This window comes from Microcaecilia unicolor, chromosome 7, assembly GCF_901765095.1.
Source record: "Microcaecilia unicolor chromosome 7, aMicUni1.1, whole genome shotgun sequence".
NCBI classification, from domain to species: Eukaryota; Metazoa; Chordata; class Amphibia; order Gymnophiona; family Siphonopidae; genus Microcaecilia; species Microcaecilia unicolor.
The window spans coordinates 11,611,202-11,755,380 of record NC_044037.1 but is presented as its reverse complement, the minus strand read 5'-3'; the positions used below and the strand labels follow the sequence as shown (position 1 = coordinate 11,755,380).

The following is a 144,179-nucleotide window of genomic DNA, read 5'->3' as shown; positions in this document are numbered from 1 at the left end:
GTGCATCCACATTTCAGTACAGAGCATCAGGCAGCGGCAGTGATTTTCATATCCTGTCAGCTGCCGAGCCCGGAGCCTCCTTACTGCTGCGTCCTGCCCCCTTTTGATGTCACTTCCTGCTTCCGCAAGGGCGGGATGCAGCAGAGAGGAGGCTCCGGGCTCGGCAGCTGATGGGATATGAAAATTGCTGCCGCTCTCTACTGAAACATGGTGGATGCATATCAAGGTACATAAGTACATAAGTAATGCCACACTGGGAAAAGACCAAGGGTCCATCGAGCCCAGCATCCTGTCCATGACAGCGGCCAATCCAGGCCAAGGGCACCTGGAGAGCTTCCCAAAACGTACAAACATTCTATACATGTTATTCCTGGAATTGTGGATTTTTCCCAAGTCCATTTAGTAGTGTTTATAAACTTGCTCTTTAGGAAACCGTCAACCCCCTTTTTAAACTCTGCCAAGCTAACCGCCTTCACCACGTTCTCCGGCAACGAATTCCAGAGTTTAATTATGCATTGGGTGAAGAAAAATTTTCTCCGATTTGTTTTAAATTTACTACACTGTAGTTTAATCGCATGCCACCTAGTCCTAGTATTTTTGGAAAGCGTGAACAGACGCTTCACATCCACCTATTCCACTCCACTCATTATTTTATATACCTCTATCATGTCTCCCCTCAGCCGTCTCTTCTCCAAGCTGGAAAGCCCTAGCCTCCTTTGTATAGTGAGGTATGGGGTGAGGTGGCTTATGGTGGTGGGTGGGGGGCCCACTGAATTGGTCTGCACAGGGCCCCACAATTGCTAAACTGTGCAAATGGGAGGGGCACAAAAATGGCTTCTAACCTGCCATCCAAGTTGAAGATTTAGGGCCCTGTTTACTAATCAGTGCTAAGGATGCATTAGCGTTTTTAGTAAAGGTAATGATTAGCAAGTGCTAAATGCTAAGTCGCCCATAGGAATATATGGGTGACTCTAGCATTTAGCATGCACTAAAAATGCTAGCACGGCTTAGTAAACAGGGCCCTGAGGCAAGTGTCTCAAATGTGGGACAAGTGCAGGGCCATCGAGAGGGGGGGCAAAATTCCCCAGGCCTGGCCTCCAAGGGGGGCCCGGCGCCTGGGTTTCTCTTTCCTGCTCCTGGTGGTACCTGAGTGATCGCATCCCAACAGGAGCAGGAGAGAGAACTCCGGCACCGGGCCCCCTTCCAGCGCTGCTCTTCGCTTGCTTCTACCGCCGTGCCAAGCGGCTGCTTTTCCCCTCAGGCGCATGCTCGGTTTTGAAACCGACCATGTGCGACACGAGAAAAGAGCACCCGCAGGGGCAGGGCAGGCATGGAGTGAAGAGCAGCACTGGATTCTTCCGCTGGTGGGGCCTCGGGATCCCCGCCAGCCCCAAGGTATCTCAGTTGCAGCGGTGATGCTGGGGTTGAGGGGGCAGCAGCGGCGACGATCTGGGGGGTGGGCGATGATGATCTGGGGGGGTGGGCCGCGACAGCGGCCCTGCCCTGTGCCCATCCAAGTCTCTCGGCGGCCCTGGACAAGTGCTTTAATGGCAGTCGCAGTTAAGCAAAAACATGGAGTTGTACAGAGACGTCTATGGTCTAGACACATTGATGTACTTGAGTTATGTTGTGTTCCCACATATCAACATTTTTAACGTTGTAAAGAGTGTTTTAGTGTATGATTAAACTTCATGGCATGTAAAAAAAAAGCTGGGCTTGTTTTTGAACTGACATTGCTTGTTTTTATACCGCTACCTGGAAACAGTGCTTTGGAGAAGCAGAACAGTAGAAGGAAGCTACAAGTTCCTGTCACTGGAAGGGATGAGCTAGTCAGCTGGTTTTTCAGTGCTCTTAAACCAGAGCCCCACTGTCTTGCCCCCTAAGCCAGCCCTGTGCATCATTCTCCTGGTGTGCATTTGTGCCAGGGCGACTTATTTAACTGGGGCAGCAAAGAGTGGAAATCCACTTTGGGTAGGTGTGGAGACTTTGCCATCCTTTGCTGCTCCTCATGATACCACTGCTACAGGCAATTGCTTAGGGTGCTAGAATTCGGGGGTCAGCAAAATGGCCGTGCAAGTGACATACCAAGGTCAATTGAAGACAGATCTAACTTAGCTCGGTGGGTGGGTGGGGTGGTGGGAGCCTGTGCTACAGCTCCCCACTCCTCTTTTACCACCACAAGCACATCCAAAACGTGGGGATCACAGCCAGGGCCAGGACTTCCTGATACATCAGCCTTAGGAAGTTCTGGCCCTGTGACCGTGTACTTTGAATATGGTTAAGAAGAGCGGCAAGGAAGTCGGGGTCGCTGGGGTGAACGCAAGGCTTATTTGCTGAGGGCTCAAATGCCGTTGAACCAGCTCTGTATTCCTCTTGACTCTCTCTACTCATCAGTATCTCCTACGCGTAAACTAAAACGTCCTATTAATGTGATGCAAACAACAGTAACAGATTGTAAATTTCAAGCTACTGCTGGTTTTGTGTTTCTTTACAAATGTTGAAATGTGTCTTTTCTGCTCTGCTACAGAGAGTGGGCCATATGGTGAAAGCTGTTGCTGGTGATGGCAAACAGAGGACATACAAACTCGTTCCTTCGCAAGACATATGGGAAGCTGAAGTGAGTGCCAAGCTTGCTTCTTGGCTAATGAGGGTGTGTTACACTACGGGAACAGAAGCAACGCTGTTCTCCTGCAGAAAAGCACATGGCAAAGCCCAGCCAGCCACTGGAGGAGTAGCCTAGTGGTTAGTGTAGTGGATGTTGATCCTGGGGAACTGGGTTCAATTCCCATTACAGCTCCTTGTGACTCTGGGCAAATCACTTAACCCACCATTGCCCCAGGTACCTGTATATACTATGTAAACCCCATGTTGAATGTAGTTGCAAAAACCACAGAAAGGTGGTATATCAAGTCCCATTTCCCTTTCCCTATTTGAGATTCTAAATGGAATGTTGCTACTATTGAGATTCTGTTGCTACTATTTGAGATTCTACATGGTTATCAATAGAAATCAAACAAAATAAAACATGGAAAGGAAAATAAGATGATACCTTTTTTATTGGACATAACTTAATACATTTCTTGATTAGCTTTTGAAGGTTGCCCTTCTTCATGTGCTAGCTGACAGTGTATATAAGTGAAAACCTTGAAGGTTTTCACTTATATACACTGTCAGCTAGCACATTTGCTTAGTTCCGATCTGACGAAGAAGGGCAACCTTCGAAAGCTAATCAAGAAATGTATTAAGTTATGTCCAATAAAAAAGGTATCATCTTATTTTCTTTTCCATGTTTTATTTTGTTTGATTTCTATTGATAACCTTAAGAGTGGACTAACACGGCTACCACACTCCTCTACATGTAGAACCCCAAAGAATAGCAAGATTCCGGAATCCTAAAGAGTAGCAAGATTCCATGCAGAATCTCAGAGAGTAGCAACATTCCATGTAGAACCCTACATCTGAGGAAGAAGGGCAACCCTCGAAAGCTAATCAAGAAATGTATTAAGTTATGTCCAATAAAAAAGGTATCATCTTATTTTCTTTTCCATGTTTTATTTTGTTTGATTTCTATTGATAACCTTAAGAGTGGACTAACACGGCTACCACACTCCTCTACATGTAGAACCCCAAAGAATAGCAAGATTCCGGAATCCTAAAGAGTAGCAAGATTCCATGCAGAATCTCAGAGAGTAGCAACATTCCATGTAGAACCCTACATCTGAGGAAGAAGGGCAACCCTCGAAAGCTAATCAAGAAATGTATTAAGTTATGTCCAATAAAAAAGGTATCATCTTATTTTCTTTTCCATGTTTTATTTTGTTTGATTTCTATTGATAACCTTAAGAGTGGACTAACACGGCTACCACACTCCTCTACATGTAGAACCCCAAAGAATAGCAAGATTCCGGAATCCTAAAGAGTAGCAAGATTCCATGCAGAATCTCAGAGAGTAGCAACATTCCATGTAGAACCCTACATCTGAGGAAGAAGGGCAACCCTCGAAAGCTAATCAAGAAATGTATTAAGTTATGTCCAATAAAAAAGGTATCATCTTATTTTCTTTTCCATGTTTTATTTTGTTTGATTTCTATTGATAACCTTAAGAGTGGACTAACACGGCTACCACACTCCTCTACATGTAGAACCCCAAAGAATAGCAAGATTCCGGAATCCTAAAGAGTAGCAAGATTCCATGCAGAATCTCAGAGAGTAGCAACATTCCATGTAGAACCCTACATCTGAGGAAGAAGGGCAACCCTCGAAAGCTAATCAAGAAATGTATTAAGTTATGTCCAATAAAAAAGGTATCATCTTATTTTCTTTTCCATGTTTTATTTTGTTTGATTTCTATTGATAACCTTAAGAGTGGACTAACACGGCTACCACACTCCTCTACATGTAGAACCCCAAAGAATAGCAAGATTCCGGAATCCTAAAGAGTAGCAAGATTCCATGCAGAATCTCAGAGAGTAGCAACATTCCATGTAGAACCCTACATCTGAGGAAGAAGGGCAACCCTCGAAAGCTAATCAAGAAATGTATTAAGTTATGTCCAATAAAAAAGGTATCATCTTATTTTCTTTTCCATGTTTTATTTTGTTTGATTTCTATTGATAACCTTAAGAGTGGACTAACACGGCTACCACACTCCTCTACATGTAGAACCCCAAAGAATAGCAAGATTCCGGAATCCTAAAGAGTAGCAAGATTCCATGCAGAATCTCAGAGAGTAGCAACATTCCATGTAGAACCCTACATCTGAGGAAGAAGGGCAACCCTCGAAAGCTAATCAAGAAATGTATTAAGTTATGTCCAATAAAAAAGGTATCATCTTATTTTCTTTTCCATGTTTTATTTTGTTTGATTTCTACTGATAACCTTAAGAGTGGACTAACACGGCTACCACACTCCTCTACTTAAGATTCTACATGGAATGTTGCTATTCCACTAGCAACATTCCATGTAGAAGCCTGCAGGATGTCAGACTCACAGAAACAGAAGCCTGTGCGGCTGCATTGCTGATCTGCAATGGCAGGCTTCTACATGGAATATTGCTAATGGAGGAGTAGCCTAGTGGTTAGTGCAGCAGACTCTGATTCTGGGGAACTGGGTTCAATTCCCCCTGCAGCTCCTTGTGACTCTGGCAAGTCACTTAACCCTCCATTGCCCCTGGTATAAAATAAATATCTGAATATAGGTAAACCACTTTGAATGTAGTTGTAAAAACCTCAGAAAGGTGGTATATCAAGTCCCATTTCCCCTTCCCTGGTTGAGATTCTGCATGGAATGTTGCTAGTGGAGGAGTAGCCTAGTGGTTAGAGCAGCAGACTCTGATTCTGGGGAGCTGGGCTTAACTTGTAATTCCCCACTGCAGCTCCTTGAGACTCTGGGCAAGTCACTGAATCCTCTATTGTTTCAGGTACAAAATAAGAACCTGTATATAGTATGTAAACTGCTTTGATTATAACCACAGAAAGGCAGTATATAAAGTCTAATCTCATTCCCTTTGTTTGGTTCTGATATTTACATCTGTATATTCAAAATGTCACATCTAGCTTGATGGAAAAGACTGAAAACATAGATGCACAACGATGTACCAACTGAATATTAACACTCAACAGAAAGCAGTACTGTTTCCCTTTAGATAATTTGAATAAAAATAATATGCTCTGGCCTTATAAGGTGTCGCGAGCCTCTCTGTCATTTTCTATGGATAATAACATATTTACAACGAAATTTCATGAAAGGGTATCAACATGCATCAGCTAAGCAAATGTATGTGTGAGAGATGATTTCAGAGCATGAGACAGGAAATAAATGTTTGTACTGTGCAGTTGTAGACTTTGAAGATTCAATGTGATGGAGTTCACGTATCACAGATAAACTGGTGTGGTAGCCATGTTTGTCCACTTTTAAAAGTAATAAATAGAAATAAAACCTTTTTTATTGGACTAACTACTATTGGAGATTCTACATGGAATGTTGCTATTCCACTAGCAACATTCCATGTAGAAGGCTGCGCAGGCTTCTGTTTCTGTGAGTCTGACGTCCTGCACGTACGTGCAGGACGTCAGACTCACAGAAGCAGAAGCCTGTGCGGCCACATTGGTGATCTGCAAGGGCCGACTTCTACATGGAATGTTGCTAGTGGAATAGCAACATTCCATGTAGAATCTCAAATAGTAGCAACAGTGGAGGAGTGGCCTAGTGGTTAGGGTGGTGGACTTTGGTCCTGAGAAACTGAGTTTGATTCCCACTTCAGGCACAGGCAGCTCCTTGTGACTCTGGGCAAGTCACTTAACCCTCCGTTGCCCCATGTAAGCCGCATTGAGCCTGCCATGAGTGGGAAAGCGCGGGGTACAAATGTAACAAACAGCAACAACATTTGAACTAGCTTTTGAAGGCAATACCTTCATCTTCTTTTCTGAGCTAAAGAACAAGGTATTGCCTTCAAAAGCCAGTTCAAAAAACGTATTAGGTTATCCAATAAAAAATTTATCATTTTTTTCTTCTTTTGTTTTATTTCTGTTTATTAAATTCCGCAGGAAACTATCACCCCTGAACTCAATAATAAGGAAAGAAATACAGCAGAGGCGCTGGCATGTCCCATGAGGGTTAATATCACAAAGCTTCCTGACTGATTGATCAAGGCATTCGTCAGCTGGTGTTGGAATGCCACTGGCACTAGATCCAAATAAATAACAAAGTGCACTAAAAAGTAACTTCAATTTCACTGAGCTCACCTCATCAGAGTTTAATGGAGATTGTCGTTTCTCCTCTAAAGTTGCACAGATCCATAACCACCTAATTCAATAAAAGTGGCCAAAAATTGTGCACTCCCCATGGTGTCCAGTATCTCTCTACCGCCCCCCCTTAGGTGTCCAGCATTGCTCTCCTTTCCTACTTACCCCTGTGATGACCAGTATCTCTCTTCTTCCCTACTTTCCTCCTGTGGTGTCCAGCATCTCTCTCCTTTCCTATTTACCCCTCCCCCATGGTGTCCAGCATCTCTCCTTCCCTATTTATTCTTTCTTCCTGTAGTGTTCATCATCTCACCATCCTCCCCCTTGTTGTGCCTGGTCTTACCATTTCTGAAACTGGAAGTTTGGATGGGGTGGAACCCATTAGGCCCTTGAGCATGCACAGATGTTTAAGGTCTCATGCCAGGTGTGTGACAAGTGTTGTGTCATCAATCTGACTGACAAGGAGGTGCCACCACAGCGGTGGTAAGGAAGGGAAAGGAAACTACTGAACACCTGAGGAGGATGGGGAGATCCTGAACATAGACATGTTGGCTGTTGTAACTGTGCCACCCTAGTGGTCAGGCCAGCTCTGGTGCCTCCATATTTGCATTAAAAAGTAGGCACATGGGACGGGTGGGCCTATGTTAATTCAATCTGCACCTAGGCACACCCAGCAGGGCACAGTTTAGTTAGTGATAGGCAGAGTTGCGATGTAATGCATGTATTTTATACAATACAGAGGTAGGAGCCAATTGCTATCCCATATCTATTCCTCTCCATCTTCCTACGCCTACCTCCTAACACTCATTTCCTTCTGCACCCAATTCCTCCTATGTTCAATTTACTTATCCGTTAACCCCCTTAATATTACGTTTACCACAAATTGTATATTCTTCTTTTGACTTTGTAATTCTTTATATTGTTACTATGTAGGCTGCATTGAGCCTGCCATGTGTGGGAAAGCGCAGGGTACAAATGTAATAAATAAATAAATTCTATAATAAAGACACTAACTCCCTGTTTACAAAGCCACGCTAGCGGCTGCCATGCGGCACTGCTGACACAGCCCATTCAAAGTAAACGAACTGTGACGGCAGTGAGGCATCGGCAGCCACCTGTGTGGCTTTATAAACAAGGGCCTAACAGTTACACTGCATGTTATGGGCATAAATGTTTAGAACAGTAGCCTGTATGTGTGTGCTATTCTGTAAATATATGTGTATTTTGAATAGGCGCAACAACAACAAAACCCACAGAAAGTGGAAAGAACACAGATATCCCACGAAGAATCACAGGAAGAAAGCAAGCAGTGGGAACGGAGTCAGGCTCTTCAAACAGGCCAGAGACACTAGGCATGAATCAAAAAGCTTGAATGGAGGATGACTCAGCAGGGTACCATGTTTTGGAATATACGGTTCCTTCTTCAGGAGTCTTATTGTCTGTGTATGAAGATACAAATCCTTTTGTAATTAATTTTAAAGGTGAGTCGTGTTGCTTCTGAATGTCGCCTCTGTGGTGAAGGTGACGTTCAGAAGCAACACTACTCACCTTCACCAAAAAGGTATTTCTAAAGACTACTCACCTTTAAAATTCATTACAAAAGGATTTATATCTTCATACACAGACAATAAGACTCCTGAGGAAGGAACCGTATGTTCCAAAACATGGTACCCTACTGAGTCATCCTCCAGTCAAGCTTTTTGATTCACGCCTAGTGTCTCTGGCCTGTTTTAAAGAGCCTGACTCCGTTCCCACTCCTTGCTTTCTTCCTGTATTTTGAATAGCACTTTTTTGCAAGGGGGTGTTCACGTGGGCATAGCCAAAGAGGAACATGGGGGGGGGGGGCTCCCACTTGCCCGTATAACTTATAGAATACTATAGTTACGCGCATATCTCTGGCATTTAGGTGTGAGCTCTTAACAGTTCTACAGTTTCTGTAAGTGGTCACACCTAAATGATACCTACGTTCCTTTACAGAATAGGTTCCTACCAGGTGCTCAGTTCTAGAATTGCCCTGGTAGAGTGAGCAGGTGTAAATTTGTGTGTGGGCATTTGTGCATTATTGCAGTTGGATCTGGGAGCCTATTAAATGAAGGTACATAGGTGCCTACGTTGCCTTTTTTAAATAGGCTTAAAATAGGTGCTTAATTCGACTTCTCAGAAACGTGTCCTGTTGCAAACTCAAACACCCTCTGACCAAAACAACATTCATATTTTTGAAAATACTAAAGTATGCATGTCCTTCTAATCATTATATAAGAACATAAGCATTGCCATACTGGGACAGACCGAAGGTCCATCAAGCCCAGCATCCCATTTCCAACAGTGGCCAATTCAGGTCACAAATACCTGGCAGAAACTCAAATAGTAGCAACATTCCATATAGAACCCCAAAGAGTAGCAAGATTCCATTCAGAATCCCAAGTACATAAGTGTTGCCATACTGGGACAGACCAAAGGTCCATCAAGCCCAGCGTCCTGTTTCCACCAGTGGCCAATCCAGGTCACAAGTACCTGGCAAGATCCCAAAACAGTACAATACATTTTATGCTGCTTTTCCTAGAAATAAGCAGTGGATTTTCCCCAAGTCCATTTTAATAATAACTTATGGACTTTTCCTTTAGGAAGCCATTCAAACCTTTTTTAAGCCCCACTAAGCTAACTGCTTTCACTACACGATGGAACAATGCATGAAGGGAGGGGGCAATTTTAAAATAGCCCTCCCATACTTTTAAAACACTGATTTACCCTTGGAAACAGCTTTGAACATTGCCTCTGAAATGCCCTAAATATATGATACCTTGTCATCCCCCTTCCCTTCACATGTGAGTCCTGTATACATCGGCACCGGGTTGGGGGGGGAAGGAAGGGAGTTAAAAACCTGAGCATACGTTCAAACCTTCGGCTACCTCAATTAGTTTTCATTCAGTTCTTTTGCATTTTAGCCTATGATTTAAAACATCTCTTTCAGTTTCAGCCTCCTATGATCCAGGTATAATCAGTCTTTGAATTAATACTGATGAGAATAACTGCAAACGATTTTTCCATTTAATAGCTGTCAGCAGGTCTTAGTCCTCAAACCTCTAAGCCTCTGGAACACAAAAAGAACAAAAGCATTTAAATATTATTATCCTCGGAACCATTAATCCCACTAACGAACGTCGATGCCGTTAAGCATGATGAGATTCATAGCTTTCTGGGGCTTTGTCTCATAAATAGCTCTTGATATGTTATTTTCAAACAATGTGAAAAATGCTGTGCCTGGCAACAGATTTACAAGGGCTTTTGGTGATTTTCTACTGGTGGGCGACTTTGACTCCAACTCCAAGGAAATAGTTCAGGCCACAAGGGAAAAAGAGAAACCAAAACTAAGAAGGGAAATGGGACTTGATATACTGCCTTTCTGAGGTTTTTACAACTACACTCAAAGCGGTTTACATATATTCAGGTACTTATTTTGTACTAGGGGCAATGGAGAGTTAAGTGACTTGCCCAGAGTCACAAGGAGCTGCAGTGGGAATCAAACTCAGTTCCCCAGGATCAGAGTCCGCTGCACTAAGCACTAGGCTACTCCTCCACTAGCAGCATTCCATGTAGAAGCCTGCCCTTGCAGATCACCAATGCGGCCGTGCAGGCTTCTGTTTCTGTGAGTCTGACGTCCTGCACTTATGTGCAGGACTCAGACTCACAGAAAAAGAAGCCTGCACAGCTGCGTTGCTGATCTGCAAGGGCAGGCTTCTACATGGAATGTTGCTAGTGGAATAGCAACATTGCATGTAGAATCTCAAATAGTAGCAACAGAATCTCAATAGTAGCAACATTCTATGTAGAATCTCAAATAGGGAAAGGGAACTGGGACTTGACATACCGCCTTTCTGAGGTTTTTGCAACTACATTCAAAGCAGTTTACATATATTCAGGTACTTATTTTGTACCAGGGGCAATGGAGGGTTAAAGTGACTTACCCAGAGTCAGAAGGAGCTGCAGTGGGAATCAAACTCAGTTCCCCAGGATCAAAGTCCACTGCGCTAACCACTAGGCTACTCCTCGATGTCTTTTCTACAGAAAACACACTTGGATTCCTTGATTTAAGGGTCAATACACAAGAGTCAACATGCAATGCCCAGTTCTAGCTTCACCTAGTACTGAAGATCTTGCTTAGTTCTCGTCCTCTAAGGGTTTTATGTTATTGTCAAGGTCCCTTCTTCAGACACTACAACGCCAACTACCAAACACCAGTCTTCCATTGCCATCTCCTCTCAGCAATCCAAAGGCCTATAAACCTAATTTAGCTTTTAATCTTTTGCCCTATCAAAAGTTCTCACCTCTGTTAGACCCACCACATGCTCACTAGATCCCATTCCCTTCAACTGGATCAATACACTCCAAGTTGAGTGGAGGAGTAACCTAATAGTGGACCAGTGGGCTGAGAACCAGGGAAGCCAGGGTTCAAATCCCACTGTGCCTCCTTGTGACCTGGGGTAAGTCACTTAACCCTCCATTGCCTCACGTACAAACTTACCCCCTACTTACTAAGCTGTACTAGTGGCTGCCGTGTGCTAATGCTAACACAGCCCACTTACTTTGAATGGACTGTGTCGGCAGCCAGTAGTGTGGTTTAGTAATGGGGGGAGGGGTTAGATTGTAAGCCTTCTGGGGACAGAAAAGTACCTATTGTACCTGAATATAACTCATGTTGAGCTACAGCTAGCAAGGGCATTACTGAGCCTTGAGCTACAACTGGAAAAGGTGCGAGCTAAATCCAAAAATCCCTTTCCAAAATTTCTACCCATCGTCTGCTTCCTTTGGCTGTTATGATTATGATCCATAGTTTATCTAATCTCTTGATAGCAAGCTATTGCTCATCCTATTTGGAACCCCCCCCCCCCCCCCCACACACACACACACACACACACACACATTCAGCCCATCCTTCTCTTCCAATTATAGGCGGTATCCAAGCTCATTGAGAAAGTGATTTTCTCAGAGCTGTCAGATCAGGTGGAACATATGTCTAGTTTACACCCCTGGAGTGGCGCTTGCTCAATAAAGATTTGTTTGACCTCAAGTCGCTCACTGGAAGTCTTTGGGTTATCCCCTACTCCTTCTTTGGTTCCTTGGATATGTTGTAGGGTTTCTTCTCCTGCCATTTTTGTGTGTGTTCTACACCCCTGCCAGCCACTGGAACCAACTTTCTAATTGAAGTCTGCAGTATGCTCAACAGGGGCTCAGTGGCTTTGGTGGTTCTATCCACTGGCCACCGATTGCCGATTTCCAGATTGGTTGAGAGTGGAGTATCAAGTCAAGTCTCTCCTTCACAATGTCCATGGCTTCCTTTATATAATCAGTCCATCAGTTATACTATGGTGTACCACAAGACTTGGTCCTTGTTCCATTGCTATTCAACTTATTTTTCAGCCTTCTCAGGACTTTTAAATTTGGCCCTGTATTGTACTCGTCGTAGCCAGTGCAGTTTTTGTAAAAATGGTGTGATGTGATCACTAGGATTCAAACAGCAACATTCATAGATAAATAGCAAGAACTGCGCCCTAGAACACCAATACGCTTACTACTGGTCAAACAGAACAAGTAGGACAGCTACAGATCTGTACACAAGGAAATACATTTTTTTTTTAACAGAAAAGGTGATGGATACATGGAATGGCCTCTCTGTGGAGGTGGTAGAGACAAAGACTGTATCTGAATTGACTGTATCTTCAATCCGTCCAGAACGCTGCCGCACGTCTTATATTCCGCCAGAACCGATATACTCACATCACCCCTCTCCTCAAGTCACTTCACTGGCTTCCGATCAGATACCGCATTCAAGTCAAGATTCTCCTCCTTACCTACAAATGCACCCGGTCTACGGCTCCTCACTACCTCTCTACCCTCATCTCCCCCTATGTTCCCGCCCGTAACCTCCACTCCCAGGACAAATCCCTCCTTTCAGTTCCCTTCTCCACCACTGCCAACTCCAGGCTCCGCTCATTCTGCCTTGCCTCACCCTATGCCTGGAACAATCTTCCTCAACCCCTACGCCAAGCCCCCTCCCTACCCATCTTCAAATCTCTGCTTAAAGCTCACCTCTTCAATGCTGCTTTCGGCACCTAACCTTCCGTGAAATATAGTATGCCCTATTAGTCGGACTCTACACTTGTCTTTGACTGGACACTTGTCTCTAGATTGTACACCTGTCTTTTAGATTGTAAGCTCCTTGAGCAGGGACTGTCCTTCTATGTTTGAATTGTACAGTGCTGCGTAACCCTGGTAGCGCTTTAGAAATGTTAAATAGTAGTAATGTAATGTAATATGATTTTTGTATCCCACTAACTCCAACTGATCGTGGTTCAAAGCAGGTAAGAGAAAGTAGCCTCACAAAGAGGGATATGACATTCAGTTAGCCAGGCATTTTTTTTTTTAAAGAGATAGGTCTTCAAATTGTTCCGAAAAGTAGATTAAGAAATAGATTTACGGAGGGCTATGGGAAGGGAGAGCCAAAAATGAGGAGCCTGATAGCAAAAGGAATTCTCCAACAATTTTTTTATACCTAATATTTAAGAAAGATGGCAGAATTAAAGAAAATGCATCTCTAGCTCTTGAAATACCTCGAATGGAAGGAAAGGATAGCAGACTAAAGATAATCTGGAGATAAGCCAGCAAACATTTAAAAAACTATACAAGCCAGTTTAAATTAAAAAATCGGCCTGAACTGGGAGCCCATCAGTTGAAGTTGTGCGTCGTCCTCTACTCCTTGGAATTTGTTCTGATCTACGTGGAGGTTGTCTCCTGTTTCTTTTTCTGGCACGGCTCTCCTTTTCTTCATGCCAGTCAGCCATAAAATTTAGAGCAGCTCTAAAAACTCACTTTGTTACACCAACTTTCAATAGTTGAAAACACTGTGGGACCAGGTGATAACAGACAGAACCCACCTAAGTCACTATGGCCCTGTTTCCTATGCTGCGCTTGTGTTTTTAGCATGCGCTAAATGCTAGAGACGCCCATATGTTGCTCTGGGCGACTTATCATTTAGCCTGCGCTAAAGACACTAACCTGCTTATTTTCGAAAGAGATTGCCGGCCATCTTCCGACACAAATCGGGAGATGGCCGGCCATCTCCTGAACCCGGCCAAATTGGTATAATGGAAAGCCGATTTTGGCCGGCTCCAACTGCTTTCCGTCGCAGAGCCGGCCAAAGTTAAAGGGGGCATTTCGGAAGGGTATGGAAGGCAGGACAGGGGCGTGGTTATGAGATGGCCGGCTTCGGCCGATAATGGAAAAAAGATGGCCGGCTCTGACGAGCATTTGGCCGGCTTCACTTGGTCCATTTATTTTTAGGACCAAGCCTCAAAAAAGTGGCCCAATTGACCAGATGACCACCGGAGGGAATCGGAGATCACCTCCCCTTACTCCCCCAGTGGTCATCAATCCCCTCCCACCCAAAAAAAAATTAAAAAACATTTTTTTTGCCAGTCTCAAATGTCATACCCAGCTCCCTGAAAGCAGTATGCAGGTCCCTGGAGCAGTTTTTTGTGGGTGTAGTGCACTTCAGGCAGGTGGACCCAGGCCCCCCCCCCCCCACCTGTTACACTTGTGGTGGTAAATGGGAGCCCTCCAACCCCCCCAAAACCCACTGTACCCATATGTAGATGCCCCCCTTCACCCCTTAGGGCTATGGTAGTGGTGTAGAGTTGTGGAGAGTGGGTTTTGGGGGGATTTGGGGGGCTCAGCACCCAAGGTAAGGGAGCTGTGCACCTGGGAGCAATTTGTGAAGTCCACTGCAGTGCCCCCTAGGGTGCCCGGTTGGTGTCCTGGCATGTGAGGGGGACCAGTGCACTACAAATGCTGGCTCCTCCCACGACCAAATACCTTGGATTTGGCCGGTTTTGAGATGGCCGGCATTAGTTTCCATTATCGCCGGAAACCAATGCCGTCCATCTCTAAAGCCTGCCCAAATGCTGAGATTTGGCGGGCTCCAACCGTATTACCGAAACGAAAAATAGCCGGCTATCTTTTTTCAATAATACGGTCGGGGTGCCATTCGATTATGTCCCTCTAATGCACCCTTCGCTTCTTAGTAAACAGGGCCAAATAAATGGTGCCGGGGTGATCCGCAGTACGCTAGTATTCCATAAAAGTGTGTGAAGTGAAACAGGTAGACGTGAAACCCTTGTTTGCTCTTTCCAAAAATACTAGGACTAGAGGCCACGCAATGAAGCTACAGAGTAGTACATTTTAAAACGAATCAGAGGAAATGTTTCTTCACTCAACGTGTAATTAACAGTGGCGTAGCCAAGGGTGGGCTCAGGTGGGCCCAGGCCCACCCATTTTGGGCTCAGGCCCACCCAGTAGCAGCACATCTATGATGTGGCTAACAGGGATTCCCTAAGCCCCACCAGCCGAAAACTCCCAACTGTCCCTCCTGCATACCTTGTAAATACCAAATCTTCGCCTGCAGTGAGCTGCGACTGATACACACTGCTCGCACCAGTCCCACTGCCTTCCCTCTGATGTATTCCCACCTATGCGGAAACAGGAAGTTACATCAGAGGGAAGGCTGTGGGGCCAACATGAGCAATGTGTATAAGTTTCTGCTCACAGTCAGTGAAAATCTGCTATTTAAAAGGTATGCAGTGGAGGGGGTGATGTTTGAGAGACCATATGGCATGCAGGTGAGAGAGGGAGACCTTCTGCCCACCCATCTTGGGCCCAGGCCCACCCAAAATTGGGTGTCTGGCTACGCCCCTGGTAATTAAACTCTGCAATTCGTTGCCAGAGAATGTAGTAAAAGCAGTTAGCTTAGAGGGGTTAAAAAAAAAGGGTTGGATGGCTTCCTAAAGGAAAAGTCCATAGTCCGTTATTAAAATAGACTTGGGGAATATCCACTCCTTATTTCTAGGATAAGCAGCATAAAATGTATTGGACTGTTTTGGGATCTTGCCAAGTACTGGTAACCTGGATTGGCCATTGTTGGAAACAGGATGCTGGGCTTGATGGACCTTTGGTCTGTCCCAGTATGGCAACACTTATGTACTTATGTACTTGGGATTCTGAATGGAATCTTGCTACTCTTTGGGGTTCTACATGGAATGTTGTTACACTTTGAAATTCTGAATGGAATCTTGTTACTCTTTGGGGTTCTACATGGAATGTTGCTACTATTTCAGTTTCTGCCAGGTACTTGTGACCTGAATTGGCCACTGTTGGAAACAGGATGCTGGGCTTGATGGACCTTTGGTCTGTCCCATTATGGCAATTCTTATGTACTTATATAAGTGCAGACAACCCCGCACAATCCATGTAACTGCTGAGAAGGTCCTGACAAGTCAAACTGATTTGAATAGTGACTCCATTGCTTTTATTTATTTATTTATTTAACACATTTATACCCCACATATTCCCACTAGTTTTAGGCTCAATGTGGCTTACACAATACCACAGTGCAGGCTACAGATAGTAAAATACAATTTAACAATGTAATAATAAGATGGTAATCAAATATGCAACGTATAGGACAACAAAGATAATAAAAGATAATTAAGGATGATAAAGTCCATGAATTTTGCTGTAACAAAGAAGAAGTAATTTAGGTCGATTAGTAATTTACTAATTTTAAGTTGTTAAGGGCCACATCTACCAAGCTTTGTTTCAGTAGTTACAGAATTATAAAGTACATTAGGACTTAAGTGATGGGTCATGTGCCTCTTTGATCACAAGAGAAGCTCAGGTTATTTCACGGCATGGAGGAGCAGCCTAGTGATTAGTGTGGTAAACTGTGATCCTGGGGATCTGGGTTCAAATCCCACTACAGATTCTTATGCCCCAGGTACAAAAGCTCAGATTGCTATAGAAATGATTAATAGCAATTTTTGACTGAAGGTCAATGTTCCCTGGAAGGTGTACAGGAGTCCACCGCCTGGGGACAGTGTAACAATTTTGTACTTTCAATCATGTGAGGGTATGCAGAAATCCTGACTGGCTAGGTGTGTCCCGAGGACTGGATTGAGAACATGTTGCTAAAAGTGCAGAATAGAGGTGTAATTCATTGGTTTTCAGTTTGGCAGACCACGAACACATCACAGGGGGAGTACCAGACAGCCAGCACTCACCCGCACGCACGGTTTGCTTTTCCCTCCTCTTCTGGGAATAAGCAGGGTATCTGCCTATTTTCTCTGCCCCATGAGGAGTGAACAGGACTATGTGCCTCATTCATCGAAGCAGAGGCGAGTTAGGAGCAAGCCACAGGTAATATGGCTGAGATGCCAGACAGGAAAGTTATCTGACCCACCAACCATGAAGAATGGGAGATGATGTGTATAGAGCACAGGAGAAGGTTATACTGTATGTAAGAAAGATGTTGGAGGAGCTTATCTTTATAGACAAATACACATATGTTACAATTTTTTTGTTACATTTGTACCCTGTGCTTTCCCACTCATGGCAGGCTCAATGCGGCTTACATATTATATACAGGTACTTATTTGTACCTGGGGCAATGGAGGGTTAAGTGACTTGCCCAGAGTCACAAGGAGCTGCCTGTGCCTGAAGTGGGAATTGAACTCAGTTCCTCAGGACCAAAGTCCACCACCCTAACCACTAGGCCACTCCTCCACTGTTGCTACTATTTGAGATTCTACATGGAATGTTGCTATTCCAGTAGCAACATTCCATGTAGAAGTCGGCCCTTGCAGATCACCAATGTGGCCGCGCAGGCTTCTGCTTCTGTGAGTCTGACGTCCTGCACGTACGTGCAGGACGTCAGACTCACAGAAACAGAAGCCTGCGCAGCCTTCTACATGGAGTGTTGCTAGTGGAATAGCAACATTCCATGTAGAATCTCCAATAGTAGCAACATTCCATGTAGAATCTCCAATAGTATCTATTTTATTTTTGTTACATTTGTACCCTGCGCTTTCCCACTCATGGCAGGCTCAATGCGGCTTACATGGGACAATGGAGGGTTAAGTGACTTGCCCAGAGTCACAAGGAGCTGCCTGTGCCTGAAGTGGGAATTGAACTCAGTTCCTCAGTTCCCCAGGACCAAAGTCCACCACTCTAACCACTAGGCCACTCCTCCACTGTTGCTACTATTTGAGATTCTACATGGAATGTTGCTATTCCACTAGCAACATTCCATGTAGAATTCGGCCCTTGCAGATCACCAATGTGGCCACGCAGGCTTCTACATGGAAAGTTGCTGGTGGAATAGCAACATTCCATGTAGAATCTCCAATAGTAGCAACATTCCATGTAGAATCTCCAATAGTAGCAACATTCCAGGTAGAATCTCCAATAGTATCTATTTTATTTTTGTTACATTTGTACCCTGCGCTTTCCCACTCATGGCAGGCTCAATGCGGCTTACATGGGGCAATGGAGGGTTAAGTGAGTTGCCCAGAGTCACAAGGAGCTGCCTGTGCCTGAAGTGGGAATCAAACTCAGTTCCCCCCGGCCAGGACCAAAGTCCACCACCCCAACCACTAGGCCACTCCTCCACCGAGTCGGTGTTAATGTCTGCCCCTTATCAACAGTGAGCTCTCACAGTTCCAGGGATATTGTTTATGCAAAGCCTCAGAACACAATAACTTAAAAGGAACTGTGTAATTCCATGTCCTTTCAGTTTAAGCTGCATCTCTGAGGATTTTATTGGATGTCACGTTTTACTGGTTAGTCTTTTTTTTTTATTTGTTCCCGATTGCTTTTTAAATCATGTTGGACTCCGTTAAATAAAACTCACGTTGTGCCACCTGCAGGGCACTGACGGAAACATTCTACACAAGCAGTCTTTAATAGCAGTCAAAACACATTCCTTCCTGTCACTGGCAGCAGCATAAAGGAAATCTTTTAAAATACCATATCACATTTCTCAGCTGTGCAGACCACTGCGTTTGTCAGCAGGCAGCTGCAGTCATCGATTACCAAGATTGCAATCTTTTTTTGTTCTGATTGCTATACGAAAAACAACCTCCAGTGCCCCTTCATTCTACGCCTTGTATTAGTCCACGTCTCCTCCTGCTCTGCGAAGTGAGATACTATCACTTGCAACACACCAGTCTGGATGTCTTTAGGGACAGCTAGTGAAAAAAAGAATTATTTGCCAGTTGTGGTACTTTTCATTGAACTAATATAACAATTCTTAAAGAATGATGAGACGCCTGGTGAGCACAGAGGCTCCATCATCAGCTTCTAAGTAACATAGTAACATAGTAAATGACGGCAGAAAAAGACCTGCATGGTCCATCCAGTCTGCCCAACAAGATAAACTCACATGTGCTACTTTTTGTGTATACCTTACCTTGATTTGTACCTGTCCTTTTCAGGGCACAGACCGTGTAAGTCTGCCCAGCACTATCCCCGCCCCCCAACCACCAGCCCCGCCTCCCACCACCGGCTCTGGCACAGACCGTATAAGTCTGCCCAGCACTATCCCCGCCTCCCAACCACCAGCCCCGCCTCCCACCACCGGCTCTGGCACAGACCGTATAAGTCTGCCCAGCACTATCCCCGCCTCCTAACCACCAGCCCCACCTCCCACCACCGGTTCTGCCACCCAATCTCGGCTAAGCTCCTTAGGATCCATTCCTACTGCACAGGATTCCTTTATGCATATCCCACGCATGTTTGAATTCCGTTACCGTTTTCATTTCCACCACCTCCTGCGGGAGGGCATTCCAAGCATCCACCACTCTCTCCGTGAAAAAATACTTCCTGACATTTTTCTTGAGTCTGCCCCCCTTCAATCTCATTTCATGTCCTCTCGTTCTACCGCCTTCGTGTCTCCAGAAAAGGTTCGTTTGCGGATTAATGCTTTTCAAATATTTGAACGTCTGTATCATATCACCCCTTTTCCTCCTTTCTTCCACAGTATACATGTTCAGGTCATCAAGTCTCTCCTCATACGTCTTCTAACGCAAATCCCTTACCATTCTCGTAGCTTTTCTTTGCACCGCTTCAATTCTTTTTACATCCTTTGCAAGGTACGGCCTCCAAAACTGAACACAATACTCCAGGTGGGGCCTCACCAACGACTTATACAGGGGCATCAACACCCCCTTTCTTCTGCTGGTCACACCTCTCTCTATACAGCCTAACAACCTTCTAGCTACGGCCACCACCTTGTCACACTGTTTCGTCGCCTTCAGATCCTCAGATACTATCACCCCAAGATCCCTCTCCCCGTCCGTACCTATCAGATTCTCCCCGCCTAACACATACGTCTCCCGAGGATTTATATTCCCTAAGTGCATATAAAACAAATCGGAGAAAATATGTCTTTATTCGATGTATAATTAAACTCTAGAATTCATTGCCAGAGAATATGTGCCAATCAAAACTGCTTTTTTCAGTTTCGGCTGAAACCGAAACTGCTACTGAAATTATCTAAACGCTTTCAAACAAAACTGCAGCCGAAACTTATCTCCTGGTTTCATCCTAAGCCGAAACTGAAACCAAAAACTAAAGTTTGGTTGTGTGAATGTGAACAATGAGGCCCACTGGGGATTGTCAGAGCTTGCAGTCCGCATCCCTCTGCTAAACCCACAGGAGATTATTACCTTGCAGTCCCAGGAACTACAAGCACAGGCTGACAACTGGGAGAGACATTTAAACACAGACTGATTACCAGCTTTTTAAACTTACTCAAACTGTGCACAAGTAACATGAGAAAATAACATTGAGGAGTTACAAAACTGATTATGGACAAGCAGGGCCAGCCCAAGGCAAGATGCTGCCTGAGGCGGAGCTAGGATACTGCCGCCACCTGAGGATACCGCCACCCTCCGGACGAGATGCCGCCCTCCCGGGCCAAGATGCTGCCCCCCCTCCTATCTCTACAGGTACCTCTGGCATCTCCCCTTTGCGGTGTTACCCGGCACCAGCAGTGATTCCCATACACTGCCCTGCCGCCGGCACCCACCTCTTCCCTTTACTGCAGCTGCCCGAGCCTCTGACAAAACAGGAAGTGACATCATCAGAGAGGCAGCTGCAGTAAAGGGCAGTGTGTTTTTTCTTGCGAAAAAGGTGCCGGTACTCAAATGCCAGGCCACCCTTCAGGGGTGGGGTGATCACTGAGAGACCCACTCCACAATAACCAGGCCCCCTGCAACCAGTCACAGAATCTATGACAGGGTAGAATTGGTGTGTAGAGCCTGAGCTCTTTCATTAAAATATGAGTGAAACAGGTGGGAAATCAGAAGACGAAAGGCAAATTTTGGTTCCAAACAAGGCAACTTTATTGCTAGCAAGTGAACAGCACCGAGTAGTCTCGGGACACTGTGTGTCATAAACCATCTGACACTTACATTTATACTTCCCTACTGGGCCTGCGCATTTGGCCCCTTACACGTCACAACCGACATGCGCAGTAAACATTTGTAGTTCTTACAGTACAAAAGTGTAGTCCCAGTACGTACACACGTCATAACACTGAAATGATACTGGCAAGAAAAACGAAACTTAGCAGCTTATTCTTCACACACACAATGCTCCTTTCTAGCACAGGAGATAAGGTTCGTTCGGCTCAGGAATGCAGGGTGGGGTGTCAGCACCCACCAAGGTCGTCTATTCAGATGGCGTTGCTACATGCAAGCTGGTCTTGTATAGGCCTTGCAAACTACTGTCACAAGCTATATGTCTAATAGCCCTGCATTCTGTCTGTACATTAGTAAACAGCAAACTTCTTTTGTTAGTAAACAGTAGAACTGGATAAGGCACAAATGTCCAGTGCAGTAATAGGGTGTGGCTAAACAGCCAAAAGCAGAGGTAGAGTGCATAAGTATAAGTCCATCAGTAGGCACAAAACATGAGGTTGTCCTGTTGCTCAGTAGTATTCATAGTATTCGAACAGTATCCGGCGTTCCACTCCTTCATTCCCCCCCTTTTGATACTTGAACATCCATTCTGGTGGAGAGTATCACCTCCATGAACCCTGAAAAGGAAAGAAAGGACAAGGATAGTCAGCGAGGGAGGCAACAAGTGAGCCCTAAGCCCCTGCGCAGCCGTTGGTTGCTTCGCCGGGGTTGAGACGGAGGGTCCCTAGTGGAATCCCCCCCCCTTTGTATCCGGACTTATGCTGACACAAGGGTACTGGCCCATTAAGTGACTCAGGAGGTGAAAGGTGCACGTCAGCCACAAGGTGCTTCATCGTCAGCTTCATCAGACTGGGGAATGGGGGAGTACATCTGGAGAGCCATGAGCTGGGCAGCAGCCCGGCGGTCAGCAATGCTCTCCATGGTGGAGCGGAGACACCTGAAAACAAAGGGAAGAGATAAAGGAATTAGTAAACAGGACAACAAAAACAGGCCACCCATGACAAGGAGGCCTTGCAGGCTCCCGGAGGTTGGCAACCAGCTGGTTAGGGAGGAAGTCCAATCCCACGCACTGTTCCAGGTCTGGACGGGGACGTGGGCTAGTTTGACCATCCGGTCAGTTATTTCTCTGATGACATGGCTCTGGTCATCAATTTGTAAGCAGCAATTACTGAGGTTAAACTTGCCACACACCCCCCCCTCCTGGGCTAAGAGGTAGTCGAGAGCCAAGCGATTTTGGTAAACGGCGGTAATGAGCTTAGTGTTCTGTCGAGCTAGGATATTGAGGGCAAGGGCCGAATCGTTAGTAAGGATTTCGAGTACGGCCTGTAGGCGAATAATGCGATTCAGCATATAGATAGGGGTACGGTACCCGTATGTACCATCTTCAGCCCATGTGGCCGGTCCATAGTAATGAATGATGCGTTCAGGCGGCCACTCGTTGTCTTTCCAGTCTCCAATTTGGACTTTGGGCTTGGTATCTAGGAAGGACCGTTTACGTCTGGCCGGGTTATCTGGCCCCTTTTCCACGTATAGGGGGATACCCAAAGTTTCGCCAACTCGCAGGGGCAAAAGGAAAAAGCTAGGTCGAACAGTGCCCAAGAGACAGGTACCGTACCAGCGGGCCGGGAGCTGTTCGTAGGCCCTGCGCCCGCAGATATAGTAGTAGCCCTCCGGGGCTACCCACTTGAGGGAGGCGTTACCTCCGTATGTCCATGTCGTGTTCAAGGTGGGTTCTGTCCAGATAGGCTCCGGGGCGGGCAGGTTATCCGTTTGCCACCAGGTTGTCCGGCTTCCATTATACTGTAGGACCCCCGTGCAAGCAGAATCTCCCACTGGTACAGAGTACCGCTTCGATGGCGCTCGACTAGCGCAGAGGGTGCCTATAATATTAGTTCTTAGGGCCCATTCGTACGGCTTGGGGAAAGGTAATGTTAGTGGTGTTGAGTGCATCCCATGTATGTTGTCGGATCTCTCTCGCTTCCCAGGGCCATTGTTCACCCATGTCGGTGCCTCCACAGACGAAACAGTTGGCAATTCCGAGGGAGAGGGCGATGTTTTCAGCCAAGTTGAGGAACATATTCCGGGCTTCTGGGGAAATGGGGAATTTAGTCTCGGTCTGCTCAGCACGAGCAATTTCATCGAATACGTCTTGGTAGCCGACAACAGTAGTCTGGTAGTGCGTAGGAGGCTTCGTTTCGAGACTCTGATATATGGTAATATATGTCAACGGATCCATTCCTCCGCCGTCAATGCCGAGGCCCCACGTCCCTCTCCAGGGCATGTCGTGTCCTCGAATGGGCCAGTCTAGGGACACATAGTTACCAGAACCTCGACGAAACTCGCCCAGGCCGGTGCATCCGGCATATCCTCCTCCCGTATAAGCACATACTCGGTCCCAGCCCGAGGCTCGAGTGTCGCCGGCGCATGGGAGCCAAACCCACGGGGAGCAGCATCTCATGTCTGGACTGAAGGGGCAGACATACTTGTGGTCGTTAACGTATGCCTCACGCCAACTCTGGCTGCCACACTTGCGAGACCAAGGGTGTTTGTCCATGGCGGCACAGACGTCGAAGGTTAGGGTTGCTACAGTTTGGATGCCACCGACAAGGATGCGAGTGGAATAAATGTAATACAGAATGCCATCTCCCTCGACTCCCGGAGGTCCGGCCACATACGCAGGGAGTCCTACGCTGAGGGTGACATTGTAGTATCTTGGTTTGGTAGGGCTGTGGCAGATAGTGAGATTTCCTTGGAGGCATCTGTGGAATTGTTGGAGGCCGTTCGGAGTGATGAGGGCACAAGTCGGGAGAAGCTGGCAATCGCCTTCCGGGGGCTGCGTCTGGTGAATGAGGGTAGTGACTAGGTGATATCCTCCCTCTATACGGTGGCGCACGAGGTGCAAACATTCGGTGCAATTCAGGCTCAGGGCGGCAGGATAGCTCGGAACTGCACACAGGAGAAGGAAGATGGTCAGCATTATATATGTGGTGGAAGGTATCCAAGCTTTTGCAGCAAGAAGATAATGAGGCCCACGATGAAGGCAGCGATAAACAGAGAGCCAAAGACGCAGTGGGTCCAGAAGCTGGGTTCCTGTTGCTGGGCAGGCATGAATCTGGTGGTTCACGTATTTCTTAGAGTCAGCCGTAATGGAGCGTCAGGATGTAGGTGCGCACGCCAACGCTTCAGGGTGCTGCTAGTGGGAGCAGCAAGTTTCAGTCGGGTCCAATGTATCCACACTGGGCTTCCTGCAATTTTAACAGCGGTTGAGGTCGTTAGAAGAACAAGGGAGGGCCCCTTCCATTTGGGCTTTAGGCAGTCAGATTCATCCCACTCTTTTACCCAGACCTCGTCTCCCACCCTGAACCTGTGCGTAGGACTGGTGAGGACCAAGGGAGCTACTCTTTCAGTGTATTGCTGGATGTCTTGCACTACCTGGTGTAAGGCTCTCATCTGTTTCACTAAGGAACTCTCACCCTGTATCTGCAAAGAGTCGGGAAAGGAGGGTAGTGGTGGTGGCCTAGCATACATCATCTCGTAAGGAGTAAGGCCGGTAGCCTTGGGGGTACACCTGAGATGCAGCAAGGCCAGTGGAAGCAGGTCGGGCCATTTGGCTTTTGCTTCTTGGCATAGCTTGGCTAGCTGGTTCTTCAGGGATCGGTTAGCCCTCTCCACTACTCCACTGCTTTGGGGTCTCCAGGCACAATGCAACTTCCAATCGAGGCCCAGTCTGGTACTGAGCTGTTGTGTTACTTCGCTAGCGAAGGCGGGACCGTTGTCAGAGTTTATTTGCTTGGGGAGACCGTATCTGGGTAGGATTTGATGAAGCAGTAGGGAGGTGACTTCTTTAGCCATTTCCGTTCTAGTGGGCTGGGCTTCAATCCATCCGGTGTAGGTACACACGGCGACGAGGATAGCTTTGTAGCCTCGCGCCGGGGGCATGTGTGTGAAGTCAATCTGACACACGTGGAAAGGGCTGGTGCCTCGAAGAACATGTCCTGGCATAGGGCCGGGCCCCGTTCGAGGGTTGTTCCGGGCACAAGTCGCGCATCGGCTGGAAGCGTTTTTTGTCCACAGGGATAGTTTGTTGATGTAGTAGGTCTTCTCAAGTAAGCGCCCCAGGGCGTCCCTTCCCAGGTGGGTGCGGTCGTGAGCCTCCTTGGCCACCGTCCAGGCCAAGGCTTCGGGTATCCATATGCGCCCATCCTGCAGTATCCACCAGCCATTGCGTGACTGTAGACCCTCTTGTTGGGCCCACTCCGTTTCTTGGGGGGTGTAGATAGGGGTCTCCGTAGGGAGCTGGACGACGAGTACGGGGTCAGAAGGGTGAGAGGAGTGGGGGAGCTGACTTGCCCTTTTTGCAGCGTCGTCTGCCCGCTGATTTCCCCGGGCGATAGGGTCCGTTCTTCCAGTGTGGGCCCTGCAGTGCATCACAGCCACCTTCTTCGGCTTCCATACTGACTCGAGTAATTGGCAGATCTCAGCGGCATTTGCAAGTCCTTTCCCCTCAGCTGTCAGAAATCCCCTCTCCTTGTACAAAGCCCCATGCACCTGGAGGGTGAGAAAAGCGTATTTGGAATCTGTGTAGATGTTAACAACTTTTCCTTCAGCCCACCGGAGGGCTCTGGTGAGAGCTATCAGTTCCGCCTTCTGGGCTGACGTTCCGGGCGGCAGAGCCATAGCCTCGATCACGTGGTCCTCCGACACAACAGCATAGCCAGCTCTTCGAATTCCCTCTACCACCTGGCTGCTTCCATCGGTAAAAAGGGTAATGCCTCCTTGCCATGGTTGGTCCTTCAGGTCAGGTCTACTCGAGTGCACAGTGGCCATTACCTCCTCACAGTCGTGGAGTGGTGGTTCAGGGGCCGGAAGGAGAGTAGCGGGATTAAGGTTAGTTGTGTCCAGGATCCGTACCTCCGGATTTTCGCACAGGAGGGCCTGGTATTTAACCAATCGGGAGTTGGTCATCCATCTAGGTCCGTGGCTCTCGAGTAGGCCGCGGATGGCGTGGGGTGTGGTCACAAAAAGTGTTTGGCCGAAGGTAAGCTTATTGGCCTCGTGTATCAACAGACAGGCTGCCGCAATGCTTCGTAGGCAGCCCGGCCATCCTCGTGCCACATTGTCCATACTCTTGGAGAGGTATGCCACAGGGCGTTGCCAGGTGCCGACCAGTTGGGTGAGGACTCCAAGTGCCAATCCCTTCTTTAAAGCGGCCAGGTACGCCTGCTGGTATCGGCGGATAAAGGTTTGGCCTTCAGCGGTTCGGTAGTCCCACGTAGGGGCAGCGATGGGCGCCTCCGTTTCTATTAGGTTCTGTAAGTTGGCATGGGCCGGATTAGCATCCCGGATGGCTTGCTCCATATTTTGTTGTAAAAGGCGGCGTTCTTCAGTGGTCAGGATGTGGGCGCTCAACTGCCTAAGGTCTGCCCAAGTCGGATTATAACTGTATATAATGCCTTCCACCAGCTCTACCAACTGCTCGGGTTTCTGGTCGTAGGACGGCCCATGGAATTTCCAGTTATACAAATCGGCACTTGAGAAGGGAACGTGGCTATAAACTGTTGATTCAATGGGCTGGCCCCCCCCTTCCGCCGGGTTAGGGGTATAGGTGGTAGACTGTCGAACTGGGAATAAGTGGGAGGTTCCCCCTTTTCGGCCGGACGGGAGGGCCTGATGCGGACTCGATTGGGGGAACCGAGTAATGTTCTTCACAACCCGTTTACTCTTCCGTGTGGTTGCGGGGCCAGGTGACTCAGGTGAGGCTGGGTGGGACGTCTCCCCGGCATCCGACTCTGACCCGGAAGTCTCGGCGTCAGCGGGGCCTTCTGCTAGGCCCGTAAGGTCAGGGTATATAGGGGCATATGGCGGCGGCGCAATGTCGTCTTCGTATGCTTCCGCCGTAGCAAGTATCGGGGCCTTTGGAGTCTTCTTCTCGGGCGAACCCTGAACTTTCCCTGCGGTTTTCTTTGGGGGTTTCTTTCTAGAAGGTGTGTTGGTAGTACTGGGCGTGGTTCCTGCCTTGACTATGGTAGCAGGGGGCGTGGTCTCAGTGGCTTCAGTGCTAGGGGCGGTAGGCCGTATGGGGGCGGTCCCTGCGGCCTTCGGGACGGCAGCGGTTGCCGAGCTTTGGAGAGCGAAGGCATGGGTCGGCAGGGTTCTAAGTTTAGTTTTCCGGCCTTTTCTCTGCTTTACCAACATGAGGGCGGCCTTCTCTACCTTCCGTTGGGCCCAAGCTGGCGGATCCCGGACTACATCCAACCACGCTTCTATGTATGGAATGTCCTCGGGACAGCCTGGGTTTCCCTCAATTATAACAATATTCATGACCGCCGCCACTTTTGCATACTCGAATGACCCTTCTGGGGGCCATCCAGCAATTCCTAGCCCCGGCCACATAAATTGACATCTCTGTATCATCCCGGCCCTGCTACATTTATCTAGGTCGAACACTTCGCTAAAGTGTTCCGTCATTAAATCTAACGGTGAAGACCCACCCCCGCCCATCCTAACCTGAGTGCCAAAGGACAGGTGACGGACAAAGGGGGAAAGGGGCGGTGGAGGAGTAAGGGGTCTCGTTCCACCAGACACAGAAGGGTCAACACTCGGCCTGACCAGGACGCGGTCGCCCGGCCTGGAACTGCAAGCCCATTCACACACTTTCATACGCCACAAGAAACCCTCCCGTTCGCCGCTCGGTTTCGTCGTCGGAGCCTAGTGAGTTTCGGGACCTAGTCGGATACCAATAGTCCGTATTAGTCACTGGCTAAAAGAGGGTGATCACGCCTCTTCTTCGGTCCTTACTGGGCCGGTCACTACGTAGAGTATACTCGCCTGTCCGCTGGGGTCGCAGGCTGCGCCGTCGTACGCTTCTCTCTGAAATGGAAAAAGGTGCCTTGTCGGAACCACACAGCCCCCTCCACAGTCAGGCGGAGTTGATCGGCCCTCCTCCGGGAGATGGACGCTGAAATCAGCGGTGGCCACTCACCACCTTCGCGGGTGGGGGTCGATGACCCGGTCCGACCGCAGTGGGGGAGGGGAAGAATATAATCCGATTCCCCTTTCTACTTCCGTCCCATCTGGGTCGCCAAATGAAACAGGTGGGAAATCAGAAGACGAAAGGCAAATTTTGGTTCCAAACAAGGCAACTTTATTGCTAGCAAGTGAACAGCACCGAGTAGTCTCGGGACACTGTGTGTCATAAACCATCTGACACTTACATTTATACTTCCCTACTGGGCCTGCGCATTTGGCCCCTTACACGTCACAACCGACATGCGCAGTAAACATTTGTAGTTCTTACAGTACAAAAGTGTAGTCCCAGTACGTACACACGTCATAACACTGAAATGATACTGGCAAGAAAAACGAAACTTAGCAGCTTATTCTTCACACACACAATGCTCCTTTCTAGCACAGGAGATAAGGTTCGTTCGGCTCAGGAATGCAGGGCGGGGTGTCAGCACCCACCAAGGTCGTCTATTCAGATGGCGTTGCTACATGCAAGCTGGTCTTGTATAGGCCTTGCAAACTACTGTCACAAGCTATATGTCTAATAGCCCTGCATTCTGTCTGTACATTAGTGGCACAAATGTCCAGTGCAGTAATAGGGTGTGGCTAAACAGCCAAAAGCAGAGGTAGAGTGCATAAGTATAAGTCCATCAGTAGGCACAAAACATGAGGTTGTCCTGTTGCTCAGTAGTATTCATAGTATTCGAACAGTATCCGGCGTTCCACTCCTTCATGAGGACCATGGGTCAATTTTAGCAGACAATGGAATAGGTGCCGGTACTCTGTACCCCCAAGTACCCCCTCAAAAAAAGCCCTGGTAAAGGGTAGAGGCGGTTTCCGGCAGCAAGGCAGCGTATGGGAATCACTGCCGCCACCAGGTAACACTGAGGAGGAGATGCTGCCGCTGTTGGGTAATGCTGGGGAGATACCGTTCCTGAAGAGTGCTACCTGAGGCCCCTACCTCAGGTGGCCTAATGGTCAGGCTGCCCCTGAGGACAAGCATGATACAGTTTCTTACTAAAATAGCGTAAAGGAGTCCCAGGGTCGTGCCTAGGGTCTCCGGCGCCCCCCTGCAGTTGGCGCCCCCCCTCTCCGGCGCCCCCCCTGCAGTTGCCCCCCCTGAAAACGATCGCTACACTACCCGCCCTCTTCTCCCCAGATCCTTTTCCTTTTTTTTTTGTTTAAATTTACCTCTGTCCGGCGGCAGCATAACGTTAGTGAGAAGGAGGCGGCACTCCCCCGCCCCGACGTGTCAGACAGTCTTCCCTTCGCTCAGTGTCCCGCCTTCTTCTGACGTCATTTCTGATGTCAGAAGAAGGCGGAACTGAGCGAAGGGAAGACTGACACGTCGGGGCAGGGGAGCGCCGCCTCCTTCTCACTAACGCTACGCTGCTGCCGGACAGAGGTAAATTTAAACAAAAAAAAAGGAAACGGATCTGGGGAGAAGAGGGCGAGGTAAGCATGGTGCGGCGGGGTGCCCCCCAGAGGATGGCACCCTCCTGCCATGCTTACCTCGCTTACCGTGTTGGCACGGCCCTGAGAAGTCCAGACACTGGTTGACAATGCAGACATTATACCAGCCTGATGCAGAATCCAGAATATAAAAGCTCATTGATGTTACTGAATGGAGGACTATATGCTCTGAAAAATTACAATCAAGAACAATATATTTCTGAAATTATTTTCCAATATGTAATCTTCATTTCATTGTAATATCATTTCCCTACTAACACTATAAGCTGACCAGCACTTGAACCTGAAAACAATCACTGCAGGCTCCTTTCTCATAGAATCTAGCTTCTGCACGCCACGTATTTGATTAAAACACTGCATCTTCCTCATACTCAACAGAGCCTGGAATTTCTTTAGAATCACCCAAATAGTATCCAAGTCAGAATCTAATGAAAGACCGTTTTTTAACTCCAAGGGAAAATAGCCTCCACACCAGGGGCATATCTGAGGTTCGGCGTTAGGGGGGAGCAGGGGCTAGAGTGAGGGGGCACATTATAGCCCCCCCCCCCGGCTGCCGCCCCCCCCTACCACCGTCAACCCTCCCCCCCTACCGCCGTTAACCCTCCCTCGCCTACCGCCGTCAACCCTTTCCCCGCCTACCGCCGTCACCTACCCCTGAGGTCCGCTTCCTTCTGCCGGTTTTTAAAAATATTGCTTCAGCTGGCGGGGGACCCCCAACCCCCGCCAGCCCAGCCGAGGTCTTGTTTAAGTCCTTCATCCTCGTGCTGTGAAAGCTGCATCCTTCCAGTTGGACGGAGTCTGACGTCGCAGCACGTTGTACATGCAGGATGTCAATGTGCTGTGACATCAGACTCTGTCCAACTGGAAGGGATGCGGCTTTCACAGCACGAGGATGAAGGACTTAAACAAGGCCTCGGCTGGGCTGGCGGGGGTTGGGGGTCCCCCGCCAGCTGAAGCAATATTTTTAAAAACCGGCAGGAGGAAGCGGATCTCGGAGGTAGATGACAGCGGTAGGCGGGGAAAGGGTTGACAGCGGTAGGCGGGGGAGGGTTAACGGCGGTAGGGGGGTCCAGGGCAAAATCTGCGGGGGCCCAGGCCCCTGTGGCCCCACGCAGATACGCCCCTGCTCCACACACATGGATCTCAGCTAATGAAAACTGAAACTAAAAGACAGAATGGTTTTACAATGGCTGCCTTTGTGCCACATGTGGAGTGACAGCTCATGTAGGGTTACCATATTTTGTCCCCCCAAAAGGAGGACACATGCCCTGCCCCACCACACCCCCACCCGCCCCCTTCCACACCCTCGCTCCGCCCCTGTCACATTTTCCCCTCCCCCCTGTCACACACCCCGTCAGCCCCCCCCCCCCTCCCCTTACCTTACTACTGCCCTGGTGGTCTAGTGACCTCTTCGGGGCAGGAAAGAGCTCGCTCTTTCCTGCCCGGAGCGCTGCCCTGCATGCACCCTTCCTGTTGGTGGTCTCGGCGCCGATTCAAAATGGCCGCCGAGAGTTGAAGTCTCCCAAGGTCACTTCAACTCTCGGCGGCCATTTTGAATCGGCGCCGCGATCATGAACAGGAAGGATGCATGCAGGGTAGACTCCGGGCAGGAAAGAGGGGGCTCTTTCCTGGCCCGAAAGTGGAAGAGGTCACTAGACCACCAGGGCAGTAGTAAGTAAGGGGAGGGGAGGCTAGCAATCTGCCCGTTTGTCTGGATTTCTGGACAAACGGGCAGATTGGCAAAACCCGCCCGGAGTATGTTACTATGTATGTATGTTGCCTGGACATGACCTCAAAAAGAGGACATGTCCGGGTAAATCCGGACATATGGTAACCCTACACAGAGAGGCAAATTCCTAAGGAGCTTATCATTCCAAATTTACAGACTTAGGGGCCTTTTTACTGACAGAAATAGGTATCAGTGGCACATTATTTACTTAGTTCAAACCCCCATCTGTCAGACAGACAACAATCAGTTCTGTTTAGCAACAGCACGTCATTACCTTGGGCACTGGACTATGGGATGCCACAGGGATCCATACTGTCTCCCATTTTATTTAATATTTACCTCAAGCCTCTGGCAGAGCTGCTTCGGTCAATGGACACAAAATTCTACATCTATGCTGATGATGTGCAACTGCTCATACCCATTGAACCAGATCTACCTACAGCTCTGAGTAAGCTAACTGCCTGCCTAACTGCAACTCAGAAATGGGCAAACAACAACAAACTTTGCCTGAACCCACATAAAACAGAGATTCTTTGAGTACCAAACACAAGTGGAAGGGAACGAGTAGATGTGAATCGTTTGTTTACTCTTTCCAAAAATACTAGGACTAGAGGGCATGCGAAGAAGCTACAAAGTAGTACATTTAAAATGAATCGAAGAAATTTTTTTTCTTTGCTCAGAGTGTAATTAAACTCTGGAATTTGTTGCTAGAGAATGTGGTAAAAGTGGTTAGCTTAGCGGGTTTAAAAAAAGGTCTGGATGGCTTCCTAAAAGAAGAATCCATAGACCATTATGAAATAGACTTGGGGAAAATCCACTGCTTATTTCTGGGATAAGCAGCATAAAATGTATTGAACTTTTTTGGGATCTTGCCAGGCATTTGTGACCTGGATTGGCCACTGTTGGAAACAGGATGCTGGGCTTGATGGACCTTTGGTCTGTCCCAGTGTGGCAATACTTATGTGGACAAATACCCAACTTCAAAATACCTTTTGGGAAGTATGAACACTCCCTAAAATCACAGGTCAGGAATCTTGGGATACTCCTAGACTTATCATTCATTCTGATCCCACAAATTCAAACAACCTTCAAAAATTCGCTCCTATGGCAACTACGAAATCTCTCTTCATATATTGAAAAGACGAGTCTGACCACAGTGGTCCATGCCATGACAACATCACTACTAGACTACTGTAATGTCCTGTACACTGGCCAAACCAAAAAGAGTTTGTATCAGCTCCAACTAATTCAGAATGCTGAGCACGACTGATAGAAGGCTGCAAGTGGCTTGACCACATTACACCCTTCCTGCAAAAGCTACACTGGCTATCAGTACCTTACAGGGCTAAATTTAAAACTCTCTGTTTGATTTTCAAGGACCTCAGACAAAATGGGCCAGAGTACTTAAAGAATAAGTTAACCCTTTACACATCTTTAAGACCTGTAAGGTCCTCTCAAGGATCATCACTATCTGTACCCTCATCAAAAGAAATTGTACGATGTGATACCCACCAGCGAGTGTTCTCAGTAGTAGCCCCCATAACAATGCTGCCTACAGAGATCTGTAAAAGAAGAAATCAACTGGATGCTTACTACAGTGGTTAGTAAATTATATGTTTTAGTCTTGCACGAACAACATGTCAAAATGTTTAGGTGTTTTGCTTAGATTTCGAATCAGTGAATGACTATATACATGGCTTAAACAGATGTGCATACATGATCTCCCTGCAGAAAAGAAAATTAGACAGAATACTGCTTGTGCACATTAATTAGCAATACAAAACACTGCAGGTGAAATAAATTCTCACTGGTTCTTTTGTAGAAAGATCATTTCCACTGTATTGCTGAAAAATGCCCAATTTAATGATATTTCCAACTTGTGTAGTTTTCATGGTAAAAAAAAACTAGCTTATTAGTCAGTCTGAACTCAACAAGAGCAAATGAGTCAGAGTTCCTTTACTCCAACAGCAAAAATAAAAAGGTAATTGACTAATCCGTGGGAAACCAGACTGACTTTACGTAAACTGGCCAAGCACAGACTTTCAATCATAATGACTGTTCCCTTGTGCTCCTATAGAGCTGTGACCTTCACCCCACAGTAGTCCATAACATGGTCTCATGTTTGCTGCTGCATAGAGTTTGTTTTCTACAGGAAGGCTCTCAACAAAAATGACATTTCCTTAGCCTCAGCAGCAGATGAATCCAGGAACTGGTGGGTTGTATCCACCTACCAGCAGGTGGAGATAGAGACACTGAAGAGATAGCAGTGACCCTGGACGCCCAGCTCCCTATCACCTCAGTATATCTCTATCTCCAGCAGGCAGGGGCATAGCCAGACACCCAACTTTGGGTGGGCCTGGGCCCAAGATGGGTGGGCAGTAGAACTCCGCCTTGTCCCACAAGTGATTTGGTCTCTCCCTCTCTCAACTGCTTGCCATATGGTCTCTCAAATATCCCCCCTCCCCCGCATACCTTTTAAATAGCAGATTTTCACCGGCAGTGAGCAGCAACTAATACACACTGCTCATGCTGGCCCCACAGCCTTCCCTCTGATGCAACTTCCTGTTTCCACATAGGTGAGAATACATCAGAGGGAAGGCTGTGGAGCCGGTGCGAGCAGTATGTATCAGTCACTTTTTGGTGCAGGTGAAAATCTGCTATCTACAAGGTTTGCAGGAGGGGCAGTTGTCCGGAGTTTTCGGCTGGTGGAGCTTCGGGATCCCTGCCAGCCACATCATAAGTGTGCCAGTGGCATAGCTAGGTGGGGTACAGGGGGAGCGGTTGCTCCCCCAAACAGGTTTCTAGAAAAAATGGCGCCTATGTGCCTCTGTCTTGCCCAATAGTTTGTTCTGCCCCCTCCCGAGCGAGTCTCCAATCTTTTCCTCTGCTCACTCTCCCCGTCCGCGTGGTCAGTTACTTTTACTGCCCTGAAGCGGCATTCTCCCTCCGGCACCGGCGAATCACAGTCAGCCTTCTGCCAGCGTTGGGGCCTCTCCTCAGGCGTGTCCCGCCTACTCAAATGCAACTTCCTGTTTTCCGCAGAGGTGGGAGGCCTGAAGAGAGGCCCCGATGCTGGCAGAAGGCTGACTGTGAATGACCGATGCCGGAGGGAGAACAACGCTTCAGGGAAGTAAAGTGACCACGCAGACGAGGAAGAGAGGGAGAAAGATGCAAAACTTGGGGGTGGGTGGGATGGAGAATGGAGAAAATGCTGCCGACAGCCGAAGACCAGAGTGGAAGTGAGCCCATCTACTCCACTGTAAGCAAGGAAGCCAATTGTTTCCACTTTCCACCCCCCTCCTCCTCCCCCGCGCAGCCGTCATTTCAGTTCACTCAAAACAGAGCGAGCAATCTTATGAGATGCTGTACCCACCTTGTCATTCTTTATTGTTGCTCCATCTTATAAGGTGGAGGAGAAAAGAAATAACAATTGAATATCGCAAAAACAGCTTCAAAAATTATTGTAGCTGGTAGAAACTGCAATTATAAAGTCTATAGTTTGTACTCATTTTTCTTCACGTCTTATATATAAATGTCCAAATTTCAGTGAGGCTATCCTGTTTACTGATGGGTCATCTTAACTGTTGCTGTAATCTGCCTTGGGAAGCCTGGTGTTATAGAGATTGGAAATAAAATTAAACTCTCCTTTCACTGGGGCACATGGAACCACATCTTCACCTCATCGCTTTTGTAAATGGTTTATTCTGTTTTGAGCATGTTTCAGGGACAAGTGGTTTTCATGAGTCAAAATAATAAAAATAAATATTTTCTTTCATGCAGATCTCTCATTTGCTTAAACAAAACTAAATGGAATATAAGCCCCTAATGCAGTACATTGGTTTTCTTATATTTTGTCCTTGTGATGACTGATACTGTGCCAAACTGGAAATACAGTGAGATGGAGTAATAGAATTCAGTAACATCCAAAACTTATTAACATTATAATTGTGTTCACATTTGGATAATAACTGAGAAAATGCTGTTGAAAACTAACTTGAAGAAGAAATAAATATATATATCACAGAACTGGAAAATGTTGGCACATTTAGACTGACTGGACTTTTGCATGAAGGTAGCTCTGCCCTTATTATTTAATACTAGTATAACAGGCCCGTTTCTGACACAAATGAAACGGGCGCTAGCAAGATTTTCCTCGGAGTGTGTATGTTTGAGAGAGTGTGTGTGAGAATGAGTGTGTGTGTGTGTGAGAGAGAGAGAGTGAATGTGAGAATGTGTGTATGTGACAGAGAGTGAGACTGGGTGCGAGTGTGTCTGTGAGAGAGAGAGTGTGTGTGTGAGAATGAGAGTGTGTGCCAAGGGCCCCCTCCTCCCTCCCAGTCCCAGGGCATCCCCCCCCCCCTCCCTTCCAGTTCCAGGGTCGTCTCCCCCCTCCCTTCCTCCCAGGTCCAGGATCGTCTCCCCCCTGCCTCTAGTAAACAGGCCCGTTTCTGACACAAATGAAACAGGCGCTAGCAAGGTTTTCCTCGGAGTGTGTATGTTTGAGAGAGTGTGTGTGAGAGTGAGTGTGTGTGAGAGAGAGAGTGAATGTGCGAGTGTGTGTATGTGACAGAGAGTGAGACTGGGTGCGAGTGTGTCTGTGAGAGAGAGTGTGTGTGTGAAAATGAGAGTGTGTGCCAGGGGCCCCCCTCCCTCCCTCCCTCCCAGTCCCGGGGCGTCCCCTCCCCCCCTTCCTCCCTCCCAGTTCCAGGGTCGGCCCCCGCTCCCTCCCTCCCAGTTCCAGGGTCATCCTCCCTCCCTCCCTCCCAGTTCCAGGGCTGTCCCCTCCCTCCAAGTTCCAGGGTTGTCCCCGTCCCCTCCCTCCAAGTTCCAGGGTCGTCCCCCCTCCAAGTTCCAGGGTCCTCCCCCCCTCCCTCCCTCCAGGTTCCAGGGTCCTTCCCTCCTTCCGAGTTCCAGGGTCATCCCCTCCCTCCCTCCGAGTTCCAGAGTCATCCCCTCCCCTCCCCATCCCCTCCCTCCGAGTTTCAGTGTCTCCCTCCCTCTCTCCGAGTGTCAGGGTCTCCCTCTCTCCGAGTGTCAGGGAGAGTGCTAATAATTTGTGTGTACAATTTTCTTATTTTCCATACCTTCAAGGAATTAGGCTGTCGGTACTAAGATTGTATTTTGGAACCTCAGGAACTTTTGGGGTCACGAAGTTCCCAAGAGTTTCTGTCTCAATAGTGAAAAATCAAACCATCCTGCACGTACAAAACAAAAGTTTACTTGGCTAGAGCTTTCTCACACTGATAGATTTATAATTCTGCTTACTGACAGATGACCCTGCACCAACAACAGCACCTCAGAAAGCACCCAGCGCGCCCTCGCTTCCAAAATAATGCATGAACCTTCAAATATTTACTTTGCTGTTCGCTGGGGTTGCATAGGGTTGCATGGCAGTTTTAAAAACAGTTCTGATCACTTGTGGAAAGCTGTTCAGAGTGTAATAATAAATCCCTATTTTCCGGGAGCTGCTCTGGAAGGCAGAAGAACCCGATCCTGCCACCGGGGCTCAGGTTACCAGCGCAGACCCCAGGACGGATCAGGTGGTGGGGAAAAGGGGGGAGGACTGTAAAAGCACGGACATGGGCACGGAACTGTCTGCCTCTGCGCACACCAAACGCTACGGGAGTCATACTTCGTGATCTGCGTCCACGTCACGCGCCCCGCCCCTGCCAGGTCAGCCCCGCCCCCAGGGGTGTGGCCACAATGGCAACAGTGACGTCAGCCAGGGCTTCGGAGCCTAGCAGACCAACTCTGAAGAAAGTCACGGACACAGGCAGCCAGACACATAGGTGGATAATGTGGGGTACAAATGCAATAAATAATAATAATAGAACGTTGGAGGTGAGAATTATTATATAGGATGTTTCGCTGAAATAGTAGTAATAAACAATATTAAGTGCATTTTTATAATATACCTCTTCATTCCACAAAACAAAAGGAGCAAGTTCCCACGAACCATCTTTCTCTTTTGATCTAGGCACAGGGGAAAAAAAAAGATTTTAAATGTTCCCAGATTTCAACCTAATTCATGTTTATTTTTTTTCTAATGCATGTTTATTGTGGGATATCATATAACTGTATAAATAAATAAATAGATAAAAACCCTGAATATTGAGCACCTGATTCTCATAACATGATATAGTGGTCTTTTATCAGGAGAAAAAAAAAATCTCTCCATGAATATCACACATGCTAGGGAGTCCCTATAACCAGCATCTCCAAATGACACACTTAAGATAGTAACATAGTAACATAGTAGATGACGGCAGAAAAAGACCTGCACGGTCCATCCAGTCTGCCCAACAAGATAACTCATATTTGCTGCTTTTTGTGTATACCCTACTTTGATTTGTACCTGTGCTCTTCAGGGCACAGACCGTATAAGTCAGCCCTGCACCATCCCCGCCTCCCAACCACCAGCCCCACCTCCCAACCACCGGCTCTGGCACAGGCACAGACCGTATAAGTCTGCCCAGCACTATCCTCACCTCCCCACCACCAGCCCTGCCTCCCAACCACCGGCTCTGGCACACACCGTATAAGTCTGCCCAGCACTATCCTCACCTCCCACCACCGGCTCTGGCACAGACCGTATAAGTCTGCCCAGCACTATCCCCTCCTCCCAACCACCGGCTCTGCCACAGACCGTACAAGTCTGTGCAGCACTATCCCCGCCTCCCAACCACCAGCCCCACCTCCCAACCACCGGCTTTGGCACAGGCACAGACCGTATAAGTCTGCCCAGCACTATCCTCACCTCCCCACCACCAGCCCTGCCTCCCAACCACTGGCTCTGGCACAGACCGTATAAGTCTGCCCAGCACTATCCCCGCCTCCCAACCACCGGCTCTGCCACAGACCGTACAAGTCTGTCCAGCACTATCCCCGCCTCCCAACCACCAGTCCTGCTTCCCAATCACCGGCTCTGGCACAGGCACAGACCGTATAAGTCTGCCCAGCACTATCCTCACCTCCCACCACCGGCTCTGGCACAGACCGTATAAGTCTGCCCAGCACTATCCCCTCCTCCCAACCACCGGCTCTGCCACAGACCGTACAAGTCTGTCCAGCACTATCCCCGCCTCCCAACCACCAGTCCTGCTTCCCAATCACCGGCTCTGGCACAGGCACAGACCGTATAAGTCTGCCCAGCACTATCCTCACCTCCCACCACCGGCTCTGGCACAGACCGTATAAGTCTGCCCAGCACTATCCCCTCCTCCCAACCACCGGCTCTGCCACAGACCGTACAAGTCTGTCCAGCACTATCCCCGCCTCCCAACCACCAGCCCCACCTCCCAACCACCGGCTCTGGCACAGGCACAGACCGTATAAGTCTGCCCAGCACTATCCCCGCTTCCCACCACCGGCTCTGGCACAAACCATATAAGTCTGCCCAGCACTATCCCTGCCTCCCAACCACCAGCCCCGCCTCCCGACCTTGACTAAGCTCCTGAGGATCCATTCCTTCGGCACAGGCTTCCTTTATGCTTATCCCACGCATGTTTGAATTCCGTTACCGTTTTCCTTTCCACCACCTCCCGCGGGAAGTTCTGTTATTATACTCTCTGTGTACATCTGTATGCTGCAACAGCAGCTGGCATGTTTAAAAATATGTGAGATCAAGTAAAAATGCTACCAACAATGAAGAACGACAACCTGGATGCAGCAGCCTTATTTGCTTTGTTTTGAGTGCACGCAGAACGACGGCTGCGTGGGGAAGGGGAAACATAAACTAGTGGCTTCAACGTTTTGACGTCATGCCGCTCCTTAGTTTCAATCAGAGCTAGGAGTCTGTTGCTATGGTGAGAGAAGCCTGCGTAAGGTAGGACCTGTTAGGAGTTGGAGCCGCTGCGCTCTCATTGCTGATTATTTGCTTATTTCTTGGTTTTAATGTGCAGATAGCGTTCAGCTCACTTTAAGAGCCCTGAAGCTCCGCACGAGTGGGTTTTTTTTGGGTCCGACTATTAGTTTCCTGGGGTATCGGACTGTAAAAGGAACTCTTCTCGTCTGGCACATACTGATCAGCCTTACGCTTATTTTTGGCTAGGTTGCGTGTACGCGTGGACTCATATTAATGACCTCATCAGGTTGCGCCTTGGCGGCCATTTTGATAGTTTATTGTGTATCTGCGGTGGGATATGGAGAAAGTTTAATGAGTTGGACTGGGAAACTTTAAATTCAAACTCAGTGAATTCAGGAGTGTAAGTAATTCTGTTTATAATGATTCTGGTCTGGAACATATACTTTTAAGCAGCTAAACCTGTTTGATTCCCCCTCCCCTGCAGGACTTGCTTGAACTTAGATTTGTTGTAGTTAAAGACCTTTCAAAAGCAATAAGGGAAATTAGAAAGGACCTTGGAGCACTGGAAGATAAAGTTATTTAAGACAAATTTAACATCGGATATGGTGGTTCCATATTGAAGTTACTGTCAGAAGGAGGTGAGCGTAAGAAGCATTAGGGAGTTGGAAAAGTAATTGTCAGATGCATTGTTATATAATCCTATATAATAATTCTCATCTCCAACAGGATTTGCCTGGGACCGTGCCTGCCGGAAGTGGTCTGCTAGGCAGGCACGTACTGACCTCAGTGACATTAGTGACGGACAATTTGGCAAAGCAAAACAATCTGAGTGCTGGCCAAGCCCATTAGGACACAGGGTTGATAGGAGAGTTTTAAAAGACTGAAGGAACTGAAAGTGTTAAATGGGGGGAGGGGGGGAGTTCTGAACCACTGAAAGACATGAACATTTGGGAAAGGAAAACAATCTGAATGCTGGCCATTAGGACACAGGGTAGATAGGAGAGTTTTAAAAGACTGAAGGAACTGAAAGTGTTAAATGGGGGGAGGGGGGGAGTTCTGAACCACTGAAAGGCATGAACATTTGGGAAAGGAAAACAATCTGAATGCTGGCCATTAGGACAAAGGGTAGATAGGAGAGTTTTAAAAGACTGAAGGAAACGAAAGTGTTAAACTGGAGAAGGGGTTGTGAATGACTGAAAGACATGCAAATTTGGGACAGGAAAACAATCTCAATGCTGGCCATTAGCACACAGGGTACATAGGAGAGTTTTAAAAGACTGAAGGAACCAAAAGTGTTTTTTTTTGGGGGGGGGGGGGGGGGGGGCAAGTTCTGAATGAATGAAAGAAATGAAAATTTACGAGAGGAACACAATCTGAATGCCGGGCATTTGTACACAGGGTAGATAGGACACTTTAAAAAAAAAATGAAGGATGTGAAAGTATTACATCTTGGGGGTGGGGTATTCGGATACTGGGCGTTAGGGCCACGGGGGTACATAGACTTTTGAAAGCCTTAAGGAACCCAAAGTGTGGGAAGGAGGAGGAAAAGGAGGGGAGGGAATGGGGTGAGGGGCATTAGGAACAGGGGAGGGGGCCCTGTCACACACTCATTCTCACACACACACTGCCACACAGAAAGTCTCATTCTGTCACACACCCGCACATTCACTCTGGCTCTCTCTAACATACACACTCCCAGGAAAACCTTGCTAGCGCCCGTTTCATTCGTTCCAGAAACGGGCCTTTTTTTACTAGTAACTTAATATAATCAGGTTTGGGTAGTAATACATTTCTTTTTAAAAGTAATGCCTAACTGTAATGATTACCTTTGTGCAAATGTCATGAAATAACTGTAATATATTACTTTTTTTCAGTAATAACTAATATAATGTCTGGTTACTTAGGCCCCCGATGCTCAAAAGTAAATGTGGGTGCTAGAGGCTAGTAGCGCCATACTAGTACCCGCATTTACTTGCACAGAATGTTCAGAGGCCCGAAACTTGGGAACAAACAAGCGTGCAAATAACACAAGTAGCGTTCTATTGTAGTCGAGCTCATGTTAATGAGGTCATTTTGTATTCCTCCCCAATGCTTAGAAAAGAGCGCCCAAAACAAAACTGCTACAAAAAAATAACACCAGGTGAAAGCAAGCATTAAGCTGATGAAAGAGAGGATTTCTCATGCTTCTCATATGAATCTTTCTGCAAAATCTGCCCGTTTTGATTGCTTTTGGAAGCAAAAGGAAGCCCATGCAAGCCATTAAGCACTGGTTGTGAGAAACAGCAGATCCAAGCGAATGCACACATTGGCGTCTGTTTTATGCGTCTAAATTTAAAGCGGCCATGCTAAAAAAAAATTTTTTTAATGCACCCAAAGTGAAAACACACATTGGCGGCTGTTTCCCATGTCTAAATATAAGCGTTTAAGATTTTTAAAAAAATTTAAAACACTTATAGTCAGGCTGCAGAAAACAGGTGCCATTGTGTGCTTCACATTCAGGTTTTACTAGGTGCATGCGCACCGGTAGAGAATGACACGGGGACGGGGACCTGCGGTAACCGTGGGAATGGGGATGGGGCGGAGACAGATCCTGCGGGGACGGGGCGGGGATGGGGACAGAGCCCGTGAGGACAGGGACAGACTTTGACCCCGAGTCATTTTCTGCTTTGAAGCCTGTTAATCAACTGGACTGTTATTTATGTTTGAGTGATGCAGACGACAATATTTTTTTATATTTGTAATTTAAATACAACAGTTGCACAGCATTTTTTCCCTTTTTATACTTTAATAAAAAGATTTAAATATAAAATCATAAGTGTTCGAGGCTTCTGCAGATGGGAACAGAGCGGACGGGGCCAGAGCCTGTGGGGAACGGAGACAGAACCCACAGGGGCATGGATGGGGACAAATTGTATCCCTGTGTCATTCTCTACGCACAGGAGCCGAGCTTACTGTGGAAATCTTCTGCGCATGCGCCAAACACAATCCTCCAACCTAACTTTGCATCTCATTAGCGTTGAACATTAGGGTGGTGTTCTGCGCTGGTCCGATGGTATTTTACGGCATTATTCAGAACAGCGCTGGAGATTTGAGCATCAGGGCCTCAGTTTATATAGTTACTTTTTAGTTTACACTTCTCCAATTTTTCTTTGCATTACTAGGCCCATTCTGGTTTCTGACTTCCTTTCGAGTGGCATTGTTCAAGTGTGCAGCACGAGGTAGTAACAAGACAGCTGGGTCTTCAACATTTTAGCTCTCTGTTTATGTCCATTTTCTTGATTTAATAAGCAAAAAAGGTAACTTGCACTTTGTTTCCAGTAAGTGGAGTCAATGGTAGCAAAGAAATAAAATCATGTTCAATTAGCCGTTGATTTTAACTGTGACATCAAATTTGCAGACTCAAATTGATGACCTCATCGTGAACTTTGTTGTAGAAGATATGCAGCCATTCAACTAGCTATTTTCATGGCGTTTTTAATTTTTTTTGTCCTTATTTGATTTACTTATCTTTTTACTTGTGTTGGATCCCTTATGTGAGGACTTGAGCTTCTTCTGTTTAGATCAGGCTTGTCCAACTGTTGTCTTTCGGGTCACGTTTTACATTTCGTAACATTTGGAGGGCCAAAACACACAACTGTGTGCCGCCCGTGGCATCGCACAGGGCAGTGCAGCAAACTCGCAGGGGTGCTGCTGCATATTTTCTGCACCTCCCTCCTACTGCAATTATTGGCACTAATTAAACATAATTGGGCTTTGTGCACCTAAAAGTTACACATGATTTGAAAAAGGGGGCGTGGAAATGGGAGGATCATGGACGGAATGGGGGGGGCGTTTCTAAAATTAACGCGCATTGTTATAGAATAACGGGGATATATGCGCATAATGTAGTTATGTACGTTTGCACCAGTTGGTGCAAATGGCCACTCCTAAAGTTAGGCACGATCCCTGAGCGTAAGTGCTGTTCTATAAACCGCGTCTTAACTTGAAGCCCAACTTATATAATAGTGTTTTTTTTTGGCGCCATATATAGAATCTAGCCCTAAATGTTTTATTGTTAGAACAATAGAGAAATCTAGATGAACCTATGGCACCCAGCATGTCGCAGTGCTGATATTTGCTTCTGACCAAGGAATTTGCTTTCTACTGTGAAATCAGTGGCCTGGTGAGGCCTGCTCAGGCTGGATCTGACGGATGCTGCATCTCTCCTGTTCTCCCCAAGCTAACCTGCACCCTTCTCCTCTCCTCTCCAGCACAGGGCCAGACACCTAGTGAGTTGCTACTCACCTTCTCTACCTCTTCTAAATTGGCACATCAGCAGATTTTCCAAGTGGCCACTCTGCCGTGGACCACTCTCTGTATCAATGCAAAAATAGAAGACTCAAATGTTTGCAAAAAACGTAAACAAAACAGCGAAGATGACTACAAAAAAATGTAATAATAAAAAAAGGATGACGATTCGACTAAAAATCCTGTTAAAAAATCAAATTTTAATGTTCGGTAGACAAGATAAAAACAAAGATAAAAAGTACAATGGGATGGTCGATGAGCAACACTCGACACAGTTGTGTTTCGGCCTATCAGGCCTGCATCAGGAGTCTATTGAGAAACAACGTATAAAGTATCTTCTAAAGACAGTAAGTTGGCTTAAGATTCACATATAAAGGGAATCAGAATGTCTTAAAAATATCATATAAAAACAGTAAGTGAGCAATAAAACATAAATTCTTATGAACAATTGAATAGATTAAGTGCAAGATCAAACGTCATGTGCTTGTAAATGAGAATACGTTAATAAAAATTTCAATATAAATATAATAATAATATTAATAAAAATAGATTAATAAAAACATCAACAATGACGAACAGTACATAAAAATTTGATTATAGCATAATAATAACCATTATCATTAAAATAAAACATACATGAATAATCATAAATAATTTGAACCCAGATCGGAAAAGTAAACAGAGCTAGTGTTAGTCACTTTTATTTATGTTGGCGCCAAAATTAACTGTGCTCAATGACGTCATGGTTATTTAAAGAGATGTGTTTCAATATTCTAGATCACACAGCCAATGAGGATTATAAGAGAAAATATAATAATGATGGAAAATAAATAATTAAAAATACATAAGAGTTGCGATGAAAAATGTATAAATATATTTTTATTTTTAAAGGGACCAGAAGTGACTCTGTATCAGCAGTAGCAGGGCTCAGCTCCGAGCCAGTACACACATATTTAATCTTAAGATGACTCCTTTCTCTCTTACTCCAAACAGGACTAGGACATCAGAATTCAGGTCTAAAGGCAGCCAATTTAAGATCGGGTCATTGTGGCGAAGGCTACCAAGTCTAATGGCCATTTCCTGCATCAAATGGAATGCCTTTCTGATATAACACGCTTGATACTTTCTCTTAATTCTGTCAATCAATAAGTGTTTTCATATCAACATTGTTAAATTCTTGGTTGTCATTTCTTGAAAAACATACGTTCAAAAGAGTGTGATGTAAAGGCATTCTAATTGTAGCGAATAAGTTGTTTTTGCATAGAATTATTAGTCCTCAAAAGAACATTTTAACTTAATTAAAAATTAGTATTTTTCTCAAAGCAATGCTACTTGGTTAAATTCCTTTCATGGTTCAATAGGAAGTTGATCTACATATAAATAGAGGCAGAATCTTTATGTGGTTCAGGAATAGGAAATGTGGGACTGAGCTAATTTAAATGAACAAGCAAGAAATGCAAATTACCTCTAAAATGATTACTCGATAACAGCAAGTTTAATATTTTATTAAACAGCATAAATTAAAAAGCAGGCACAAGACTACGGCAAAATGTGCGTCGCATTGCAAGATGTTGTAGCTTCTGCTTGGGTCTAATCGCCTAACTTGGTTCTGGGTTACTTTTATACATACCTGAACTTCCTCAAAATTAAGCAGACCTCGGTTACTTAACTGTCCGTTCAAGGGTCTCTTCCCCCTCTATAGTTTTAGTCATGTACCCATGCAATTAACTTGAGCGCCTACAGGAATGAAAACTGTCCGACTTCTATTAATTATATTCAGAGTCTGATTTATGGGTTCAATTTCTTTATTGAATTTTAACATAACCAAACAAGAGAAATAAGGCCACATGGTCTAGAGCCAAAAGAAATAACAATCACAACAGCACAGGATGCGATCCTTAACATTCTGTTGTCACCTGGATCCATAGATTGCTGATCTCTGACTTCGTTAGGTGCTGCCTACTGATTTTTTTTTATATGGTAACAGTCGTTAATTTTGTGTGTACATCTTATTTGACTATACAGAATAGAAATAACATCAACAAATAATAGGCCTCAATGCAGTAATCTTGCGTTAGAGGTAACTTGCGTTAGAGCTGTGCACTAAAGCTCAGCACAAGCTTCCTAATGCAAGTGTAAGAAATGTTTTGGTCTGCAGTGCAGTAGAGGTTGACCAAGTTTCGCTTCAGTACTGAAACTGTTTTGGCTGAAACAAAAACTTCCCCATTCCTTCCCCAAACAAATGTGGGCTGCACGGCCCTCCCCAGGCCTGCCTTAGAAGGCCTGGTGGTCTAGTGGCCTTGTCAGGGCAGGAGCTATCGCCAGTAGCTCCTGCCCGTGCCAGCTCCAGTTTCAAAATGGCTGCCGTGACCTTCAAGAGCCAGCATGGGCAAGAATGACTAGCGATCCCACCTGCCCAAATGAGGCTACTAGACTACCAGGGCTTCTAAGATAGGCCCGGGGAGAGCCTACAGGTGTTGGGAGGGTGGAAGCTTTGGGTCGGAGGTGGGGGTGGGGGCAAGGGGTGACTTTCTGTTGCGGGGGATGTGCCGCCTGGTTTCAGCTGAAACTGTGCGGCGTATTTCGGCACAAATGGAAAATCTCGATTTCAGTTGTCCTCTACAGTGCAGAAACCAACTAGCATGCAAATATTTTGGGCACAAAAAGTTGGCACTGAACAAGGGAGAACATGCAGTAAACATATATATTCTCCCCCCTCCCTTTCCCAATTGCCAAAGTTTCCTCAGTTTACATTCTGGAATTGGAATGCTAGCCAATGCAGTCCAGCATTTTAATGTTTGTCCCAGCGTGCCCTCCCCCTCAACTGCTCAGACCCTGACTTTTAATTTTTCTTCAACAAAGCCGATGCATAAACCTGCACACAGTGTGGCGTTAATCACATGCCCAGCTTTCCGCATCGGGTGCTAGAAGCAGAATTACGCTAAAGATAATGCCCGTCTTCAAGTCTTTGCTTAAAGCCCACCTCTTCAATGCTGCGTTCGGCACCTAACGCTTACCGTTCAGTGAATCCAGACTGCCCCAATTTGACTGCCCCTATCTGACCGACCGTTCACTTGTCTATTAGATTGTAAGCTCTTTGAGCAGGGACTGTCTCTCTTTGTTAAATTGTACAGCGCTGCGTAACCCTAGTAGCGCTCTAGAAATGTTTAGTAGTAGTATTACATATAGCAGTGATTTAACCAGAGCTGAGATTGTGATGTCATAATGCCTCATTCCACCAATGCCTAAGAGCCAACCTCATCAGTGATGTCACAATGGCTCGACTGTCCTATACTTGGCCCACTTCCCCCCTTAGTGTGAAGAGTTTCAGTCTCTGGTATCCAGAGCTGAGATTGTGATGTCATAATGCCTCATTCCACCAATGCCTAAGAGCCAACCTCATCAGTGATGTCACAATGGCTTGATTGTCCTATATTTGTCTCACTCTTATCTATTAGATTGTAAGCTCCTTGAGCAGGGACTGTCTCTCTTTGTTAAATTGTACAGCGCTGCGTAACCCTAGTAGCGCTCTAGAAATGTTAAGTAGTAGTAGTAGTAGTACTTTTTATATTACACTAGTAAAAAAGGCCCGTTTCTGACCCAAATGAAACGGGCACTAGCAAGGTTTTCCTCATTGAGCAGTTGCCTGTGAGGTGCGATGCCCCCCCTCCCGGCACCATCCCACCCACGGCGATGCATCCGGCCGCAGCCATCCGACCCACCGTGCCCATCGCACCCACCTCCGCGTTGGTTTGGCGGCGGGGGACCACAAGTCCTGTGTGCTGAGTATGGCGTCATCGTCGGCGTTGGTAGCTGTGCAGGGTGGAGTTCTGTGCGTCTGACGTCTTGCACGTGCAGGACGTCAGACGCACAGAAGCCCTGCCTCCACAGGCTAGGAACGCCGAAGATGACGCCGTAGTGAGCAGACAGGGCTTGTGCTGGCGGGGTTTCGGGTCCCCCGCCGGCAAAGCAACGCAAAGGTGGGTGTCTCAGGAGGGGGTTGTTGCGGGGGGGGGGGGTGCTGGAGGTCCTTGTGTTGAGCTGCAGCTTTGGGGGGGGGGGGGTCAACCGTTTGTTTAGGTGTTTTTTTTTCCAGCCCTCGACGTCATGACGTTTGACGCGAGGGCGGGGCACGGGTCTGTGGGGTGGCTTCACCACCATGAATCCACGAACCGTTCTGGGAGACTGACTGACGTCAGTGACGTCAGTGTCCTCAGAACGTTGAGGTTGCTTTTTATTATAGTAGATATGTAAGATGTATGTATACAGCACAGGTGACTTGTCTGCCTCAGCTCCGGCTGCGGTCCAAGGGCTCACTATACATGAATCCATGACAACTCCCCCTTGTGATTTGGATGCGCTGCAGAGAAATACATCTCAAATCTAGGTGATGTGGGTGTTTTTTGGAGAAAAACATCCAAATAATACTTTGTGCCGTTTTTGAGACTTTTGCTCTTTTGAAAACGATCCTCTAAATGTCTTCTCCCATTTTGTAATTTTATAAGGAAGCACCTAGTTAAAACACCTTTTAAGTGGCCTATGCTAAGGCTATTTTATAAAGACAAGTAGATACCTGTGTTAAGGCTAATAATCAGAAATTAAAAAAAAAGTAAATAAGGTGATACCTTTTTTTATTGGACTAATGTAATATATTTATTAACAAACTTTCAAAGGCAGACTCTTCTTCAGATCAGAAATGAGCAAAAGATGACAATATCAAACTATATATGTGAAGTATGAAAACCTGCACTTATACCTGCACATATATACGTGCTTATAAATGAGCTCACAAGTGTGCTTTTTAAGTGCTATATGACAAATATTAGTATTAGCTATTGCAGTAAAGCAAGTGCATAGCAAAAGGTGCTAAAAAGCAAGGAAGCATAAGCACCGCCATACTGGCAAAAGACCAAGGGTCCATCAAGCCCAGGATCCTGTCTCCGCGCTTTCCCACTCATGGCAGGCTCAATGTGACTTACATGGGGCAATGGAGGGTTAAGTGACTTGCCCAGAGTCACATGGAACTGCCTGTGCCTGAGGTGGGAATCGAACTCAGTTCCTCAGTTCCCCAGGACCAAAGTCCACCACCCTAACCGCTAGGCCACTCCTCCACTGTTGCTACTATTTGAGATTCCACTAGCAACATTCCATGTAGAAGTCGGCCCTTGCAGATCACCAATGTGGCCGCGCAGGCTTCTGCTTCTGTGAGTCTGACGTCCTGCACGTACGTGCAGGACGTCAGACTCACCGAAACAGAAGCCTGCGCGGCCTTCTACATGGAATGTTGCTAGTGGAATAGCAACATTCCATGTAGAATCTCCAATAGTAGCAACATTCCATGTAGAATCTCCAATAGTATCTATTTTATTTTTGTTACATTTGTACCCTGCGCTTTCCCACTCATGGCAGGCTCAATGCGGCTTACATGGGGCAATGGAGGGTTAAGTGACTTGCCCAGAGTCACAAGGAGCTGCCTGTGCCTGAGGTGGGAATCGAACTCAGTTCCTCAGTTCCCCAGGACCAAAGTCCACCACCCTAACCACTAGGCCACTCCTCCACTGTTGCTACTATTTGAGATTCCACTAGCAACATTCCATGTAGAAGTCGGCCCTTGCAGATCACCAATGTGGCCGCGCAGGCTTCTGCTTCTGTGAGTCTGACGTCCTTGCCCAGAGTCACAAGGAGCTGCCTGTGCCTGAAGTGGGAATTGAACTCAGTTTCTCAGTTCCCCAGGACCAAAGTCCACCACCCTAACCGCTAGGCCACTCCTCCTCAAAACTACCTCTCTGAAGATTTTTTGACAACTACATAAACTATGGATGCCCTCTCCATGTCATAATGGAAAAAGACTATTGTAATTCCCACCTCAAATGTAAATTGTAAGCCACTTTGAACCAAAACTTGTTCAAGAATGCATAAATAAATAAGAGTGCTAATATTTTTATTGAAATTATTTTCTAATGACAGTAGTGGCCTCTTCCTTTTACCATATAAGATACCAGTGGGGCACTGTGCAAGAGTAGTGATTTTCAAATGCAATATTAACTTCAGCCTTCCAGCTATAGTAATTGAATTAATGCACTACTTTTCCAGTAACAAATCACAGCAGAGAGCAATAATTAAACATACAAATCAGTAATATGTATTTGCACATCAAGTGACTCAAACTACTTTGTTGTTAATTTTTAATAAAGGGAGTAGTTTTTCTTCTGTGCATGACTTTCTTTTATATTAATCTGTTCGTCAGTGTTGTCTGGAGGCCACTATTTTTCCATTCTGTGACTCTTGAGACCAGTGATTTATCCTATTTGGGTTATTGCTACTCGCCTTTGAACTAAAATGGCACGTTTTAGAGTTCTGAAATTCAATTTCACGTACTGTATGTCTGTTTGAATTGCCTTATGTGCATCACGTTCCAATATTTGCTGAAATTATTTTCTCTGTGTCTTCGCCCCACTTTTTTGCTTTGTGGAATGGGGATAACTGGGCAAACTGGGTGGACAAGCTGGCTCCTCTTTCTGAGGTGGTCCACTATGTTACTTTATTTTTATTTATTTTTGTTACATTTGTACCCCGCGCTTTCCCACTCATAGCAGGTTCAATGCGGCTTACATATTATATACAGGTACTTATTCTGGGGCAATGGAGGGTTAAGTGACTTGCCCAGAGTCACAAGGAGCTGCCTGTGCCTGAAGTGGGAATCGAACTCAGCTCCTCAGTTCCCCAGGACCAAAGTCCACCACCCTAACCACTAAGCCACTCCTCCACTCCACTAGAAGACACCGGCAAAACATCTGCAGTGGTCTCAGCATTTTCTCTCCCCACCCCCAACTGATCTGACCCAGACACCTTCTCTCTTCTTCCCTTTTAGGGCCCTCAAATCGGAACAAGAAGTGAGGTGATTGACCTCCCCCCCCCCCCCCCCCAATGATTACTAAGCCTCGGTAGCAGCTGCCACGCTGCACTGCCACGTCGGCATTAGCGCAGTTTAGTAAACAGGAGGGTAAATTTGCAGTTGATAAAAAACTATTCAAAGTTGTTAAAACACATTTGGACTGTGAAAAATTGAAGGAAAACCTTAGGAAATTGGGCATCCAAATGGCAGAGGAAATTTAATGTGGACAAATGCAAAGTGATGCACGTTAGGAAGAATAATCTGAATCATAGTTACCTGATGCAAAATCCACCTTAGGAGTCAGCACTCCAGAAAAAAGATCTAAGTGTCATTGTAGACAACATGCTGAAATCTTCTGCCCAGTGTGTGGTGGCAGGATACTAAGCATTATTAGGAAAGGAATGGTAAAGACAATAAACAATCTTCATTCCCTTCGACTTTCATGGTACCTGATACAAACCTAACTCACTCGACCACAATATAACCACGTATTTGTTATCAACCAACTGGCGAACGCCTTTACGGTACTATGTAAGCCACATTGAGCCTGCAAATAGGTGGGAAAATGTGGGGTACAAATGTAACAAATAAATGAGACCAAGAATATTATAATGCCTCTGTATTGCTTCATGGTACGACCTCACCTTGAGTATTGCATTCGATTATATTCATCATATCTCAAAAAAGATTTAGCGGAATTAGAAAAGGTTCAAAGAAGAGCGACCAAAATGATAAATAGGATGGAACTCCTCTCGTATGAGGAGAGGCTAAAAAGGTTAGGGCTCTTCATCTTAGAAAAGAGACGGCTGAGGGGAGATAGGATTGAAGTCCACAAAATCCTGAGCGGTGTAGAACAGGTAAGAGTGAATCAATATATATATAGATAGATATAGATAATTTTTTTTTTTTCTCTTTCAAAAAGTACAGTGGCTAGGGGGCACTCAATGAAGTTAGATGGAAATACTTTTAAAACAAATCGGGGGAAATATTTTTTTCACCTAACAAATAGTTAAGCTCTGGAACTCGTTGTCAGAAGATGTTGTAACAGTGATTAGCATATCTGGGTTTAAAAAAGGTTTGGACAAGTTCCTGGAGGAAAAGTCTATAGTCTGCTATTGAGATAGACATGGCGAAGCTACTGCTTACCCTGGGATTGGGACATGGAATCTTGCTACTATTTGGGTTTCTGCCAGATATTTGTGACCTGGATTGGCCCCTGTTAGAAACAGGATACTGGGCTAGATAGACCATCGGTCTGACCCAGTATGGCAATTCTTATGTTCATATGACATACACACAGACATTGTCTACTTTCCCTTTGCTCACTGCTCTGACACTCTCTGTCTCTCCTTCCACCACACACTTTCTCCCTTTGTTCTCTCTCTCTTTCTTTGTTTCTTCTGGTCAAGCACACTGGCTTTTATTTATTTATTTAATCTCTTTCCTCCCCCCTCCCCTGCTTGCTTTCTGTATTCTTTGTTTCCCTTTCCTTCTCCTACAAGAACACATTCCCACCCAGCAGGGACGGATAGCTTGCACCACCCAACCACAATTATACTTAGGGTTGTTTGGTACCATAAATACTTTGCAGAGTGGAGAAACTACTTACAAAATAAGAGGGGTCTTGCATTTTGATGTGCAATTTCACTGCACAGGGGAATTAATGTGAACATTTAGGAAAATGACTTCAGCCTTTTTCAGCAAGTCTATAGCTATCGTGACCTGCAATTTCTGCCTGTAAATTAGGCTAGAATAGTTCCCTTTTTTTCCCTGCAGAAGAAATGGAAGATTAACCTTGAGTTCTTTGACGATTAATTATTTTTAAGTGGCCTATATATTGCCTTGGTAATTACATAATTCTTGTGCAGATCCTCTAGAACACCTTCATTTTACTCCATTTCACATCCCTTTGTAATGGTTATTATTTGTGCTCCGCAAAATGCTGAGGCTAGAGCAACTATTTCATGTGCTTGAGATTTCTGACAGGTTTATTAAAGAGGCTGCACCCCATTCTTGCAATGCAAACGGCTGATTAGAAATTATACTCCTATTAAAGCATCGTGTAACAGTCTGTACAAGCAGTAAGGCTTTGTTGAAGAAATCATTTTTTTTTCTTTCCTATTTGCGAGGCGAGTTCCAGAGCTACTTCTGCCGTCCGTATTGTACAACTCTTTTCCAGTACACTTTTCCTCCAATAAAATAATAGAGACAAACTAAGATGGTCCACTCATCTTTAGAAGAATTTCCTGTCAGAACTAAGGGGTCCTTTCAGTGGCGTAGCCAGACAGCCAATTTTGGATGGGCCTGAGCCCAAAGTGGGTGGGCACAATATTTTCTCTGCCCTGTCCTACCGCAAAATATAAATACATTAGCTAATAAGGATCCTCAAACTCTATGAGCTGAAGACATTCTATCAAGGTGGCCAGAACTCCCTTTTACCAAACTTGGCAGGCAGCAGCAACATCAGTAAGCCACTGATGCCAGCACCCTATGCGTGCTTAGCTGTCGGTGACTCAAGCATGCTGTCACCGACTGCAGAGCTTGGTAGAAGGAAGTTCTGGCCATCTTTGGAGGAAGTCCTCAGCTGGGGGGGCTTGGGATCCCTACCAGCTATACAGCAAGGGTCAGAACTGGTGTTAGACATGCTAGGGCCCCCTCCCTGATCCCCTCTCCTCCCTGCCTTCCCTCCAATTTCCCAACCTGCCATTACTGTCACACCAACAGACCCTCACCAAATACAGAACATGGGATCGCGTATCAGAAATAAAAATATTTAGACAAAAATTGAACTCGAACCCCAAAAAAGTTAAACTTAGCATGTACTTCAACACTGGAGAAATAAAAACAGAAATGCATTTCCTTTCTCCTGAACACGATACAAACACATTTGCTATGTAGATTTCCCAAAGCCAACATATTCCATTTAAAACATTCAAAATACATTGCTTTTTTCTACCTTTGTGGTCTGGACATTGTATTTTTCCATCATGTTGGTTGCAGCTTCTTTTCTGCTTTCCTGTCTGTCGTCTTCTAATTCTCTTTCGAGCGGCTGCTGTCCATTTGTCTTCTTTTACCTTCACTACACCTGCTTCTGACATATTGACTTCTTATTTTTAGCTCTTTCCTCTCTTTTTTTGTTCTTTCTGCCTTGCTGTCAACTCAAATTTCACCCTCTCACTGTTCTCCTCCTTTTTAATTTACAGCTACCTATCAGATTTTCATCTTTTTCTCTCACCCACTAGCTTTTCCATTTCCCCACCTCACTCCTTCCTCAGCCCTCCATTCCCTTTCATTACCATATTTCTATCCTCTCCCTCCTGGCCTCTACCACATGGTTCCACCATCTTCCTTCCCTCCACCCTTCTAGCCCAGCATCTGCTCCCTCTTTCTCCCCACCCCACTCTTGTAGCCTTACATCTCTCTGCCCCTTCTCTCTTCCCTCCTGCCCTCTCCCCCATGTTCCAACATTTCTCCCTCTCTCTTCCTTCACTCACACTGTCCGGCATCTCTCCATCATCCTTCTGCTCTTGAATCCTCCTTTCTCCCCTCTCTCCCTCTCATTCACCCCCAGGTCCAATATATCTCCCTCTCTCCCACTTTCTAGCATTTCTCCCTCTCTTGTGCCATGGGTCCAACACTTCTCTTCCCCCCTCCCCCCATGCAGCATTTTCTCTCTTCCTCCCTTCCACTGTCATGCCCAACATTTCTGCCTCTCCCCCTCCCTTGTGCCCCATCCAACATCTCTCGCTTCCCCCTACAACATCTCTTCCTGCCCTCCACCATCATGTCCAATTTTTCACCATCTATCTTCTCCTTCTCACCACCCCCTATCCAAGTCCAACATTTACCATTTCTCCTTCCCCACTACCCCCCTTGTCCGAAATTTCTCCCTCTCTTGTCCCTCTCCCCTCCCAATGCAAGATTTTTTCCTTTCTTACCCCTCTCTATGTCCCACAATTCTCGCTCTCTCTCTCTTGCCCCTCTCCACCTCATGCCCCCCCCATGCAGCATCTATCTTAAGGAGACCTCCCCCCAACTCTCCATCTCTTCAATGGGGCACAGCACCACCCTTAGCAGGCTGAGGTCCGATCCTGCATCTGCCTCCCTCTCTCCCATGGCAGCGCTTCTCAGACGCTGCCTACCTACCGCCGCCACGATCCTACATCTACTTCCCGTCTCAGCAGCAGCGGACCAGCGGTTCATGCTGCCTCCTGCTTCATTCTAACCCGGAAGCGTCTCCTCTGCCACGCGCCTGCGTCCTGCTCCAGCAGAAACAGAAAGTTGTAATAATGGGGGCGGGACGCGGCAGAGGAGATGCTTCCGGGTTAGAACGAAGCAGGAGGCAGCATGAATTGCTACCGCTGGTCCGCTGCTGCAGTGCTGAGACGGGAGGTAGATGCAAGATCGTGGCGGCGGTAGGTAGGCAGCGTCTGAGAAGCGCTGTGGGAGAGAGAGAGGCGGAAGCAGGATCGGACCTCAGCCTGCTCCCTCCGCTGCCGTTGAAATTAAAGTTTTCCACTGCTGGGTGGGCCTGAACCCAACTGGGTGGGCCTAGGCCCACCCAGACCCACCTGTGGCTACGCCCCTGGGTCCTTTTACAAAGGCTTGCTGAAAAATGGCCTGTGGTAGTGTAGGGTTGGGTTTTGGATGCGCGCAGAATCGTCTTTCAGCGCACCTGTAAAAAAAAGGCCTTTTTTTGTTTAGGTTTCTATGGAACTTTGGAAGGCTAAGTGCTTTGAAAATATGCCTCTAAGTGTGTTGGTTTTCAGCTGAAAATTCTAAATTACTCCTACTACTTATCATTTGTTTAGCGTTATTAGTCGTCCACAGTGCTGTAAATAAACAATATAAGTACATAAGCACCACCATACTGGGAAAGACCAAGGGTCCATCAAGCCCAGCATCCTGTCTCCGACAGCGGCCAATCCAGGCTTCAAGAACACGGCAAACACCCCCCCCCCCCCCAAAAGAAAAAATGAATAATGTTCAATGGACATTTCCCTCAGGAATCTGTCCAAACCCCCTTTAAATTCCGTAAGGCCAGCTGCTGTCGCTACATTCTCCGGCAAGGAGTTCCAGAGTCCAACTACACGCTGACCAAACTTCTTGCCGGGATGAGGCAGAAGTGTGGCATTTATGAGGCTTTCAGTTTGGTGCTTCAGACAAGCTGTCTGACAGTGAGGCATCCTGCTGGGAGATGATAGATGCTCACTAGATATCAATGGGAGAATAAAGCTTATATCCTTCTTGTGGGCTCAGGTATTTAAGAGGGTTGAGTTAAATAAAGCGGTAGACTTTAATTTCCATTGCCTGACTCATTAATTGGGGGCAGGGTGAAGGTTCTAAAGACAGAGTCTGGGCTGCTTGCACACCTTCTTTCCCACTTACGGTATTAATTTATCTCAAGAGTCTAGAAACATTTGCTGTTGCCTTGAATCATTAGCAGAGCTCAAAATTTGCTTTGTAATTGTGCCATTAAAACACACAGCCGCATTGAATGCCCTGGCTGAAGTAGTTGAAACCTTCAGCCAAGAGAGACTCTCTTTCATAGTTAAATCGTTTCATCTTCTGATCTTTCGGAGCAGCATATTGCGTTTCCATTTCTGCAACTGTGCGCATCCTGTGCTCCAGCCAACTCAACATTTGTTGGCAGTCTAATTATATTTACAGATATAAATATAGTAAAAGGAGTGGTGGAACTTGGAAAAATATAATATACACGTTACAAATGATAAATGCACCTGCAGTAATAAAATCCCCTTCTGTAAGTAAATCATTTTTTTAGCCCATTAGGATAACATAAGCTATCTAATTTAAAAGAGCCTGGGGAGTAGGCAGTCGGCATATGGATACTGTTAAGCGTGTGTACAGTTCTGTGCGCTGAAAAAGAAGAACATGATTCCTCCACTAATTTCAAAATAGAGTGACGGAGTACCTTAGCTTGACCCCTCCCCCCCCCCCCCCCCCCCCCCCACACACACACACACACACCATTGCCCCAGGTACAGTAACAGATTGAGCCCTGTAGGGACAGAGAAAGTATCTACTTAGAATATGTGTTAGACTACTATAATGGAATCTATGCGGGATGCAAAGAACAAATCCTAAAGAAACTTCAGACAGCCCAAAACACAGCAGCCAGACTTATATTCGGAAAAATACAATTTGAAAGCGCAAAACCTCTCTGCGAAAAGCTACATTGGCTTCCTATCAAAGAATGTATTGCCTTCAAAATCTGTACCATGGTCCACAAAATCATCTACGGTGAAGTCCCGGGATATATGATAGACCTTGTTGACCTACCAACCAGAAACACATCTAAGTCAACACGAACATATCTAAATCTGCATTACCCAAGCTGCAAAGGTCTTAAATACAAATCCTCTTACGCATCCAGCTTTTCCTACATGAGCACACAACTGTGGAACTCACTACCAACAACCGTGAAAACAACGTACGACCACCTAAACTTCCGCAAATTACTAAAGACTAATCTGTTCGAGAAGGCTACCGATCCAACCTAAATGTCTGATCTCGGCAACACAACAAAGCAAAGCAAGTAACGGCCAGAACACATCCAGTCCGTTGACTGTCCCATATGAACTTCTTATTACCACAAATCACTCTGTATTTGTTCACACTGGAGACTGTAAACGCACCTCCGGTACTATGTAAGCCACATTGAGCCTGCAAATAGGTGGGAAAATGTGGGATACAAATGTGACAAATAAATAAATAAAGCACTTTGATTGTACCACAGAAAGGCAGTATATCAAGTCCATGACCCTTAGTGGTTAGAGGATCAGGCTGAGAGCCAGGGAAGCTTGGTTCAAATCCCTCTGCTGCTTCTTGAGCAAGTCGTTCAGCCTTCTATTGCCTCAGGTACAAACTAAGGGGCAGGGCCAGTGCTAGATATGATGGGGGCCCAGGGCAGACGCTAGGGAGAGGGCCCCAATTCTTACTTCCAGGCTGTCCCTGTTTCAACTTCAGGCAGGTTTGGGGCCTCTCAGTAACATGCAGGCCCAGGGCAGTTGCCCTGTTTGCCCACCCCTAATGCCAGCTCTGCTTAGGGGCCCTTTTACCGAACATTGATAAAAAGTGGACAGTGCCCCCTTACATGGGTCTTTCCCAAACAGTAAGGCCATTTTTACCACTGGAGTAAAATGGCCACATTTTCTATTTTTGTTTATTAATGGCCATGTGCTAATTTTGTCATTAGTGTGCGAGCCCCGACCTCCACCCATTATAGGTGGTAAAGGCTCATGTGCTAATTAGTTAGCACTTGGCAATGTAGCTGAGCTAACCAATTAGCACAGATCATGCCCACTCAGGGGCAGCCAGACCATTAGGCCACCTGAAGAGGAGGCCTGACGCGGCAGTGTTCCAGGAGCGGCATCTCCCCCTTTTTTCCTTCACCCCGTTCCCTGAGTTTACCTTCTTTCTTCATGTTCCAAAAGCCAGCGGCAGCAGGCGCGATTCCCATACACTGCCCTGCCGCTTCTCTTTACTGCGGCCACCTCTCTGATGTAACTTCCTGTTTCTTCAGAGGTGGCCGCAGTAGAAAATGTTGGAATGTAATTGTATTTTACATGCATTGCCTGTCACCTATTATTTCTCTGTGATTACTCTGTGACCTCTGATGTGAATTACTTAGAGAGGTCACACAGCTATGTAACTTCCTGTGGGGGGTAGATGCAGCACATGCAGCACATGGAGCACATGGAGCTCATGATCTCTCCTAACCTGAGAGGATCTATGGTGGTGTGAGCATCCATTACCATCTAAGCACATGGAAGGAGCTGATAATACAAATGTATAGTAATATGTATATATAAGCCTGTCTGATTATAATCTAACTACAAACTGTGAGTAAACAGATGTTTTGTTACTTCAACTTTAAAGTGACTCAGCAGTGAATTATTCAGGGGTGAATGAGAGAGAGATGAAGAAAGAAATTAACATTTCTAAAGCTGAAGCTGTGTGTACTAAAATCTGCTAATTATTTACTACAAATAATCCAACAAAAGGGTTATGGGCCCAGGGCTCAGGAATTGAAAAAGAAGAGAAATATTACCAGGCAGAAAAAAAGGCCACATTTTTCTCTTAAGTTTTAAAGGAAAGATTCAGTCTGTCTCTCTCTCCCCCCACACAGCAGACAGAAGGCTAAGAAAATGGCTGAGGGAAGAAATTCACCATTGTTCTATTCTCTCAAGGTGCCTAGATTAACTGAGTTTAATTATCAGCAGTGGGAACTAAGATTCATATGTCTCCTTCGAGCAAAAGGATTAAATATATGCTTAGACCAAGACAGAACAGCTGAAAATATGGCTGAATGGGACAATGCAAACTATTATGTGAAGTGCATGCTTTTGGAAGCTCTCTCAGAGAAACAAGCCATATTAGTGGAGGGAAAAGATACACCAAAGGACATTTTATATAAGCTGAGAACTATGTATGCAACTACATATGCAAAGCAGCAACCAATTTGGCTGGCAGAGTTGAATGAAACCAAATTAAGGGATAAAAGTAAATGTAATGATCACATTATGCATCTTATGTCTTCATTTCAAAAGTTAGAACTTTCTGGAATTCCCATGTGTGATGCATTGAAAAGAGCATTTCTTTTTACCTCACTATCAAAGAAGTTTGATGTTTTTAGGTCTGTAAATGAGGCCATTGAAGGGCAATCTTTTGAACAGGCAACATCAAAACTAAGGCAGGAATGCATAATAAATGATTCTGAGGAGATGTGTTCTCAAAGTCAGTCAGAGAGAAATGAAACAAATTTCTTGGCAAAGAACAGAGGAAGGCGGAGCTATGGGAAAACTCCACCCAAGGGCAAGCTGATTTGCTACTCATGTGGAAAGGAGGGACATGTATCTAAATGGTGTAAGGAAACACAAAACACTCCCTCTAGCTCACCTAAGCCAATGGAACTAAAGAATTTTCAAACCAGGAAATGTATGAAGGACAAAGATAAACACAAGGGCTTTCTAATGGCAGAAAAATCTTTGACTATGGTAAATAATAATTCAAATGAAAGTACTTGGATTTTGGATTCGGGGAGCACATGCCATTTAACCAATTGTAAGGATTTCTTTCAGGAAATGTGTCCAGAGGAAGGTATTCTTAAAACTGCAAACGCAGGGACTGCTAAGATCCAAGCAAAAGGTATTGGATTCTTAAAATGCAAAGTGTCTAATGAAGTTAAAGAAATTCCTGTAAGTGATGTTTTGTATATTCCCCAAGCAGTTTGCAATATGCTTAGTGTATCTACATTAGATAAGAAGGGATTTGTGATTCATTTTGAAAACAGTAAGTGCACAATCTCTAAAAATGATGAAGTGTATGCTGAAGCTTTTATGCAAAATGATGTTTATAAGCTGAACATTTCAGGTGAAGCCTCACATCTGGCGCAAGTAAGGAAGAATGATGGTAAATGTAGTCTGGAAATCTGGCACCGCCGCCTGGGACATCGTGATTTTAAGGTGATCCAGGATCTTTACAGTAAGCAACTGGCCACCGGCATTCAGATAAATGCAGATGCTGGTAAAATGGAGAAATGCATAGACTGTGTTACTCAAAAAGGTGTGAGACCCTCATTTCCTGCATACACAGGAAATAGGAGTAATAAAGTGCTGGACTTAATACACAGTGACTTATGTGGACCGTTTAATATCCCATCATTGGGAAATAACAGATTTGTGCTAATATTCTTGGATGATTTCTCTAGATATTGTGTGGCCTATTTGCTGAAAGAGAAAAGTCAAGTCACAGACATGCTGAAGAAATACGTAGCCATGGTGAGCAATAAATTTGAAAGAAAACCAAAGGTTCTTCAGACCGACAATGGTGGTGAGTTCACTTCACAAAGCATGCGCACATTTCTAGAACAAGAAGGCATTCAGCATATCACAACAGTAGCTTATACACCAGAGCAAAATTCTGTTGCAGAGAGAAAATTTAGGTCAATTGTGGAAATGACCAGATGTATGCTGTCAGATAGCAATCTCCCTAAAAGACTATGGGGGGAAGCCATTCTCACAGCAGTGTACCTACAAAACAGAATGCCAACTAAAGGCGCTGAGCGCACACCACATGAGACATGGCATGGTAGGAAGCCAAACCTGTCACACATAAGAACATTTGGAAGTACAGCATATGCTCATGTACCAAAGCAAAGAAGGCATAAGCTGGATTCCACAACAGAAAGGGGCATTTTAGTTGGCTATGCTCCAGGACACAAAGGATATAGAATTTTGAATCTGAAAACTGGCATTGTTGGCATAAGACATGTTACATATTTTGATGAAAACAAAAGGGTTGATAAAGGCTGGATTATCCCAGATGAGCCTTATCATCCAGAATATGAAACTAGAACCATAATAGACATGCCAGTGTATATAAATGCCATACCAAGGCAGATGTCTGAAAGCAACTCACCTGTATCTAACGAGGAACAGGCAGAGGAAGCAGACACAGAAAGGATCATTGAAGAAGACAGTACAGTTGGAGAAGGGGAATCAATTGGAGAAGAACTCTCAGATTTAGAGGATGCGGAAAGGTCAGACCAACCTGTTGTCAGACGCTCATCCAGGGAAAACAAAGGTGTTCCACCCCCAAGACTGTCTTACCTAACAAAGTCAGCAGAAGCTCAAGAGCCCTTAACATGGGATGAGATTGAGAAAATGCCAGCAGAAGAAGCTGCTGAATGGCATAAAGCTGCACAAGAAGAAATTGATGCATTGGATAAAAATAATACTTGGATTCTTACAAAATTACCTCCTGGCAAGAAAGCTATAGGATGCAAATGGGTATTCAAGTTAAAAAGGAATGCACAAGGAAAAGTGGAAAGGTATAAAGCCAGATTAGTGGCAAAGGGATATCTTCAAAAATATGGAGAAGATTTTGATGAAGTGTTTGCACCTGTAGTGAAACACACGACAATTAGAACACTTCTGAGCATTGCAGTCTCAAAAGGCATGCAAGTCAACCACATTGATGTGAAAACAGCGTTTCTTCACGGGGATATAACTGAAGACTTGTACATGGAACAGCCAACAGGTTTCATAAATACAAAACAAAGACAGCTAGTGTGTAAATTAAACAAAGGTCTTTATGGATTAAAGCAAAGTGCAAAATGTTGGAATGAAAAATTGCATGAAATATTGACAAATTTAGGATTTAAGCAAGGTGAAGCAGATAAATGCTTGTACACTAGGTGCACAAATGGACAATATGCATACATTTTAGCTTTTGTTGATGATCTGCTCATTGCAAGCAAAAGTGAGCAAGAGTACAAGGACATTGTAAAGTGTTTAAACCTCAATGTTGAGATAAAAGAACTTGGAAATGTGTCATACTATCTTGGTATAGAAATTGAGAAACAAAATGATGGTTCTTATCTTCTAAGCCAGAAGCAGAAAATAAATGAGCTTATTGAAAGTTTAGGTATGCAAGATGCCCAAGTTGTAAGCACTCCCATGATCACTGATTTTCTGAAGGATGAAACAGTAAGAGAACCTTTACCAGATAACATCCAATATAGATCAGCCATAGGTAAGCTTTTATATCTAACTACCACATACAGGGCTGATATAGCAAATGCAGTAGGAATTTTGAGCAGAAGGGTCAGCTCACCTACCAAATCAGATTGGACTGCAGTTAAAAGGATGGTAAGGTATTTAAAGGGTACCATTGATTGTAAATTAAAGATTTCAGCCAATAGTAATCCAAAACTAATATGTTACTGTGATTCAGATTGGGCAGGGGATCATTCTGATTATAAATCCACAAGTGGATATGTGTTTATGTATGGAAATGTACAAATTTCATGGGCCAGTCATAAACAAAGTATTGTGAGTCTGTCTTCTACAGAAGCTGAATACGTGGCCGTATCGGAAGCGTGCAGAGAACTGATGTGGATTGAAAAACTTTTGCTGGATTTTGGAATAGCTGAAAAGAGACCAATCCAGATAATGGAAGATAATCAGAGCTGCATCCGACTGTCACAGAATGACAAGGTTCAGTCACGCACCAAGCACATCGCAACGAAATACCACAACGTGCGAGAGTTGGCAAAAGAAGGGGTCATCAGTCTACACTATTGTCACACCAGTGAGATGACAGCTGACATCATGACCAAACCGTTACCCAGAGAACATTTTGTGAATCTGCGTATAAAGCTTGGACTTTGTATGAATAAATAATTGCATGACAGTTATGCATGAGAAGGGGTTTGTTGGAATGTAATTGTATTTTACATGCATTGCCTGTCACCTATTATTTCTCTGTGATTACTCTGTGACCTCTGATGTGAATTACTTAGAGAGGTCACACAGCTATGTAACTTCCTGTGGGGGGTAGATGCAGCACATGCAGCACATGGAGCACATGGAGCTCATGATCTCTCCTAACCTGAGAGGATCTATGGTGGTGTGAGCATCCATTACCATCTAAGCACATGGAAGGAGCTGATAATACAAATGTATAGTAATATGTATATATAAGCCTGTCTGATTATAATCTAACTACAAACTGTGAGTAAACAGATGTTTTGTTACTTCAACTTTAAAGTGACTCAGCAGTGAATTATTCAGGGGTGAATGAGAGAGAGATGAAGAAAGAAATTAACATTTCTAAAGCTGAAGCTGTGTGTACTAAAATCTGCTAATTATTTACTACAAATAATCCAACAGAAAAGAGGCCGAGGCCAGCGGCAGGGAAGCGTATGAGAATTGTGCCTGCTGCCACTTGCTTTTGGAACATGAAGAAATCGGCTAACGCTGTAACGGCAATATGTAAGCCACATTGAGCCTGCAAAAAGGTGGGAAAATGTGGGATACAAATGCAACAAATAAATAAAGGTAAACTCAGGGAACAGGATGGAGGAAGGTATAGCCGCTGAGAGGGGGGGGCAGGGGGGACAAAATTCCCCGGGCCCGGGCCTCCAAGGGGGGCCCGGCGCTGCAGTCCCACCCGCCCTCCGTCGTCAATCGTCTGCCCCCTGCATTGAAATCGCAGTCTCACTTCCATGAAAGCAGCGCTGCAGGCAGCAGAACGCCTCCCTTCGGCCCTCCTTCCCTCCCTGTGTGCCGCCCTCGTCTGACGTAACTTCCGCAAGGGTGGATGGAGGGGGGGAGCGGCGGCGACCTTGGGGGGGGTGGAGGGGGAGCAGTGGCTGCGGCGATCTTGGGGAGGGGAGCGGTGGTGACCTCAGGGGGGAGTGTAGGGGGGAGCAGCAGCAGCGACCTCGGGGGGGGGGGGGGGCGGCGAGGGTGGCAGGGGCGGGGCCCCAGGGGCGGCCTGGCCCAGTCTCTCGGCGGCCCTGGAGGAAGGAAGAGGGAAGAAGCCAGAACTTGGCCCGGGGGGCAGCGTCTCAGCCCTGCCTCAGGTGGCATCTTGCCTTGGGTTGCCCCTTTGCCCACTGTCTATGCCAGACACACCCCCTCTGCCAAAAAGAAAAAATATATATATTTTTTAGCACCTGGGTAGCGTGTGCAAATAAATCTGCCATTTTTTGTTGCACTAAGCATGTGTTTCTGTTTTCTGCATCTTTGTAAAAACCCTCCAGGACAGGGAAATAGCTAATACCTGAATCTAACCCACCTTCAGTCGCTACTGAGAAGGTGTGAACTAAATCCAAATTTTAAAAAAATGGATGGCATATTAGAGGAATCCAAAAAGCATCCTGTTTGGCTACATTAGTCATGATTACTAGCTTAGGAAATACGTATTGCTGTGAACAAACAGGAATTGTCATGGGAACTTGAGTCTTAAGAGGTTTTCTATGACACCAGAATCACTTCAAATGTGCTTCATTTATTTGTATATGGTTTTGCATTAGAAAAATTGCTTTCTAGATTGGAGTTAATGACTTTGAACAAGGATAGAACATTTTTTTCAATATGGAATTTGGAGAACTTACAATATTCTTTTCTGTTTCCAAATGAGAAGTTCTGAAACATTTTTGAATCTTAACAATCTGTTCTAATTCTCATTTGGTCAACCTAGTGGATATTCTCCGTTTCTAGGGTAGTCAGCCTGGTTTTCATTTCTGCCTCGGGAGTTTGTTAATATTAGTTTAATAAAACTCCTTGTCATTCAGACAGATCTACCTTTTAAGGCCCCAGGGTAAGCAAAATCTGAGGCTGAGAAGTGATGATATCGACTCTTGGAAAGGACAGTTAAAAGTTATTGCTAGGAATGTGTTACCAACACAGCTATTATGATATCGTGGCAGCTTCTTGCAGATTTTTGTAAAAGTGTGAGAACATTTTCAGAGATTTATTTAGGCTACATTCTTGTGGGTTTTTTGACCTAGATACATTGCTTATCATGGTTATGTTTTCTTTTTATCTCCCTCAAGTTCTTCAGTTAGAAAATCTCTGAAATATGGGTTAAATAAGGTCTTTCGATCTTAGAAAGGTAGGCATCAAACAGCAGAGGTCGATCCACTCTGTTGCTTCACCGTTGCTAATTTTGCATTTTCCCATTGCCCTGTTGTTATTATTATTATTATTATTTATTTACTGCCGTTTTGAAGGAATTCACTCAAGGCGGTGTATAGTAAGAATAGATCAAACATCTGTTGTTTGCTTAAATACACAAACTATGATGAGGGCAAAGATTAATAAAGGGACCCTTTTATTTATTTATTTATTTGTATCCCACATTTTCCCACCTATTTCTAGGCTCAGTGTGGCTTACATAGTACCGGAGAGGCGTTTGCAGACTCCGGTGTAAACAAATACAAAGTGATATTGTGGTAAGATAAAGTTCATGTGGCACAGCCACACTAGGGAATCGTACAACCAACGGAAGAGTTGGGTTATGTCCATTACGCACTTTAGTTTTGTTGTGTTGCAGAGATCAGGCATTTATATTGGATCGGCAGGGTATATATGAGAGAAGATCCGCCAGCAAGCGGAGAACTCAAGCGCCCCACGGTAAAAACAATAATGTGCAAAAAGTGGGAGTACGACCAAGGATACCAGAAACTGGAGGATGTTCTTAAATAAAAAAACTTTATTGAAGGTTTGAAGACTCGACACAACGTCGTGTTTCGGCCGTCAGGCCTGCATCAGGAGTCTGCTGTGCAGAGTGCTGCAGAGTAATGATGATGGAAATCCTCTGAAGATCTTACAGCAGTCTTTTGCACGGAGAATTGCTAAATAGCAATGAGGTTGGTTCTTCAAAAATGACGTCTTTTTTTGTTTATAGTGCAGTTCCTTTGGTATACAACTTTTTCATCTGCATTACCAATAGTGCGTGCAGCGCTTCTGACGGACTTTTTTTAAATAGTCTTTTTAAAGACTACTACGTCATTTTTGAAGAACCAACCTCATTGCTATTTAGCAATTCTCCGTGCAAGAGACTGCTGTAAGATCTTCAGAGGATTTCCATCATCATTGCTCTGCAGCACTCTGCACAGCAGACTCCTGATGCAGGCCTGACGGCCGAAACACGACGTTGTGTCGAGTCTTCAAACCTTCAATAAAGTTTTTTATTTAAGAACATCCTCCAGTTTCTGGTATCCTTGGTCGTACTCCCACTTTTTGCACAGGATCGGCAGGGTATGCCTTTTTAAACAGGTTAGTTTTTAGTGTTTTCCGGAAGTTTAGGTGGTCGTTCGTGGTTTTCAAGGCTTTTGGAAATGCGTTCCACAGTTGTGTGCTTATGTAGGAGAAACTGGATGCGTAAGTTGATTTGTATCTGAGTCCTTTGCAGCTTGGGTAGTGCAGATTTTGGTACGTTCGTGTTGATTCGGATGTGTTCCTAGTTGGTAGGTCGATCAAGTCTGTCATGTATCCCAGGGCTTCACCGTAGATAATTTTGTGAACCAGAGTACAGAATTTGAAAGCAATGCGTTCTTTGATTGGGAGCCAGTGTCGTTTTTCATGGAGGGATTTTGCGCTTTCAAATTGCGTTTTTCCGAAGTTAAGCCTAGCTGCCGTGTTTTGAGCGGTCTGAAGTTTCTTTAAGGTTTGTTCTTTACATCCCGCATAAATTCCATTGCAGTAGTCTAAATGGCTTAATACCATTGATTGTATCAGGTTGCGAAATGTTTCCCTCGGGAAGAATTGTTTCACGCGTTTAAGTTTCCACATTGATTGGAACATTTTCTTTGTTGTGTTACTAACGGACATTAGTGTATGCTAAGTTCCACATCATGGCCCGTAGGTATAGGAAGTACAGAATAACTAAAGGGGCCCCAAAGTGAATGAACTAGCAAATGGCAGAAAAAGCAAGAAAATCTGTGAAGCATCAAACAGAGAAGTGGTTGTCAAGTTAGTTCACTTGCATGTGTTAGAAATAAAGGCCACGGACCTGATGGGGTGTAATGCTCAAAAAGCTAGTTACATGTATGTTAAGGGACCCACTATTATTATTTATTTAGATTTTGCTCATGCCTTTTTTAGTAGTAGCTCAAGGTTTACATTCAGGTACTCTGGATATTTCTCTGTCCCTGGAGGGCTCACAATCTAAGTTTGTACCTGAGGCAATGGAGGCTTAAGTGACTTGCCCAAGATCACAAGGAGCAGCAGTGGGATTTGAACAGGCCACCTCTGGATTGCAAGACTGGTGCTCTAACCACTAGGCCACTCCTTGCAAGACTGGTGCTCTAACCACTAGGCCACTCCTCCACCCCAAAGAATCTTGTTACTCTTTGGGGTTCTACATGGAATGTTGCTAGACTTCGAAATTCTGCACGGAATCTTGTTATTCTTTAGAATTCTAGAATCTTTATTTATTTAGATTTTGCTCACACCTTTTCAGTAGTAGCTCAAGGTGAGTTACATTCAGGTACTCTGGATATTTCTCTGTCCCAGGAGGGCTCACAATCTAAGTTTGTACCTGAGGCAATGGAGGGTTAAGTGACTTGCCCAAGATCACGAGGAGCAGCAGCGGGATTTGAACCAACTGGTGCTCTAACCACTAGGCCACTCCTCCACCCCAAAGAATCTTGTTACTCTTTGGGGTTCTACATGGAATGTTGCTACACTTCGAAATTCTGCACGGAATCTTGTTATTCTTTAGAATTCTAGAATCTTTATTTATTTAGATTATGCTCACACCTTTTTCAGTAGTAGCGAGAGATTTGAACCATTGCAAGACCAGTGCTCCACCTTCACTGGCAACATTCCATGTAGAATCTCAAATATTTATTTATTTAGATTTTGTTCACACCTTTTTCAGTAGTAGCTCAAGGTGAGTTACATTCAGGTACTCTGGATATTTCTCTGTCCCAGGAGGGCTCACAATCTAAGTTTGTACCTGAGATAATAAAGGTAAAGTGACTTGCCCAAGATCACAAGGAGTAGCAGTGGGATTTGAACTGGCCACCTCTGGATTGCAAGACTGGTGCTCTAACCACTAGGCCACTCCTCCACCCCAAAGAATCTTGTTACTCTTTGGGGTTCTACATGGAATATTGCTACACTTCGAAATTCTGCACGGAATCTTGTTATTCTTTAGAATTCTAGAATTTTTATTTATTTAGATTTTGCTCACACCTTTTTCAGTAGTAGCGAGAGATTTGAACCATTGCAAGACCAGTGCTCCACCTCCACTGGCAACATTCCATGTAGAATCTCAAATATTTATTTATTTAGATTTTGTTCACACCTTTTTCAGTAGTAGCTCAAGGTGAGTTACATTCAGGTACTCTGGATATTTCTCTGTCCCAGGAGGGCTCACAATCTAAGTTTATACCCTGAGGCAATGGAGGGTTAAGTGACTTACCCAAGATCACAAGGAGCAGCAGTGGGATTTGAACCCCAAAACCAGTGCTCTAACGACTAGGCCACTCCTCCATTCCAATAAGATGATGTCATCAGTTTCTTTCTTGACCTTAATATCAATGCTAAAAAGATTGAAAATTGAGATATCTGGGAGTTCAGCCTACATTCCTAGTGGACTTAGTTATTAATTCTTCTTTACTCAACCCCATTTCTCAAATTCCTCTGTTGCACAGAAATACTGCTAATTATGGAAATGGTCGGTGTAACACAAAACCAGTAACCCCTTATCTCTCTATATAAAAAGCAACACCAACGTTCTATGAAGCCTCCAGCCGGAAGTGTGAAGGGGGCGAGATATCCGGTTTCCCTATGAGTGTCTGCCCCGCCCTCTCTGTAACACAGTCAGTGAAGGAAAACAGCAGAGCACGAAATCAAATCGCTGGCTCTGTAACAGTGAAGGACTCAGAGGGGGGAGGGGAGAGAGGCCAGAGGGCAGGGACACACACACTGCCACATGCACACAGAAGAAAACATTGCTAGCCCCCCCGTTTCATTTGCATCAGAAACGGGGCTTTTTTACTAGTGGTTTATAATATGTTATGGTCAAAATTGCAGGTCAGTTTCATTAAAACCCCTTTACCATTCTGTGTCTATGGGGAAGATCAAATAGAGAAAATCAGGCCTCTTATGATGTAAGTTAAACCAATTTAGATCTCTAGAAAAGATTTTATTCATAATTTATTTTTTTTTAGATGTACCAACCTGAATTGCACACAGTACTCAAAACAGGGTCACCCTGTGGAGTGATACAGATGAGATCTGATAGTATTTATTTTATTCTCTATTCCTTTCCAAATATTTTCCAACATTCTGATTTGCTTTTTTTTTGTGTGTTTCTGCTGCACACTAAGCATAAGATTGTCCAGTTCCTGGACAGTGACTTCTAATATGACCTCTAGCATTGTTTAGCTGAGTTATTTTTCCATAAGTGCATCACTTTTGTCAGCAATTTGGATGTCCAATCTGTAAACCTTGAAAGTTCTTCCTACCATTTCTCACAGTCCTTATGTGATTTAACCACCTTGAATAATTTTGGTGTCATTTGCAAATCTGATGACCTCACTTCTTTTTCAGTCTTATTTTCTGTTTTCTATCTTTTAACCAGTTCTCAAACCAGACTAAGGCACTGCTTCCTATCCTATGGCTTTTTAATTTCCTCAGGAGTCTCTCATGAAATGCTTTCTGCATATCTAATATGCTACATATAGCAGATTAGTGAGGGAAAACTTAGCTTGACTCTGCCCCGCTATACCATGAGGCATATTTTCAAAGCACTTTGGGAGGCTAAGTTCCATAGGTTTCTATGGAACTTTGGGAGGCTAAGTGCTTTGAAAATAAGCCTCCATGTCTATGTGGTGAATAATTTTGTTCTTTCTAATAATTTCTGCCCTCTGTCTCCTACCAGTCAACCAATTTTTTTACCCAATCAGTTACTCTAGGTCCCGCACAGAGGGAACTCAATTTATTTATCAGTCGCCTGTGCGGAAAAATTAAATTGAGTTCCCTCAATGCGGGACCTAGAGTAACTGATTGTGTAAAAAATTGGTTGAATGGTAGGAGACAGAGGGTGGCGGTAAATGGAGCTTGCTCTGAAGAAAAGGAGAACTGGATAGCAATGTTTCCTTTAAGCGGAGTGCATGAGCGATTGCTTATACATTTTAGGAGCATTGCTGACAAAAATGTTTTTTTTTTTGCTATATACAGAAATGCATTGCTAATACTGGTGCTCAAAAATTGTTGATTTTTAAAACTTGTTGCTCACACGAAAAGAAACTTATACACACCAGGCTATTCCTTAGAGGAGACATTGCTGGACATTCCCCATCTTGCTGCTGGACTGTTGTCTGCATCTTATTATTGGTGATGTCTTAAGTTGCAAATGGAGTGGGAATATGTAAACTAAAGTCCCCTAAGATTGCTAGGTTATTCTAATATTTAGTTTTTATTATTATTATAATGTTATTAGTGGGTTCCTCTCTATGGATCTAGGTAGACTGTATATCTAATTACTGGCTGATAGAGATGCTCTAATTAAATTTGTAGCCTCTAACTGGTTCAAGGGCCTATAAATCAGAGCTTAGGCCAGGGATGGGTGGGAGAGAGCTAAAGTTTAAACTGAGGCTTCCTGTGTCTATTAGCTAAGCTTTATATTGATATAATGGTAACTTTAAAATGCTCTTAAATTCTAGCCTATGGAACTGTAACAGAGACTTTCAGGCTTATTTTCGAAAGAGGAGGACGCCCATCTTTCGACACAAATCGCAAGATGGGCGTCCTTCCAGGGTCGCCCAAATCGGTATAATGGAAAGCCAATTTTGGGCGTCCACAACTGCTTTCCGTCGCGGGGATGACCAAAGTTCCTAGGGGCGTGTTGAGGCATAGCGAAGGCGGGACTTGGGCGTGCCTAACACATGGGCGTCCTCGACCCATAATGGAAAAAAAAAGGGTGTCCCTGACGAACACTTGGACGACTTTACCTGGTCCTTTTTTTCTTACGACCAATCCACAAAAAGGTGCCCGAATTGACCAGATGACCACTGGAGGGAATCAGGGATCACCTCCCCTTACTCCCCCAGTGGTCACTAACCCCCTCCCACCCTCAATAAAAAAAATTTTAAAAATATTTTTTGCCAGCCTCAAATATCATACCCAGCTCCATGACAGCAGCATGCAGGTCCCTGGAACAGTTTTAGTGAGTGCAGTGCACTTCAGGCAGGCAGACCCAGGCCCAACCCCCCCCCCCTACCTGTTACACTTGTGGTGGTAAATGTGAGCCCTTCAAAACCCACCAGAAACCCACTGTACCCACATCTAGGTGCCCCCCTTCACCCATTACGGCTATGGTAGTGTTGTACAGTTGTGGGGAGTGGGTTTTGGGAGGCTCAGCACCCAAGGTAAGGGAGCTATGTACCTGGGAGCTTTTTCTGAAGTCCACTGCAGTGCCCCCTAGGGTGCCTGGTTGGTGTCCTGGCATGTGAGGGGGACCAGTGCACTACGAATGCTGGCTCCTCCCACAACCAAAAGGCTTGCATTTGGTAGTTTCTGAGATGGGCGTCCTTAGTTTGCATTATCGCCGAAAATCAGAAACGACCAAGTCTAAGGACGACCATCTCTAGGGACGACCTAAATGTCAAGATTTGGGCATCCCTGACTGTATTATCGAAACGAAAGATGGATACCCATCTTGTTTCGATAATACGGGTTTCCCCGCCCCTTCGCTGGGACGTCCTGCGAGGACGTCCTCAGGAAAACTTGGGCGCCCCTTTCGATTATGCCCCTCCTTATATGCTAAGAAAAACTATTCCTTAAACTCCTTTGCTAAGTGAGCAGAATAACTTAAAATAAAGTCCCCCAGGTTTACCTATTTAACTCTGTCTACCTTTCCCCAATATTACATAGAGGGGCATTTTCGATATGAAGTCTAAGTCCGACTTTGGATGTTTTGCAAAATACATCCAAAATCTGAATAGGAAAGAAGATCATTTTCAAAAAAGAAAAACGTCTTATCTTTTGTTTTCGAAAATACTGTTTTGAACAAGGTTTTGTGATTGGAACGTTTTGTTTTTTGGTCCCTTTTCAAACAAAAAAAACGTCCAAGTGCAAAACGCACAAAATCGAGCCAGCGTTTTTAGTAGACTGGTCCCCCAGATGTCCTAGGAAAGCAATAGGGCACCCTAGGGGGCACTGCAGTGGACTTCATAAAATGCACCCAGGTACAGATCTCACCATTTCTCCCTTATCTTGTTTGCTGAGCCCCCCCCCCAAAACCCACTACCCCCAACTTTACACCACTACCATAGCCCTTACGGTTGAAGGGGGCACCTATATGTGGGTACAGTGGGTTTCTGATGAGTTTTGGAGGGCTCACAGTTTCATCCACAAGTGTAACAGGTAGGGGGAGGTATGGGCCTGAGTCCTCCTGTCTGCAGTGCACTGCACCCACCACTGGACTATTCCAGGGACCTGCAATCTGTTCTAATGGACCTGAGTATAACATCTGAGGTTGGCATAGAGGCTGGCAAGAAATGTTTTTAATCACATTTTGGGGGGGTAGGAGGGAGTTTGTGACCACTGGGGGAGTAAGGGGAAGTCACCCCTGATTCTCTCCAGTGGTCATCTGGTCATTTAGGGCACCTTTTTGTGCCTTATTCGTTATAAAAACAGGTCTAGCTCAAAACATCTTAGTCTTGGACGGTTTTGTTCTGTTCCATTATGGCTTAAAAACATCTAAGTGTTAGGAATGCCCAAGTCCAGTGGCGCTCCGTGGTTGCCTGACACCTAGGGCGGATTGCCACTGCTCCCCCCCCCCCCCCGGGTACAGGGCAACACGGCACAGCACCCCCCCACCCCACACAGTCCCCACTTGCCTTCCAAGTTCCAGCTCCGTCCACTCCAGCGTGGCGCCGCCTCCCCCCCCCCCCGACGCAGTCCCCACCTGCCAACCAGGTTGCAGCTCTGTCCACCCCAGCGTGGCGCCTCGCATCTGCAGCGCTGCTGTAAAAAGAAGAAAATCGCCTCGTCGTCGGCCCTTCCCTCACTGTGTCCCGCCTTCTGACATAACTTCCTATTTCCTTGAGGGTGGGACACAGTGAGGGAAGGGCCGCCGACGAGGCGATTTTCTTCTTTTTACAGCAGCGCTGCAGATGCAAGGCGCCACGCTGGGGTGGACGGAGCTGGAACCTGGCTGGCAGATGGGGACTGCGTCAGGGGTGTGTGTGGAGGCGGTTCCATGCCAAGGGGGGGGTTGTGGATGGACGGACCGGAGCACCCCCCCCCCCACCCGTTGACACCCAGGGTGGACCGCCCCCACCGCCCCGTGCTTGCTAAGCCACTGCCCAAGTCCCACCCTTAACACGCCCCTGAAACGCCCCCTTGTGATTCGAATGCACTTCTGAAGGACCTGATAGAAAAACATCTAAACATTGGTTTTGAAAATATCGATTTGGATGTCTTTGTGAGAAAAACATCCAAATGCAGACTTATGCCACAACATTTTTCTCTTTTGAAAATGAGCCCAATAGTAACATATTAGATGATGGCAGATAAAGATCTGTACAGACCATCCAGTCTGCCTAGCCAGATAAACTCAGAGCATAAGGTATGATGTGATACTTATTATGTATACCTGATCTGGATTTGACCTTGATATTTTCAGGGCATAGACCGTAGAAGTCTGCCCAGCACTGGCTTTGCTTCCCAATTACTGGTGTTGCCACTTAATCACTGCTAAGCTTCTTTGGATTTATTCCTTCTGCCATCATCTACTATGTTAGTGTGTAAGTATATGAAGTATGGTGATATCCTTTTGTGTTCAAACATTTTTATTACCTTTTACGTATTGGTGATGAGCTCTATAATTGTATAATTTATACAGGTTGTGCTCCACATAGACTGGAGAACACTGATTTTCGTCGGCTGTTGCTAACCTTTTTTGGGGGCACCGATGTCCGACACGTTAAACCTCAGCAGGAACAGTGAAGGGGAGTCAGTGGAAGCAGGTCAGAGCTCCAGCATTGACACGTCGGACTACTGCCAAGAAAGCTTCCATTCCTTCACTGAGGAGAATGGAGGCAGCTGGGAATATGAGAATGAATCATTTGAATCCTGCTCCTATGACAAAGACTCTGAGCTTTCTTCTATCTCTGAGGTATCAAACAGCAAGGAGAAGGGAACGCCATCTGCCACTACCCAAGGTAGCAAAACTTATTATTTTGGAAGCTTTTTGTGGTCCAAAATTTGTTTCTTGGGAATACTGTAGCTATGACAAGACTCCACAGTGGGTTATGTGATTCCATTGTACCTTTACGAAATTCAGAAGTGGGGGAGATGAATAATAGAGAAACTAGATGTAAAATTTGTCTGGCCAAGCAAAAATATCTGTTTTTCAGTTACTGCAGAACTGCTCAGGTTCACTATAAAAACAGTTGGATTTAAAGTACATTTAGATCAGAACAGAAAAAAAAAATGTCAACGGGGCGCCCAAATGGCGAAGGGGCGGGGAAACCCGTATTATCGAAACAAGATGGGCGGCCATCTTTTGTTTCGCTAACACGGTCGGGGACGCCCAAATATCAACATTTAGGTCGACCTTAGAGATGGTCGTCCCCGGTTTTCGGCGATAATGAAAACCGAGGACGCCCATCTCAGAAAAGACCAACTCCAAGCCCTTTGGTCGTGGGAGGAGCCAGCATTCGTCATGCACTGGTCCCCCTGACATGCCAGGACACCAACCGGGCACCCTAGGGGGCACTGCAGTGGACTTCAGAAATTGCTCCCAGGTGCATTGCTCCCTTACCTTGGGTGCTGAGCACCCCAAAACCCACTCCCCACAACTGTACAACACTACCATAGCCCTAAGGGGTGAAGGGGGCACCTAGATGTGGGTACAGTGGGTTTCTGGTGGGTTTTGAAGGGCTCACATTTACCACCACAAGTGTAACAGTTGGGGGGGGGGGGGAGGGGAGGGGCCTGCGTCTGCCTGCCTGAAGTGCACTGCACTCACTAAAACTGCTCCAGGGACCTGCATACTGCTGTCAGGGAGCTGGGTTATGACATTTGAGGCTGGCATAGAGGCTGGCAAAAAATATTTTTTAAGTTTTTTTTTTTGAGGGTGGGAGGGGGTTAGTGACCACTGGAGGAGTAAGGGGAGGTGATCCCCGATTCCCTCTGGTGGTCATCTGGTCAGTTTGGGCACCTTTTTGAGGCTTGGTCGCAAGAAAAAACAGACCAAGTAAAGTCGGCCAAGTGCTCGTCAGGGACGACGTTCTTTTTTCCATTATCGGCCAAGGACGCCCGTATGTTAAGCACACCCCAGTCCCGCCTTCGCTACGCTTCCGACACGCCCCTGGGAACTTTGGTTGTCCCCGTGACGAAAGCAGTTGAGGGCGCCCAAAATCGGCTTTTGATTATACCGATTTGGGTGACCCTGGGAGAAGGACGCCCATCTTGCGATTTGTGTCGAAAGATGGGCGCCCTTCTCTTTCGAAAATGAGCCCAATAGTATATGATGATATACAGAGGGTAACTATTTAGCAGGGCACCTGTTTTAAAAGGGTAAGAAGGCACCTACTTAGGCTTTCGTTTATAAAGACACATAGAGGGGTATTTTCAAAAGAATGTCCAAGTCAGAATTGGGAATCCTACTAATAACATCCCCCCCCAAAAAAACCCTTGTCCATCTCGCAGGCATTTTCCAACAGGAAAAACTTTGTGGTTTCCTGTTTGAAAATACATGAGAACATCCAGAATGAACAGCCATTTTCCAAAATAAAATGTCCAAATTATGAACACCAAAAAACCAGGGATAAGGATGTCTGTCTGGCAGCATTTGTACAAAAATGGCCACAGAGCAGCTTAGTGGTCAGTGCACTGGCTCCTATACCAGGGCACCCAGGTTCATATTCCATTACCTCTCCACTCTCATCTCTCCCTACATTCCTCCCCGTGAACTCCGCTCACTGGACAAATCTCTCTTGTCGTCCCCCTTTTCCTCCACTGCTAACTCCAGGCTTTGTTCCTTTTCTCTCGCGGCACCTTATGCCTGGAATAGACTTCCTGAGCCGGTACGTCTAGCTCCATCTCTACCTGTTTTCAAATCTATGCTGAAAACCCACCTCTTCACTGCTGCTTTTAGCTCCTAGCTACTACTCAATTGCCCTCCCCTTGTCCCTTCCTTCCTTCTCACCCATTACTCTTCATCACCTATTACTTCATTAGCCATTACTTTTCATCACCCGTATCTGTCTTGTCTGTCTGTATTTTTTAGATTGTAAGCTCTTTTGAGCAGGGACTGTCTCTTTGTGTCAGATGTTCAGCGCTGCGTGCGTCTGGTAGCACTATACAAATGCTAATAATAATAATAATAATAATTGCAAATGTGTTATTATATAAACAATGAGCCCTTCAGAGACAAGGAAATAACCTACTGTTCCTGAATGTGCTCCATCTCAATAGGCCTTAGGCTCTTTAGGTACAGTGGGTATATCTGTTTCTGGAGAGCTCACAGTTTAAAGGCAAAATAAAAGAGTTGAAGTGGGATTTGAACCCGAGTCCCTCTGGTTTACAGTCTACTGCACTGACCTGCTTGTTACTGTGTTTAGAATGCTTATAATACCTAATGTTGTCAGTGATCCTAGTTTCCCCTTCCGATGTCACTTTCGCGAGTGAGGAAGGGGGACAGTAACCACTGGGGAACTAAGGACGGGTCTTGCCTTAATCCCCCCTGTGGTCAGCTACTCAAATCGGGGCACCTTTATATATACCCTGGACATGATTAAGTCTTTTTTTGACTTAGATGTTTCTTCCCGTTTCCTGTTGGGCATCCCTAGTCCTACCCACAACACGCCCCTTTGCTATTAGGATGAAGTGCAGTGCAGGACGTCCAAATTCTGCCTTTCGACAATCACGATTTGGACATTTTTGGCAGGCCTTTTTGGGGGCATTTTGAGACCAGGGGTGTAGCCAGGATGGCGGGAGGGGGGTCCAGAGCCCGCGGTGAGGGGCACATTTTAGTCCCCCCCTCCTGGTGCCGCTGAACCCCCTCAGCCATTATCGACCCCCCCCCCCCCGCCGCCGCCAACTTTGACGACCCCTGCCAACAACCCTCTCGACCCCCCCCCTCCCGCCACCTACCCTCCCCTGCCGTCACCTACCTTTGCTGGCGGGGGAACCCAATCTCCACCAGCCAAGGTCCTCTTTTCCCCCGAAGGCTTCGTTGTGTTTCTCATGTCCTGCACGTACAACGTGCAGGATGTCAGAAACAGAACAAAGCCTTCACGGGAAGAAGAGGACCTCCTCGGCTGGCGGGGATTGGGGTCCTCCGCCAGCAAAGGTAGGCGACGGCAGGGGAGGGTTGGCGGCAGGAGGGGGGGTCGAGAGGGTCATCGGCAGGGGGTCCAGGGCCAAGTCTACGGGGGCTCAGGCCTCCCCTGGCCCCATGTAGCTACGCCACTGTTTGAGATGTTCCTGCTTTGAAAATGAGCTCCATAGTGGCCTAGGTGTCCTGAAAAAAATACAGAAATTATACCTCCCAGCATCTGTCCTCGAGCTACTGTAAATGTCTGTGTCTAGGTTATTCATGAATACCTGCAGATTGATGTATTTTATAATTTTTTAAATCACTTTATTCAGTGCAACTGTATCGTACATAAACAGAAAGTTATTCATATAGACACATATTTCTTCCTCATTTATGTGGCCGCAGTACATGAACATCAAAGCATACAGTCATAACCAAAGAACTCTTTAAAAACATGCTAACTTGTCTCACCCTATGCAGTTTTTAAGTTTTAACTCGCCACGTCAACTCCAAGTTATAATAGAATGCAGATTTAAACAGAGAGAGCTAATGCTCAGAATTTAGCGCCAAAAACATATGAGGCTCACAGCTAGCAACTGTCACATCCGCACTAGCAAGATGAGGCAAATGATATAAAGAAGGAAAGAACAGCAGGGCAAGTCTGCTGAGGTAAAAATAAATAACTTAATTGAGAAGCAAAGTAAGAAACGAGAGGATGAAATGCACAATATTAACTATTTAGCAGTAAACGGAGGTCTCTTTGTGGTAAAGTATTCCAATAAAGTTCCCAAATAGACTGGAGCTCATGCCATCTCTGCTCATTTCTGTCACCTACAGTTTTATGCTTTCCTGGTGAAAAGCAATGCTTTTTTTTTTTTTTTAATTTTTATGAAGTCTTTATTGAGTAGTAATACACAAAACCTGATACAGAACACATCTTCCACATCGCATTACAAGCTAATTGAACGTAATACAATTCTTTTAGTGATGTAGCGACCTACTGATACAGAGCTAAATGATGGTCCCAGAACCAATATAATGAACAGAGCTTATTGCACTAGAGCACTGAGTAAACAGGTCAGGTTCTCCAACACAGTACTTCAGTCTTTATGGATATTATAATTTTCCCCAACTCCTTCCCCCCCTCCTCCCCTATCCATCCCTCCCCCCCATTTGAGCACCATCCGAACCTCTGGCGTCAATCTGGTTATACACGATAAAGAAAAGAATCCCAAATCTGGTGCCATCTACCCAGTTGATTACATCTTTCTGCTAATAATCTTTCCGTCTCGCAAATGTGCTTCAGTTTTTGAGACCACCGTGTTATCGGTGGGACTGAGGGCTGTTTCCAATGGGCAGCGATTACAACTCTGGAGGCGCTTATCGCCTGCTTCAGGAATATTTGCTGGGCATGGGGACGACCCGCAGCGCCCGCAGGGAATAAGAAAAAGGTAGGGCTCCACGGTATCGAGGTGCCCGTCCATCTCTGCAACCTGCTACGTATCGACCTCCAATAAGCCCTAATCTTCCTACATGTCCACCATATGTGTCCTGCTGTTCCCTTTGAAAAGCAATGCTTTTGCCAAGAAAAATGTCCATTCAGCAATAAATACATGGGTCGTAGTCAGTGTCCTGAAACAGCAAGCCTGTCGGGTGTAACATAAGGGGACCACCCAAACGCCCATAAAGAAAATTCCGTACCCGAACTCAAAATCTTTGGGTCTGGTCGCAAGACCAAAACACAGGCACCAGTGTGGCCTTTTCTGCACCACATTTGGGACACATTCCATCAAAAGAAATGTGCTCTCCACAGGGAGACATAGACACTCGCAGTACAAATTTACATTCTTGTTCTCAATAGAAATCAAAACAAAATAAAACATGGAAAAGAAAATAAGATGATACCTTTTTTATTGGACATAACTTAATACATTTCTTGATTAGCTTTCGAAGGTTGCCCTTCTTCGTCAGATCGGAAATAAGCAAATGTGGTAGCAGATAGTATATATAAGAGAAACATCAAAGCATTACTTTGACAGTCTGACAGAGTGGGAGGGTGGGGGTATGCATGGGGACATCAAAGCATTTCATTGGGTGTGGGTAGGTGAGAGGAGGGTAATAAACAGCGAAATAAACAGAGAAATACAACTTTATGGTTTATAATGGGTTAGAAAACCCAGATCCTTATTAAGTCCTGTTTGTTGGGTGTCAAAATATTATGTCATTCTTGTTCTTTGTGAGAGAAGATCCGCCAGCAAGCGGAAAACTCAAGCACCCCACGGTAAAAACAATAATGTGTAAAAGTGGGAGTACGACCAAGGATACCAGAAACTGGAGGATGTTCTTAAATAAAAACTTTATTGAAGGTTTGAAGACTCGACACAACGTCGTGTTTCGGCCGTCAGGCCTGCATCAGGAGTCTGCTGTGCAGAGTGCTGCAGATCAATGATGATGGAAATCCTCTGAAGATCTTACAGCAGTCTCTTGCACGGAGAATTACTAAATAGCAATGAGGTTGGTTCTTCAAAAATGACGTGGTAGTCTTTAGAAAGACTATTTGAAAAAAAATAGTCTTTCTAAAGACTACCACGTCATTTTTGAAGAACCAACCTCATTGCTATTTAGTAATTCTCCGTGCAAGAGACTGCTGTAAGATCTTCAGAGGATTTCCATCATCATTGATCTGCAGCACTCTGCACAGCAGACTCCTGATGCAGGCCTGACGGCCGAAACACGACGTTGTGTCGAGTCTTCAAACCTTCAATAAAGTTTTTATTTAAGAACATCCTCCAGTTTCTGGTATCCTTGGTCGTACTCCAACTTTTTACACATTATTCTTGTTCTTTGTGCAGCATGGGTTCGGAGGTTTTTACAATATTGTCAAGAAAACCTTTAAGCCTGAAGAGATGCCACAATTCAAGTCTGTGCCCCACATCCCAGCTATAGTATTTAATTGAATGTCAAGTACCAAATTATGACTAAAGATTGCATAATGATGTAAGTTAGGAAAATTACAAGAGGACCTTACGAGACCGAGAGACTGGGTGTCTAAATGGCAGATGACGTGTAATATGAGCAAGTGCAAAGTGATGCATGTGGGAAAGAAGAACCTGAATTATAGCAATGTCATCAAAGGTTCCACGTTAGGAGTCACCGACCAAGAAAGGGATCTAGATGTCGTCATTGATGATACGTTGAAACCTTCTGCTCAGTGTGCTGCGGCGGCTAAGAAAGTAAATAGAATGTTAGGTATTATTAGGAAAGGAATGGAAAACAAAAATGAGGATGTTATAATGCATCCTCATTTTCCTACGCCAAGCCCCCTCCCAACCCATCTTCAAATCCTTGCTCAAAGCCCACCTCTTCAATGTTGCCTTCGGCACCTAACCTTTATACCTCTCAAGAAATCTAGACTGCCCCTACTTGACTGACTGTACATTTGTCCATTAGATTGTAAGCTCTTTGAGCAGGGACTGTCCTTCTATGTTAAATTGTACAGCGCTGCGTAACCCTAGTAGCGCTTTAGAAATGTTAAATAGTAGTAGTAGTAATGCCTTTGTATCGCGCCATGGTGTGACCAAACCTTGAATATTGTGTTCAATTCTGGTCACTGCATCTCAAAAAAGACAGTGGAATTAGAAAAGGTACAGAGAAGGGTGATGAAAATGGTAAAGGGGATGGGGCAACTTCCCTATGAGCAAAGGCAAAGTGGCTATTGCTCTTCAGCTTGTAGAAAAGACAGCTGAGGGGAGATATGATAGAGGTCTATAAAATAATGAGTGGAGTGGAACGGGTGGACGTGAATTGTCTGTTTACTCTTTCCAAAAATACTGGGACTAGGGGGCATGCAATGAAGCTACAAAGTAGTACATTTAAAACACATCGGAGAAAATATTTCTTCACTCAACGTGTAATTAATCTCTGGAATTCATTGCCAGAGAATGTAGTAAAAGCAGTTAGCTTAGCAGGGTTTAAAAAAGGTTTGGATGGCTTTCTAAAGGAAAAGTCCATAGACCATTATTAAAATGAACTTGGGGAAAATCCACTGCTTATTTCTAGAACATGAGACTTTACTCCACTTTACATATATAAAACCTGCATTCACATTTGTTTGAATATTTTGCTATTTCTAGAACAAGCAGCATAAAATGTATTGTATTGTTTTATGATCTTGCCAGGTACTTGTAACCTAGATTGGCCACTGTTGGAAACAGGATTTGGGCTTGATGGGACCTTCAGTCTGTCCCAGTATGGCAATACTTATGTAAGGGCCTAGAAGAAGCCATTTAAGTCCACTACTAGGCACTTTATCTTATGTCTTTGCTCTGCCAAGTCCATCAAATCTTTTTTCTTTTGACATAAAGAAAGATATGGCAATTCTGGTGAAGACACTGGCTCCCCAACAGCTCTTCCTCTGTTATGCTAGGAGACCTGGGGTGCACCCCAGTTTCTGCAGTCACTTATGCCAAGGGGTTTTATTCAGTGACTACCAATGCCAAAAGAAGAGCACAACCTGGTGGAGAAAAGGGAGGGTAAGGAGTCTAACATAAAAGTGACACCACTCAGATCCAGGGGCGTAGCCAGCCTTCCGTGGGAGAGGGGTCCGAGCCCGGGGGGAGGGGGCACATTTTAGCCCTCCCCCCGGCGCCGCCCCCCCCCCCCCCACCGCCGACATTGCCGCCCCCCCTCCCGCCGCGAACCCGCCGCCGCTGCAGCCTACCTTTACTTTTGCTGGCGGGGGATCCCACTCCCCGCCAGCCGACGTCTTCTTCTTAGGCGCTTCCCGCTCTTGCTCTTCAATTTGTTTGCTGACGTCCTGCACGTTGTACGTGCAGGACGTCAGACTCAGAGAACAGAACTGTTCTCTGAGTCTGACGTCCTGCACGTATAATTACGTGCAGGACGTCAGCAAACAAATTGAAGTGCAGGAAGGACTGAGAAGACGTCGGCTGGCGGGGAGTGGGATCCCCCGCCAGCAAAAGTAAAGGTAGGCGGCGGCGGGGGCTGGTTCGCCGGGAGGGGGGTCCTGGGGTGAATCTGCGGGGGCCCCGGCCCCCTCAGGCCCCACGTAGGTACGCCACTGCTCAGATCCACTTCACTGATACTGAGAGACAACTCAAAATTCAGACGTGAAGACTCAACAACACTCTTAGTTCAAGGGAGGAAAGGGATCTCATCATACTGTGGCAGGCAAAACACGAATTTCTTGGAAGCACACAGTGAAAAAGTAATCAGTGATCCCAAAAACCTCCCAGTGAGGATTTTCATATATATATTTTTTTGTTTCTCAAAAACATTTTTTTACTTTTTTTTTTTTTTACATCTATATCTTTTTACATGCAGATCAGTTTTATAATGTTTCATGATAAATCTTTTCTTTCTATATGCACAATCTAAAGGCCATCTGGCAAAGTCCCACAACAAAATGCAAAAAAAAAACCCAGGACTTATCTGGGTCATGCAGTGTTCATATAGCTGCCACAATGTTCCAGCACAACTCAGTGTGTTCCCGATGGATCCGTTTCGCAGTAGCTTCTTCAGGAAACCCACTGGTAAAGGCTGCTGAAAAGAGGGGCTTGTTTAGACAAGAATCAAAAAAATGACTAATACGATAAAAAATGGAAAAAGCTGCAAACAGCGTTGTTGCCAAAACTGATTTGCATGTAAAAAAAATAGATTAAAAAAAAAAAAAAAAAGGTAAAAACATGTTTTTTGAGAAACAAAAAAAAAAAAATATGAAAATCCTCATTGGGAGGTTTTTGGGATCAGTTGATTACTTTTTCACTGTGTGCTTCCAAGAAATTCATGTTTTGCCAGCCACAGTATGAGGAGGTAGATCCCTTTCCACCCTTGAACTAAGAGTGTTGTTGAGTCTTCACGTCTGAATTTTAACATAAAAGTGAACCAAGTAATACAGATTTACTCCACAGTAAAGGGCCTTTTTACCAAGGGCGTAGCCAGACTTCGGCGGGAGGGGGGTCCAGAGCCCGAGGTGAGGGGGCACATTTTAGCCCCCCCTGACGCTGCCGACCCCCCCCCACCATTGACAACCCCCCCACCTGCCATTGCCGACCGCCGCCACCACCACCAACTTTGACCCCCCCCTCCCTCGCCACCGCCTACCTTTGCTGGCAGGGGACCCAAAACCCCCGCCAGCTGAGGTCCTGTTCTTCCGGCGCAAGGCTTCGTTCTGTTTCTGTGAGTCTGACGTCCTGCATGTACAACGTGCAGGATGTCAGACTCACAGAAACAGAACAAAGCCTTGCGCCGAAAGAACAGGACCTCGCTGGCTGATCTGCAAGGCTTGGTTTTGTTTCTGTGAGTCTGACATCCTGCACATTGTACGTGCAGGACGTCAAACTCACAGAAACAGAACGAAGCATTGCGCCGGAAGAAGAGGACCTCGGCTGGCGGGGGATGGGGTCCCATGCCAGCAAAGGTAGGCGATGGTGGGGTTGGCGGCGGGAGGGGGGTTGAGAGGGTCGTCGGCATGGGGATCCAGGGCCAAATCTACGGGGGCCCAGGCCCCCATGGCCCCACGTAGCTACGCCACTGCTTTTTACTAAGCTGCAGTAAAAAGGGCCTTCACTAGCGGTAGGGGCCGTTTTTGCCACGTGCTGAGGCCCTCTTTACCGCAGCAGGTAAAAAGGTCAAAAAAGACATAGCCATGCGGTAAGATTGCTTTTACTACCTGGCCATGTGGGGGTGGGGGGGACTTACTGCCACCCATTGAGGTGTGGCGGTAACCGGGTAGCATTTGGCGCTGCCCGATTACTGCTGGGTAGCCCCCTATGGAAATATCTTTTGAATATTTCCACTAGTGCCAGAAATGCCGCGCGCTGGGGGAGGGGGTACTGCCGTCGCCCGCATTGGGCCGGCGGTAGCTCCTAAATACATAGTGACATTAGTGTAATGAGAAACGTCCACTCACTGTACACATATTTTACAACCCGTTACACGGTTCCGTATTTTTTAAATATAATTTTATTGAATTCAATTGCAAAATTGCAAAGAAAATAAGAAATATACATAGTCCACATTAATGGAAAGGGAAATGGGACTTGATATACCGCCTTTCTGAGGTTTTTGCAACTACATTCAAAGTGGTTTATATATGTTCAGGTACTTATTTTCTACCAGGGGCAATGGAGGGTTAAGTGACTTGCCCAGAGTCACAAGGAGCTGCAGTGGGAATTGAACTCATTCCCCAGGATCAAAGTCCACTGCACTAACCACTAGGCTACTCCTCCACTAGCAACATTCCATGTAGAGGCCTGCCCTTGCAGATCAACACCGTGGCCGCGCAGGCTTCTGTTTCTGTGAGTCTGATCTGCAAGGGCAGGCTTCTACATGGAATGTTGCTAGTGGAATAGCAACATTAACATTCCATGTAGAATCTCAAATAGTAGCAACATTCCATGTAGAATCTTCAATTGTAGCAACAGAATCTCCAATAGTAGCAACATTCCATGTAGAATCTCAAATAGGGAAAGGGAAATGGCACTTGATATACCGCCTTTCTGAGGTTTTTGCAACTACATTCAAAGCGGTTTACATATATTCAGGTACTTATTTTGTACCAGGGGCAATGGAGGGTTAAGTGACTTGACCAGAGTCACAAGAGCTGCAGTGGGAATTGAACCCAGTTCCCCAGAATCAGAGTCCATTGCACTAACCACTAGGCCACTCCTCCACTGTTGCTACTATTTGAGATTCTACATGGAATGTTGCTATTCCACTAGCAACATTCCATGTAGAAGTCGGCCCTTGCAGATCACCAATGTGGCCGCGAGAGGCTTCTACATGGAATGTTGCTAGTGGAATAGCAACATTCCATGTAGAATCTCAAATAGTAGCAACAGAATCTCAATAGTAGCAACATTCCATGTAGAATCTCCAATAGTAGCAACATTCCATGTAGAATCTCAAATAGTAGCAACAGAATCTCAATAGTAGCAACATTCCATGTAGAAGCCTGCCCTTGCAGATCAGCAACGCGGCCACGCAGGCTTCTGTTTCTGTGAATCTGATGCTGTGGTTTACAGTGATTGGCAAGATAACTATTAGTGCGTATGGAATAGTCATTGAAAATATGTTGAAAGAGAAGAATCTTCGATTATTAAATTTTCCTGGTCACCGCGTATTATCATCTGAAATGCTACTCCTCAAGGAAGTTTTGCTTATAGAAGAAATAATTGTTCTTTTGAATTGTTACTAGATTTACCATCAAAGAACAAGTAGTTGTGACGTTGGGAGAGTTGTAATCTCTTGATTTAACTACTTTTCTTGAAACGTCTCAGGAAAATATTTCTAAAAGAGCTACTCTCCACGTCACCTTCCATTTTTGTTTTTAACGTTAGTTTATATTTTTATAATCAGATGACCAGACAAAGGTCCCAGATCCTGAATTCATGCAGAAAGAGTTGTTTTGCAAGTGGATTGCCATCCTCCAAGATAAAGAATATGGTGTTCGAGGCGAGAGAAAAGCCAAAAAACCATCAACAGGCAAGTTGGAGTTTGCTTGTAGTACTCCTTGGGGTTGATATGTGTATCTTGCTATTCTATCCACAAATAGATTTCTTTCACCAGAACATATCAAATTTTATCTTAAAAGAATTTACAAGACATGTTTCTTTCAGATTTTATTTAAATATTTTTATTGTTCTAAAGTCACCTGAGTATAGTGCAACAATAATCAGTGGAGGAGTGGCCTAGTGGTTAGAGCACCAGTCTTGCAATCCAGAGGTAGCCAGTTCAAACCCTGCTGCTGCTCCTTGTGATCTTGGCCAAGTCACTTAACCGTCCATTGCCTCAGGTACAAACTTAGATTGTGAGCCCTCCTGGGACAGATAAACAGAAGCCTGCCCTTGCAGATCAGCAGTGTGGCCTCGCAGGCTTCTGTTTCTGTGAGTGCAGGACGTCAGACTCACAGAAGCAGAAGCCTGCGCAGCTGCGTTGCTGATCTGCAAGGGCAGGCTTCTACACGGAATGTTGCTAGTGGAGGAGTGGCCTAGTGGTTAGTGCAGTGGAACATGGAATGTTGCTATTATTGGTGATTCTACATGGAATGTTGCTGAGTGGAGGAGTGGCCTAGTAGTTAGAGCACCAGTCTTGCAATCCAGAGGTGGCCAGTTCAAATCCCACTGCTGCTCCTTGTGATCTTGGGCAAGTCACTTAACCCTCCATTGCCTCAGGTACAAACTTAGATTGTGAGCCCTCCTGGGACAGAGAAATATCCAGAGTACCTGAATGTAACTCACCTTCAGCTACTACTGAAAAAGGTGTGAGCAAAATCTAAATAAATAAATAGATTCTAGAATTCTAAAGAATAACAAGATTCCATGCAGAATTTCAAAGTGTAGCAACATTCCATGTAGAACCCCAAAGAGTAACAAGATTCTTTGGGGTGGAGGAGTGGCCTAGCGGTTAGAGCACTGGTTTTGCAATCCAGAGGTTGCCAGTTCAAATCCCACTGCTGCTCCTTGTGATCTTGGGCAAGTCACTTAACCCTCCATTGCCTCAGGTACAAACTTAGATTGTGAGCCCTCCTGGGACAGAGAAATATCCAGAGTACCTGAATGTAACTCACCTTGAGCTACTACTGAAAAAGGTGTGAGCAAAATATAAATAAATAATCTGGAAAGAGGAGATAGTGAGGTGATGGTGACTACATACCCAACAGGGTGTGATGGCAGATAAGGACTGTACGGCCCATCTAATCTGACCAAATTATTTCCTCTTACATAGACCCTAGCTGATCTCTGGATTTCACTTCTTGATGGCTAAGGATCCTCTGTGGAAGAAGAAAAGGCGGAGACGGCCAAGGGGAGATAAGGATGTCACAGGAGCTACACTATTGGAAGCAGTTTCTTGATTTGATCCGACACAGCCGTGTTTCAGCATGTTGCCTGCATTAGGGTTCTTTAATTCACTATGCCCAGAACTCTGTGATCGGTATAATTTATCGGCACTTTGATGATTGTTTAGAAAGATGCGCAAGTGCCAAGAATAGCTAAAACATCTATTCCACCTACCACGATGGAGTAAGAAACCTTCACATACAACAAAGAATCACCAGCGAGCAATAATCTCAGCCTTTCCGTAGAATTTCTTATACAGATCATAGAACATAGAGAATTAAGGACCCCCCCCCCCCCCATGCAGTCACATGCTGAAACATGGCCGTGTTGGGTCATGTCCATAAATTACTTCTAGTAATGCGGCTCTTGTGATATCTTTAGCTCCTTTTGGCTGGCTTTTCTTCCCTTACAGGGTACAGCAGAGTTCTGGTGTTGTGGTGGATTTTTTTTTTGTTGTTGTTGTTAAGAGTGGAGGAGTGGCCTAGTGGTTAGGGTGGTGGACTTTGGTCCTGGGGAACTGAGTTCGATTCCCAGCACAGGCAGCTCCTTGTGACTCTGGGCAAGTCACTTAACCCTCCATTGCCCGCCGCATTGAGCCTGCCATGAGTGGGAAAGCGCGGGGTACAAATGTAATAAAAAATAAAATAAAGAGGCCATTGCACGCATCTGCTTCTCTGTGATAAAATATTGTATGTTTCACGTTTATTTGGTATATTGCAAATCATTAATAAACAAATCTAAGTAGGATACGAAGTATAATGTGCAACGGGGAGCAAAAAATATATAAAACTAGTGAAAAAGGCCCGTTTCTGACACAAATGAAACGGGCGCTAGCAAGGTTTTCCTCGGAGTGTGTATGTTTGAGAGAGTGTGTGTGAGACTGACTGTGTGAGAGAGAGTGAATGTGCGAGTGTGTGTGTGTGACAGAGAGAGAGAGAGTGAAACTGGGTGCGAGTGTGTCTGTGAGAGAGTGTGTGTGTGAGAATGAGAGTTTGTGCCAGGGGCCCCCCTCCCTCCTTCCCTCCCAGTTCCAGGGTTGTCCCCCCCCCCCCCCTCCGAGTTTCAGGGCTGTCCCCCTCTCCCTCCCTCCCTCCGCGTTTCAGGGCCCCTCCCTCCCTCCGAGTGTTCTTCCTGCTGCGCTACGGGTGCCTGATGAGCCGGCGGCGGGTGCGGCTCCTGATCGCCATGGCCTGGCTGCTGCCCGGCTCGCTCTGCTCTTTCCCATCGCCATCCCTGGCGGCGCCGTGATCCGCGTCTACTTCTCATGGGCCTCGCTGCTCTGTAACCTGGACTACGCCAGCAACGTGCCCTACCCCCCCCCCCCCCACACCCGGCCAGTGCCATGGCTGCAGCGCTCTCCAGAACCAGGACTCCAGGGCGATCGGACCGGGCTGCAGCACCCGCAGGCTGTACAGAGCACCGAGCCGGCTGGACATGGGACACGTCACGCACCCCGCCCACTCCCAGGACAGCCCCGCCCCCAGGGGTGTGGCCACAATGGCTACAATTATGTCAGCCTGTGCTACGGAGCCTAGCAGACCAACAGCAAAGAAGTCACGAACACAGTCAGCAAGACCAATAGAATGTTGGAGGTGAGAATTATTATACAGGACAAGGGCAAAAGAAGCAGGCAGGAAGAATAAAAGATAAAAATAATTTAAACAAAAGGAGCTAAATTCACAATTTCATAAATCCTAAAACAAAAAGGCACATAAGGAATGAAAGGAATATTAAAAATAGAGACCAGGGTGAAATGAAGAGGTAGTAACAGCCTTACTTCTGGGGAAAGGCCTGACTCAGTGGTGTTCCTAGGGGGGCGGACACCTGGGGTGGTGCCCCTCCCTCCGATGCAGCGCAGACCCCCCCCCCCCCCCCCCGCGAAAGAGCCCCCCCCGGGTGCATGCCGCTGGGGGGGGGTGCCGTAGCGCGCACCTGCTGCGAGTTTACTAACTTTGCTCGTTCGCTGCAGCTCCCTCTGCCCCGGAACAGGAAGTAACCTGTTCCGGGGCAGAGGGAGCTGCAGCGAACGAGAGAAGTTAGCGAACTCTCGCAGCAGGTGCGCGCCACGGCACCCCCCAGCGGCGTGCACCCGGGGCGGACCTCCCCCACCGTTCCCCCCTTGGTACGCCACTGGCCTGACTGAAGGACTAGGCTATTAAAGTTGGATCTGAACTTCCTGATGCCGCTGCTGAGCTTATTCCCTTTGAACCTCTTTTTTTTTCAAATTTTTTTAGCATGTTCTCTCCTTGGCTTCTTGTGTGTTAACGTAATGTCACATCATAAAAGCAACTAAGGAAACTTGTTATAGTGAATTTAAAGATGCCATATGGCATGGAGGCAGTCCCTTGTAGAGGAGTCATCCAGAAGGCAGAATCGCATTGCATCAACCTGCACACTTTTAGCTTTCATTTGGAATGGCAGGCCCTCCGTTACCAACATCTGCAAGATGCCATCCTGTTAAATCTAGCATTTAATTCATTTCTACTTTGCTGCAATCAGTAGGAAGAGTGCCATTTAATGATAGAAACACAGAAACGTGACGGCAGATAAAGGCCATATGACCCATCCAGTCTGCCCATCCTCTGTACCCCCCCCCCAGTTCTACCTGTTCCTAATGATGAAAGGGACTTCTCCAAATAGAAGAGATCCTGAAAGAGCAAGGAGGCAGGACTGACCCAGTGATTTATTACAGATCACATCGGATGAATGACGTAGGTCTGCTAGCTCCAGTGGATGACTATCTGCCCAAGCTTCAGCATTCAAACTTATATAAATGTGTGTTGTTATACTTTGGGGCAGAGGCCTAGTGGTCCTGTTGATCTTGGGGAATACTTTCGTGTTTGTAGGTTCCAATATCTAAAACAAGCCAGTGCTTACCCCTGGATTAGTAGCATGGACTGTTCTTACTCTTTGTAGATTGTGAATGGAATCTTGCTACTATTAATCCGCAAACGAACCTTTTCCGGAGATGGGAAGATGGTAAAACGAGAGGGCATGAAATGAGATTGAAGGGGGGGCAGACTCAAGAAAAATGTCAGGAAGTATTTTTTCACGGAGAGAGTGGTAGATACTTGGAATGCCCTCCCGCGGGAGGTGGTGGAAATGAAAACGGTAACGGAATTCAAACATGCGTGGGATAAGCATAAAGGAATCCTGTGCCAAAGGAATGGATCCTCAGGAGCTTAGTCAAGATCGGGAGGCGGGGCTGGTGCTGGGCAGACTTATACGGTCTGTGCCAGAGCCGGTGGTGGGAAGCGGGACTGGTGGTTGGGAGGCAGGGATAGTGCTGGACAGACTTGTACAGTCTGTGCCAGAGCCGGTGGTTGGGAGGAGGGGCTGGTGGTTGGGAGGCGGGGATAGTGCTGGGCAGACTTATATGGTCTGTGCCAGAGCCGGTGGTGGGAGGCAGGGATAGTGCTGGGTAGACTTATACGGTCTGTGCCAGAGCCGGTGGTTGGGAGGAGGGGCTGGTTGTTGGGAGGCAGGGATAGTGCTGGGCAGACTTATATGGTCTGTGCCAGAGCCGGTGGTTGGGAGGCGGGGATAGTGCTGGGCAGACTTGTACGGTCTGTGCCCTGAAGAGCACAGGTACAAATCAAAGTAGGGTATACACAAAAAGCAGCACATATGAGTTTATCTTGTTGGGCAGACTGGATGGACCGTGCAGGTCTTTTTCTGCCGTCATCTACTATGTTACTCTTTAGGATTCTGGAATCTTGCTATTCTTTGGGATTCTACGTGGAATGTTAATACTCTTTGAGATCCTGCATATGCAATCTTGCTATTCTTTGAGGTTCTAAGTGGAATGTTAATACTCTTTGAAATTCTGCATGGAATCTTGTTATTCTTTAGAATCTAGAATCTTGCTATTCTTTGGGGTTCTGCATGGAATCTTGCTATTCTTTGGGGTTCTACATGGAATGTTGCTACTATTTGGGTTTGTGCCAGGTACTTGTGACCTGGATTGGCCACTGTTGGAAGCAGGATATTGGGCTAGATGGACAACTGGTCTGTCCCAGTATGGCAACACTTATGTACTTGGGATTCTGAATGGAATTTTGCTGTTCTTTGGAGTTCTACACGGAATCTTGTCACTCTTTAGAATTCCAGAATCTTGCTATTCTTTGGGGTTCTACATGGAATGTTGCTACTATTTGGGTTTGTGCCAGGTACTTGTGACCTGGATTGGCCACTGTTGGAAGCAGGATATTGGGCTAGATGGACAACTGGTCTGACCCAGTATGGCTATTCTTATGTTACTTTATTGGCCTGAGCATTAATTTTAACACACATTTTCTTTGTGGTAGGCATGGAGGAAAGACAAAAAGAATATATAAATAAGTTGATGTGTTTAACACAATCAAGTTAGAACCTGCAAGAAAGAAACCCAAAATACTAACGTAGAATGTTTATACATATCAAATTTCTTATTCACCCATAGCATTTTAGTTGTTAAAGTTAGTTGAAATAGAAAACTATATTGCATTATCTGAGGAGCAATGCTTCAGTGCATTTACCATTACATTCCTACGCTTACTGAAAGGATTCTAATTAGGTTGGTTCATTTTCAATTATGTATAAAACAATTAAGAGGTAATCAAGAATACCTCTAAGTGTATAAAACAATAAAAGGCTTTCTGGGCCCACAGGCTGAACTGAGAGAGGTGGATGTTTATTGCTTTTGGAGCTAAAAGACAAACTTTCTAATAACTGATTATGGTGATCACGTCACTGTCCAAGACACCGAAGGGCACTGATGGGTTCCACACAATCCAATATGACTCCATACTTTTTGCTGAGTTGAATAGGTATATGCTGTATTATGTATTATATTTTTTTGCAACCCACCTTTGGTTGCGTTTGTGTTTCAAAGAATTTTCCTGGATTATGTTTTTTATTTAAGTTTGTTGGATTATTACTCCTCTATTTGAATGTATTTGTTTTAATTCATTTATTTATTTATGTTTATTTGTCTTTATTAAGATACCCCTGACGAAGACTGTGTTTGTCGAAACACGGCCCGGGTTGGGTTGTTTCATTAGCATTTTTTTTGAAGAATAAACTTTGGTCATCCTGGACATTTTGGTTGGCTTTTTCCACTCTTTTGGTTTTGATTGCGTTACTGTCGTCACTTTTTGTGTTCAGTGCCATTGGACTGCAGCCACAAGGGCGTGGTTTGAATGTGGCTCATAGCAGAGGCGTAGCTACATGGGGGCATGGGCCCCCGTAGATTTGGCCCTGCCCTCCCCCCCCCCCGCCAACTCCTTCAATGTCAGACTCACAGAAACAGAAGCCTGCCCTTGCAGATCAGCAACGCGGCCGCGCCGGAGAAAAGGACTTCAGCTGGCGGGGGTTGGGGACCCCCGCCAGCAAAGGTACCCAACGGCAGCGGGGGGATCGAAAGGGTTGGCGATGGGGAGGGGGGGTCAAAAATGGCGATGGGGGGGGTGCTAAAATGTGCCCCCTCACCTCGGGCTCTGGACCCCCCTCCCGCCGAAGTCTGGCTATGCCCCTGGCTCATAGACTGAGGTGTGGAAAGAGAACTCTGTCAATGATTTAGGGGCCCTTTTACAAAGCTGCGGGAGGGCTAACACGTGGGTAGCACGCAACAAATCGGCAGTACCGCGGGGGTAGCGCGTGCACCCAGCGGTAATTCTGAGTTTGGCATACGCCAAATCCTGCGGTAGAAAATATTTTTCTATTTTCTACCGCAGGAGCATTCCCAGTGGTATTCCGCAGCATGGCCACGTTGGCATGTGCTGTGTGGTTACTGCGCAGGTAACATGTGAGCCCTTACTGCTAGGTCAATGGCTGTCGGTAAGGGCTCAGGCCATAAATAGGTGCTCGCTGGTTTTCATTTTTGTGCATGTCCATTTTCTGGCCCATTAAAAAAGTGGCCTTTTTCCCAGCCGCGTTAAAAAGTGGCCCAGCGCACACCAAAAAGATAGGCTACCGCAGTCCACTTTTTACCGTAGCTTTGTAAAAGGACCCCTCAGTGACTTGTTAGCAACATAAAGGATACACACGTTTGAGCCAAAGGTGACCTGAAGAAAAGCGGTATAGTTGGAGTAGAACCAACTCTGTTCCGCTTATCCTTGCTCAGAATCCAGATCCTCTGTTTGTGGCTTCATTGTCAATTGCATGATTAATTTATTACAATATTCCACTTCCAGAATTGGGATATTAAGACCAGTAGCTCAATGTTTTCCAACTAATGAGAAGGGAAAGGAAGATGCAAAAAAAATTTAATTTATGAATATTCATTATTGTCCTCTAGCATCGGTTTATATGGATGTCTTTGTGGAGATGGGCAAATAAAGACTGTCGCGTCTCTGATGACACGTTTGTGGAGGTGAGCTCTTGAGATTTCCCGAGCTCCGCAGACCAGGAAATAACCGAACACCCCGAATCTTCACCCGCGGCGACCGCCGTTCACCGAGGGTTGAGCCCTCAGCTGCGGGCGGCCAGCAGGACTGCTGGAACCACGGGGAACGGCTGGCCTGGTCGGATCTGGGTACAGCGTCCTAGGTACTGTGGACTAGCCGGGTGGCTAGCGGACAACAGGGACGTACGCTGACTAGACAATTGCTAGCACAACGGCTAGTTGGCTTGGAGCACCACACAGTCTTGGAAAGGACTAGCCGGACGGCTAGCTGGCATGGAGGAGGAACACAGTCTTGGAAACCGCTAGCAGGACAGCTAGCAGTCTTGAAGGACAAACTTAAACTTGGAGAAGACTAGCAGGACGGCTAGCAGTCTTGAAGAACAGACAACACTTGGAAAAGGCTAGCCGGACGGCTAGCAGTCTTGAAGGAGAAACAAACGTGGAAAAGGCTAGCAGGACGGCTAGCAGTCTGGAAGAACAAACAAACTTGGAAAAGGCTAGCAGGGCGGCTAGCAGTCTTGAAGAACAAACAAACTTGGAAAAGGCTAGCAGGGCGGCTAGCAGTCTTGAAGAACAAACAAACTTGGAAAAGGCTAGCAGGGCGGCTAGCAGTCGTGAAGAACAAACAAACTTGGAAAGGGCTAGCAGGGCGGCTAGCAGTCTTGAAGAACAAACAAACTTGGAAAGGGCTAGCAGGACGGCTAGCAGTCTTGAAGAACAAACAGGCTTGGAATCCTCTTGGCAGGACGGCTTCAGACAAGAAAACGGAAGCACTGGTTCCCCTCCGTGCTTCCGTTTAAATCCCCCGCTTGCCTTGACTGAAGAACAGCTGGCGCCAATCGTCTCCAGCCCCGCCGACCCCGGGAACCGGATTGGTCCCTTCGTTTGATGGGCGGAGTTCCCCAGAAGATGCGCCAATCCGGCGCGGGTGGGCGGAGCCTCCTCGCTGGTCCTGCTGCAGCGAGGAGGACGCCGACGTCGGCGCCGCCATCTTGGCGGGCGGGTTTCACTCTCCGAGGCCGGCGTTAGTTCTTTGGGATCGCCGGCCTCGAAGCACTCCATCGTCGCGACGATCCCCGCGGCAGCCCCCACCCGTCGGTCAGCGCTCCCCTGACGCCTTTGACGACCGCCACGGGCCGCGGGGCGCCCGGTAAGAGCCCGGAACGGGACAGTATCCTCCCCGGAAGACCCCTTCCTTCGGGGCCCGGGCTTGAATGGATATTGAGCATGGAAGGCTTTGACCAGTTCTGGAGCATGAACATTAGCCACGGGTTCCCAGGAATTATCTTCGGGGCCAAAAGATTTCCAGGATAATAAGTAATACAGTCTTCCCCGCCGCCACTTTGAGTCGAGAATCTCTCTTACCTCGTACTCCGGTTCTGGGGACACCTGGAGATCCTTCTCCTGGGCTGGAGTCGGGTGCCACCCGGATTCCCGGAACCTCTTCAATAGCGAGATATGAAAGGCGTTATGTACTCGCAGGGTGGCGGGTAGCCGCAAGCGATATGTTACTGATCCAATTCGTTCTTGGATGGCATACGGTCCCACGTATCGCTGTCCCAGCTTACGGGAAGACCCTCGGAGTCTCAAGTGTTTCGTGCTTAACCATACCCTCTGTCCTGGCTGAAGCACGGGGGCGGGCCGCCGATGACGGTCAGCAAAGAGCTTGTTCCTGGTCGCGGTCTTCTGTAATTGTTCCCTAGCCATTCTCCAGACCTTCTGTAGGTCGGCGACCACTTGGTCCCCAGCTGGCGTCATGGCGGTAGCCGGGAACGGCCCTGGAACTCGCGGATGTCGTCCATATACCAGGAAGAACGGGGACTGTCCTGAGGAGGAATGGGTACTTTGGTTATATGCGACCTCGGCCCAAGGAAGTAGAGACGCCCAGTTATCTTGTCGCAGGTTAACAAAGGCTCTTAAGAATCCTTTCAGGGTTTGATTTATCCTCTCTACCATGCCATTGGTTTGTGGATGGTAAGCGGATGAGAAATGGTTCTCCACTTCCAAGGCCTTGCATAACATTCTCCAGAACCGGGAGGTAAACTGGGGCCCTCGGTCACTGATGATCCTGGTGGGTAGTCCATGTAGTCGAAAGATGTGCTGAATAAATGCTTGAGCTAGAGCGGCGGCCGTCGGAATGTTCGCAAAGGGAACAAAGTGAGCCATCTTAGAGAATCGATCGATCACCACCCAGATCACCGTATAACCCTGGGACCGTGGTAATTCTGTGATAAAGTCCATGGATATCTCCGTCCAAGGGCTGGTCGGTACGGGCAAGGGCTGTAGGTCTCCTACGGGCGGTCCTCCTATTGGCTTGGTGCGGGCACATATCGGGCATGAGGTCACAAACTGGAAGACATCTCGTCTCATCTGTGGCCATCGATATTGTCGCGAGATGAATCGGAGCGTCTTGTGATACCCGAAGTGCCCGGCCCATCTTGACGAGTGTCCCCATTGCAGCACCTTCTTCCGATCCGCGGCCGCCACGAATTTCGGGATTTGGGCAAGCTCCCCCGTGGCCACACTAAGACAATCGGGGTCTAGCATGGGGTGAGTCTCCGTAGTCTCTTCTGGTGCCTCGAAGGCCCGAGAGAGTGCATCTGCCGGGGTATTCTGGGAGGCTGCCCGGAACACTAGTTGGAAATGGAACCTAGCAAAGAATAATGACCACCGGGCCTGTCGGGGATTCAGCCGCTGGGCCTCTTGAAGGTATAGGAGGTTCTTATGATCCGTGATGACCGTAAACCGGTGTTCCGCTCCTTCCAGTAAATGTCTCCACTCCTGTAGTGCTAGTTTCAGGGCCAATAGTTCCCTATCCCCCACCGTATAGTTCCGCTCGGCTGGAGAGAACTTTCGCGAGAAGAAGGAGCACGGTTGACGCCGGCCCTCGGGGTTGATTTGAGAAATGACAGCTCCGGCGCCCAGCGCGGATGCGTCCACCTCTACCGTGAAGGGCTTCGCAGGGTCAGGAGTCAACAGAATAGACGCGGACTCAAAAGCCTCCTTGACTAGACGAAAAGCCGCTTGCGCCTCAGGCGGCCAATCCTTGACCCTTGCGTTCTTACGGGTGAGCGCCGTCAGCGGTGTTGTCAAGCTGGAGTACTGGGGAATAAATTGGCGATAATAGTTGGCGAAGCCCAAGAATCGTTGCAAGGCCTTCAGACCCTTCGGTTGAGGCCACTCCCGAATGGCTTGGAGCTTATCTGGTTCCATCTGTAACCCTCCTGGAAGCAGAATATGCCCCAAAAATGGTAAGGAGTGCTGATGGAAGGCACATTTACTCAGCTTCGCAAAAAGATGGGCTTGACGTAGGCGGTGCAATACCGCCCGTACATGGCCCGAATGCTCCCTGGGGTCCTTGGAGTAAACTAGGATATCGTCCAGATATACAATCACCGAGGAATTGAGGAATTCTTCTAGAACACAATTAATCAGACGTTGAAATACCGCAGGGGCGTTACACAGACCGAATGGCATTACCCGATATTCGAAATGTCCCTCATGGGTATTGAAGGCCGTCTTCCATTCATCCCCTGACCGGATTCGTACTAGATTGTAGGCTCCCCGTAGATCTAGCTTCGTGAAGATCTGGGCCCCTTGAAGTTGGTCCAAGAGCTCCGGAATGAGGGGTAGAGGAAACCGATCTTTCACGGTGATGGCATTTAATCCTCGATAGTCAATACAAGGTCTCAGGGTTCCATCCTTCTTGGCGACAAAAAAAAAACCCCGCTCCGGCTGGGGAGGTCGACGGCTGGATGAATCCTTTCCGTAGATTTTCTTGGATATAGTCTCGCATAGCCTTGAATTCTCCGCGGGACAATTTGTACAATCGACCCCGAGGAGGCACTGTGTCTGTCTTCAGATTAATGGCACAGTCAAAAGGCCTATGTGGAGGTAGTACTTCCGCCTCCTTGGGGCTAAACACATCGGCAAAGTCTCTATACTCCGCAGGCAGGGCGCTCCCTTCACTTGGTTCTTCTCCGGGCACCGTATTTAACGCCGGACAACAACCAGCCCGACCCTTACAACAAGTTTCTTGACAGGAAGTGCCCCAAGCTTGAATCTTCCCTCTGGTCCAGTCAATAACAGGGTTGTGGTATCGTAACCATGGTAATCCCAGAACCACCGGGTGAATGGTCCGGGGTAATACTAAGAATTCGGCCTCCTCCCGATGGTCCTCCCCAACCTGCAATCCTAAGATCGGCGTAATCTCAGTGACCGGTTGTGGAAGGGTAGTTCCCTGGATGGAGGTTATTCGCAGCGTTGGTCTCTGGGGGAGCAGGGGCCAGCCCATTTGCTGGAGCAGTTCAAGTCCAATAAAATTACCCCCAGACCCCGAGTCCACCAGGGCCCGGGTCTGAAGCGTGGCCTCCTGCCACCGCAAGGTCACTGGTAGGACGAGCAAGGTCTCCTGTAGGGGAGCGGAGTGCCCCAAGAAACCTCCCCTCAGGGTGCCTTGGGGAGAGCGTTTCCCGGCCGGAGAGAACAAGTCCGCAGGAAATGCCCAGCCTGTCCACAATAGAAGCACAATCCCTTAGACTGTCGTTGTTGTCTTTCGGCGGCAGTCAACCGCTGCCGGCCCATTACCATGGGCTCCTCTCCGGGCTCCGTAGCGTCCCGGCTCGCCTGACGAGAGGCCAACCCTTTGCTCGTCTTGGGGGCGCCTCGTCCCCACTTCTGCCGCTCCATCCGGGCTCTGGCTCGCTCCTGGAATCGGGTGTCTACCCGGATACAGAGTGAGATGAGGGCATCCAATGATCCGGGAATCTCCCGTCCGGCTAATTCATCCTTGATTCGTTCTTGTAATCCCTCCATAAAAATGGCCATCAAGGATTCCGGATTCCAACGCAGTTCTGCGGCTACGGTACGAAACCGGATGGCATAGTCGGCCACTGTACCCTCTCCCTGCTGAATCCGAAGCAGCTCCGATGCCACGGAGGAGGTCTGCCCGGAATGTCAAACACCATCCGGAACCGGCGCTGAAATTCGCTATAGTCCTCCAAAATAGGATCCTGTTGTTCGTCCAGAGGAACCACCCAGTCCCGGGCCTTTCCTGTACACAGGCCCATAATGTAGCCTATCTTACTGTGATCCGAAGCAAAGGCCTCTGGTTGCATCCGGAAGGCCAGATTACACTGGTGGAGGAACCCTCGACAACCTGCTGGGTTCCCGTCGTATCGTGCCGGCTCAGGGAACCGAGGTCCCACGCGGAACCCTCCCATACGGGGAGCTGCTGCGGCCCCTTGGACCGCAGCGGCCTGGTTCTGTACCTGAAGCGTGGAAAGTTGAGAACATACATTCTGGAGCGCCCCAGACAGGGCATTCAGCTGTTCCTGTTGCTGCTGTAGAACCTTGGCCAGGTCCCGTAGATCCGGTTGTGTCGGCGAGCTCATGGCTTCCGTTTTCTGTCGCGTCTCTGATGACACGTTTGTGGAGGTGAGCTCTTGAGATTTCCCGAGCTCCGCAGACCAGGAAATAACCGAACACCCCGAATCTTCACCCGCGGCGACCGCCGTTCACCGAGGGTTGAGCCCTCAGCTGCGGGCGGCCAGCAGGACTGCTGGAACCACGGGGAACGGCTGGCCTGGTCGGATCTGGGTACAGCGTCCTAGGTACTGTGGACTAGCCGGGTGGCTAGCGGACAACAGGGACGTACGCTGACTAGACAATTGCTAGCACAACGGCTAGTTGGCTTGGAGCACCACACAGTCTTGGAAAGGACTAGCCGGACGGCTAGCTGGCATGGAGGAGGAACACAGTCTTGGAAACCGCTAGCAGGACAGCTAGCAGTCTTGAAGGACAAACTTAAACTTGGAGAAGACTAGCAGGACGGCTAGCAGTCTTGAAGAACAGACAACACTTGGAAAAGGCTAGCCGGACGGCTAGCAGTCTTGAAGGAGAAACAAACGTGGAAAAGGCTAGCAGGACGGCTAGCAGTCTGGAAGAACAAACAAACTTGGAAAAGGCTAGCAGGGCGGCTAGCAGTCTTGAAGAACAAACAAACTTGGAAAAGGCTAGCAGGGCGGCTAGCAGTCTTGAAGAACAAACAAACTTGGAAAAGGCTAGCAGGGCGGCTAGCAGTCGTGAAGAACAAACAAACTTGGAAAGGGCTAGCAGGGCGGCTAGCAGTCTTGAAGAACAAACAAACTTGGAAAGGGCTAGCAGGACGGCTAGCAGTCTTGAAGAACAAACAGGCTTGGAATCCTCTTGGCAGGACGGCTTCAGACAAGAAAACGGAAGCACTGGTTCCCCTCCGTGCTTCCGTTTAAATCCCCCGCTTGCCTTGACTGAAGAACAGCTGGCGCCAATCGTCTCCAGCCCCGCCGACCCCGGGAACCGGATTGGTCCCTTCGTTTGATGGGCGGAGTTCCCCAGAAGATGCGCCAATCCGGCGCGGGTGGGCGGAGCCTCCTCGCTGGTCCTGCTGCAGCGAGGAGGACGCCGACGTCGGCGCCGCCATCTTGGCGGGCGGGTTTCACTCTCCGAGGCCGGCGTTAGTTCTTTGGGATCGCCGGCCTCGAAGCACTCCATCGTCGCGACGATCCCCGCGGCAGCCCCCACCCGTCGGTCAGCGCTCCCCTGACGCCTTTGACGACCGCCACGGGCCGCGGGGCGCCCGGTAAGAGCCCGGAACGGGACAAAGACGACCCAAAATATTGGCCATGATATTTATCGATCTTTGTTCTAGCCAGTGGATAGCCCTGCAGTGTTACTTCACTTCCCTCAGCTTTCATAGTAGTTAAGTTAAAGATACATAGTAACATAGTAGATGACGGCAGAAAAAGACCTGCATGGTCCATCCAGTCTGCCCAACAAGACAAACTCATATGTGTATACCTTACCTTGATTTGTACCTGCCTTTTTCAGGGCGCAGACCGTACAAGTCTGCCCAGCAGTATTTCCCACCTCCCAACCACCAGTCCCGCCTCCCATCACTGGCTCTGGCACAGACCGTATAAGTCTGCCCTCGCCTCCCAACCACCAACCTCTCTTCCCCCACCTGCTCCGCCACCCAATTTCGGCTAAGCTTCTGAGGATCCATTCCTGCTGCACAGGATTCCTTTATGCATATCCCACGCATGTTTGAATTCCGTTACCGTTTTCATCTCTACCACCTCCCGCGGGAGGGCATTCCAAGCATCCACCACCCTCTCTGTGAAAAGATGTACTCAGTGGTACAACTTATTTTATACAGGTACTTACTTGGTACCTGGGGCAAAGGAGAGCTAAGTGACTTGGGCAGAGTCACAAGTTGCAGTGGAAATCAAACCCAATACACCAGGATCAAAGTCCGCTGCATTAACCACTAGGCCACCCCTCCACTCAGAGGTACAACACCAGAAATTAAAATCTGACAGCACGCACTGCAACTTTTCTAAGACTTTAAGCATAAGGTTTAAGGTTTCTGCAAAAATAAGTAGGGAAATAGTTCAAAAACCTTCTCCCTTCATTGGAAAGTAGGTCTGCCATAGATAGATATTTTCTTAGAAAACCTTATTAAAACTTGTAACTTACCAAAAACTATGATTCTTGTAGCACCTTCTTGGCAAATTCAAATTATTTCCACTTTTAAGGAGTTTTCCAACAGGAATCCAGTCAGGCTGGGGAGAGCAGCACTCTGATCACACAGAATCAAAGAACACTGTTTCATCCTAACATTGGATCTCTGGGTTTTCCAACTCAGTGCTGAAAGAGAAATAAACTGCAAACAATTGCATCAGGTTCTCTTATAAGAGGTTTCAGGTCCTTCTGGCGTCTAGAAAGGAATCAACCAGAAAATATAATTGGTTTACTGACTGGTGAGAGAAACATGTCATTAAAATCCCTAATAGGGCGATGGTGTTGCCCTTCTGGCAGGCAGATGGTTGAACGTTGATTCTTTGACCTCTGTCGTGCGGAATTCCTGAACTGTGTAAATAATAAACGCTGTTTTTGTATCATGGGGATTGATAGGGTCCTTACATTTAAATGGGGTAGCAATTAGAATGAATTAGTTCTCTAGTGAGAATAGGAGTGAATCTCTGTGAGTGGAATGAATTTGACACTGGATAAATAGAAATGGAGTGTTATAAGAATACTAGTAAAACAGGCCCATTTCTGACACAAATGAAACGGACGCTAGCAAGGTTTTTCTTGGAGTATGTATGTTTGAAAGAGTGTGTGTGACAGAGAGAGAGTGAATTTGCGAGTGTGTTTGTGTGACAGAGAGAGAGTGAGACCACTGGTTGCGAGTGTGTCTCCTCTGTCCCCTGCCCCCCCTCCAGCCACCCAGCGATTCTCTCTCCCCTGCTCCCCCTCCAGCCACCCAGCGATTCTCCTCTGTCGCCTGCCCCCCCCCCCCGTAGCCACCCAACGATTCTCTCTCCCCTGCCCCCCTTCTAGCCACCCAGCGAGTCTCCTCTGTCCCCTGCTCCCTCTCCAGCCACCCAGTGATTTTCCTCTCTCCCCTGCCCCCCCCTCCAGGCACCCTGCGATTCTTCTCTCTCCCCTGCCCCCCCCCTCCAGGCACCCAGCAATTGTCCTCTCTCCCCTGCTCCCCCTCAAGGCACCCAGAGATTCTCCTCACTCCCCTGCCCCCCCTCCAGCCACCCATCGATTCTCCTCGTTCCCCTGTTTACCTCCGTCGAAGCGGCCGCGTCTTTGAAAGCCCTTCCGGCTGTAGCCTTCCCTTCAACTTTGTTTCCTCTGAGTCCCGCCTGCTGATGTCATTTCCTCTTTCCGCAAGAGCAGGTCTCTGAGGGAACGAACTCGAAGGGAAGGCTATAGACATTGAGGTTGTGCCTCGTGCTGCTATCCTGTGGTTGGTCAGTGCTGTTTGTGACAAACCCAGAAGTGCGTGACGTCAATTCAGGAGATGGATACAGCGTTAGAGGTAGCACGAACCCTTCAAAGTTTCACTGCCACGGAGTCAGCTTCAGAACGTTGGAGGTGCTTTTTATTATATAGGATAAGAATAGCCATACTGGGTCAGATCAGTGGTCCATCTAGACCAATATCCTGTTTCCAACAGTGGCCAAGCCAGGTCACAAGTACCTGGCAGAAACCCAAATAGTAGCAACATTCTATGCTACCCATCCCAGGGCAAGCAGTGGCTTCCCCATGTCTGTCTCAGACTATGGACCTTTCCTCCAGGAACTTGTCCAAACCTTTTTTAAATCCAGATTCACTAACTGCTTTTACTACATCCTCCAGCTGCGAGTTCCAGAGCTTAACTATTTCCTGAGTGAAAAAAATATTTCCTCCTATTTGTTTTAAAAGTATTTCCATGTAACTTCCTTGAATGCCCCCTAGTCTTTGTACTTTTTGAAAGAGTGAAAAAGCGATTCACTTTACTCATTCTACACCACTCCAGGATTTTGTAGACCTCGATCATATCTCCCCTCAGGTTTGTGATGTCAACTGAACTAAAAAAAAAAAAAAATTGATCAAGATTTGACTGGATAATTTACTCTTATGTGATTTAGTAGTTTCAATATTTTGGTGGTAGTTTTCAAGTTCCCTGTCGTGTTTGCAATGCAAGTGAAATTTCCAAGGGATGACGTATTTGTGGGGGTTTTAAAATGTAATCCCTGTGCATATCTTACGATGCCCACTTTAGTCCTGGCCTTGCCCTTTTCCATTGCATCTAAAAGGCATCGAGCTGTTACATGGCGTGTTACTCACCTTCATTCACAAGGAGGACATTTTCAAACTGCGGTTTTAAAGACAGTTTCTCATGCAACAACTTACCCCCATTATGATATAGTGCATCAGCAGATTATGCCTTGCCAAGGTAAAAGTAGAGGAGTGTGGTAGCCATGTTAGTCCACTCTTAAGGTTATCAATAGAAATCAAACAAAATAAAACATGGAAAAGAAAATAAGATGATACCTTTTTTATTGGACATAACTTAATACATTTCTTGATTAGCTTTTGAAGGTTGCCCTTCTTCGTCAGATCGGAAATAAGCAAATGTGCTAGCTGACAGTGTATATAAGTGAAAACATTCAAGCATTACTATGACAGTAAAATAGATACCATTGGAGATTCTACATGGAATGTTGCTACTATTGGAGATTCTACATGGAATGTTGATAGTGGAATAGCAACATTCCATGTAGAAGCCTGCGCGGCCACATTGGTGATCCGCAAGGGCCGACTTCTACATGGAATGTTGTTAGTGGAATAGCAACATTCCATGCAGAATCTATAGAAATCAAACAAAATAAAACATGGAAAAGAAAATAAGATGATACCTTTTTTATTGGACATAACTTAATACATTTCTTGATTAGCTTTCAAAGGTTGCCCTTCTTCCTCAGATCGGAAATAAGCAAATGTGCTAGCTGACAGTGTATATAAGTGAAAACATTCAAGCATTACTATGACAGTAAAATAGATACCATTGGAGATTCTACATGGAATGTTGCTACTATTGGAGATTCTACATGGAATGTTGATAGTGGAATAGCAACATTCCATGTAGAAGCCTGCGCGGCCACATTGGTGATCCGCAAGGGCCGACTTCTACATGGAATGTTGTTAGTGGAATAGCAACATTCCATGCAGAATCTATAGAAATCAAACAAAATAAAACATGGAAAAGAAAATAAGATGATACCTTTTTTATTGGACATAACTTAATACATTTCTTGATTAGCTTTCGAAGGTTGCCCTTCTTCGTCAGATCGGAAATAAGCAAATGTGCTAGCTGACAGTGTATATAAGTGAAAACATTCAAGCATTACTATGACAGTAAAATAGATACCATTGGAGATTCTACATGGAATGTTGCTACTATTGGAGATTCTACATGGAATGTTGCTACTATTGGAGATTCTACATAGAATGTTGCTACTATTGGACATTCTACATGGAATGTTGTTAGTGGAATAGCAACATTCCATGCAGAATCTATAGAAATCAAACAAAATAAAACATGGAAAAGAAAATAAGATGATACCTTTTTTATTGGACATAACTTAATACATTTCTTGATTAGCTTTCGAAGGTTGCCCTTCTTCGTCAGATTGGAAATAAGCAAATGTGCTAGCTGACAGTGTATATAAGTGAAAAACATTCAAGCATTGCTATGACAGTCTGACAGGGTGGGAGGATGTTAGAATATCAATAAAATGCTTTGATGTCCCCATGCATACCTCCGACCCACCCCCATCCTCCCACCCTGTCAGACTGTCATAGTAATGCTTGAATGTTTTCACTTATATACACTGTCAGCTAGCACATTTGCTTATTTCCAATCTGACGAAGAAGGGCAACCTTCGAAAGCTAATCAAGAAATGTATTAAGTTATGTCCAATAAAAAAGGTATCATCTTATTTTCTTTTCCATGTTTTATTTTGTTTGATTTCTATAGATTCTACATGGAATGTTGCTATTCCACTAGCAACATTCCATGTAGAAGTCGGCCCTTGCAGATCACCAATGTGGCCGCGCAGGCTTCTGCTTCAGACTCACAGAAACAGAAGCCTGCGCAGCCTTCTACATGGAATGTTGCTAGTGGAATAGCAACATTCCATGTAGAATCTCCAATAGTAGCAACATTCCATGTAGAATCTCCAATAGTATCTATTTTACTGTCATAGTAATGCTTGAATGTTTTCACTTATATACACTGTCAGCTAGCACATTTGCTTATTTCCGATCTGAGGAAGAAGGGCAACCTTCGAAAGCTAATCAAGAAATGTATTAAGTTATGTCCAATAAAAACAGGTATCATCTTATTTTCTTTTCCATGTTTTATTTTGTTTGATTTCTATAGATTCTACATGGAATGTTGCTATTCCACTAGCAACATTCCATGTAGAAGTCGGCCCTTGCAGATCACCAATGTGGCCGCGCAGGCTTCTGCTTCTGTGAGCCTGACGTCCTGCACGTACGTGCAGGACGTCAGACTCACAGAAACAGAAGCCTGCGCAGCCTTCTACATGGAATGTTGCTAGTGGAATAGCAACATTCCATGTAGAATCTCCAATAGTAGCAACATTCCATGTAGAATCTCCAATAGTATCTATTTTACTGTCATAGTAATGCTTGAATGTTTTCACTTATAAACACTGTCAGCTAGCACATTTGCTTATTTCCGATCTGAGGAAGAAGGGCAACCTTCGAAAGCTAATCAAGAAATGTATTAAGTTATGTCCAATAAAAAAGGTATCATCTTATTTTCTTTTCCATGTTTTATTTTGTTTGATTTCTATTGATAACCAAGGTAAAAGTGAAATGCACTTTGTTTTAATAGTATTACCATGTAACTTCATGGTGTGTCCCCTGGTCTTTGTACTTTAAAAAAAAAAAAAAAAAAAGAGTAAACAATAGATTAATGTTAACCCATTCTGCGCCACTTGGGATTTTGTAAACCTCTATCATATCCCCCCCCCCCCCCAACTCCTCAGTTGCCTTTTGTCCAAGCTGAAGAGCACTAACCTCTTAAGCCTTTCTTCATATGAATTATTCCATCCTCTTAATCCTTTTGTTTGTCTATCTTTGTGCTTTTTAAATTTCTTCTGTGTCTTTCAGATGTGGTGACCAGAATAGCACACAATGCTTAAAGTGAGGTCATACCATGGAGTGATAGAAGCAGGTGGGGGGAAGAGGGGTTGGTGGTTGGGAGGCTAGGATAGGGGAGGGCAGACTTATACGGTCTGTACCAGAGCCGGTGATGGAAGGCGGGACAGGTGGTTGGGAGGCAGGAAAAACTGCTGGGCAGACTTATACGGTCTGTGGCCTGAGAAAGACAGGTACAAATCAAGGTAAGGTATACACATGAGTTTATCTTGGGCAGACTGGATGGACCGTGCAGGTCTTTTTCTGCCGTCATCTACTATATGTGTTGTATTTTCTATTCCTTTGCTAGTCATTCTTAACATTTTGTGTGCTTTTTTGGCTTGCTACACACTGGGCAGAAGATTTCAGCAAGTTATCCACGAAGACACCAAACGTGGAACCTACTGTCGTGTAGCTATGATTTGAAAATTTTTTTCCAGAGTTTATCACTTTGCACTTTTCCACAATAAATTCCATCTGCCATTTGGATGTCCAGTCTTCCCAGATAAAGTCCTCCTGCAATTTTTCACTATCCACATGTGATTTAACAGTTTGGAATAGTTTTGTGTCATCTTCAGATTTAATCACCTTGTTCATCGTTCCCATTTCTAGATCTTTAATAAATACTTTAATAACAAGCACTGGTCATAGTACAGATCCCTGGGGCAGCATTCAATCCTCCACCATGTCTGGCAGGCCACACGGGAGAGATGGGGTTTTCCCTCTTCTGTGGAAGTATCTAGTCAGAGGAGACCGAATGAGGGTGTCCAACCCATGGCTGGAGCCGTGCAAGAGAACAAATTAGGAGCAAATGCCAGAGTGCATGCCAGCGTTGGTTCTCCCATGGCGGTGACTTTGGAGAGCATTTGGCTGACTCAGGAAGTTGGATGTGATGGTTGCGAGTCTACGGAGGAAATCACTACATTAGTGAATATAGTTGACTTACTTTTGAAGAATCTAGATGGGGTAAAAATGGAACATTCCTATCAAATCCAACATATCCAGAGAGAGGTTCAACGTTGGTAAGATCTTACATCCTCCATTGTTAAGGATAAAGTAGTGTTATATCGCAGGATTGAACAGATTGAAAAGTATAATAGAAGACTTAATTTTCGTTTCTTGAACTTTCCTAGGTCTCTTGGCCTACCCCCTCTAGATATCTTTAAAAAATATCTAATGGAAATATTAAACTATTTCTCACATGCTGTTCCTGCTTTAAATAGGATTTATTATATTCCTCCTTCCTCAAGAAATAAGGTAGAGGGAATGTCATGGGCCTCAAATCAAGAAGCAAAGTTGAATGCGATGAATATATCAGCAATATCGGACTTTTCAATATCGGGTGATTCTAAAAGGGCCACTTTATTGATGTCTTTTGTTTTTGAACAGGACCTCAATGTTGTTTTGAGACTATATTTCAGGAATTTACAATCCTTGTTTTATGGTCAAAGGATATTGGTATACCCTGATGTGACCAAAGCTACTCAGGATTACAGAAAAGTATTTCTAGCATTGAGACAAGAGACTAAGGGACCCTTTTATGAAAAGCGCAACAAGCTTACTGCAGGCTTTCTGCACGACAATTCAACTCTACCGCCAGGCTCCCGGGCTAGAAAATATTTTTGTATTTTCTAGCGTTGGATGTGTGCCCAGTTACTGCTGGGCTACCGCGGGAGCCCTTACCAAGAAATGGCTATGTGGCAAGTGTTTAACTTACCACACGGCTATTTCCTTCCTTTACTACTACTACTATTTAGCATTTCTGTAGCGCTACAAGGCATACGCAGCGCTGCACAAACATAGAAGAAAGACAGTCCCTGCTCAAAGAGCTTACAATCTAATAGACAAAAAATAAAGTAAGCAAATCAAATCAATTAATGTGAACGGGAAGGAAGAGAGGAGGGTAGGTGGAGGCAAGTGGTTACGAGTCAAAAGCAATTTTAAAGAGGTGGGCTTTCAGTCTAGATTTAAAGGTGGCCAAGGATGGGGCAAGACGTAGGGGCTCAGGAAGTTTATTCCAGGCGTAGGGTGCAGCGAGACAAAAGGCGCTTTTACTGACTGCAGTAAACCCGTGTGCCGATGCTGACGCCACCTCAGGGCCCTATTTACCGCCGCTTCGTAAACGGAGCCCTAAATCTTTGGGAGAGACTTTCTTATTGAGTTATCCCTGTAAATGTCTGGTTATATATGCTGGGACAAAGTACGTCTTCTTTGCTCCGGAACAACTTAAGGCTTTCCTGGACGTAACTGGGAATAATTGAAATTGATGTAATAGGATTTTGGTTGGGGGTATTCATGTAATTGCTGCTGTTGATTTTCCTAAGGCGTTCACTGTTCGATCTTCTTATCTTATGTACCTCTTCTCCCCCCCTTTATTTGTGGTCTAAGAAGGAGGAGTTGTTTTTCTTATGAGAACTATTTCTCTCATTATGTTATTTCCATTTTGTAAGTTTCTGAAAAGTCACTTTGTTTCTTATCCTCAATCAGAATGGTCTTTGCTATGCCCGCTGTCTCGGTGCCAGTGCCAGGATGTTTTGCAGCTTGTCTCGGTGACATCCGTGCTGTTTTCTCTGTAGTCTGAGAGCCACAGGATTCTACTACTACCCTGTTTCCCCGAAAGTAAGACCTAGTAGAGGTTTTCCTGAATTGGTAGATATAAGGCCTCCCCCGAAAGTAAGACCTAGCAAATTTTTGTTTGAAAGCAGGGCCGCCGAGAGCCGGACAAGGCCGCCCCCGGGCCACCCCCCCACCCGAGGTCGCCGGGCCCCCCCTCCACCCACCCTCTGTCGCTCCCGGAACTAATCTTAAACGCCTCCTTTCACCTTCGCAGCGAGCAGCAGCAGGGCAGACCTCTCCTTCCTTCCGTGCCCCGCCCTCGCGGACATTACGTCAGGCGAGGACGGGACACGGAAGGAAGGAGTGGCCTGTCTGCTGCTGCTTGCTGCGAAGGTGAAAGGAGGCGTTTAAGGTTAGTTCCGGGAGTGACAGAGGGCGGGTGGGCCAACCCCGATCCAACCCCGATGTTTCCCCGAAAAATAAGACAGCCCCTGAAAATAAGACCTAGCACATTTTGGGGGGCAAAAATTAATATAAGACAGTGTCTTATTTTCGGGGAAACACGGTACTACTACTACGAAAGCACTGCAAATGCTAGTGGTCGCCACCAGCCATTACACCTTCCCCTTCTCACCCCCTCTACTGCTGCTCCACCTTCCTTTAGCTACTGCTTCTGCTTTTGAATTGTACTCATGAGCCAGCCTTTGTGACCTCCCTCCGGCCAGCTCTGGGCCTCCCGTGCTCCAGTGATGCTAAAAAGCAGAGTGTATACATTTGTTGAGGCCCCCCCTACCCCCCCCCCCCCAAGTAGAATATCACTTTTATGCAACTGAATATTTACAGGGAGAATTTTGGATATGTGGATACTAGAAAAATCCAAAAATTTGAAAAGGGCAGATTTAAGTACTTTATTGGCTCACCTATGATCTTGAGCTAGTCGTTGATGGTAGCTTATCCTTTGCAAACACTGAAGATAAGACAGATTTTTGCAACGTTAATGTTAGCTTTCCCTGCGCCTTCTTTAACTTCTCACCTATAAACTAAGAAAATAAAACCCATTCTGACTTTGTTCTACCACCTCCTGTTTGGCAAATTAACAGCAAAGAGCTGTGTAATTCCCGCCGAGTTGAGAGTCACAACATAGGGGTGGTTAAAAATTAAGTTCTGAAACAAACGAAGCGCTGCACTGAGCAGCAATTGCCTTTTACCCAGCGTCGGGAACAGTAACCTATGGAAAACACTGCAAAACTCTGTCTGTGGCTGCTACCAATTTATGGTACAAGTGAACATTTTCTCCTTCAAATCTTTGTTCATTTACTTCAGACAAGTCTTAGTATTTAAATGTGTCAGTGTTCAAAGCCAGTAATGCATTTGCTAGCAGCCAGTGAAGGCATAATTGGCTTATCCATAGAGTTTGAAAAGTTATATTATCAGGATATTCAGCAGGCCTAAACGGATGCTGCCAAGCGCGGTCACTGTCTAATATGCTTATTCGGCGCAGCTGTCTATACCAGACAGCAGTAATGGTTATACAAATTAAGTTAAACACTGGCACCATGTTTAATTTAAGCTGGTGACTGCACCAACTGAAAATTGACCCCACAATTTTCATTATGTTGTCTTGACCATAGGGACAGTGAGCCCTTGGGCCGGAGTTGCGGCAGTCCCCTGGACTGGCTCAAGGCAGGAGTCAGGACAAGAACCAAGGCAGAGCAAGACTAGACTGGGCTAGACTGAGTAAGCAACAAGGCATGACAGATGAGACAAGGACCAGACAAGGCAAGGAAAGCAAGACAGTGGGGCTAGAACTGGAACCAAGACAGGACAAGGCAAGACAAGGAACTAGGCTAAAACTGGGTCCAGACAGGCAAGACAAGGGCAAGGCAAGAATTGGATCCGGATGGGACTAACAAAGCAACAAGCAAGACAGACAAGGCTAGGACTAGACACTAAAGACAAAGCATGGCACGGAAAAAGGCAAGATCTAAGCAAGGCTGGCCAGGTCCAAGGCAAGGCAAAATCTGGAGACAAGGCAGAGCAGGAGCTAGTCAGGAGCTTGAAGACAGGGCTGGAGCTTGGCAGGAACTCTTTGATGAGGCAAGGCAAGTCTAGGTCTAAAGCAAGACTGGGTCCGAGGCAAGGCTTGGCAAAGCCAGAGCAGGAACATAAGACAAGGTTGAAGACCTTAAAGGCAAGACCCCCCCCCCCCCCAACAGGAGCCGTTGCGAAGGCCCCGAAGAAGAGCCTGGGCCTCCCTTAAATGTGCCCAGGCCCATGATGTCACTCCTGACGCGCCTCCCCATGACTCTTGCTGCAGGAGCTATAAAAGAAGGCTTCCGGTTCATGCACCCTAAGAGGACAGCCAGAGGTGAGAAGAGTGGGAATAGGACGTCACAGGATTGGAGAGGAGGAGCGCCGGAGAACAGCATGGGCCCCAGCTGTGGCGTTGATTTGATGAGTAGGCACGTCACAGCAGGGATGTGACAAATGTATTTTCACTTTTCAAGATAGAGTTAATTTTTGATTCATTCTTTCGTTTTTTGAAATCTGATGTCTTGAGTATCTGGATTTGAAAGCATCTCTTTTTAGTTACGATACACCTTAATTCATTCAGCAATCATTTCTTAACTAAAAGAATCAAACTCTTACACTCTTCCTCCCAAAACTCTAATAAATGCACCTGGAGTATCAGAATCTCAACCTGGACCTAAAACAGGTTTTGGGCCTCTTATGGGACATCCCATTCCAAGCCCTAACCTAAGGCCTCAATTTCCTCAATTAGATGTCCCATAAGAGGCCCAATAACCTGTTTTAGGTTCGTGTTGAGATTCTGATATACTCGTCAGGTGTATTTATTACAGTCTTGGGAGAAAGAGTGTGTGATTTTATCATCACTCATTAATAATTTGCATATTTGTTGGGAGCGGGTGAGGTTTATTACCCTGTTAGTTTTGGATTGCATTAACTAAAAGAATAGCAGAAAGCCTAACTGGCACATGGGACTGGAATCCGTGAATTGCTCAGAATGTTCCTGTCAACTACACAGAAAGTAATGAAAAATTCCCAAATGAGTACAATTTTGCTGGTAATAGCAGTAATCCCCGCTGGAAAGAGGATTTGCCATCAGCCAGAGAGGTCTGTCTGAGTTAAACTCCTTTAGACAGCGCCATAACTGTCAGTAAATTCTCTCTTCCATCGGGGATTACTGCTTAAAATTGCTTTCTAGGTGTACTGTTTTCTGCATTAGAATCACAACAGAACTATTTCTTTTTGATTGCATGACATTGAGGTGTTATTGAAAACTGGAAGGTGAATAGTTAGACATAACTTCTGGAGAAGGACCTACGTGACCTTGAGAACTCAAGCAATAGTATCTTTGATCATTTTTGTGAAGATTTGGTGAGAGCTGTCAGAACCTGCAGAGTCATCCATGCTTGTTCCATCTCTACCTTAGCTTCCCCAACTGTAATTATATGTGTGTATATATTTATGTATTTAAAATATTTTTGTATTGTTTAAAGAAATGCGTTATAAAGTTATACGCGACAAACACAGAAGAAAACTAACCTCCCAAACTACAAAGTCACAGCGAAGGAGACAAGCAGGCTTATTTTCGAAAGAGAAGGGCGCCCATCTTTCAACACAAATCAGGAGATGGACGTCCTTCTCTCAGGGTCACCCAAACAGATGGGCGTCCTCGAGCAATAATGGAAAAAAGAAGGGCGTCCCTGACGAGCACTTGGCCGACTTGGTCCATTTTTTTTCTTACGACCAAACCTCAAAAAGGTGCCCGAACTGACCAGATGACCAGCGGAGGGAATCGGGGATGACCTCCCCTGACTCCCCCAGTGGTGACTAACCCCCTCCCACCCTGAAAAAAACTTTAAAAACGTTTTTTTGCCAGCCTCAAATGTCATACTCAGGTCCATCGCAGTATGCAGGTCCCTAGGGGGGGTGGGGGGGGAGGTGTGTGTGTGTCAGTGGAGGCATAGCGAAGGCGTGGACGTCCTTCTTTCAAACATTTTGGACGTCCTGAACTGCCCCCCCTCCCCACAGGGATGGCCAAATTTCAAGGGAGTGGAGTGGAGGAGTGGCCTAGTGGTTAGAGCACTGGTCTTCAATCCAGAGGTGGCCGTTTCAAATCCCACTGCTGCTACTTGTGATCCAAAATTCAAATAAATAAATAAAGGGGGTGTCGGAGGCATAGCAAAGGCATGGATGTCCTTCTCACAGGAACATACACATTTTGGACGTCCTCAACTGCCCATCACAGGGACGGAGTCTTAGCGAAGGCTCACAACACTTGGACGTCCTTCACCCATACTCAAAAAAAAAAAAAAAAAAGACGTCCCTGACGAGCACTTGGACGTTTTCACCTGGACGTGTTTTTAAAGGTTGTAGATGGCTATTATACACGCAGCTTGTCTGCGTGTATGAAGCCGTCTTTGGCATGTGCAGAGCAACCACGCATAACTCTTGGCTGCTCTGCACGGGCTTCCCCTCCTTAGGAAGGAAATCCTGTGCAAATGAGCTAACAGCGAGCAGCTCATTTGCATGCGATTTCCTTCATACATGCCCGTTCCTTTCCGAATTGGTAAGGGAAGGGCTTTTTCCGTTCAGTTAGTGCATCAGTTAGTCCACTGCATTGCCTCCTAGGGTGCCTGGTTGGTGTCCTGGCATGTCAGGGGGACCAGTGCACTACGAATGCTGGCTCCTCCCACGACCAAATAAGTTGGATTTGGTCGTTTTGAGATGGGCGTCCTTGGTTTCCATTATGGCCGAAAACCGGGGACGACCATCTCTAAGGTCGACCATCTCTAAGGTCGACCATCTCAACATTTAGGTTGACCATCTCTTTGGGGTCCCCGCCAGCAAAGGTAGCAGGCAGCGGGTTGGCGGCGGGAGGGGGGGTTGAGAGGGTCGCCGGCAGGGGGGTCCAGGGCGAAATCTACGGGGCCCAGGCCCCCGTGGCCCCATAGCAGCTATGCCCCTGGTGTAGGTACCACCTTCTGTGTGGTTTCATAATATGATCTTTCAGGCTTTTTCTATTTTATGGGAATACTATGGGGCCCTTTTACTAAGCCGTGTAGATGCCTATGCGTGCCCAACGCGCGCCAAATTGGAGTTACCGCCCGGTTACTGCGTGGCCCTTGCTGTAATTTCAATTTTGACGCGTCCGAAAAATATTTTTATTTTTTGGCACACAGCAGCTATGTGCGTCAAGTGGCATTTAACGCACGTAGGCCATTATCGCCCAGTTACTACGTGAGACCTTACCGCTAGCTCAGTGGCTTCTGGTAAGGTCTCAGACCCAAAACGGCTACGTGGCAGTTTTCATTTTGCCGCAAGTCTATTTTGGCAAAAAGAAAAAACAAAAAAAAAGCATTTTTTGTAGGTGCCAATGGCGTACCAAGGGCGGCGGAGGCGGTCCTCCTCGGGTGTCAGCAGGTGGAGGGGGGGTGCTCCACTGGCGCTCATTATTTTATAGAGCTCTACCATATCTCCCCATAGCCATCTTTTCTCCTCCCTTGAGTTTACACTCTATGGGGGACACAAGATGAAGCTAGAATATGGTAGATTTGAAACAAACAGGAGAAAGTTTTCTTTACTCAGCATGTAGTTAGACTCTGGAACTCGTTGCCGGAGAATGTAGTGACAGCAGCTGTCCTTACGGAGTTTAAGGGGGGTTTGGACAGATTCCTGAGAGAAAAGTCCATTGAACATTATTAATTTTTTTTTCGAGGGGGGGGGGGGGGTGTTGCTGGGTTCTTGAAGCCTGGATTGGCCGCTGTCGGAGACAGGATGCTAGGCTTGATGGACCCTTGGTCTTTTCCCAGTATGGCGGTGCTTATGTTCTTATGTCTATAAATGGTGCAACGGCGCTGTTATTCTGTAAAGTGTGAGTGCCCTTATAGAATAGCACTTAGCATTGATTCCTGAGCCAGACTTATGCCTGCTGAAACCTAGTGTAAATACTGGCACCCAAGTTAGGCACGCTGAGGCAGTATACTGTAACCACGTACCCAGCATTTTGGACCACCCCGACACATCCATGTCCATTCTCCCTTTTGAGTTACGCGCTAGGTAGGTAATAGCGTGCAGCCAGACACGCATGCAGATTTTAAGTGGTGCCAATTAACTTCAATAAATGGTTGTTAAGGGCTTGTTACTCAATTTGGGCACGCATCTCAGGCGAGCAAGTCCGAGCACTCTATTTAGAATGTGGGGGTATATGGCTTGCACACTGACATTCTAGAATACATGTGCCCAGCACTTAAGTATAGGAATGTTACATTCCTGCAAGTCGGTGCTAAGTATATAAGTAATGCCACACTGGGAAAAGACCAAAGGTCCATCGAGCCCAGCATCCTGTCCACGACAGCGGCCAGTCCAGGTCAAGAGCACCTGGCAAGCTACCCAAACGTACAAACATTCTATACATGTTATTCGTGGAATTGTGGATTTTTCCCATTTAGTAGTGGTTTATGGACTTGTCCTTTAGGAAACCGTCTAACTCCTTTTTAAACTCTGCTAAGCTAACCGCCTTCACCACGTTCTCCGGCAACGAATTCCAGAGTTTAATTACGCGTTGGGTGAAGAAAACATTTCTCCGATTTGTTTTAAATTTACTACACTGTAGTTTCATCGCATGCCCCCTAGTCCTAGTATTTTTGGAAAGCGTGAACAGACACTTCACATCCACCTGTTCCACTCCACTCAATATTTTATATACCTCTATCATGTCTCCCCTCAGCCGTCTCTTCTCCAAGCTGAAAAGCCCTAGCCTCTTTAGTCTTTCTTCATAGGGAAGTCGTCCCATCCCCGCTATCATTTTAGTCGCCCTTCGCTGCACCTTTTCCAATTCTACTATAGTGATTCTACACACTAAGGTTATAGAATTAGGGGCTGATGCTCAAAGCTTACTTACTGTGCTAGCAACATCTGATTTACACTGCTTCTAGCCAACCAGAAAAGAGTTATTGGAGAAACAACCAGATGCACAGACATAGCAATATCAGAAGCCATTGCTACAGTGGCTATTGTTAAAATGACTCTGTGCACTCAATTTTGTATCATAAGTCGGCACAGACTGGTAAAAGATGTGAGCATGGTGCAAAATTTAAAAATAAAATGTGTTCCATGCGGTTTTCTAGGTTTCCCCTTGTTATGCAATATTAATATTCTCCCAGTCTTCATCTCGGTGTATAGCTATCCAGACTAGAGGTGAGAACATAATGTATTTCTAGATAGATATACTTGTGTATTCCAAAATCATTGTTATAGTGGACAATCCTGCTACCTTTGAACGCAAGCATGTCATGTTTGCGAACACTCTTCAAGGACTGTTGTTGAGTGTTTACCAATTTGATAGCGGGTTGCGGAGGTCTTACGAGCCTTCTTAAGAATAAGAATAGCCGTATTGGGTCAGACCAATGGTCCATCATCTGTGATGTAATAACTAAAAGTGTTAACCCGATGTGTTGTTGACAGGAGCCATGGAGGAAGCAGGAGAAGTACTGGATGCTTTACAGACTTTTTGCTCCATTAAGATAAACCAAATCAGTCAGCCACTGAATTCCCAGCAATGTAAAGGCATTAATCAGAAGATCCTGCGCATTGGAGTTCCTTCAGAGAAACCCATGGCAGGTGATCTGAGTGGAGCAGTACCTGCTCGGCTGATGAGTAGAGTTCAGCTGAAGAATCTTCAGGAGACCATGAAACAGGTATACTCGGAGCGTTTTACAGTGGCAGAAATGGCCCTTCTGTCCACAGCGCTTTAGTAGTATTACTTTCCATTGAAAGAGTGAAAGCTATTTTGCAACAATAGATCTCTTATGAAATTCTCGTGCGGAACCCTCTTTTAGGAAGGTCACGGAGAGGGGAATTCAGATGTCCAAGTTTCGACATAGTCAAAAGTAGGACTGCTTGTAATTTTCAAAAGCTGCACATAAGGAAAATACATGTGCAACACTCCCCCCCCCCCCCCCCCCCACATACACATAAGTGCATGGTTGGCATCTTTATGAAATTGCTGCTCCCATGCTTAATGTTGCCTTGATCCCCTTCCAGTATTCTCTCTCCCCACATTCCCTGTGATGCCCACTCCTTGTCTCGCATGATCACATCCTATCCCTACCACTACTACTACTACTTAACATTTCTAAAGCGCTACTAGAGTTACGCAGCGCTGTACAATTTAACATAGAGGGACAGTCCCTGCTCAAAGAGCTTACAATCTAGTAGACAAGTGAACGGTCGGTCCGATAGGGGCAGTCAAATTGGGGCAGTCTGGATTCACTGAACGGTAAGGGTTAGGTGCCGAACGCAGCATTGAAGAGGTGGGTTTTAAGCAAAGACTTGAAGACGGGCAGGGAGGGGGCTTGGCGTAAGGGCTCGGGAAGGTTGTTCCAAGCATAGGGTGAGGCGAGGCAGAATGAGCGGAGCCTGGAGTTGGCGGTGGTGGAGAAGGGTACTGAGAGGTACCATCCCCTCCTTCTCCCCCCCCCCCCCCCCCCCCGAACACATCCAATCCCTCCAGGCATCTCTCTGACCACCCAGCTGCCTCGCCTCCACTCCTCTCACCCCCCAAATCCCCAGTCCTCCACTCTTTGTGAATGCATATTTCCTGACTATACTAAATTTCATTCTGAATTCAAAAACAGAGTCATGGGGAAATATACCACAGATACTCAACTGTTACAGATTGTAAAATTTCTTAGAATGACGTTTTATACTGGCATCATCTTGTCTCCATCGTCTTGGTGTATGGTTTCCATAAAGGTACCTTTTCTCCTCTGTGGTAAAAGTTTCCGATTATAAATTTAATTTAACAAACTTCTAAACCTCCTTAACAGCAACTTGCCTAAGGTGGTGTTACAGTTAGAGCTGTGCCGGATAGCATATTTTACTATTTGACCAAATACGAATAATGGTCATTGAGCTTTAACGTAACAAATAATAAAAGAAGCAGCGTGAAATCGGAGATCAAGTGTTTATTTCAGTAGGATCTAGCACAGTAGAGCCGCTCTCAGGACAAATCACTCCTATCTGTACCCTTCTCCACCACCGCTAACTCCAGACTCCGTCCCTTCTGCCTCGCATCACCTTATGCCTGGAACAGACTCCCCGAGCCCATACGCCATGCGCCCTCCCTGCCCATCTTTAAGTCCTTACTCAAAACCCATCTCTTCTCCCTTGCTTTTGGTGCCTAACCACCTTCCCCATTCATGATACACTGACTACACTGACTACATAGTTTTTACCTTTAGATTGTAAGCTCTCTTGAGCAGGGACTGTCCTTCCCCATGTTTTAACTTGTACAGCGCTGCGTAACCCTAGTAGCGCTATAGAAATGCTAAGTAGTAGTAGTATTTGAATTTAAATCACTATTGGGCCCAATATGAATCAAATACAAATATTCGGTACAGCCCTAGTTACATATTTATAGTTACATAAATCCTAAAGTCCTCCAAAGCAATACATTAATGGACTATTTTGGACTCTTTTTTTCCTTTCCCTTTTCCCTCCTTTCAACTTGTTTCTCTACGCTCTCTGTTTACCACAATATATTGTAATCTCTATATATAAAAGGCACCACCAACGTTCTAATGAAGCCTTCAGCCGGAAGTGTGAAGCGCCAGAGATATCCGGTTTCCCTATGAGTGTCTGCCCCACCCTCGCTCTCTCTGTAACACAAACAGTGAAGGAAAACAGCACAGCACGAAATCGCTCTCTCTGTAACAGTGAAGGACTCAGAGGGGGGAGGGGAGAGAGACGCCCTCACTCTCTCTGTAACACAAACACAGCACAGCAGGAAACTTAACACTGAAGGACTCCACTCGGAGGGGGGAGGGGACAGACAGCACAGGGGAAGGGAGAGAGGGCAGGGACACACACACTCCCATATGCACACTCTGAAGAAAACCTTGCTAGCCCCCGTTTCATTTGCATCAGAAACGGGGCTTTTTTACTAGTTGATTAATAACCGGGTTGGCGATTGCCTTCTCGGTTTAATGTGAGCCACACTGAGCCTGCAAACGTGGGAAAATGTGGGGTCTAAATGTGATTAAATAAATTGTAAAAACATAATAACAGCAATGATTCCTAATTCATCACTGTATATTTTTTTTATTCGTTGACCTTTATCTCATTCAATTGCCTACCACACTATTTTATCAATTCCTAAGAAATGTTGGATATGTATGCACGAATTGATTACACACAAAAAGATTACGTGGCCAAAGGAGTTCGTTCAGAAGAATCTTTTTGTTTGATCTGATGCGAAGGAATAACACAGCGGCACAGTATATTTCTCTACCTAGTCTGCTAGACTTCGTGACCCCTGACGCAGGCGCTGTGCGCCGAAACACGGACCGTGTCGGGTCCATTTAAGGATTGTTTTATCTAAGCACATGATTAAATGTTTTTTGACCTTTTTTTTTGAGGGCCTCTGATACTTTTTGTTTTTGTTTCTTTAACCCCTCACAGGTGTCACAATAGACATATAACTGTAAAGAGTTTAGGTTTCACCAACTGAAATAGTTACTACTATTCACTTTCAAACCTAGCTACGGGCATACAGTGAAGCTTGTTATTTTGACCAGTTCTGTGCCACCTCTGCAGCCTTTTACCCTGGGTTTTACTTATTGGGGTTCTTCTGCCTCGCATCACCTTACGCATGGAATAAACTTCCTGAACCCCTACGCCAAGCCCCCTCCTTACCCGTCTTCAAATCATTGCTCAAAGCCCACCTCTTCAATATTGCTTTCGGCACCTAACCTTTATACCTTTCATGTAATCGTGCATGCCCCAAATTGACTACCCCTACTTGACTGACTCTACACTTGTCCATTAGATTGTAAGCTCTTTGAGCAGGGACTGTCCTTCTGTGTTAAAATTGTAGTAGTTCTAAGAGTCCAATTGCTTTTGTGTACTGATCGTAGCTACATTTAAAGGAAACTAATGAAAAGCAAGATCACAGGCTCTCTTCAACAAAACCGGTGAACAGATGGTCCATGCTGGTCCAAAAATTAAAATAACTTTATTTTAAAATTCAAAATGAAAGCTTTGGTTTCTGTTCATCACATTGAGTAAACCAGGTTGAAGCTTTTTCACTCTCCACAGCTTACATAAAGTAAAATATGCTCTAATTGTAATGCCATCTGCATTTCCCAGATACCAAGCAGCAGCGAGCGTATTCTGTGCCAGACCCAGTCTGCGCCTCCGAGCAAGGAATAAAGAATTCCTCACAAAATTCCTTTGTGGGAAAAGAAAATGAATGCCTTGTACCTTACCAAGCAGCTTTGATGGCCCTAAGCTGTGGCCATGCCAGAAAAGGGTTAACTAGGAGGGTTGTGCTCCAGGTGAGCGGTTACAATGTGAGGAGCCTTAGTCCCAAACATTTGGGACCGGGATCTGTTGCAGGACATTGCAATTCAGTTGTCTTTTCACTCAGAGCATGAGAGATACCTCCCCACCGACCCACACACACACATCTCGCAGGTTTGCTTAGAAAACTCACCAGAAATTTCTCAGCTAGGGGACTGTAGATTCTTCTAGTACTCTTACCAAACAGAGAGGGGTGCAGTTACCAGAGGGTTACACTTCACCTACAGAAAATGTGAGTCCTCTTTGGCCTTTGGTGAATCCTAAGAAGTGGAGGAGCAGCCTAATGGCTAGTAGAGTGGGCTTCATTTCCCACTGCAGCTCCTTGTGACTGTGGACAAATCACTTAACCCTCCATTGCCCCAGGTACCAAAACTTAGATTGTGAGCCCTCTAGGGACAGAGGAAGTTCTGCATATAATGTGTACAGCGCTGCATACGTCTAGTAGCACTATAGAAATGATTAGTAGTAGTAGTAGTATATAAGGAATAAAATGAAAAGTACCTCACAGAGAATAAGATTGGGATATAGTTATATTCAGGAAGAAAGGGAGGAGGAGTTGGCACTATACGTTGGATTATATGAACGTGTTGTTAGCGAGAATTTCTCAGTTGAACTTTCGAAAGTTGCAGGCCCTGCAAAATACCGCCCTGCGTTTATTGGGAAGAATTTGGAAATTTGATCATATTACCCCATTATGTATTGGTTATCATTGGCTGTCAGTGTCTTTTAGGGTTTTGTTTAAGCTTATGGTGGTTACCCATAAGGCATATTACTAAAAGGTTTCCCAGCTGCTTGTTAAGCTAGTACAGCCGTACAATCCAGTTCAATCTTTGCGATCACAGGATGGGTTGTTAGTGGTGACTCCTCCAGTGACTCGTACGCATCTTGTGATGACTAGAAAAGAGCAATTCCATATCATCAAGCTGATCAATCCATAGACTGGTGGGTTGTGTCCATCTACCAGCAGGTGGAGATAGAGAGCAAACTTTTGCCTCCCTATATGTGGTCATGTGCTGCCGGAAACTCCTCAGTATGTTCTCTATCTCAGCAGGTGGTGGTCACACACAGCAGCAGCTCTGGCTAGGCCTCCAAGCCTAATCCTTAGGTTTTGTTGAGGCCTGGGGTTGAGGGCTCTTTTGAGCAAGTGCAAACCTGGTGGTGCCAGGTCCCTCCTTTTCTCCCCCCTCCCGCTGGCTCCGTTTAAAAAAAAAAAAAAAATTTTAAACGTCTTTAAAGGCGTTTAATTCGACATTTCTTTAAACGTTCATTGCAGCTACTCACTGGGACACCAGTTCGTTACAGCTCGGAGCGGCAAGCAGGTAATTTTACCTTTTTATAGCGGGCAGGGGGTTCCCCGATTCTTCTCCTCGTGGCATATGGCGTCGGAGGGCGAGGGCGCAAAGGGTCGCTCCCCGGATCGCTGGAGCGCTTCTAGAGGGGATGCGGGGGTTTTACAACCTGATTCGCCCTTGATGGGTGACAGTTTAGTGACCGATGAATGTCCCGGTCGTTCCTCCGGCGTGGCGGTTTTTTCCCGCCATAAACGCCCATCCCCCGCTCCTCGCCTCCGCCATCTTGGCCGGCCACGCGGCTCGGACGGCTTCTTCGTGGGCCGCCCTTGAGGTTGGAGACATTAATGCCATGAACGCCCTTAATTTGGGCGACGGCACAAAGCGGCTAAAGTTAAGCGCCGTTCTTCCCGCGCGGCTCCTTTGCGGAGTTTCGCGCCGGACGCCATTTTGGATGCGCAGCATGTCTCTCCCCCGCTATTGCGAGCGCCGGTTGAGAGTGCGTCTAGGGCTGTTGCCCAGGCTGCGGAAGTGCACTGTCTGGGGGGTTTCTCCCCCGAGTTTGTTTTGCTGCTGCATCAGGCTTTCCTCATGCAAAACGCTGCCCCTGCTCCCTCTTCTGATAAAGAGGTTGAGGTTCCCAGAGGTAAACGCCCTCGGGTTGATTTCCAGGCCTTGGAGGACTTTGTCTCCTCCGATGTAGATGAGGGCAGCATGTCTGAGGTCTCCCAACGGTCCTTTGCGGATTCCTTGGAGGAGATAGATCCCCGCTCGGATGGAGCGGATGACCCCTCTGCAGCGCGGCTTTTTAGCCCAGAGGATTTGCCCAACCTGTTGTTACAGGCCATGGACACTTTGAAGATTTCCTCTCCGGAGGACGTCTCTCCCTCAGCCCCTGTTGGCTCTGCCATTATGCTGGGGACGTAGCGCCCGCCTAGATCCTTCCACGTGCATGATGCCATGCACACCTTAATTGCGGCTCAATGGGATGTCCCGGAAACGAGCCTTAAAGTGGCTAGGGCTATGTCCCGCCTCTATCCTTTGGCTGTGAGTGAACGTGAGGCCTATCTGTGGCCTACCGTGGATTCTTTAATCACTGCGGTGACTAAGAAAACGGCGTTGCCGGTGGAAGGTGGCACGGCCCTAAAGGACGCCCAAGACAGAAGATTGGAGGCGGCCTTAAGGTCGTCCTTTGAGGCAGCTGCGTTAAGTTTGCAGGCCTCAGTTTGCGGCTCCTATGTGGCCAGGGCGTGCCTGACTATGGTGCAGCGGGCTTCCCCCTCGGATCTTTCCTTGAGGGCTGATTGGCCGGCCCTGGAATCGGGCTTAGCCTATTTGGCAGACTTGCTGTATGATGTCTTGAGAGCCTCAGCTAAGGGCATGGCTCAGACAGTCTCTGCGCGGCGGTGGCTTTGGCTGAAACATTGGTCTGCTGACCACGCCTCTAAATCCCGCCTGGCTAGATTGCCTTTTAAAGGCAAGCTGCTCTTTGGGGTCGAGCTGGACAAAATCGTGACCGATCTCGGCACGTCTAAGGGCAAGAAATTACCAGAGGTCAGGGCTCGGGCTAGTACTCGTCCCGGTACCTCCAGAGGACGGTTGCTGGAAGCCCGTCGGTACCGCCCGGGCAAGTCGGGTTCCTCTGCCCCCTCTTCCTTCAAGAGGAATTTCTCCCCCAAGCAGCATTCCTTTCGCAGAGACCGCCGTCCCGGAGGTGCTCCCTCCGGTCCTCCCCCAGGGTCTCGTACCCAATGACGGGGCCTTGGTCCACGCCCCAGTGCAGATTGGAGGACGGCTGTCCTCGTTTCTGGGCGAGTGGACCACTATAACTTCAGACGCGTGGGTGCTGGAAGTCATCAGAGACGGCTACAAACTAGAGTTCTGCCAACCCTTAAGAGACGGGTTTGTACTCTCTCCCTGCAAGTCTCCGGTCAAGCTGTGGCAGTGCAGCAGACCTTGGACAACCTGATCCGCCTGGGTGCGGTCGTTCCGGTGCCAAAAAATCAGATTGGCAAGGGACGTTACTCCATTTACTTTGTGGTTCCAAAGAAAGGAGGTTCTGTCCGGCCTATCCTCGACCTCAAAGGGGTCAATCGGGCCTGGAAAGTGAGGCACTTTCGCATGGAGACTCTCCGCTCTGTTATAGCGGCAGTGAAGGCAGGAGAGTTCTTGGCTTCCTTGGACATCAAGGAAGCGTACCTGCATATTCCCATCTGGCCTCCTCTCCAACGCTTTCTGCGTTTTACAGTCCTGAGACGACACTTCCAGTTCAGAGCCCTCCCTTTCGGGTTGGCTACTGCTCCGCGGACCTTTTACAAAGTAATGGGGGTCATAGCGGCCTTCCTGCTAAAGGAAGGAGTACAAGTCCATCCTTATCTGGACGACTGGTTGATCCGAGCCCCCTCTTATGCAGAGTGCGGCAAAGCTATGGACCGGGTAGTTGCTCTGGTGAGCTCCCTGGGATGGATCATCAACTGGAAGAAGAGCCAGCTGCGCCCGACTCAGTCCCTGGAGTATCTGGGAGTTCGATTCGACACCCAAGTGGGCAGAGTGTTCCTGCCAGACAATCGGATTGTCAAGCTTCAGGCTCAGGTGGACTAGTTCCTAGTAGCCTCTCCTATTCGGGCTTGGGACTACGTGCAGCTGTTGGGCTCTATGACGGCCACGATGGAAGTAGTGCCCTGGGCCAGGGCTCATATGAGACCACTACAGCTATCTCTGCTGCTGCGCTGGACTCCGATGTCGGAGGATTATGCTGTGCGCCTTTCCGTGGACCCAGCAGTGCGCAAGGCGCTGAGCTGGTGGACGCAGACAGACAAGTTGTCTGCAGGATTGCCTCTGGTGACCCCGGAGTGGATTGTCGTCACGACAGACGCCTCTTTGATGGGCTGGGGAGCCCACTGCTTGGGAAGGACAGCGCAGGGGCTCTAGTCTCCTGCAGAGGCAAGTGGTCTATCAACCTCCTGGAACTCAGAGCCATTCGGTTGGTGTTATTGGAGTTCATCCCGGTACTGGTGTTGTAGCCTGTACGGGTCCTGTCGGACAATGCCACGGCTGTGGCCTATATCAACCGCCAGGGAGGTACCAAGAGCGCCCCTCTAGCCAAGGAGGCTATGAGTCTTTGCCAGTGGGCGGAAGCGAACCTGGAGCAGCTTTCAGCGGCCCACATTGCCGGAGTCATGAATGTCAAGGCGGACTTTCACAGTCGCCATACCTTGGAGCCCGGAGAGTGGCAACTATCTGCTCAGGCGTTCTTGGACATCACGAAGCGCTGGGGCCAGCCGAGCCTAGATCTGATGGCGTCATCGGCCAATTGCCAAGTGCCGCGCTTTTTCAGCAGAGGACGGGACCCTCGATCCCTGGGAGTAGATGCTCTTCTCCAACAGTGGCCGACACAAGAGCTCCTCTATGTGTTCCCGCCCTGGCCCATGTTGGGCAGGGTGCTAGACCGGGTGGCAAAGCATCCCGGCAGGGTAATCCTGGTGGGTCCGGATTGGCCCAGACGTCCCTGGTATGCGGACTTGATCAGGCTCTCAGTCGACGATCCTCTGCGGCTGTCAGTGGAGCAGGGCCTGTTACATCAGGGTCCCGTGGTGATGGAGGATCCCTCTCCCTTTGGTCTTACGGCCTGGCTATTGAGCGGCAGCGTCTGAGGAAGAAGGGCTTCTCAGACAAGGTCATCGCCACTATGCTGAGAGCGAGGAAGCGCTCTACTTCTACTGCTTACGCCAGGGTTTGGCGTATCTTTGCAGCATGGTGTGAAGCAGGCTCACTTTCTCCCTTCACTGCTCCAATTTCTTCAGTGTTGGCGTTCCTGCAAGAAGGTCTGGAGAAAGGCCTGTCGCTCAGTTCCCTTAAAGTCCAGGTAGCGGCTCTGGCTTGCTTCAGGGGCCGCCTGAAGGGTGCTTCCCTGGCTTCGCAGCCAGATGTGGTGCGCTTTCTCAAGGGAGTTAATCACCTGCGCCCTCCTCTGCACTCAGTGGTGCCTGCGTGGAATCTCAACCTGGTGATAAGAGCATTGCAGAAGCCGCCTGTTGAACCCTTGTCGAGGGCATCTCTGAAAGACCTGACGTTGAAAGCAGTCTTTTTGGTGGCTATCACTTCAGCCAGAAGAGTTTCCGAGCTCCAGGCGCTCTCATGTCGAGAGCCTTTTCTGCAGTTCACTGAGGCAGGAGTGACTATTCGCACAGTGCCTTCCTTCCTGCCCAAGATTGTTTCTCGCTTCCATGTGAATCAGCAGCTCTGTCTCCCTTCCTTTCGTAGGGAGGACTACCCAGAGGAGTACTCCGCTCTTGAATATCTGGATGTGAGACGAGTCATCATCAGATACTTGGAAGTGACCAATGATTTCCGGAAATCGGATCATCTGTTTGTCCTGTTTGCAGGTCCTCGTAAGGGTCTGCAGGCTGCTAAGCCTACAGTGGCAAGATGGGTCAAGGAAGCCATTGCAGCGGCTTATGTGGCCGCGGGGAAGGTGCCGCCTATCCAGCTGAAGGCTCACTCCACGAGAGCTCAGGCGGCCTCGATGGCAGAGGCCGGATCCGTCTCCTTGGAAGAGATATGCAAGGCGGCAACGGGGCTTCGGCTCATACATTCTCCAAGCATTACCGTTTGACAGTGGCTGCACGGGCGGAGGCCCGGTTTGGAGCTTCAGTGTTGAGGTCAGGGATTTCTATGTCCCGCCCTGGGTGAGTACTGCTTCGGTACATCCCACCAGTCTATGGATTGATCAGCTTGATGATATGGAAGGTAAAATTATGTATAATCATACCTGATAATTTTCTTTCCATTAATCATAGCTGATCAATCCATAGCCCCTCCCAGATATCTGTACTGTTTATATTCTGGTTGAATTTTAGGTTCAAGTTTAGCCTTCAGTTACTTCAGGAGGACTTCGTGTTCAAGTTCTTCTTTCACTTGGATTCTTCAAGAGTTGAGACGAGTTTGTGTTACAGTGAGCTGCTGCATTCCTCTCCCCTCCGTTTTACGGGGCTGGATTGAGACATAAATTCTGCCGGCACTCCCTCCCGCTTCGTGCGGCTGTAGGGCAGCTTTGTACCCCTCCCGCTTCGGCGGTGTTAGGGTCAGTCAGCTCCTCCCGCGGTTGCGGTTGCAGGATAAGCCAGATCCCCCCGCATCGGCGGGTGTGGTGTCCCTCCCCCGCTCCGCGGGGATGAGCTGGACGGATTCCCCTCCCCCACTTGTGTGGGGATGAGCTGGGTTAATTCCCCTCCCCCGTTTCGGCGGTGGTGAGCTGGGCAGAGTGTCCCTTCGTGGGTGTAATTCTCTAAGTGCTGAGTCCTGCGGATGGAGCTTTGATATCGACATACTGAGGAGTTTCCGGCAGCACATGACCACATATAGGGAGGCAAAAGTTTGCTCTCTATCTCCACCTGCTGGTAGATGGACACAACCCACCAGTCTATGGATTGATCAGCTATGATTAATGGAAAGAAAATTATCAGGTATGATTATACATAATTTTACCTTATTTCTATTTGGTGCCATCCTTATGGAAATGCGCTTCCTTTGAGGGTCCACAGGGAACAGTCATCGAGACGTTTTAAGCAATGGTTGAAAGGTCATTATTTAATCTTGATTGTGGTGTATCTCTTCCTGAGGGGTAATGAGGAGTATGCTTGGGTTATTGTGGTGGAGTGACTGTTTTATTTTGATCTCTGAGTGAGTGAATGGATTGTTTGTCCATGTTGTCGTTCTTTATATGTGGATTCATGTTTTGGGTTATTTTCAATATTGTACACCGCTGTTATCTTTTTGTTGTAAAAAGCCTAGCGGTATAGCAGATTTAATAAACTGTAACTGTATATGTTGAAGATTTATGTTAAAGGAACAGAATTGCAGACTTTCAAGGTAAGGAGGGTGGTACTGTGGGTTAATGTAGAAAGAGAGAATAGAGAATCTATTTACATTGGGTGATATGCAGGGCCTCCTTCACAGGCAGAAGACGTGGACAGAGATTCCACTGAAGGCTTTCACAATATTACTATGAAAGGGGAAGTTGATTGGGACACACCTTCTGTGGTGTCCTCTAGAAGTAGTGAGATGCTGGATTTTCTACAGGAAGAACTGTCCTAGCAGCTGGTAATGGACCCCCCCCCCCCCCCCCCAGTCCTTGCAAATGGGGAGAGTATTGCCGATGTTATAGCAGGTGATCATCTGGTAGATGCAAAGAATGGCCACCCAGTGGAGGTGGTGGAGATGAGGACTATGGAAGCTTAGAAGACTAAAACCTTTCTTCCCAAGGGGCATTTTTCGCAACCTGGTACTATCAATGGTGTCGAATCATCTAGATTATTGCAATGCACTGTATACTGGCTGTAAAGAGCATATCATCAAGAAACTTCAGACAGCCCAAAACACCGCAGCTAGACTCATTTTTGGAAAATCAAACTACGAAAGTGCTAGACCCCTAAGAGAGAAGCTCCATTGGCTCCCAGTTAAGGAACGATCTGTGTTCAAAGTTTGCACTCTGGTTCATAAAATCATTCATGGAAATGCTCCGGCATACATGTCCAACCTTATTGATTTACCACCCAGCACGCACATTCTTGGGACTTCACTTCCCTAGCTGAAAAGGTCTAAAGTGCAAACTAGTACATGCGTCCTGTGTTTCTTACATTGGCACGCAGCTGTGGAATGCATTACCACTGGATCTGAAAAATATTCACGACCTCATCAACTTTCGAAAATCTTTAAAGACTTTCCTTTTATAACAAGACTTACCATAATAATCAATAATAGGAATTCCAACACACCACCAATTACTTGATAATCTGTCTGCCTTCTGATTTATTGAATTGATTATATCCATTTTGTTACACTTGTTCTTTATGTAACCAATTGTTTATCTACTCTTGATTAGCGCTTGTTATGATGTATTATTGTAAGCCTGTCACATTTTCCAAAGCAGGAACTAGGTTAGTGAGCCCTTGGGCCACTGCCGAGGAGCGGCAGTGGCAGGCAAAACCACCCCACACCAGGAACAAGACAGAACTCAGATAGGAACAGCAAGACTTCACCTGCACTAGCCACCCTTCCCCAGGAGTTGAGCCCCTGGCTGCAGGCGGCCGACAGGACTTACAGGGCAGGAACTGGAAGCTACAAGCAGCCACTAAAACAGGGAACAAACACTGACAAACAAGAGACAGAACTGAAAACTGCCAGGCAGCCACTGAACAAGAAACAAAGACAAACAGAAACTAAACACAAAAGACAAACAAGGAACAAGACGAGGAAACAAACAAACCCCAAGCCAAACTACACACAGACTAACCAGAATCAGACAAGAACTAGAATAAAAGCCAAACTAGGCAGAAGTGCAACAAGCACCAACAAACCAGGGCCTTAGGCGATGCAAAGGCAAAGCAGAGAGTTTCCAAATGGCTAATAAGCCCAGGAGCAGCTGAGATTCAGATGCAGCAATCACCAGGCAGCTACGGGTGCTGTGCAGGCTCAAACAAGACAAGCAAGTCTGGCAGGCCGGAAGATCCGGACTGGACTAAGCTGAAGTCTGGAACGGGAAACAGCACACAGACAATCCAATGCAGCCACCAGGTCTGGCCACCAGGGGGCGAGATGACTGAGAGCCTGAAACCTGGGCACGACCGTGACAAAGCCACATTGAGTCTGCAAATAGGTGGGAAAATGTGGGATACAAATGCAACAAATAAATAAATATCTGAATTCAGTAAAACATGGGACAAGCACAGAGGACCTCTAAGGAAGAAGAAGGGATCATAGAGCTTAATAGTTGGTATAGATGGACAGGCTAGATAGGCTGTTTGGTCATTGTTTGCATCATTTCTGTGTTTGTAAAAATTCTGAAGCAGGCGGTAGGAAACAGCAGACCTCAAGTGCCACCTGCTATTCAGCTTTTAAAGATATCTGCATGTACTGCTTCCTTGTTATGCAAATGGATCTCCATTGTGGAAACCCTGAAAACCCAATTGGTTTGTGGCACTTGGAGTTGCCTATCCTGTGCTGTAGTAATGATTGAAGTACTGAATTTTTACTTGACATTACTTGCCAGCTCTCTCCTGAGAACACATTTGTCGAGTTTTCACAGTGCCCCTAATGAATATGCCTGAGATGCATTTATGTACTTTTGGAACCCAGTTCTCACAAATCTCTCTCATGCATATTCATTGTGACAATCCTGAAAACCCACCTGACAGTGTGGGGTAAATTCAGAAAGCCACGCAGTGGAGCCATGCGTGGTTGGTTGAGCATGCGGTTTCTAATGCAGACTCTTTAACCTTGCCATGCAGAAATCTAAATAGATGCAGATTTCATGCGCACAGAACTGTTGAGCTAATTGGGGGAGTCTTCCAGATACATGTGCACAAAATTTCGTTGGAAAGCACAGCTTTTTGTGCCCATGTCCGAAGAAAACAAAAGTGTTGATGCACATCTGTGGCTGTTCTGTGCATAAATATTGCCTCACAAATGGTTAGGCTGACCCTTGGGAGGAAGATCCCAGGTAGAATAAGACCTACGATAATATATTCATGCCCAAATTTAGGTATAAGCAACTTCCTAGGGTGCCAGGTATTAAAAGGGCCAAGATGACCTCTGCCATTTACTTTAGGTCTGTCCACTGTTCAAATATTTGAAAGGTATTAATCCGCAAACGAACCTTTTCCGTAGATGGGAAGGCGGCAGAACTAGAGAACATGAAATGAGATTGAAGGGGGGCAGACTCAAGAAAAATGTCAGGAAGTATTTTTTCACGGAGAGAGTGATGGATACTTGGAATGCCCTCCCGCGGGAGGTGGTGGAGATGAAAACGGTAACGGAATTCAAACGTGTGGGATAAATATAAAGGAATCCTGTTCAGAAGGAATGGATCCTCAGAAGCTTAGCCGAGATTGGGTGGCAGAGCCGGTGGGGGAAGGCAGGGCTGGTGGTTGGGAGGTGGGGCTAGTGCTGGGCAAGACTTCTACGGTCTGTGCCCTAAAAATGGCAGATACAAATCAAGGTAGGGTATACACAAAAAGTAGCACATATGAGTTTATCTTGTTGGGCAGACTGGATGGACCGTCCAGGTCTTTTTCTGCCGTCATCTACTATGTTACTATGGTGCCTCTTCAAAGAGACGTCACCATGGCACTCCAGCCCTAGAGCCTGACACCTGTTTTGCACTCACTTTGACTTTCCAAGGCCCAATAGAGGATCCTGCCCAGGCCCTCTGTTCCTGCCAATGACTGCCAAAATCTTAAATCTGGCTTGGCCCCGACATGTTAGACAGTCGAGGCAAATTGGGTAGGCCAGGTAGCCTTTATCTGCTGACATCTTTTAAATCATAGAAACAGAGAAAAATGCAGGCAGATAAATACCATATAGCTTACCTGGTCTGCCTATCCGTGCCATCTACTCTTCCTTTCACTCCTTTAAAGATTCTATGTACTTGTCCCCAAGCTCTCTTGAATTTAGATACGGTTTTCGTTTCCACCGGGAGACTGTTCTGCAAATTCATCACCCTTTCTGTGAAGAAGTATTTCCTCCGGTTACTTCTGAGTCTATCCGCTTTCACCTTCATCCTATGCCCCCTCGTTTCAGAGCTTTCCTCGCCTCCTGTGCATTTATACCACTCAGGTATTTAAATGTCTCTATCATATCTCCCCTCTCCCACCTTTAAGTATGTCCCCATACACTTTATGACGAAGACCACTGGCCATTTTAGTAGCCACCCTCTGAACTGACTCCATCCTGTCTATATCTTTTTGAAGGTACGGCCTCCAGAATTATACAGAATATTCGAAACTAGTGGAACCATGCCCGTTTCCTCAACAATGAAATGGGCCCTAGGAAGGCTGCCATGTAAGCTTTTTTTCTCTCTCCCTTGCCCTCCCCTCCATGTCCAGTGATTCTCCTCTTCCCTGCCCTCCCATCCGTGTCCCGCGATTCTCTCCTCTACTGTCCTCCCATCAAATCCATGTCCATCAATTCTCCTCTGCCCTGCCCTGTCCTCCCCTTCCTCCCTCCCCTTGATGTCCCGCAATTCTCTCCTCTACTGTCCTCCCATCCTATCCCATCCATTCTCCTCTGCCCTTCCCTCCCCTTCCCTTCCCTTCCTCCCTCCCTCCCCTTGCGATTCTCTCCTTCCCTCGATTTGTACCTGAACGTTCTCTGGCTGGCTGGTGCTGGCTTCCCTTCCCTCTCACGGGGCAATGAGTGGTTATGGATGTTACGAACCTAGGCATCCAGACGTAGAATGTTGGAGGTGCAAATTATTATATAGGATAAGGTCTCACCAGAGGTCACAGGATTCGCTGAACATTTGGTCAGATTCAACACAATTTATCGTATATTCTTAAGTTTCTTTTGGTTTTTAATGTTGTTTTTCTATTTGTTGCACTGAATATTTTTTTCTTATTCTCCCCCCCCCCCCACCCCCACCTGCATTCCAGCTGGCAGGTATTAAAATGCACCAGCCCTCCAAGTGTGCGGATTGTTGCAGAAAAAAGGGAGAGTTGGCGAAAATAGAGTTTGTGAGACGAAGGAAAACAGCGATGCAGACAGCTCTACTTCAGGAGAAGATAGAGGAAGCGATGTTTGTCAAAGTAAGGCCATTTACGAAAAGATATTTGGGGAGTGTTTTCATTTGCAGTAAAGAAGTCCAAGCCAGACTGCCTGGGCGATGCAGATAACCGCAGGGCTGGAGGGTCCAATGAACACCCTCGGCATTGCAGATTAACACGTTCAGGTCCTGGTGCTCAAAAATCTGGTGGTGTACAGAAAATAATGCCTGAACAGCGCCATAAAAAAACTTCCTAATGCTCAGCGCTCATAGTATGCAAATCATCTGTGCTCTGTTAGCGTTGAGTTAAGGAGAAGGGTTGTGCCTGGTGCATGCGCACAGAACCTCTCTCTTGCTGGTCACCGGAACCTAGCTGGCCTTGCTTGCCTGGGTTTTCCCTTTCAAGTGCGGCAGAGGTTCGTACAAAGGAAGAATGAGAAGCTCAGCATTATTTGTTGAAAAAACCTAGACCTATATAAAAAAATTTTGTTTGCATCCTTTTAATTGGGCAACCGAGGGGGGGGGAGGGGTGACCAGGTGGAAGTTGGAGAAGGAGGGAATTAAAAAAAAACAGGCTTTAAAAGTGCTTCTCCGCTTCTTCAGACACCCTAACGCCAGCTCCAAGCTGACATAAGATTTTCAGCGGTACGGGTGCCCTTGTTCAGTGCCCTGTTCTGTGAGCATCGGCTGGAATAGGAAATTACCTTGTTTACATTGTTAAATCTAGACTGAAAGCCCACCTCTTTAACATTGCTTTTGACTCATAACCACTTGTAACCACTCGCCTCCACCTACCCTCCTCTCCTCCTTCCTGTACACATTAATTGATTTGATTTGCTTACTTTATTTTTTGTCTATTAGATTGTAAGCTCTTTGAGCAGGGACTGTCTTTCTTCTATGTTTGTGCAGCGCTGTGTACGCCTTGTAGCGCTATAGAAATGCTAAATAGTAGTAGTAGTACATTAGCATACTAATTGTATTTACCATACATGTACCTCATTCTACTATAATATCACCTTGATATTGTTCACACCTTGTATTTGTTCACACCGGAATCGGTTAATGCCGTTTACGGTACTATGTAAGCCACATTGAGCCTGCAAAGAGGTGGGGAAATGTGGGATACAAATGCGACAAATAAAAATAAATAAATAATTTGCACAGATCATTGCTGAACTCATTTTCTGCGGTAAGGGCTTCTGAGCATTGTGCGCTGGTTAATGCGGGCGCTAGTCTGGCGTTAATGGTCTCTAGTGCCCATTTGCTTCTGAGCATCATCGGGGCCCAAGAGCATAAAGCTCCTCTGTTAGGGAATTTTATGGCCCTGAAAAAGGTTTTGAATCAGCGATAAGACAAAAAAGTGAGAGTTTGACCCCGGATGCCAAAAACTGGAAAGGCGTGCACTTAAGATCAAAAGTTTATTAAGTGAAAAGACTCGACACAAACATTGTATTTCAGCCGCTATAGCTAACTTCCACTTCCTATTTTCTTCCGGGTACTAAGACGAAATAGTTTCAAGCTCTGTGTTTGAAATTTGCAACTAAAAATTGTAGAAGTTTGGCTGTTTGCCTTTAGATTTTCCCATTCCTCGATCTATTAGCGTACAAGTCCGCTTGATTTTAGAGCTGTCAGCCTTCTGAAACCTGTGTGCAGGGTGCTGACTGCTTGCACAGTAATATGGCTCACTTTCGAAGCTTAAGGGCTCCTTTTGCTAAGCGGCGGGAAGCCCAATGCAGGCTCACCGCTCGCTATACAGGATGTACCACCGGGCTACCGTAGCAGCCCGGTGGTACTTCCTACCCCTAGCGCACCATCATTTCCAGTGTTACAAAAGTGTATATTACTACTACTACTACTATTTAGCATTTCTATAGTGCTACAAGGCGTATGCAGCGCTTACAAACATAGAAGAAAGACAGTCCCTGCTCAAAGAGCTATGTAATAAAAGTAAGCCAAGTATAGGACAATCAAGCCATTGTGACATCACTGATGAGGTTGGCTCTTATTGGTGGCTGAGGCATTATGACATCACAATATTAGCTCTGGTTACAAGAGACTACTACTACTACTACTATTTAGCATTTCTATAGCGCTACAAGGCGTATGCAGCGCTGCACAAACATAGAAGAAAGACAGTCCCTGCTCAAAGAGCTTACAATCTAATAGACAAAAAATAAAGTAATCAAATCAATTAATGTGTACAGGAAGGAGGAGAGGAGGGTAGGTGGAGGCTCAGTCCACCAATAAGAGCCAACCTCATCAGTGATGTCACAATGGCTTGATTGCCTGATACTTGGCTCACTTCTGATATTGTGATGTCATAAGGGAAAGAGGGAAAGGGAAATGGGACTTGATATACCGTCTTTCTGAGGTTTTTGCAACTACATTCAAAGCGGTTTACATATATTCAGGTATTATTTTGTACCAGGGGCAATGGAGGGTTTAGTGACTTACCCAGAGTCACAAGGAGCTGCACTGCACTAACCAATAGGCTACTCCTCTACTACTACTACTAGTACTATTTAGCATTTCTATAGCGCTACAAGGCATACGCAGCGCTGCACAAACATAGAAGAAAGACAGTCCCTGCTCAAAGAGCTTACAATCTAATAGACAAAAAATAAATAAAGTAAGCAAATCAAATCAATTAATGTGAACGGGAAGGAAGAGAGGAGGGTAGGTGGAGGCGAGTGGTTACAAGTGGTTACGAGTCAAAAGCAATGTTAAAGAGGTGGGCTTTCAGTCTAGATTTAAAGGTGGCCAAGGATGGGGCAAGACGTAGGGGCTCAGGAAGTTTATTCCAGGCGTAGGGTGCAGCGAGACAGAAGGCGCGAAGTCTGGAGTTGGCAGTAGTGGAGAAGGGAACAGATAAGAAGGATTTATCCATGGAGCGGAGTGCACAGGAAGGACGAGTGTGGAGAGATACTGGGGAGCAGCAGAGTGAGTACATTTATAGGTTAGTAGAAGAAGTTTGAACAGGATGCGAAAACGGATAGGGAGCCAGTGAAGGGTCTTGAGGAGAGGGGTAGTATGAGTAAAACGACCCTGGAGGAAGATGAAACGGGCAGCAGAGTTTTGAACCGACTGGAGAGGGGAGAGGTGACTAAGTGGGAGGCCAGCAAGAAGCAGATTGCAGTAGTCTAAACGAGAGGTGACAAGGGTGTGGATGAGGGTTTGGTACAGTGCTCGGAAAGAAAGGGGCGGATTTTACGGATGTTGTAAAGAAAGAAACGACAGGTCTTGGCAATCTGCTGGATATGAGCAGAGAAGGAGAGAGAAGAGTCAAAGATGACCCCAAGGTTTCGAGCTGAGGAGACAGGGAGAATGAGAGAGCCATGAACAGAAATAGAAAACTGGGGAAGCGGGGAGGTGGGTTTGGGGGGGAAAATGAGAAGCTCGGTTTTGGTCATATTTAATTTCAGGTGGCGTTGAGACATCCAGACAGCAATGTCAGACAAGCACGCTGAAACTTTGGTTTGGATGCAAGGTGAGATATCAGGGGTAGGGAGTCATCAGCATAGAGATGGTAGGAAAAGCCATGGGATGAGATCAATGAACCAAGGGAAGAAGTGTAGATAGAAAAGATACATTTTTGTAGCTCCGGAGTGTACCCGGCGGTAATTGGGCAGTGCTGTGGGCTGCCCGGTTACCGCTGGGTTAGTGCGGGAGCCCTTACCACCACTTCAGTGGGTGGCGATGAGGGCTTCCCTTCCCAGCAGAACGGCCATGCAGCAAGTGCTGTGCGTGCCACTTGGCTATCTCCTGTAGGAAAGCGAGACTTCCCTTTTACCAGCTGTGGTAAAAGGGGTGCCTCGGCGCATGTGAAAAACATTCGCCGACGCCAGTGTCTTTTGCTGCAGCTTGGTAAAAGTGGCCCCATACTCCTAAATGATTTCTTCAGGAGCGTAGCCAGACCTGCCATTTTGGGCGGGCCCCGAATTAACCTGGGTGGGCCGTTCCCACCCCTGTACAGTTATTTTAAAAAATTTCCTCTCCCCCCCCCCCCCCCCCCCGGGCATCTTCTTCTCTCTCCCTCCTTGGCCTACCTGGGCAGCGCTTTCTCCCTTCGCCATCCCCTCCCGAGTTTGCATTTCTCCCTCTCTTCTGCCCGCTCTCCCCGTCCGCGTGGTCTGATCATTTTTACTCCCTGAAGCACCGTTCTCCCTCCAGCACCAACGATTCCAGCTCGGGACACGCCTGAGGAGAGGCGCCCCTGATGACGCACGCTGACAGAAGGCCATGGGAATCGCCGGTGCTGGAGGGAGAACGGCGCTTCAGGGAGTAAAAATAATCAGACCACACGGACGGGGAGAGCGCCGGGCAAAAGAGGCAGGAAAAGATTGGCGCCTCACTTGGGTTGGGGCTTGTTAAGGTGGGCGGGCCTGAAGGAAAAGTGGCTGGGCCTGGGCCCGTCCAGGCCCACCCGTGGCTACGCCCCTGGATTTCTTGATAGTCTTTGCCCCTGTGACTTATTGTAACTTCCCTATGCTTTGTCTCTTTATGCAAATGGACAACGGCTTGTGCCCAAAGAAAATAATGGCTTTGCTTACCTTCCAGGACTCAATCACACTGATAGGAGAGATACATCAAACTCTTCCCAAGCTTTCAGAAGATCCAAAGGTCATTTGGCAAAGACTGTTTCAACGTGACGCTAAAGTGTAGCGTCTGGAGTTGGTGAGCTGCTCATTAAAATGCAAGGCAGCGCGTATTGCTTAAAAAAGACTACCGTTGCTCTCTGTTTCATGGGTTTCACCACGCAGTCGCCCTGTGATAAATTCAGCGGCCACAAAGGAACATGGATGCTTTGCAGGTGCAAAACAAATGTGGTGAATGCACACAGGGATTTCAAAGCCTCCCCAGCACTGGTTTCCATCCCTTTTATGTCCAGTTGAAACTAAATGTGTGTTCTTTAAGCCACACACACTGGGGATCGCAATTTAAAAACAGGAGTTGTTGTTTGGGGTGAGCACTTGAGATGTATGTGCCTTGGAAAACCTTGGCAGCTTATTCTCAGGAGCCTGCAGTGGCTAAGGGGGGGAAGTTATCAATGTGGACTACTGTTATTTGGGTTATTATATGCAATGAGACCTTGTGGTAAAATATCAACATAGAAAGGGGAAAGGGAAATGGGACTTGATATATACTGCCTTTCTGAGGTTTTTGCAACTACATTCAAAGCGGTTTATACAGTATATATTCAGATACTTATTTTGTACCAGGGGCAATGGAGGGTTAAGTGACTTGCACTGAGACACAAGGAGCTGCAGTGGGAATCAAACCCAGTTCCCCAGAATCAGAGTCTGCTGCACTAACCACTAGGCTACTCCTCCACTAGCAACATTCCATGTAGAAGCCTGCCCTTGCAGATCAGCAACGCGGTCGCGCAGGCTTCTGTTTCTGTGAGTTTGATGTACAGGACATCAGACTCACAGGTACAGAAGCCTGCGCAGCCACGTTGATCTGCAAGGGCAGGCTTCTACATGGAATGTTGCTAGTGGAATAGCAACATTCCATGTAGAATCTCCAATAGTATCTATTTTATTTTTGTTACATTTGTACCCTGCGCTTTCCCACTCATGGCAGGCTCAATGCGGCTTACATGGGGCAATGGAGGGTTAAGTGACTTGCCCAGAGTCACAAGGAGCTGCCTGTGCCTGAAGTGGGAATCGAACTCAGTTCCTCAGTTCCCCAGGACCAAAGTCCACCACCCTAGGCCACTCCTCCACTGTTGCTACTATTGGAGATTCTACATGGAATGTTGCTATTCCACTAGCAACATTCCATGTAGAAGTCGGCCCTTGCAGATCACCAATGTGGCCGCACAGGCTTCTGCTTCTGTGAGTCTGACGTCCTGCACGTACGTATGTGCAGGACGTCAGACTCACAGAAACAGAAGCCTGTGCAGCCTTCTACATGGAATGTTGCTAGTGGAATAGCAACATTCCATGTAGAATCTCCAATAGGGGAAGGGAACTGGGATTTGATATACCGCCTTTCTGAGGTTTTTGCAACTACATTCAAAGCGGTTTACGTATATTCAGGTACTTATTTTGTACCAGGGGCAATGGAGGGTTAAGTGACTTGCCCAGAGTCACAAGGAGCTGCCTGTGCCTGAAGTGGGAATCAAACTCAGTTCCTCAGTTCCCCAGGACCAAAGTCCACCACCCCAACCACTAGGCCACTCCTCCACTGTTGCTACTATTGGATATTGGAGATTCTACATGGAATGTTGCTATTCCACTAGCAACATTCCATGTAGAAGTCGGCCCTTGCAGATCACCAATGTGGCCGCGCAGGCTTCTGCTTCTGTGAGTCTGACGTCCTGCACGTACGTGCAGGACGTCAGACTCACAGAAACAGAAGCCTGCGCAGCCTTCTACATGGAATGTTGCTAGTGGAATAGCAACATTCCATGTAGAATCTCCAATAGTAGCAACAGAATCTCCAAAATTAGCAACATTCCATGTAGAATTTCCAATAGTAGCAACATTCCATGTAGAATCTCCAATAGTAGCAACATTCCATGTAGAATCTCCAATAGTATCTATTTTATTTTTGTTACATTTGTACCCTGCGCTTTCCCACTCATGGCAGGCTCAATGCGGCTTACATGGGGCAATGGAGGGTTAAGTGACTTGCCCAGAGTCACAAGGAGCTGCCTGTGCCTGAAGTGGGAATCGAACTCAGTTCCTCAGTTCCCCAGGACCAAAGTCCACCACCCTAGGCCACTCCTCCACTGTTGCTACTATTGGAGATTCTACATGGAATGTTGCTATTCCACTAGCAACATTCCATGTAGAAGTCGGCCCTTGCAGATCACCAATGTGGCCGCACAGGCTTCTGCTTCTGTGAGTCTGACGTCCTGCACGTACGTATGTGCAGGACGTCAGACTCACAGAAACAGAAGCCTGTGCAGCCTTCTACATGGAATGTTGCTAGTGGAATAGCAACATTCCATGTAGAATCTCCAATAGGGGAAGGGAACTGGGATTTGATATACCGCCTTTCTGAGGTTTTTGCAACTACATTCAAAGCGGTTTACGTATATTCAGGTACTTATTTTGTACCAGGGGCAATGGAGGGTTAAGTGACTTGCCCAGAGTCCCAAGGAGCTGCAGTGGGAATCGAACCCAGTTCCCCAGAATCAGAGTCCGCTGCACTAACCACTAGGCTGCTACTCTTTTTTCTTTATACAATGGGCTTCAGAAAGATGTTGTCATCAGCGCCTTTATTAGGCTTCCTTTTCTGCAATTACTTTTCGTGTGTATAATCTTTATATTAATTGTATGGGAAGATGCTGGGTGTCACCATGGTTAACACAAAGGCTTTACAATTACTGCTTGTCATTTTCTGCCATTGATGCAAAGTCACCGCATCATTTTAGCACTTTTTAGTAAAAGGAACCCTTAGGAAATGAGCAGTATACTGTGACATATGTGGTTGAGGAAGAGGAAGATTGCACTGTGTTTTTATTTCTGTATGCAATGAATATTTTATTCAATGTGCATTTGATATTCTTTAATTATACATTGTTGGTGTGAATTGCGTAACTGGCTAAATGGTATAAAATGCCTTGAAATTAAATATACAATATGAGCCTAAGAAAATAAGAGGGTACCTTGTATCCTAGAACTCACAGTATGGATCCATTTTTTTTTTCAGTTGTGTTTTGCCAGTGTTTTGTTTATGTTTTGTGAATGTGCAAACCACATCCCTCCAGTACAGCTAAAGCAAAATCCTACAGAAGCCTGACACAAAGACTGCTGCAATCCTGATACTATTTTTTTCAAAGAAAATAGATTTGAGGATTCAATTACCCAGAATCGACTAGCTGGTAAAAAGTGTTGCTATAACCAGCTGGATAGCTGGTCCCAATCTGGCAGAGGGGCCTGTGTTGCCTGTTCTCTGTGAACCTTCCTTTCCCTCCTATCTTTCCCCAGGCTCTTGTATGAATACTCAGAAAAAGTCTGAAATGAGGGACTTAAAGCGTCCTATCAGATGTTTACAATAATTGGTTTGAAGAATAATAAAAGCCATCTGATTTAAATATACATCCTATTAAAATGGAGATATTTCTTTCACAAGATAGTTCTACGGGGGCACATCACACTTCCAAATCCTTCAAGATGCTACCTCTGCACTCCTAATCAACATCTCATCTATTTGTCTTTACACTCCAACAGACTAAAAGAACAATTTGATCCTAGCCCCACCGTTTCATAAGGGAGTCAGATCTCAGAAGATCTTTAACTTGCTCTTCTCCGTGGCAGGGATCCCATTATGGAACTCGCTCCATCAAACTATCAGAGCAAAGAACAGCCACCTCAGCTTCCGGAAGAAGCTAAAAACCTACCTTCTTCCCAAAGACTGGAATATAACACACACCGATCAATGATCCCCTACGAACGTTTGAAACATCTTAAGTTAACACAACCTACAACTATACTGTCTAACGCTTTATAACGCACTACCAAAAGCCATAAAAACAACGCAAGACCTAACCACCTTCCGAAGACTACTGAAAACAGATCTTTTCAAGAAGGCATACAATAAACAGTCATCTTAAATACTAAAAAAACAACACTATTCATGATCTATACAAAACCAAACACTTATCACTTGACTGATTAAACTCCTCGAAACTATGATCAAACAAATCAACTTCAAACCTTACACTGAATAGGGACCCTTTGAAGCCGATGACCTAATGTATGGTACAATCCAATTTATTACTTAGGAACCTTCGCAGAATACCATAATTTATTCTTCCTTACCATGTATGTATACACATGATGTATATATACACCATGATCTATTCCATGTATGTTATGTTACATGCTTGTTACCATGTATGTATACACCTTAACGCAATACTATTTGTAATCCTGCTACCCGGAAATGGCAACCGCCATTACGGCAAATGTAAGCCAGATTGAGCCTTCAAATTGGTGGGAAAATGTGGGATACAAATGCTACAAATAAGTAACACCATTTCTAATCATTAAGAATGTATTCACCCAATGTCTTCCCTGTAAATCTGTAACTGCTGTCATACTAATATTGTAAACCGCACTGAATCCTATACAGGGGATATTAGCGGTATATAAGACCTAAATTGAATTGGAATTCATAACTGTGAACAGAATGAATAAGAAGATTCGTGTGGAACTGGTGACTTAATAGAGTGGGCGTGCCTATGCTAACCAGTTAGTGCATCTAAAACTACCACACACTTAACCGGTTAGGTCATGAATAACAACAAACGAAAAAGTGGGAAATGAAGGAGGACTTTCAACAAGTCACATTTATTCCGTAAAACATAAAATATTGAGACTCAACATGGCACCGTGTTTCGGCATACAGAATGCCTGCCTCAGGAATCTGATGGTGCGCTAATGAGAATAAGATTGTGTAAACAAATGAGGCATTTTGAAGTTGGCTTTAGAAAGACCGTGCATGAATAGACGATGAATGTAGCAGTTCACACCTAATGCTTCTTCTTAGTAGCGCGATCAAAACCAGGAAGGCCCGTTATGGCTTTCATCATTTGCCGCGAGTGGTTTATGGACTGTGTGCTTATGGTGTTCTGACAGCTGGATTATCCTGCGATCTGGATTTTATACCGTCCCGTCATCTTGTGGGTACATTTGTTCCTTTTTACTCCAAAAGATTTTGCTTTTTTTCGGATATGAGTTTTCCCGTTCCTTAAAACTGAGAAACAAAATTCTTAAAGAAAAGATGTATTGGTATTTCAATACTGCAAAGAGAGGTATTGAAGTAGACACAAAAAGAAATAGGTTATTGGCATGAGTACTGCACGATTTATATCGCTGAACTGAACACAATGGTTCTTCAGGGTTGCCTCACACGTTGTAAAGAAGCCCAGTGAATAACGCAGAAGCTCTTATAGGCAGATGATCAAAAGCAAACGCCAGCGCTAGAGGCTGTTAGTGCCATACTAGCGCCAGCGTTTGCTACCACCCCATGATCAGAGCCCTCGAGCGCGTGAAACAACGCGCTTGAGGGCTCTTTGTGCAAGTAGCATGCAAATGCATGCTATACAGGGCTTAGCGCATTCATCGCCAATGATCAGCGGTCAGCGCGCCAAAATTTGGGTCAGTTGCATGCTGGCAGGCCCCCGTTCCCCCCCAAAGCACACCTGCCAACAGGGGGCTGAGTGAACCTCCGGTCCCCCCCGACGACCCCCCCCAGGTTCAGGGAGGGTGGAGATCTGGTGGGTCTCCAGCTCCCCCAAACCCCCAGAAAATGGTCCCTGGTGGTCCAGTGGCCGCTGGCCAAACCCCCTCCCTCCCAGCAAGTGACGGGGGGCGGCTGGAGGTCCAGAGGACCTCCAGTCCCCCCAACGATCCCATCCCCCTAAGTTCAGGGAGGGCTAGAGATCCGGTGGGTCTCCAGCCCCCCCCAAACCCCCCGAAAATGGTCCCAGGTGGTCCAGTGGCCGCTTACTACTACTACTACTATTTAGCATTTCTATAGCGCTACAAAGCGTATGCAGCGCTGCACAAACATAGAAGAAAGACAGTCACTGCTCAAAGAGCTTACAATCTAGTAGACAAAAAATAAAGCAAACAAATCAATTAATGTACTTAAAAAGTGTCCGTTAAAATGAACCCCCTCCCGGCCCCCCTACCTTAGTTGGAGGAGGGAGGTGTGGTGCCCAGCCCCTCCCAGTGCATCCTGGGATGCGCTCAGCAGGGCTACAGACCATATAAGGGAATCGTTCCCTTATGTGGTCTGTAGCCCTGCCCAGCGCATCCCAGGATTCACTGGGAGGGACTGGGCGCCGCCATTTTGCAGCGGCATCAACTCAAGGAAGAGGAAGGAGGCAGGCTACCTCCCTCCTCCAACTAAGGTAGGGGGGCTGGGAGGGGGTTCTTTTTAACAGACACTTTTTAAGCGGCCACAGGACCACCAGGGACCATTTTCTGGGGGTTTGGGGAGGCTGGAGACACACCAGATCTCCAGCCCTCCCTGAACCTGGGGGGGTGGGGGTGGGATCATTGGGGGGACCGGAGGTCCGCCGGACCTCCAGCCCCCGTTGCTCGGGGCAGAGGTAGTCAGGGCCTGGTGGTCCCATGGACCTCCAGCCCCTGTGTTTGACAGGTTTGGGCTTTTGACAGCCCAGACCTGTCAAACAAGTGCAGGATGATGCGCTCAGCACAATTCGCCCACACTTCTATCCCATGATCAGAGATAATTGCGCTGCTTAAATTTGCATGCATTATCTCTGATCATAGGTCTAATAGCGCCCCGCGCTGTTCCAGCGCTGTTTGGAACAGCGCGGGGCTTTTGATCATCTGCCTGTTACTGCATACACAGTGGGTGGTGATAACTGCTCCTGCAGTAATTTAAAAACAAGTTTATTTATTTAGGTTTTACTCACACCTTTTTCAGTAGTAGCTGAAGGTGAGTTACATTCAGGTACTCTGGATATTTGTCTGTCCCAGGAGGGCTCACAATCTAAGTTTGTACCTGAGGCAATGGAGGGTTAAGTGACTTGCCCAAGATCACAAGGAGCAGCAGTGGGATTTGAACTGGCCACCTCTGGATTGCAAGACTGGTGCTCTAACCACTAGGCCACTCCTCCACTCCAAAGTTACTCTTTGGGGTTCTACATAGAATGTTGCTACACTTTGAAATTCTGCATGGAATCTTGTTATTCTTTAGAATTCTAGAATCTTTATTTATTTATTTAGATTTTGCTCACACCTTTTTCAGTAGTAGCTCAAGGTGAGTTACATTCAGGTACTCTGGATATTTCTCTGTCCCAGGAGGGCTCACAATCTAAGTTTGTACCTGAGGCAATGGAGGGTTAAGTGACTTGCCCAAATCACAAGGAGCAGCAGTGGAATTTGAACTGGATTGCAAGACCAGTGCTCTAACCACTAGGCCACTCCTCCACAAAATGGCCAAGTTAATGGCAACAGTAGTGTGTGACCATTAATGAAATAAATACGAAATCACAGTAAACATGGCCTTAGTGAGCGGGAATGACCCATGTAAGGGCAAGCTGAAGCTATTACTGCAGCTTAGTTAAAGAACCCCAGGTATTTTCCTGTCAGGCTCACAGTCGGTTTGTTCCTGAGGGAGGGCTAAGGGCCTTGCCTAAGATCTCACGAAGCCATAACAATAACATTTTCACTTGCCGTGTAGGCTACTAAACAATATTATTTAGAAGTGGTAGCATAGATTTGGCTGATATACCAAACAGAGGAAAGGCTTTGGACTTCTCTCAGCTATCCTATAAATATATAATTCTGCAGCAAACGGTAACAAGATAGCTTTGACAGAATGTAGATGAACCTTTCCTGCTGGCACTCTTTGAAGTTTTTTAGGTTTGTGGTGGATTTTTTGGGAGATCCAGAGAAGCAACTTCAAAGCACTCATTAAAAACATCTATTCACACTGTTTGTTCATCAGAGTATACAGTCTGATGAGGGCTTAATTCATATGATAAGCAGATACAACACCAAAGCCGAATACTCCCTTTGCTCCTAAAACCCTTTCTACAAATTTTTGTTATTTTTTCATTTCGTGACTTGGAAGTGTTAAACAGCTCCAGTGACTGTGAAGGCTGGTGCAAGGTTTTATGTAAGAGGTGCCGATGAAAATTCATTCTATATGCCGTTGCTTAGTGTCAGACGTGTTTTGGTGCTATACTGTACATTAAAAGTCATACCTGCAAAAACAACCAGCTCCTTATCTGACCTTATTTTGCTAAACGCAGGCAGAAGTCAAATCCTCGGTG

General features: G+C 46.4%; 1 protein-coding gene across 1 annotated transcript; it reads left to right on the top strand.

Annotated features, from left to right (window-relative positions):
* The first annotated feature begins 39,403 nt into the window (after nucleotides 1-39,403).
* Nucleotides 39,404-136,582, top strand: C7H8orf48 (chromosome 7 C8orf48 homolog). The gene is made up of 6 exons (XM_030210646.1): nucleotides 39,404-39,463; nucleotides 73,424-73,742; nucleotides 85,226-85,351; nucleotides 115,685-115,917; nucleotides 131,301-131,453; nucleotides 135,968-136,582. The coding sequence occupies exons 2-6, from the start codon at nucleotides 73,493-73,495 to the stop codon at nucleotides 136,070-136,072; spliced, it is 867 nt and encodes a 288-aa protein (XP_030066506.1). The 5' UTR covers nucleotides 39,404-39,463; nucleotides 73,424-73,492; the 3' UTR covers nucleotides 136,073-136,582.
* The last annotated feature ends 7,597 nt before the right edge of the window (nucleotides 136,583-144,179 follow it).

What these genes read in the sequence shown, in the direction of transcription:
- C7H8orf48 (XM_030210646.1), top strand. Translation starts at nt 73,493, where the DNA reads ATGTCCGACACGTTAAACCTCAGCAGGAACAGTGAAGGGGAGTCAGTG. An exon ending in TTCAGGAGACCATGAAACAG is followed by an intron (nt 115,918 to 131,300) that starts GTATACTCGGAG and finishes CCTGCATTCCAG; the next exon opens with CTGGCAGGTATTAAAATGCA. An exon ending in AGGAAGCGATGTTTGTCAAA is followed by an intron (nt 131,454 to 135,967) that starts GTAAGGCCATTT and finishes CTTACCTTCCAG; the next exon opens with GACTCAATCACACTGATAGG.